The 144,179-nt window shown below is 43.0% G+C and overlaps 1 protein-coding gene and 1 long non-coding RNA gene across 3 annotated transcripts; one reads left to right on the top strand and one right to left on the bottom strand.

Moving 5' to 3' along the window:
* The first annotated feature begins 67,052 nt into the window (after nt 1-67,052).
* On the top strand, nt 67,053-71,243 carry HTR1B (5-hydroxytryptamine receptor 1B). Its single transcript, XM_090031397.1, has 2 exons — nt 67,053-68,241; nt 69,837-71,243. The coding sequence occupies exon 1, from the start codon at nt 67,053-67,055 to the stop codon at nt 68,178-68,180; it is 1,128 nt and encodes a 375-aa protein (XP_089887523.1). The 3' UTR covers nt 68,181-68,241; nt 69,837-71,243.
* Nucleotides 71,244-76,639: 5,396 nt separating this feature from the next.
* LOC149872842 (uncharacterized) lies at nt 76,640-143,849 on the bottom strand. Of its 2 annotated transcripts, XR_016439812.1 has the most exons (6): nt 143,711-143,849; nt 103,609-103,656; nt 103,134-103,259; nt 102,834-102,956; nt 77,605-77,655; nt 76,640-77,522 (listed from the first exon to the last, which is right to left on the bottom strand). It is a non-coding gene; the product is annotated as an uncharacterized LOC149872842 (long non-coding RNA). The 2 variants fall into 2 exon arrangements; XR_016439811.1 differs by having other exon boundaries at nt 76,640-77,655.
* Between the last annotated feature and the right edge of the window lie 330 nt (nt 143,850-144,179).

The following is a 144,179-nucleotide window of genomic DNA, read 5'->3' as shown; positions in this document are numbered from 1 at the left end:
TCCCTTTATCTTATTTTCTGTGATCTTATTACAGTAATCTTTACAAGCAATCTTATTTACTAATATTTACTGAACATGAATCAAATTGGTAGTATCAGGCCCACAAAAATAGCTAAAGAAATATCAACGCATTTTATTAAAGCAAAGAGACATATGGAGCAGCATCCAAGGCCTGAACACCCTGTTGTGCATCTGAAAACTGACAAACAAAGCAAATGAAAATAAATCTAATCCAAGCCAAAAGGGGAAAAAAACCCCAGCTTCCTTATGATAAATATGCTAGCTAACATCACACAAGTAGGTCACAGCAATTGACAAAAGGTATTACTGCGCTAAAGGCAATGAGTGAACTGTCTCTGTTGGTTCTGTGTGTCTGAAATGTATATTTGTACAAACCTGACAGGATTGAATTACTCAAAAAGTAGAACTTTCTCAACAACAGAGTTTGCTGCTGCTGCTACTGTTTTTATTCTGTTCTAAATCAATGACCACTATAAAAAGTGACAGGAATGACACTAGAACAGCTACTAGGCAACAGCTGTGTGCAATTATGCCTAGCCAAAAAAAAGCCTATGCCAACTATGGGTATAATAAAAATGAGCAAATAGTATTACGAGTGCTTAAAAACCAATTTCTTTTATGAAACTCTGGGTCAAATATGCCTACGTATAAAAAGTATAGGTATTTTTGCTCTTCCGTTTACAATCAGATTGAACAACACACATGGCTGGTGTATATGTTTATTTAGCTACCTACTCCATATGAAGCTGGAGTATGGAAACAGCGGTCATTTCTTAGAAGGGAGTAAGCTCATTGAAGATCTTTAAAAGAGCCATAATGATATCAGACATAGATTAGCTTGAATGGAAGTTTTTCAGAAGCCAGATGTGCCCCTAACTCAGGGGTGGGCAAAATATAGGCCAGGGGCCAGAGTCAGCCTGCCAGGCAACTCCAGGTGGCCCATGAGTCCCCTCTGTAAACTGTCTGTAGGCCCTGCCCTGGGCTGCCCCTCTGCAAGCCAGCCTATCCCTGCAGGAGGTGTGGCTCTGGTTGCTAGCCCCGCTCCACCACTGCCCGCAGCCTGCTCTGACCAGCCCCCAGCCCTGAGCTAGGGGACACTAGAGAAAAAAAGCCTCTGCTTGGCAGAGGTTTTTTGCTGGCACCCCTGTAACTACTTCCAGCCTCCCCGCCTGTCTCCAGGTTGGGTCACCCCTAACTTCATAAAGTAAGGAAAACCTGTAACACTTTTGTTAGGAAAAAGCAGGCAGCTAAAGTTGGGTACATGACCGCCTTTGTTATTGCAAATAATCAGAGTCTAGAACTGTATGTTAGGAAGTCAGAGAGAAAACACCATTTCAAGAAGACTCTCTGTGTGGAGAACAAATCTGATCAAGAGGCATCGGACGGTGAGGAGGGAGAAATGTCCGTGTATATGATGCATCAAAATGGCAGCCTTGACAGACCCCAACTGTGCAATTAGAAGTTACAAGCCTAGAGTTTCAAAGAGACAGGTGCAGGGGGAGTTCTGGGAAACTGTATTTCAAAGTCTTGAAAGCAAAATTCATGTCACGTGTGTGTTAAGGCACAGCATGGTGAAAACTGCAGGTACGGTAGCCCCTGTTGACACCACAAAGCCTTTCAAGTTTCAGGGAGATAGGTGGAAGGGTTTTTGGGAAACTGCACCTCAAGCTGCTGACAAGCAAAACTTGTGATGTGTGACTGTGTGTGTTAAGTCACCGCTGTGTTTCTGTCCCTCCCCCAGAGCACTGGGATTGGAAGGAACCTCAGGGAAGGACCACAGTCACTGGCCAGCTACACATGTTAATGTCAGAGCAGTCTATGCCCCCACTTCCCCTCCCACTCCTTAGTTTCTCTTTAGCTGCAAGCAAACCCAGCTTTGCAACTCGAAACATTTTGAAACTTTTGAAACATTTCAAGTGCCAGCATTTTGTTTTGAGGCTGCTTTGAAGCCTTTTGTTTCATTTCAATTTTGCTGTTTTGAGCTTGAAACAAGTCAAAACAACATTGAAATGAAACACCCAGTGAAATTTTGCACAGCCCTATTTTACACTGGTTGTGTCTCAGCAGAGTTGTATTGCTGAGCCCTGCTATATATTTGTTTTATGGGAGCCTGGCCCATTTTGGACCTGGCACTTTGCTTTTGTGGCTCTGTGATCTGACCAATTCAGCACTGGTTGCTGGTCAGTCTCTTTTGCCGCTTGGCTGGCTTTTCTCTGAGTTCTCTTGCAGTTTCCTGCCCAGCCTAGCCAAGATTAGGACTAAAACCTTTGTGGTACAATATGCTGATGAAAACTGCTTTTTATCCCTGAAATCCACTTTCACCACTCAAATCTATGTGGAAGTGAGGATCAGCACTATAGTTTTGCAGGGAGCAACGAAGGGCCCTTTGCACTGCAGAAAGACCTACGATCTCTAGCAGCTGCCTGCGGTGTAGTGGACCTATGGAGTAGCTCATTGGACTCTCTGGTGTGGGTCCCCCTTTTTCAGCCCATTGCTGAAGCGCAGACATAGGGGTGCAGGCCCCCTGAACTACCCTTTGGGGAGTCCTAAGTCCTAGACTTTACATGAGTAAAACCCTGCAGGGAGGGTGCCACCTATAGACTTTGTTTTGTAGTTTGTAGTGTTTTAAAATTATAGTTAGTGATTACTTTTGGGTTTTTTTATGCTTTGTAATAAATCTGGGTTTTGTGTTTGAGAGAAAAGGGTTGTTGATTTTATTGGACACCCTAAAAATCCATAGTGTTTCCCAGGTAAACTGGGTGGGGCTTGAGCGAAGGTAAAATATATTCAGTATCCCTGAAAATGAACTCAGCCCTTGTTACTGCTGACGTGCTCAGCAGAAGAGTTACACTTACAATTAATAACTGTAAGCTTTGTAATCAAATATGAAAACAAATCACTTAAATATTCTGTATGCTTGTCCACAGATCCTCACATCTGATCTCTCTGCAGAACAAACTCTCTTCAAGGTTTAACCAAGTCTCTCCTCTGCCAGTCACCTGTACTATAATTGGGTTAGCAGAATTTCTTTTTGTGAAGCCACAGTGCAGGTCTTGAAGGCCCTAGCAACAAATATTTAGGAGACACTGTAGTATGAGCAGGGATTTAAATAAGCAGCATCTTCAGAAGTAATGGATGGTAGTGATGCCAGTGGAATACATTCTGCAAGTATGTAAAGTGCTTGGCAACTGGCAATGATTCTTTAAACAGGTAAATATACCTTTAAGGAATGGCAAGAAAGGATAAAGTATGCCACAAACTGAAACTGGAAGCTATCCTGTGTGTTTGATTTATAGTATTGCTGAATTCTGGGCAAACTTCATAAGAAAGAGAAAAAAACCTTTAAAAATATTCTGGGAGGCAATTCTAAACATATAACTCTGCTAATTGTTTCAGAGAACAGGTACAAGTATTTCCTTCAGAATTAGCATGGTTGCAGAAGGCATTTTGAGCAGTGGAGCTCCATAAAGGAGTGCAGTGCAAAACAAGTGAAAGATTAGATGTGACTGTTACCTGTCAGCTCCATGTTCTGGGGGAACCCTGACACAGGACACAGACTGTCTGATTCACAAAGAATTGCCATCCCCCTGCCCCCACCTAAACAGAAACTGATTAAGATGCAGTGAGAGACACACCTAAACCCCTCCAGATAAGGGTGACAAAAGTGAAACAACTGCCCTAGGTCTCATTTGCATCTGAGATGGGAACAGATGACCATTCATTTACATGAGAGATGGAGAACAGAAAGCCACTGCAGTGAATTCTGGGATCAGCGAAGCAGGGAAGCACTGCATGATGGGGAAGCTGTGTTTTAAATGCTCATCAACCCTCACACCCAGCTCAGCACTTATCAGACCAGTTCTAATCTGGATTTACAAAGGACTTTTCCTCTCTCCCCCCGCCCCCCTCCCCCACACACCTCTAAGCAAAGGTAAGTTTATTGGGCATCTCGGGCTGTACATTCCCCGGTCCCACCATGGGAGGCCTATGTAAACTTAATTGGCTACAACTCGGTTGCCAGGTTAAGGAATGCTGAGGCAATAGACCGAGTCAGAGGGGGTATGGGCAACATTTGAACAATGGTACAGGGTTCATCACAGCATCCAGCCCGCTGGAGCCCTGACCACAAGTGTTGTCATACTTTTCCCGAGATGACTGGTGGAAGTCCTCTCCGCAACAGGTTATGAACACTCCAATAATTGCCTTAAGTCTGTTAAAAGACTGTAGTAAGGTCTGGAAAAGTCATGCTAAGCTGAGGCTTGTTCACAGCAAGTAAAAATCCAAAAACCCTGATGCTGCAATCTATTGTTTCTGAAGACACCAAGAGATATCCCATCAAGTATATAATGTCAAGCTGGCTCCCAAGTAGGTGTTTCCTGAGTATCAATCAAGTTCCTGAGATGTTCCACCCAGATAACCCCTTGTCAATAGAAAAGACAATTTGATTTACACTATTGAAAATGCTTGAAAGAAGCTGAACTGGGGGTATAAAAACCTGTAAAAGAAGCAGCAGTGTGTGTGCTGACACCACTCACTTTCTTCTGGAGAGGCTGCAGGAGGAAGATCATCTCCCTTCAAGGATTGTGCTGAGAACTTTGACCTGTCAGCTTTGCAGCCCTAGTGCCTTGGACTGGTGAGATCCCAGCTCGCTCTCTCTCTTTTCTCTTCTCTCCCTCTAAGCATAGATTTCTGAACTTGAACTGTGTGCTTGTGTCTGACTGTAGTTATTGTTGCTCTGATGAACTGACTCTTGGCATATGAGGGTGTCAGTCTGTCCATGCTGATCAACCCGGCCAGGTCAGGCGTGCCATGTTAATCTGTGTGTGTTTGTGTGCATGACTAATTTGGGGACTGGAGGAACCCAGCCCCACTGAACTGAGTCCTGCAAGATAGCTCCACTGGGGGTGAGGGCTTGCAGAAGGGAGAGATACAGCTCCATACAGAAACACAAGTAACACAAGCAGCACATTGATAGAATTACCAAGACCCTAGCCCTAATAAATGAGCACACCCCAAAGTAGCGGGCAAATCTGGTAACGTGACTGATAGAAAAAAGTAATTTTGTTTTACAAGATGGTGTTTGGTGCTTCTGCATTATATCCTTAGAAAGAGAAGGAAGTGGAAAAGCAAAGCAAATGTGTTTAGTGAATAAGAAAATATATTTAAATAAAATTACTTTTTTTGCCCAAGGCAAAACATGAAAGGAAAATTTCCTCTTTTCACTACTGATTCAGGAATCATTCCTGATTGTTGCTTAAGTAATGCTAACAGTGATGGAATAAGTCTGTTACAAAGCTTATTGAACTCAATGGAAGATTGAATAGACTTCAGTGGGTTTCAATCAGGTTCTTTTGTCCCATATTTTAAAATAAATCATCCACATTACAGAGGTGTGAAATCTGAACTAGTTCCAGATGAGTTTTACTTCTGATAATACTTTTCTAAAATCAGAATGGAATGTATCCCAGTTTTGGAAAAATAAATAAATAAGCAATAAATAAATAAAACAATAGGGATGTGAGAATCTTCAGTCCTTGATTCGATTCGGTGGAGTTTCAGCCCAATTCAGTAACTAAATCTCTGAATCAAATCAGAAGACCCTTTAATCTCTCCAATCTTTAAACTCTCCAATCAAATTAGAAGACCCTTTAATCTCGCCATTCTTCAGAACCCTCCAAATGGATTCGGAGAGATTCAGAAAGATTCAGCGATTTGGACATAGACACAGCTTTAAATGTTTTTTCTACATACCTCTAGGTAGTAGGCACCTGGTGAATACTGTGATGCTGGGGGAAATGGAATGTCCCACTGGAGCACAGAGGGCTCCCCAGTGCACTCGGCAACACACCTGGCAGTGGACCAGAAGCACTTCTGGTCCACTTCTGGGTCCACCGTGGAGAGCATGGGGGGCCCCCTGCACTCTCCTGGCTCAGCGACTGGTGCCTCCTGCATTTGGGAGGGCACCTGGGCTCCCCCCATGGCCGATCGCCAAGCCAAGTTAGGGTAGCGGTGGTCCCACATGCACTGTCTGGCAGACCCAGAAGTGGACCGGAAGTACTTCCAGTCCACTTCTGGGTTTACTGCCAAGCATGCAGGGCCCCCTCCCCTCCACCTCCCCAGACTCCTGTGAATCACTCTATCTGCCCCAGCATCGCAGCGTTCATGAGCCACATCTGGTACATCAAGGTATGTAGAAAACACATTTAAAGCTGTGTCTATGTTCAAATCACTGATTCTCCAAATCAGCATTGAATCTTCAGATTTGGAATTGGATGAATCAAATTGGGGACAGTGATCAAAATCAACTAATTGAATCACGGTCCCTGTTTCAGGCCAAATCCTATTCCAAATTGAATAGGGCCCATTTCACACACCCCTATAAAACAGCCTCCCCCTGATTCATTCTAACTGGTTGCAGGAAGACACTTACGAGATCTATTTGGGAGAGGTTGAAACTGTAAGCAGTGATACTTTTTAGGTAAAGATGTAGCTTAAGGACTTAATTTTATGTGTGACCTACTGTGAGTCTTATTATTAGTAGTATTAGTATTATTTTATTATTATTATTGTATCAACAAGTCAAGAGCAAGTATCCCTCTAAAATATAATTATCCAATCAGACTGTCCATTCTAAGACAATGAAAGTTAAGAACAGTGTCAGTATTGTAACAGATGTAGTCAGTTCATGCTAATATTTAACAGATTGTAGTCCATGAACTGTGTAACTAGTAGGGAAAGGCAAAACACAATACACACCATGTCAGTATTATAGAAGGTAAAATTACACCCTGGCACCCCTTTAAAGTCAGTCTTCATACCCAAACTATGATTGCTACTTTAGAACACATATTTTAGCATAGATGAAAGTAATAAACCTGAAGCTAGATCCCTTTAAAGGCAAATCATGTTTTGCTAAGTGAGGCTAAGAACCTTCTTCAGTTTAAAAGGTCACTTCCAAAAATCTGGTTTTAATCTAATGTTATACAGATAAATCTGGGTTTTCTCATCAATTTCTTAATTGAGTGGACTCTGGGGAGAATTCAAGGATATATGCTAAAACAATGGAAATAATTTTATCCTATAACTATACCCTATTTATTTTTAAAATTTGAAAACATAGGGTGCATCTTCATATGTAGGGGCATGTGCTTGCAGCAGCAAAAATTGTACTTTTTGCCACAGTGCACTCCCATGCACATGCGCTTTGGGGTGGGGCAAACTGCCCTTTCCCTGCTCCTCCTGGTTCCTGGCTTGCTGGAGCAGCTGGGGAACATCTAAAGAGGTGGAGACACTCTGGTCAGCAGCCAGAGCATCTCCTAGGAGGACCAAACCTCTGTGATGGCCCGTGCATGCCCTTTTTGTGTGTGCTGCTCCGCCTTTTTTGTGCCTTTATGTGGTTTTTTTGTTACCAGAATTTCCTTGTAAAAAAATTTGCAAATTTGCAGTGTGGGACATGTTTCAATGTTTTGGGCATGTTTCAAAGTTCTGGGCATGTGGTTTGTGGCATCATAAAGAGGGTTACAGTGCCACAAACTGCACATGCCTGCATGTCTGGATGCAGCCATGGTGTGTATGTGAGTGCATGGAGCATGTACATGTGTGTATCTCTTTACAGACATATACATAACTATAAGGCTTGAACATTCTATGCAGTGCACCCCTATTTAGGAAGTCCATCAGTTAACAGGTAGCACTTTTCTATTTTATTTAGATACTGGTGACTAAACATGTATGCTGCCCTTCTAAATAGGGTGACTTACATTTTGAGACAAAATAGTTTCATAGTTTCATAGTTTCTAGGGTCGGAAGGGACCTGAGCAGATCATCTAAATAACTTATTTTCCAAAATCAAGACAATATACATGTCATATCTCTATAACATTATTAGGTTGTACCTGTTGACACATTATTTAGTAATACACCTAGCTAGTTTCAGGCAAAGTAATTTTTAAAAATCTGATATTCATATATTTAGAAATCTCCAGATTCGGTAAGATAATCATGTCTAAAGCTTACATTCCTGATCTGGGTGCTGGTAAGTCCCCTTTAGATGCCCCCCAAAATGAAATAAAATTGGTTTCCTCTTTTGTCAAGCTCAACTTGTTTTAATTTTTTTATTTTTGTAAAAAATTACCAAACTTCAATTTATAGCTCACTGTTGTTCCCTCCTCAGTACTTTCTGATACCTGGATAAAATATTATAAGGTTCAAAGCTATTTGTAGGCTTATAAAAAGCTTTATATAGAACTCTCATTCAAAATGTCATGCTGCCTTTTAGGCAGCCAGACAGTATGAAACTCTACATAGTGGTATGGTCACTTGAGCCCTTTTTAGCGAGGCTGGAAAATATACTTTGGAAAGTGACTATCATGGGAGTTTATAATGCAATTCCAAGTGTGGAGTCCTGGGGGAGCCATGTTTCCTGTTTTAGGAATATGAAAGGCATATTTTGTTTCAGTTTATCATAGATTTATTTTCTCCATCAGCTAATTCTGCAAAGGCATCTTGAGTTCAAAAGTCCAAATAGGTTCTTTCCTTCTTGTGCATTAGCACTAATAACAAAGACTCTACAGGCCAAATTCTGCTGTCAGTTACATCTCATGCCTTAATGACAGCTATGCAACTTTACTGTATTCACAGCTATAACTGACTGGTATTTGGTGAACTCTTCTGTTCATGTTAAACAAGAAGGAGCAGAATTAAAGTCCCTGTCTTACCTATATCAGCTTCATCTAATGGGACAGGGTAACTCCAAAATAATAGTATATGTTGCTACAAGACTCCTCTTAATCCTGTCCCTCAGTTTAACTCTTTACTAAAGCACAGGTGAAAGTTGTCTTTCTGGAACTTTTCTGCAAGTATTAATTACACTGAGTTAACTGAGCTGTTGTACAGGGCCATTAGTAAACATATATAGCTAAGAAGGTGCTAATGGGTCCCTATCAACTTAAAAAGAAAAAGTACTATACAGTTCCTTAGTAAAGCAAACATGTAATGCATATGAAAAATTAAGTGTGTAGTACATAACAGAGAAAATACAATACTAAGTATAGTATGTATAATATGATAACAAAATACCATGGACACTATTGAACAATTTTTAAACAGACAATTATTAGACGCCAGGGGGAAATTCCTATTCAGTTTATAAAGTCTAGCAGGAATCCTATTTCACTCTGCTGAAATCCCTAAAAAATGTTAATGCAAAAAAGGGGGGGTTCCTCATCTTCCTCACTGATGACTTAGTCTTAAAGCTAACCTAAAGGCATATTACAAAAGTTGATCAGTTAGTTTTTCAGGGACCTGGGCAGGGTGGAATAGACTTGCTTTTGGGCACCTTAATACTCATAGGTACCCAATAGGTGGAATATAATGTAATCCTAAATAAATTGGTGTTCCTTACACAGATTTCCTTCACTTTGTTGCTACTATATATATTTAATACAAGTTCTGAGCACCTCTATGGGCATGTCTACATGTGCTAATTTAAGGTACTTTAGCCTGATTTAAGGCACATTAAGGGCACGTGTCTTTACATGCATAGCCTTACTGTGCGTTAAAAACAGCAGTTTTAGGCAAAAACAGGTGTCAGACTTACATACAAATAGCTAAAGTGCATTAATGCACATGTAGACACATTAAGGCATATTAACGCTATGTATGGACTGACTTGGGACTAACTTTAATCCCATGTCAGTCTGTGCACATGGCATTAATGCTCTTTAATATGTGCCAGTGTAGACACAAACCTATATCACCTTAATGTGCATTAAACTAATGCACATTAAATTTAGGCAGACCTAAATGCACATGTAGACACACCCTATATATATACACTTACCTCTTAATATTCAGTTGTAAATAGTATTTCCTTCTAGTGTGGTCATACATATAGCATCGAACTCTTCAGAGCTTGAAAAGAATAGAAAGACTGAGATTTGCCAGCACACTTCAGAGCCCTGAGAGCAAACCATCTGGGATCTTCACACTTAGCACTGTTCAAATGTGAGTGAATAGGTGAATATACTCTTCAGTCAGTGAAATAAAAGTATGTGGCTTCTATTCAGAATGGCACAGGGTTTGGAACCCAGCTCTTACAAAAGACACATCTGGACCAGCCGTTACAGGTTTACCTGTAACTTCTACATTTAAACCTTTCTCTCCCTATGCTACAGCTTTCTGAGAGCAGCAAATTTCAGTAAAGTTTTACCCTAGCTTCTTTATGCTTTAAATTATTTATTAAAAGCTGAAATTGATGGTTAGCTTTCCTCTCAAGTGTAATGTGGACCTGGCCAAGCAGGAGAACTATCTAAATATAGACATGCTGGTGAGAAAGTAGGGGTGTGCAAAGTGGGCCCTATCCAATTCAGATTCAGCTCAAATCAGGGACAGTGATTCGATTAATTGAGTTGGATCGCTGTCCCTGATTTGATTCGGCTGAAACTGAATCTGAAGAATGATGCTGATTCAGAGAATCAGCAATTCAGACATAGACGCAGCTTCAAAAGTTTTTCTACATACTTTGAGGTAGCAGGCATGGCTTGTGATCACTGCAATGCTGGCATGCATGGAGCATCTTGCTTCCAGTCCACTTCTGGTCTGCTGGGGAGCAAAGTACTCCTGGTCCATTTCCAGGTCTGCTAGGGAGCACACTGTGGAGTTCCTCCCATGCTTCCCTAGCTCAGTGATCAGCTATGGGGGGACCTCGGGTGCTATGTCCCAGACCCAGGAGGCACTAGTCACTGAGCTGGGCTGTGCGAGGGGGCCCCCCAGCATGGCCCTCAGTGGACCTGGAAGTGGACTGGAAGTCCTACCTAGAGGTATGTAGATAAAACAGTTAAAGCTGTCTCTATGTCCAAATCTCTGAATCTTTCTGAATCTCTATGAATCAATTCAGAGGGTTCTGATTCAATTTGAAGAGGCTGATGGGTCCTCTGATTTGATTCGGATTCAGAGATTTAGCCACCAAATCAGGTCAATTCTCCACCGAGTTGAATCAGGGACCGAAGCTTTGCACAGCCCTATGAGAAAGTATGTTCTTTCAGTATTTCAAATCCCCAAGAGACCTTGATAAAATTATAGTTTTGTATTGCATTGTTGTGTGTACATTCCTGGTATGAAATAAACAATAATAAATAATAGTGGAAGTGGTTCACATCCCTAGAGTGGCATCTTGAGAGTAGACAATACTGTACTGGGACATCAACTAAAGTCATAAACAGTTCCTGTGATGAAGGCATGTTAAATATGATTGTCTCCAAACTACCAGTATGGGCGTCTGGGGCACAGGCAGATGAAGTGGCTTGAAGCAGTATCCTCTGTAAATCAAGTCTTGTTCCATATTAGTTCCAGTAGACTACAATACTTAATCAGGGTTTGATTTTAAAAATATATATCTAAAATATACAACAGACACATGAACATCTCATCAGTGCTAGAAACTAGAAGAGGAAATGAGACGTCAACAAAGGAAATCATGGTAAAAAAGCAGAGAAGGAGGCATTGAGCCTAAACACCACTGCAGTAAAATGTTTACATAAGGGTAAGATTTCAAAGTGGAAAAGAAGAAAGAATGCAATTAGTGATCAGAGAAGAAGGAGGCTTTCATTAAATTAAAGTGGCGACAATGAAATAAAAATCAGAACAGTGTTTATTGTGAAGTTACATGGAATTATATAAAACTGAGAAGAAGTGAATGAGTAAAAACAATGGGGGAAACAAGACAGTAATGAAAATGAGCAAAAAGCTAGTGGGAGGACTTCCTGACATTGGTACAAATTCAACAGAAATACAACTCTCACGTTCCTACTTTCAAGTTCTATTTCATTATATGAAATGGACTTTGAAATAATCATATGAATATGATTATGAATGTCTCAATAAAAATGAAGAATTACTTTTCCTTGTCAAGACCATTAGTTATGTTTATTGATTCCGCCCCCCGCCCCCCCTTAAATCTCTAACTACTTAACTTTATGCTTTAGAAATGCTAGCTACTTCCATACCTTGACCTTCCTGGCTATAAGTTAATCCAAATGATGTGGTACATTCTTTTTCATGCTGTACAATAAACTAATGCAGCAAAGACAAGGTGATATAAAGATTGTTGTCCTGGAGGTAATGCAGAACTTTTGAAGAAAAGTGAATTTGCATTTGCCTTGGGATCTGCCAACTCCACAGTATGGCATGCAGCTCAAAAGCAGTATCGAGCTCATTATATGTACATCAGTGTACATTAGTATTGTACAACTGCTTGCCATTTAACTTTGTTACAGTAGTTGCTGTGTTAAAAACTTGGAAGTTACCTTCAGACGGGTTGGTATACAGTTGATTCCATTTCCACAGAATGGTGTTGGGTGAGATCTTAGACGGGATTGGATTGACTGAAGAATTAGAGAAACTGCTTTTCAATAGCTGGATCAGCCAAGTAAACTAAGTCTATATAAACTAATGTCCCAGGTTGATAGATGGCTATCACAAATTTCCAATATCCAATTAACACAACTTGAAGCTCATCTACACCAATATAAAACTGCTGAACTCCACTGACTTTTTAGAGAAATTATACCTAATTTACTTTGGTCGTAAATCAGAATGAAGTCACTCATGCTTTTTTAAACAAAGATAAATAACATAGCATTGGATTTTTTTTATTGTAATAGAAGTTTTTCACATGAGAACAAAAGATCTGGAATCTCCACCATTAACTGAGGGCATACGACTCTGAAGTACGTTTGGTGGCCATCTGAGGAGCTGCCCAGATTCCTGATGCATTTCCCTATGCACATCTTGGTCTTTGTCTCTTTCCCCTGACATACATTCCCTCCATTCCTTAGTTTCTCATGCACTAGGTTTGGAGTGCCTTAGTGATCAGAGATGTTCTTCCTCATCTATTTCTTCTTTCCCACTGTCAAGATGAAATTTCAATAGCTGCAAAATGTGTGCTTCTCAAGAAAGTCCCCACCTGAGGCCACTGACATACAACATAACAGGCAGAAATAGTTAGATTTAAAGGGTTAACAGAAAGGAAAAACAAAAGAACTACCCCAAAATACCCATAGAGATATTTATTTAGGTATGAAGTGGGTTAGATTTGTTTCAGGGCCACCTGTGTCAGGGTTGCTTAACAAGTCCCAGCATGATAAGTATATGGGAGAGATTTTCAAAGCCTGTCACCATGAGGATTCAAGGAAGAACCATCAGGTGTCCTGAGTAATAGGTGGAATATAATGCAGTAAATATAATTATTGCAGGTAGTGAATCTGACTGATATATAATTCATGAGTTTGCCAAAGTCCAGAGAAGACAATTATTATGGTGGCTTAAGGCCACCCAAGCCCATGTTCTACTGGCCTCCTTGCAGTGGGGCTTATTATAGCTCACTGCAGGGTGAATCAAAGCTGCTTTTCCTAGGAATGTGCCATTTAAACTTAAGGCACACATGCTTGAAAATGCAGCTGAGACTGTACAAGGGATATTTCTGCCAACATCATACTTGGCAAACAGAGAAGCATTGTTGTCACTTCTGAGTTCTGCAAGCAAATTCAGAATCAGGTCCACTAAGCCAATAATAAACTTTCAGCATACATGACATTTATTGTGGAATTGGGCTTTTGAACTTACAAAAATAAGGCACTGTTTTTTCAATGCCTTTGTTACAGTCTTTATTACTTTTCACATATGTCATGTAGTGTTATTGACCAATTACTAGCTTCCTTGCAAAGATTTTTTTTTTTACATTTGTCTCATATTTTATTTGGATGTTCAGCTTTTTGATTCAGTGTTTCTTTTTCTGTTTGCAATTCATTCATTAATATTTGAAAAATTAGCTTTCATGTCATCTTGTATTAGCAAAAATAATTGTGAGTGAAATGTTCAATTTCAATAGCTAAATTCATTTCATTTTCTGATGTGAGAGCTACCACTATTGCTTAGTATATATTTTACAATAGCATCTAAATGGTCTGACCAGGATTAGGATCCAACTGTGCTCCTTGATGCATAGACAAGTAATAAAAGATAGTCCTGCTATATAATTGAGTTAAACTTTTATCTGGACAAATAGGGATGCCAGGGACATATTTGCATTTAGATATGTTCCTGTAAAATCTGATATTTGATTAGATTAACAGAGTAACTTTTACTTGGAAAGACAACAAACATTTTATTTTTTAAATATATATTCTATTTTAAAATAATTAATTTTAAATCCTGGGTCAGTGACAGCCGTGGTTTCTGTCATAATCCTTTAACTACTAATTAATTTCTAATTTCTCCATTGACAAACATTGCTGCCAGTAAGGCCAAAATGAGAATAACATCAGGAGGAATCTAAAATAATACAGTCCCTTTCATCAACTGCCATGAAATGTTTATTATTTGTCTCAACTGACTTGTGCAGATGCACCCATCTGCTATCACTGGGCATATGGATGCACAACAGGACAGATCAATGCAAATATTATTTTAACATTTAGTATTTTTGAAACTCTTAGTAAACAATTGTTTTCCAAAACTAGAAAACCAACTGTGGTAGAAATAAGATCTGACTCTAGGACTCATAGATTTGTATTATAAACATGGGGCTGTTTCTGATTTTAAAAATATGCCTGACAACATCTTATTTTGTTCATCTTTTCCAGCCTATCACTGGCAACCCTTTCAGGCTTTCAAGGCAGCACCTGTCACTCAACAGAATCAAGCAGGGAGTACCTAAAATCTTTCACGGTTTCCTTACCTAACTCCCAAGAATCTTTTCAGCTTTTTACACTAGGGCTAGGGACAGACATTACACATAGTTTCATAGTTTCTAGGGTTGGAAGGGACCTGGGTAGATCATCTAGTCAGACCCCCTGCCATGGCAGGAAAGAGTACTGGGGTCAAAAGACCCCAGCAAGGTGTACATCTAGCTGCCTCTTAAAGACCCCCAGGGTAGGAGCCAGCACCACTTTAAGTAATCAGAAGCTGGTTTAAACCTGTAACAGAACCAATGTTCAGTGCATATAACCCAGTTTGAAAGTGGCTGAAAGTGGTTGGAGATAAACCTGGAGATAAATGGCTTAACTATTTTAGGTCAAACTGGTTTATGCAATGTCTGTCTCAGACCCCTTTCTGATTTAAGTTAAACCAAAGTCCCCCAGCATCCCAGATGTTTTGCAACTCTGAGTGGGGCTCTGCTCTCTGCTCCCTGGCTGAAGCTCCAGCAGAAACTACAGGTACAGTGGTGTCTGCCTGGCTTCTTCCCTGCCCCACCCCCTGCCCACCACTACTCCCTGCTCAAGCAGGGATTCCGCCTCCCCTCTGCTTTACACAGACACTTCTCAGCATTAGCTAGCATACCACCTACTGGCTATAGTCCGTGGTATGGGAGACAGGACAAAGGCAGACAGGACAGTGTTGGCTTAGGGCTTTTTGGAGCTAATCAACAGATATCTGGTAATGTCCCTCCATTCCTTCCCTGGAAAACGTTGTTTAAGAAGAGCTTGAACTAGTGAGAGAAGTTATTTTTGTTTTGTTTGATGGACTGATAAATGCTAGGAACTCCCTGTGCAACTCTGCTCTGTAACCAAATGCTCTGTTATCAACAGTGAGGGGTGGGGGAACCCCTCCCTAATCAGACTATCCTGCCAGGGCCTGGTTACACCCCCCCCCCATGGCATACAATGCGTCTCTGGCACCTGGGGGGCAATGCCTGCATTTGCACACCCTCAGAGAAGATCTGACCAATGTGCAGAACCTCTTCTCCTGTCCCATGGCACTTCCATGGGGAAATAATATCATAGCATGCCAGACACAGGGAGAGGGACAGCAGCAGGAATTTCTGGCTGGTAAAGAAACCTATAACCTACTGGGCCAGTGGGTGGACCAAACACCAAATGCAGGAGGTGCTGTGGCCTCTCTGGCCGGCACCCCCCCCCCCACACACACAGGCTAGTGTCTAGGGGCCATGGCTCACTCTCCCCACACATGAGTACACCACTGCACACCCCACCCAGCTCAGCACTCTGGAAGGGAAGGGAGGGCTCCTCTAGGGCCCTCTGGCTTCTAGCCTGAGGCACTGAAGTCATGTGCCTGCATTTCTTCAGTCTAGAGGGGATGTCTGTGTGTTTATAAACCAGTTCAGTCTAGCCAGGTTAGACTAACCTGCAAAGATTGAATCAATTCAGGCTCAGGGTTTTTGAATGTCTGTCCCTAGCCTATGGGAACAGCACATCCTAGTTGGATTATTTTATTTTTGGTTGTACTGTTTTCAGTACTAGAGCCCCAAAAGTTAAAAAATATGAGTTTATGGTACACTATGCAACTAAAATCCAGGAATATCTTTAGAATTCCTGTGGGTGATCTTCTATGAATGAGTATTGTAGTTAGACATAAATTTAAGAAATGAAGCTCTTCAAGTAAGTGGTTAGAAATCTATTGAATGTTTCAGTGTAGTTTCCAGTCATAATAGTGTCTTTGATGGTAGCATAGGATACATTGGTGTTACTTTTGTAAAAAAGAATCAAACACTTTCAGGTTAAAAATAAAAGAATGAAGGTGAAACCTTAGCAACTAACTCATTTAGAGAAGCACAAGCTTTCCTGATGGCAGGGCAGACCAGGGCAATCCCCCATGAACAGAGCCTGGGGATGGATCTGGGGCTTGAGCAGTTGTGCAGGGTGATGTAGGATGGCTACTTACTCCCAGAAGCCTTGTGTCCTGCTGCTGCAGTCACTGTTAGGGCCCGAGCTGTGGATGGTGATCCTGGGCAGCTGTCAGCCATGGTGTGGAGGACCATGTGACCATACAGTGTGGGCTGGCAAAGCCTGGGGGAAACTGCACAGGGACCATTCCCCACTGTCACTGACAGTTGCCCATGACTGCAACATGCAGTCTGGGCCTAGCAGCATCCGCAGCAGAAGGGCACAAGGCTGCTGGCAGCAGACAGCCATCCTGGCTTGCCCCATATAGGTACCCAAGCCCTGGCAATGGCCCCCTCTCATAGCCCAACCTGCCCCAGCTGATCCCCACCCTACGCAGGGTCAGCCCATTCTGTCCCCCCCACCTCCAGCACTGCTTAGGAGGAGCCAGGCTAGGAACATGCAGGCAGCATCGTGCCACCAATCCAGGACTCCTGCTTCAATTTTAGCCAACCAGCCAGGATTCCAGGATGGCCTATGCAATCTACGACTGTCTAGGCCAAACTGGGATGTATGGTCACTCTATTTGACTCTGCTAAGAGTGCATGTGTAAGGCCATGAACTTGGGTACTCTCAGCCACTTGCTGGTTCTTTCTTGTTCTTTGCTGATTTCAGCACCATCTCCAAGGTCTTGCTTCTGCTTTATCTCCTGATGATAGCTGGTGGGCTGTATCTTGTTCTTCTTACTCAATGGGCTTTAACACTACAACTTTGTTTAGAAAACTGCTTGCCTAAGCATTTTCAAGGTTATTTTCATACATCATTCTGCCTTGTGACCAGGAGCTTTGTTGAGACACAGGAAAAAGCCTTTGTATTCAGCTGCAGATTCAATGCTCCCCAATAATCCAACTGATTGTCACCCTAACAAATACAACAAGAGACATAAAAATACGAAAGGTGTCATAAAAGTGAATCCAGGTAATGAGTCTATGCTGATGCCATACTTAATACAATCCAGTTTGTGGATGATTTCTTGTTCCTCAGTGTAACAGGGAGATGGTGGCCCTGTTATGGAAGAGTGAAGAGAGTAAAGAGAAACTTAGCAGATGCTGTGGGACCAGCCAGCAAGATTATGTCATTTTGCTGGTGCTGGGAGCATTCGAGGCATTGGAGACTGGGCACAGGTGGTAAAGTGTCAATTAATGAGCCCCTATAAGAGGAGCTAGACTTGATTAGAAATTTCCCCACAAGGGAAGAGAAGCCAGAGCCAAGAGACAGTTGCAGCAATGGAGCCTGTTTTCCATGTGGAGGCACGGGAGTGATGAAGGCAGCATGCCTGAAGGAAAACAAAAGCCAGGCAGCCTGTTACACTGGGAATGAACCTCACTGGAAACTCTGCAGGACTAGGTACTCCTGCTTAGTTAGAGACTTTGTTTCTAGACATCAGGAATGAATGTTTCTGGACTGACTACATTACCTGACCAGGCTGGAAGCCAGATCTCTCCAGGTGGAGAGAAGAAGTGAATTAGAAAGCTTTTTATCACCACTTTTTGAGAGAGAGAGAGAGAGAGAGCAGAGGGGCAAGGAAGGAAACACCAAGTACTGGGTAAGAATCTCAGCCTTCCCAGAAGCTTGTTTCAATACATAAGGATGTTACCCCTAGGGAAGTAGTTTGCTGGCTTCCCCAACTGAAGTAGCATTAAGGAAAGAGCAAATGCCACTTTGGGTGTTAGTTAAAAATCAGAGGCCACCCACTTGTAAGTACTAACTTTAAGTCCCATCAAAGTCATGGCAGGAGAGAAAAACATAAAGTGGGTGAAGGCTCTGCCAAAGTGTGCTGTCTTTCTGACTTGATTTAGGACACCCGCTTACATTCAGATTTGAATTCAAGTTGTTTTTTAAAAAAAGTTTATTGTCTAAGAATAGTTCCTTGAAGCTACTCCAGGGACACTGTAGGACCCTAAGTAAGAGTCAGGTTCTCAAGAGTTCTTGGTACCTACCATCTCTTCTGGTGATACTGAGGACAGATTTTCAAACCAATTTGAACACCCAACATGGGTTTGCTTGAAAGTATGGCTCTTTGTTTAAGTGCTAAAGAAGGTCCTTAATGGTCACTGCTTATGATTATATAATGCTTTCTCAAAAAGTTCTCCAAACTGTTACCCCACTGAGTCCTTCCCTTTCTATGATGCATTCTGCACCTTAGATTGCAAATTCTTTAGGGCTATTCATTTTGTGTTTGCATGGCACAATAGGGCCTCAAGTCTAATTAGAGCTCTGAGCACTACTACAACACCAGTAAATTATATCCCTTTGCAAGTTAGCTGAGAGCTAGTAGACAATGATATATCACTTCACGGAAGGTTGGGCAGGGTATTGATCAGAGTCATTGATCCCACTTTTGAGTGACTATCTCACTTAAGAAGACAATTGGAATAAAAAGGTGAGTATATGTGCAAAATGCTGTGCAGATTCAGAAACTAAAGGTGCTAAATTTTTTTTAAACAACATTTCAGCCACAAATTTTAACAGCTATCTTTAAAAATCATATCTCTGTTTTTAAAAGGGAAGATTCTAACGTAAATACTTCTTATCTGAAACTTGGGACAAGCCAATAAAATCTTACTTATGTGAGTAACCTTCAACTTCAATGGCAGTGTTTGTCTGGGACGGGAATATTGAAAGAGATAGGAATTTACAGGATCAGATTTATAAGTGCAGTTGCTGAGACTGGTTAACAGTGGGTATGCCTACACAAAACTGTATGTAGTTCATTGCTACAATGACATAGCATGGGCAGGCACAAACTATGATGTTGATGCTACATCACTGTAGCAATGAGCTCATTGCTACATAGCTGTAGCTCATTGCTACAGTGACATAGCACCTAAAAATAACTGTGTGCTGCTGGGACTGTGCAGTAAAGCAAGTACTAAATGACTGCATGGTACCAAATGTGCAGCCAGGGGTACATCTAGACACACCCAGTGATTTGAATATTTGACTTCTTAAACATGCTGCAGATACTTTTCCATTTCCAAACAAGCCTTTCTAATTTTTGTAAGAAGGTAGCACTATGTAGGAAAGAGCAATTATTTTAGTGAGCCATCATAAATATTTCATTTTGTTAACTTGAATAGTGAACGAGGATTGTCTTCAAAAAAGAAATGATAAAAATATATACTATCTCATAAGCCAGTTTATAATGCCTTCAGACTTGTAACAGTAACATATGGTGTTATCTGAAAATAAACATGTTCAATTAAAATTGGCATTTTCATTTCTTATAATTCTTTTTAGGATTGTGCTATATATACCTACTTGTATGTATAATTGATAATTCTTGTATTTCTATAATTAGCTGAACTGCATAGGACAAAGTTGTGGTAGAAATGGTCAAAAAGCCTGTGAGAATTTGAAATGGTGTGAGGGCAAGAAGATACAAGAAGCAAAAAGAACTCCAGGCAGGGAAAAAAAAAAATCAATTTTTCTTATCATAAATTACAAGGGAAAGACCCAGGAAAAGAGAGCTAGGATGGCTGAGAAAAAAGTATGAAAACACGTACCTTCTATAGAAAAATATTAGAAAGGAGGAAGACAAAGGAATAATACTGGTGATAGTAATAGTAATAACCCCATTCCATTTCCTCTGAAAGCTCACCAGATTTACTACAGTACTATGATATTATCAGGGATGAGCAGACTTAGGTTCTAAGATCAGCCTGTTCCTCGGTGTATTCATTTGGGGCCCGATCCACCTGTCTCTTTCTTAATACTTCCTTTAGTTTTCAGATGTAAGGAATTAGAAGCTCAGATGTAAAACATCTCTCTTAACTATGAAAAATAATGTCTTAGGGCTTTCAGAGCCATATGGGGCTAGTACAGCTCTTGTAGTGAACACTAGTGGTGACACTGATTGAGAGTTCTAGTCTATTGACTGCGTTGACACGGCTACTGCAATGTAAATTAAACATTATAATGTCAAGGAGTCAGTGGCTCACATCCAGATCACTAGAATATCATCAACTATAACTAGGAATCTACTTAATATGTGGTTTTGCAATTTTTGCAGAAACTGCAAAAAAAAGTGATTTTTATGTAAAATGGTATTTGCCATGATTGCCCAGGAAATCAACCAAAAAAATAAAAGGTACCTTAATAAAAATAAAATGCTGGCTCCCCAGTGAGAGCCAGTGGTCCTTGCTGCCACGGGGGCCTGGCCTCCCAGCCCTCCCAGGAGGGAAGAGCGCTGTAATGGTGGAAATTGGAGCTAGATTTAAGGAATAGCCATAAGTTGACCGAAAGTAGATTCAGGCTAGACATCAGGAGGCACTACTTCAGTCAGGATGGCTAGGATCTGGCACCAACTTCCAAGGGAAATGATGCTCTCTCCTACCCTGGGGTTCTTCAGAAAGAGGCTACATAATCACCTAGCTGGGGTCATTTGACTCCAGCATTCTTTCTTGCCCATGGCATGGGGTCAGACTTGATGATCTGCTCAGGTCCCTTCCAACCCTACCAACTATGAAACTATGAAGAATACTTCCCAAAGACAACCTAAATAACAAGAATGTAACAGATCTGATGATGGCAATGAATACAGAAAGAAACCTTCCAATATCTCCAAAGTGACCTTCAAAGAGGAAAAAAAGGATCACCACCAGTTCAGCTCTGGTAAAGAGTCAGATTATGCCAATAGGGATAGTCATAATCCCTGAAGGAGCTTCAATACCCAGGGGACCTTAAGATGGCTCCTATTTAAGGAGGCATTGAAGTATCATGACTTTGATATGATTGTGCAAGTACTGCAAGGTTGCATGAGGTCCTTGCTAAGGTGGAATGCAAGCAAGGATCTGGCACATATTACCGTGAGGGCTCCCCTCTGCCCCTGGTTGCCACTTGCAAAATTCAATCAGATTAGGACAGCCCAGCATTTTCTGACCACCACTCCAGAACCAGATGTTTGGCTCATTCGGATTTCTCTCTAAATTTGGTGAAATTGGTAAATATGAAGATTGATGAGTTGAGTTGACCCACCATACAGGCAACATCCCTGGATGGGAAGAAAATGGTGAGGCACAAAGTCATAACGTTGATTGATACTGGTGCCACCTTTTCACTTTTTTTCAGATGAAATTGTACTATTCCAAAACTGGATACGAAGGACATGGAAAATGCTTGAGGGATTCAGTGGAGCACATTCCCAAATTGGATTCTCCAAAGTAAAGAATTTTGGATTAGAAATAAATCAGGAAGGGTTTCATTTGGTCTTGCCAAATTGTCTGGGATAGGAATAATTGGCAGTGGAATCCTTGGAGAATTTAGGGTAATAATTGACTATCCAAATAATTGTCTGTGGACCATGCATGTACCAGACCAGAAGACCTCACCACCTGAAACAGAAGGAAATAAGATTGCACAGATTCCAGTGAGACATTGATGTACAGCCCTAAAGGCAAAAGAAGATCTATGTTTCCCTGTAGACCTACTGGAAGAGTTTGTGAAAATGTGTTTGGAATTTCTGAATGTATGGGCAAAGCATAAGCTTCAATGCGTCTTAGTGGACATATTGATAACAGGTCCTGATCCTGTGCCACAATGACAATATCTATATCCACATGAAGCTGAAAAAGATATTAAGAAAACTATCATGGCATTGTCAGAAGAGGGAGTAATTATGGAGTGTCGCAGAGCACTCAGGTACCCTGCACCTGAGAGCAGAAAACAGTTCAGGAGAGACCCCTAGTGGCAAGAAGAGGGAGGCCCAGATGCCAGTTACCAGGCCAGCTGGAGTAAGAGGTGCTGGTTGCCAGGACAACCACTGGGGAACCAGCTGACAGGAAGGGGCAGGACCTGGCTCATATAAGCCCAGGTGGGAGGCCAGGAGGCAGTTCCCCTCTGGCGGCCAAGGGAGAAAGAGCTTGGCCAGTGCAGACAGAGGGGAGAAACCTGACTGTGTGAGCAGCCTCTAGTCACTGCTGGGGGTTGGAGTGTTTTCATGGTAGGGATTGAACGTTGTTTGGCCAGACGGTCTAGCTTTTTATGTTATAGCCCAGGGGCTTTGTGTTTTTGTGTTCGCTGTTTTAACCAGAGGACTGGGTGAGGCTATTAGGGGTTGGAGAAGGGTTCATAGGGGCTCCACAGTAGCGTGGGGACCCTGGCACCAGAGAAGGAGCAGCATTTGGGGTACATTGACCCCAACCCCAGAGCAAGGGGGCAGTGAGAAGCCCCAGAGCCGGAGGGGCAGTGAGGAGCCCTGAGAGAGGGCCGTGAGGAGTGAGAAGCCCCAGAGAAAGGGGGGCAGTGAGAATCCCCAAGGAGGTAAAGGAGAGGGCCAAATCAGAGCAGGGCCCAGGTTGAAACCACGTTGGTACCATCTGCAAGGCTTGGGCTGTGGTGTAGGGTAGGAAAACGAGCCGCAGATAGCGCCCCCTGTCACCGGGGTGCATAAAGTGGGCAGCCTCTCACTAATTACATCAACCAATTAATCAATTAAGATCAAGGCATGGCACACGAGTAAGCAGGAGGTTGGCCCATAATGGGAGGGCAGAGTCACCAGTAGAAAGGCTCCAGTAGTGATACTGCTGTCACATGGAGACACAATCAAAGTGTAATGCACCAGTGTGGCCAGTGAGAAAAGCTGATGGAGTCACATGGAGATGCACCATAGATTATCACAGTCTAAATAGAGTAACTCCAACATTGGGTCCCATTGTCATGAGATATTAGCAAGGAAGAATAACGAGAATGAGCATGATTGCCAGTTATATGATGACCTCGATGATTCTATGGTCTGTATGGGACATGAGGGTCTTGATCAGCTGCTTTCCAAGATGAAGATGGAAAGCTGTGATATTATTGTCCTCAGTTACCACCGAAGACATTGTGCGGTCAAGAATTATATGGGACATTACAGTGAAAAAGATCATAAGCAGACTTTATGATAGATTAAGTATTGGAGGAATTCCAATGCTAGAATTACCCAAACCAGAGTTAATGTTACAATTTGACATGGAAATGAGAAATCTGGAATATCTATTTATCAAGCTTGGCGGCAAACTGTAAACGAATCGGTACAATAATATAGACAGCTCATTAAGCACTGTAAATTAGAACATATATGTACATGGTCAGCCACTACAAAGGGTCTGTTGATTGTAACCTGTGGAACTGTAAAATATGTCAATAGAGTGTCAGTGGATATTAGGTTAATATCAGGAGAACGTAGAAGTGTCAAGTCTACTAATACTGCTATTAAATCATGTGTCACCTGGATGGTACCAAAGCAAATAACTAATCATTATTCTTATATAATTTATGTCAAATATACAGTGATTAATGAATATCCAATAGTTTTGGTTGACTCATTGTTTAAGAAATATTTGATCACTGTTATTGACTATGATTTGGAAAAGGTACACTTGATAATGTCAGTCATGATTTTAATAGTAGTTGGGTGACCTATGTTAATGAAGAAATGTTTAGAAATTATACAAAAGTGTTGAGATCAGGTTTGATCTATGGAAAATGGACTGTAGGAGTCAATATAAACCAGACAGGATGGTAGTGGCTGATGCAAACCAATAATTTTGAAGATTTCTTTTGGATTAATGTAGAACCAACCCTGGTGATTTTTGATGTGGGTATATCTTACATTCAACCAAGTATTGAAAGATAATTGATTACAGAATTGATCTACAGCAATCAAAAAAACAAAATTAAAACTAGATGCAGCTAGTATATTGCCTATTCAGCCTGACTGTGAGTCATAATATCCCTACTTTAATTGAAGGATGGGTAAATTGGGTAAAGAAAGTCATTGGACTAGGTAAAACATTCAGAAAGCCCTGAAACATGGGAAGTGGTATAGGTACAGGACTCAGAATTATCAACACTGCCAACACAGAGGTGGTGATGAACAAGCTGTCTAAAGTTGCTCAGAAGTTAAGAGAGCTACATAGACCTATCACTATCTCATTGTCTGAATTGGGAAGACAAGCAGTTAGCGTCGCAAAGGTCCTCCCCACTTGGCCAAAAATTAACCAACTGGAGCAATTACTGGTTATCAGAGCTCTAGAAAAGTCACAAAATGATACTGGTCTTGAATGATCTGCACTCAAAGGGAGTCAGTCCCAATGTGTACCAAGGGGGGCAGGAATGCTAAGAAGCCCTCATGGCTCAGCAAAGGCATCCAGGGATGCCTGAGGGCAAAAAAGGAGTTGTGCAAACAGTGGAAGCAAGGGGCTATCACCAAGGAGCATTACACCTCCATTGTTCAGGACTGCAGGGAGGCTGTTAGGAAGGCCAAGGCAGAGATGGAGCTAGGCTAGCAACCAGAATTAAGGATAATAAAAAGTCCTTTTTCAAATACATAGGAAGTAAGAAGGCACCTGGTAAGGTGGGGCCCTTACAGGATAGGTTTGGCAATCTGGTGATTGCAGCAAAAGAAAAAGATGACCTCTTTAATGAATTCTTTGCCTCTATATTCTTTGGATCCAGGGGAGGCACTACCATGCCTAGGGTCAGAGACAACCTAGTTAGGGAACTTTTGGAGGGGTTGGATGTGTTTAAATCAGTAGGTCCAGATGCTCTTCACCTGAAGGTGCTGAAGGAATTGGCAGGGGTCATAGCAGGGCCCCTGCCCTGGCTCTGTGAGCATTCATGGGGCACTGGCCAGGTATCAGAGGATTGAAAAAGGGCCAATGTGGTCCCCATTTACAAGAAGGTGAGAAAGGAGGACCCTGGCAATTATAGGCCAGTCAGTCTTACCTCAGCCCTTGGGAAGACCTTTGAGAAAATTATCAAGGAGCACATCTGCAAGGGCCCAAGAGGGAAGCTAATGCTCAGGGGCAACCAACATGGGTTCACTGAGGGCAGTTCTTGCCTGAATAACCTGGTTTCTTTCTATCATCAGGTCACAAAGTCCCTGGATGAGGGTGTTGGGGTGAATGTCATCTTCCTGGAATTTAGGAAGGCCTTTGACATGGTTTCCCACCACATTCTCTTAAAAAAACTTGGTGACTGTGGCACTGATACCTACACGGTTAGATGGGTGGCAAATTGTCTAGATGGTTGTACCCAGAGAGTGGTGGTGAATGGGTCATTTTTGTCCTAGAGAGATGTGGGCAGTGGAGTCCCCCAGGGCTCAGTCCTGGGGCCTGCAAAGTTCAACATCTTTATCAGCGATCTGGATGTGGCTGTGGCTGTGGAATGCACACCATCCAAATTCGCTGATGACACCAAGTTGTGGGGTGAGGTGGGCATGGTGAAGGGGAGGGACAGAATGCAGCTAGATCCAGACATATTACAAAGGTGGCCGGATGAAAATAGGATGGAATTCAATGCAGACAACTGTAAGGTACTGCATCTAGGGAGAAGGAACCAGCAACACACCGATAGGCTGGGAAACACCCTTCTTGTCAACACGATGGCAGAAAGGGATCTTGGAGCCCTTGTTGACTCCAGGATGAACATGAGCCACCAATGTGAGGAAGTGGTCAGTAAGGCTAACTGCACCTTGTTCTGCATCTACAGATGCATCACAAGCAGGTCCAGGGAGGTGATCCTTTCCTTTTTGCAGCACTGGTCAGGTTGCAGTTGGAGTACTGTGTCCAGTTCTGGGCACTGCACTTCAAGAGGGCTGCAGCTAGCATTAACAGGGTCTAGAGGAGGGCCACTTGCATGGTCCAGGGGCAGTGGGGCAGGCCCTATAAAGAGAGGCTATGGGAACTGAATCTATTCAGCCTCCACAAGAGAAGGCTGAGAGGGGATCTGGAAGCCATTTACAAACTCACCAGGAGGGACCAGAGAGAATTGGAGGAGGCTCTGTTCCTCTGGGGCAACTAGGAATAACAGCAACAAATTGTTAGTGAGAAGGTTCAGGCTGGACATCAGGAAACATTACTTTACAATTAGGGCTGCCAGGCTCTGGAATGGGCTCCCAAGTGAGGTGGTACTCTCTCCTACTTTGTGGGTCTTCAAAAGGAGGCTAGACAGATATTTGCCTGGGGCAATATGACCCCAGCACCCATTCCTGCCCAGGGAAGGGGGTCGGACCTGATGATCTATTTAGGTCCCATCTGACCCTAAGCACTATGATACTATGATTATCGTGTGCTCAAGCACAGGCTTGGATACAGAATGTACTAAGCAGTATCATATACCAAGGATACTCTGGCATAATTCCCATAGAGATAAACCATTTAATAACAAAGGTGGCTACAAAGACTGAGTTAAGACTGTGTGATTGGTGGTCATTAGAATATTTTGAATATTGCCTGAAGCAAAAGGGACTGATAGCCAACATTCACACTATCACTGAGGCTAAAGTAAAAACTATGCATCTTCTTATATATATTGAGAGAAGATTTAATGGATCAGTATGTCCCAGGGGGACATGAACAGAATCCTCGGGGACCCCTTCCAGGGTGAGAGCCAAGGCTGGGGTAAACCCCCAGAAAAACAAAACTAAAAGCCCCAAGGAAAGGGCTTACTTACAGTCAACATGGAAAGATGTGCTGGGAAGAACTGCCAGCACGGTTCATCAGCCACTTTTATTTGTGGCTGGGAGCAATGCTGGTGGATGACATCACCAAAAACTGCCACCAGGTGGATTTAAAAGCTGGAGGCAGTGAAGGAAGAGGGGAGGCAGCGAAACCCAGGAGAGAGGGTGACACTTCCCCCTGGGCTCCAGGATCATCACTGAGAGAAATCAGCGGAACTCCAGACGGGGGCCCACCAGAAGCATCCCAATTCTCTTAAAAGGGAAAACGTCTGGCTTGACAGGGCAGCTGGGAAAAGGAGGGTGGTGTTGAGGGATCCAGATGACCACAGATGCCAGACCCATGAGTGAGGTGGGCTGTGACCCGAAACCCTGCTGTTTCTTTCTTTTCTCCTTTTTATTCTTTGGTTTCTTGGTCAATATTGGGGCCTCACAGGGCACCCAGAGCCCAAACCAGGGAAGCATCCACCATTGACCCTGAGGGTCAAGAAGAAGAGTGGAGTAGAGGCTGCTTCAGCGAACCCAGTGGCTCAGGGATAGGGCAAAGGCATAAGCAGAGGTAGGGCCAGTCCCACACCCTGTAGATACCTGGGGTGAAGAAAGACACAGAGGGATGGGCAAAAGGGAACAAGAGCAGGAGCGAGCATCAAAGAAACAAGCCAGTGATCCATCACCTGGTCATCCTGAAGGCTGGCATATAGCTAGGTTGTAGGGGAGGTGGAGCCCCAAGAACACCTGCAAGGGGCAGCACCCAGTCAGAGAGATTCCACGAGGGAGAGTCCTCCTATTGAACAGAAGATCAAGTCATGGCAAGTGAGTGTTGGGGCCTCCCTCAGGGTTGAATGCAGCCCAACACCCAAGTCTCAGGGACATGCCCCAAGGCCTGGACTGGGCATGCGCTCCAAAGCTGCTAGAGAGTGCCGACATCAAATTAGATGGGTGCACAGTATTTAAACCTAAGATAAAGATCCAATGGGCAACCATGGTACAGAACTAATGAAACTGGTAAAATTACAGAATTATTAGATGTGACGTCTTGTAACATAGACTGTTCAGGTGACAATATTTAGATCTTGGGTAGCACTGGATTTGCAGCTGAATAAAGGCATGACCTGTGGCCTAGCACAGCTACTGACCACAAGACAGAATGATATCTAAGCTAGCCACTTGCTTATGCTAAGTAACCATCTTAACTGTGTTAACCATTTTTCTGAGAAAAAGCAGCAAGTGAATGTGCGTGAGTCTGTGTGCTGTGAACCAGCTACAGTTTGAAATGAGATAAGATACAGGGGCCCCAAAAAAGTGGAAGATGGTACAACATGAGACAGAAAAACAGACTGAAATGTGGAAAACAACACATAATTGGTAACAGAATCTGAGATGAACATATGCAAAAGGGTGAATGATGATTGGTAAAGAAACCTCCAGAGTCCACCCAATGACCGAAGAGAAGGATTCAAGGTCTTAGACATGTGCTCATAGCAGAAAGATATGTAATGGATAGGCAATACCATGCTAATGAAGCAAACAGTAAACATAGGCGGGGCATGAGATGGGAGGAGAAATGGGTGGAACAAAAGGAGGGACAGGGATGTAATAAATGTTAATGAGTATAAACCAAAGTGTATAAATGTGGGAAAAAATTATTGTTCACTGCTGCTCCCCAGTTGTTTTTTTGGGAGCTAGTCCAAAGTTGTCTCCATTCTGAATAAAGCTGTTGCAAGCAATGTGTGCTGGTGTTTGCTTCCTGCCTGCTCTGGCTAAAGAATAAGAGGACCCAAGAGAAATTGGATAGTCATCTCCCTAGCCGTTGGGCACCTCAAGGAGTTGGGGTCTAACATGGACCAACATGGTTTCATATGTAAAGATGTATATAATACTGTTGTAGATGATTGTAGAAATGGTGTAAATACCTCTATTTATGAATGCCATTTTGACATAATTCCAGCATACAATGCATCTATCACTATATATATATTAGATCAACCATGTCTTTGTATAAGTACATGGTGGAATTCCATCATATTGAATCATTGGTATAGGGTTATCATAACATGGGAAAACAGTACATTTTGTGCTTGTCATGTGTCACACATTCATGGGTGTGATGTGGACATGTCTGTCCCAACAACTTATAATTTTTTCATTGTAGAGCATTTTACTGCTTATGCCAAATTATTGCCAACACATATAGGCATGGACCTAGCACTTTTAAAAAGAATGATTCTGCATGATGGAGTCAAATAATCCAAGCCAATGTTGAAAAGGTAGAATGAATGTATATTGCAGTCATACACAATAATACTGAGATTGTAAAAATTCTGGACAGAGTAGCAAAGACTGCTGACCACCAGTGGTGGGAGACATTTTTAGGATGGTCTCCTACAGCAACAGGAGTGTGGAACTTCCTGCTCCACTCCATCATCTTGGTTATGATTGGACAAGTATGCTTGGGAATCGCGAGTATGAGTATGCTGTAGTGGATGTGTAGAATGAAAAGAAGATTGATGTATATGTACCAAATGGTAAGAGTAGAAAACAAATGAGGAGTAAACTGAATGAAGATTTTTTACAGAGGAAAGATATGTATGATGATTACATGTCAATGTATAGAGAAATTAATGGCCCTGTCTAAGTTGTTAAATGAATAGTTAAAATTATTTAAAGGTTAATGTTGAGCCAATAAGTGTCCATAGTCCCAGAGAAGTCCCTCTCCAAAATGAGGCACGAGGTTGCCATAATGGATGGGCATAGTAGTGATGGAAGAGACATCTTAAACTATGACCCAACCCCTTGTGCTGTGCGTGGTCATACCTTAAGATGGTGATCCATAAAAGTTACCAAGGAGGAGACTGTAATGGTGGAAATTAGGGCTTGGCTCATATAGTTCTGTTATAGTTGAGGAAGTAGGTCATCTGATGACCCATGTGTGAATGTACATGTCCCACTTTGACATGATCCACCTCAACCCCCACCTTTTCTAAGGTGGTGAGTGCAGAAAAGTGCTGTGAGCAGAGTTCTGCAGTGCTGTGGGCAGAAACCCTTTAAGAGACACTGAGAGGGTGGAACTCTGTATGTGTGAGGTGTGTGTTTGAGGCATGGGTGTGAGAATGTAGCTGTTTTGAGGGAAAGAGAGAGGTTGTGTGTGTCTGTGAGAGACTGAGGGACTGAGAGTAAACTGGATTGAAGCATCTGAGGATAGAATGCCTAGAGAGTGGAAAAGGATGAGGGAATTCAGGTGTGATTGGGTCCAGAGCATGAAGTTCAGGACACCTGCAGCCTGAGAGACACCCAGCAGGGGAATAGATTGGCCTGGAACTCTTGTGGCCTCAACATATCTTCAGCTTGGAACAGGCAGGAGTTAGCTCCCTGGGTTTTTCCCCTCAGGTGTGCTGCAGCACTTTAGCAGTGGTTCCCCTGCTTATTTGTAAGTATACCCTCTAACCAAAAGCAGAGTGGTACTTACCTATAGCCTCCAAGGAAGAGATCTGTGAAAGAAGAGCTCTGGACCAGTTGAATAAAACGCTCCTCCCTTATTAATAATATTTCTCCTGAGACCTTTTTCAGATTTTAGAAGTGTTTAGGATTTTTTTTCTGTGGCCATTGTTGTTTATTACTTGTTTGGTGTTGTTTCATTAAGTGTTTAATTATTCCACTTGTTATTAATAATTAGAGTGTTTTAAGTGTTTAGTGTGCACTAAATAAACTGGTTGTTTGTCTGAGGTCAATTCTCTTAGGAAGCCGGGTGTGAGGATCCGGGGAAAGAGACCGGTGATAGAAGCTACCCCGAAGAGAAGGGAATGAAAGAGGACCCGGCAATCCAGGTGGGATCGGCACGGGTTTGGGGAAACCCCCAGAGTCCATCGCAGCAGGGAGCCAAAAGTACAAGCAGTGAGAGGGCCTGCAGAGAACGGGATCCTGCTGGGCAGAACCACTCAGCGAGGGACCGAGTAAAGAAAGAACCAGAGTGGCTGGGAGCAGCCCTGGGCGGCACTTAGAAAAATATAGCAACCAGGCAGATGGGTGCTGTAGATAGGATTAAAAGGGGAGAGGATTTTCTCTGGGTCCGAGAGGCCAAACTTTAGTTTGTAACCAGAGAGGCTTACTGGTAGCGTTTTCTTTTGAGTTCGTTGTTAAGTTGCCCACTTTTGGAGGGGTAGGGAGGAAGCCTCAGAAGGGTTCCTTAACCAGCTGGGTCTAGGGTCAGGATAGACCAACGAATTCACAACCAAGTACCCCTTGGCATCCCAAGACGCGGGTTGGGCCTGGGAATCAACAGCAACTCGGTGTTGCTGGGTATTAGGGCGAGGTGTAGGGGAGGGCGGAGCCTCGCAGAAGACCATCGTCCCAAGAGTCCCAGCTCTGGATAAGCTTAAGTAGTCGACCCCTCCACTGAAATTTACGAGCAAAGTCGTGGCAGATGAGATAGGGGTGGGGACTACTCCTAGGACATATCCGAGATAGACAATTCCAGGGACGAGGTGACAGACAAGCCCACACATCCGAGGCTGAGCAGCACAAGACCGGATGTTTGAAGATCGCCGGGTGCACTCATCTATAATTAATTGAGTACAAAATTCTGAGTTATTTTTGGTGAAAACAGGGTATTGGGCCTTGGTTCAGGAACCAATCCCCCATTTATAACATTGTTTCCTATGGGAAAATCAGTTCTGAGTTACATTTCAACTTAAGGCATCGTTGTCAGGAACCAATTGTGTCGTAAGTCTGAGGACTGCCTGTATTGCATTCTTTTCTTAAGGTCTGATCTTATAGAAGAATCCTTAGTGAAACCTTTAGCTTCCTGTGGAGTCTCACTGCAGTGTAGTTTAAGGCACTAAATGAATAAATGAATGACATAATCTGGGGAAGACCCTATTATGCAAAAGGAAACCAAATAAGCATAAGGCTATGCCCACATAGGAAATATGGGCCTGAACAAGTTACAGTTTAATAGCTGCTCTGGACCAAAAGGGATTAATGCCCATACTTCCTTTAGTTTTCAGTACCTCTTTGGGTCATGCCTCTCATGTCTTTCTCTAGAAAACATTTCAAAATAAGCTGAATCACAGCCACCTTCACCCAAACTTTCCAGCCTATCAAGGTCCTGTACCAATGAATTATATAGCTGGTTAGGCTAGGTTGCATAAGTACTACTTATGTCAAGGTGAGGAAACAGACAAATTTATGCTGATGATATGCATGAATTATGGATTTAGCTTGTATGGGATACCGTGCAAAGGATGCAACTCTTGTCCACTGAATAAGCTAAAATAGGCATACCCCATCTCAACATTTCATCTGAGACCCTTGGAACCTCTGGGACCAAATATATCCTTTGATTAATTCACTCAGCTGGAATGGGTTCAATATGACCAACAATCATATTCTTCTTATTGACTTACAGGATAATATTTTATTTCCATTTGGCCAGCTCAGGGGCCATTAGATTTAATAGCCTAGATAGTCAAATAGAAATATTTCTAGGCCATCGAATGGTAACAGAATGTCAGCCACAGTGTCTAAAGGTCTTACCTGGGCTGAGGATCTTATTGTGCTAGGTGTGTAGAAATAGGTAATAAAGAGAGGGCATTCTTCACAAAATAGATTTATGACAGGATTCAAAAGAACTGAAATAGACATACATGGGGACAAAGACAATTTAACAATAGAAGGGATGGTTCCAAGACCAGGCTTCAATTCTGCAAACACTGAGTTTTCTAATTTTTTTTTCCCATTCTGAATCAAAAAAAAATTGCTTCACTCAGGTCTGTGAAAGAGCCTTTCATTGCAAGATATTCCATTTTTTAATTGTCCCGGTATTTCAAATTTGCCAAAACTGCATTTCTATTTTCCCTGTATTCCCTAAAGATAGTGACACTTGCTACATTGTTTAGGAAAGCCATGCTAGATAACATTTTTCCATTAGCAAGTTGCACAGCTATGGCATTCTGCTTGTTTTTCTTTAGATTTAATTTACACAGTTTAACATTCTCTAAATCACTTCTTCTGAGAAGGTCAGCAATTTCACTTGTAGTTTTTCTAAAATACCCAGATCAGCCTTACCTTTCTGAAAACTTGTACATCTTCCACTGTAATAGGTAGCTTCAATCTGTGCTTTCAGTCAACATTTTCCTTTTCTTTAGGCCTATAGCCCTTGAATATCCTTTGATTACATGGTAAAAAATAATAAACAAAAAGTAAGGGTTGAAACATTTTTTCTTTGGAGTCTTAAAAACCATTACCCTTTCTTCATAATTTTTTTTTGAAATACTATTATTAGAAAGTTCAGAAATTACTGGCAGTACCATGGTGCTCAAATTACTGACATATGATGTCACTCCTTATACTGTCCAAACTTAATAATGTCCAATAAATCAGTAGGAGTCAACCTTTCTGGCAGACCTATGCCCTCCCTGAGTATCACTGTAATCCCCTTCCTCGACCCAATCTGTTGCTTTTCTTTCTGTTTCCTGCCCTATGTTTTGTTGTGTTTCCTGCTCCGTCCCTGATCTGCTGAGGGCCACACCCATAGGCTGCCAATGCCACTTGTGGCATGTGTGGTGTAGGGTATCCAACCCTGCTATACAGCTCACAAAAATATACACAACAATGGAAACAGCAAATTATTAAAAGATCAATGGACACTGAATTCTTTAAAAGAAAACCAGTGGATATAGGTTAATAAATGTATAACCCTGGTTTAATGGAGTAGTTTGACCTCGTGAATAGACTGGTGAATGGGGACACTGGAGACCATTATTCAATTCCATGAAGTTCAGCCATATTGAAAGAAGCCATATTGAGAGAAAAAAAAAAAACAATAGAAAGTTCAGATTCAGCTTTCATCATAGGTTTGTCAGCTTTTTTCTCAGGGTTGCTAGCTGCTCACTAATGACCAAAAACCTGACCCTCCACAGGCAGTATTTTGCAGTATCAACCATCATAATGTGAGAACTTTAAAAGTGCAGCAGCTCTGTTGTAACTGTGGGTTTCTACTCATGGCTAAGAAGGAATTAAGAAGGAGGTTCCTCTTTTATACATTCTAATACATTCGCTACAGTCAATTAAATATCTAGTCACCTCTCTCAGATCACTTTCAAGGAAAGGTGCTGGCACTGAGTGGTAAAGAAATGAAAAAAAATCCTTTTCTTTGCTGGACTGATCAAATCTGACAGTGGACTTGTGGTGGATGCCAGAAAGATTTTGAATGTTTTAGCAGAAAAGCAGGCTATTTCTATATGAGAATCTGCCTATACTGAATTTATGCAACCTTGTGCTTGATTTGTAACCACTCCTTTCCAGTGAAGCAAGTCTTCATCAATCCTAAATCTTTTGCATAGATTCTGAGATTTAAACTACTGACACCATCTTAGATAAGGGGATTTTAATTCAAATGGTCTTAAAAATAAACAGCAATTTAAGCAGACTGTTTAATGGCATTATAAAGGAAAGGGTAAAGTGCCCTGACATATGGTTAGAGGCCATAACAAAAATGGAACAGTCCACGCACAAGCTAAAATAAATACAGGAAACAGTTCAGAGAAAGAACATCCCATCTACACTGGAAGACTTCCTTTCACAATGAGTATAAATATGCATCCAAATATTTCCTTTTTTACATGCCACAGGGGTTTCTTTTTAGACTTCTCACTACCCAAGACAATGCCAGGTTACTGACTTTTGATGAAATTGCTTAGATGATTTTATTCTACAGAAAGTGTATGGCAAGAGTGACCAAGTTGTGGCTTCTAAAGAAACAGGAGATATTAAATGAAAATATTTCTTTTCCTCTCCAATTATTTTCCATTTTAGATTTTTCAGTTCTTGTTTACTTTTTAGCCTAAGAAATCATTCAACTAAAAAAATAAGCTGTGCACAGGTCATTGACACTGTGGAATGAATATTATCAAAAGTCTTGTGTCTGGGTATGTCATGATTTTGGTGTATGGCTAGAAGGGTTAAGAAGGTTGGCCACTCCTGGCCTCTAGTATTGATAGTTTACTTGAACTTCTGCAAAGGAATAAAAACACTATTGACATATAGGAAAGAGGAAATCATTCTACGACTGACATGACTATACAGATAGGATCATGGCTAAAAAAGAAAGTTTGTCTAGTATCCTGGAAAGAATCAAGTCTAAATCTCAGTAAAGAACAGTACTTGCTGAGCCAGAGGTACTAGATTTGCTAAGTCCCCATATAAGAGAGTGGTTCATAAACCTGTATTCAGAGAAGATAAGAGTCATATAGGAAATGCATCCTCTTGAATTAGTTCCAGCACTGAAAAAAACATCTTTGTGTTGTGAAGGGATTTCTTATCAGGGCAGGTATGCCTAACCTGTCACTAGTATCACACAACCTTTGTGCAAATTCTTTAAAGCAAAAACATGAATTTGTTAATCCAACAGAATAAACAGTTCCAGCAAGTGTCTTCTGCAATGTCAGCTAACCAGGTGCTGCAAATATGCCAATTAGTGGATTTAGACAAGCACTACAAAATGATGTTGGCAGCACATATAGTCTATCTCAGGACAGTGAATGACGCTCTGAAAATCTATATCCCTAGATAGGGAAGGAGAGCCCGAATGCAGAATGGTCAAACAGAAAGCATTAAATGTTTTGAGAGATATGAAAAGCAGACAAGGTAGGTGCTAATATTCTGTCTAGACACTTTTAAAAGTGGGTGATGCAAGCATGTTTTTGGAAAGGGCTGAGGAAATGGAAGGTTTTGAAAACCAACAAATTTAAATCAGCGTTCAACTCATTCTTTCACCAAATCTGAACAGCATGCTATTGAAAATATGCAGTATCAGATACCTTTCTGTTCCATGACCAGTAGGCTACTTCATTATATTAAAAGTGCTTAAACTTTCTTTCTGGATACAAGTAGGCCAACAAAATTCAGTGGAGAGTTATTTTATGAAAAAAATACTCACTTATTTAGAGGTACAGCAAATAACCTTAAGCAAAATTATGTTAACAAATGTATGAACCAATGTGTTTATGTGGTGACCAAGAGCTGTGAACAACAACCTCATAATTTTAGCCAACTGAGAATTTTAACATGATGTCAAGATTATCCAACATAAAAAAATCATTACAAAATCAGTACAAGTCTCTTACATCCTATACTGTACAACATTCAAGACAAATACAACATTCAGGAGAAACAGGAATCCCAGAATGAAGATCTGGAACTCAGCAGGTGTGTCTACATGTAGACTAATTAGCTCCACAGTAAATGTTTCAGTGTCTATATGTGCACCCCTATTAGGGTGCAGGGAACTCAAACTCCACAGGCAAGGTAATACTACCTGGCTACGGAGTTTTTTCCATGCACAGCAATGTATGTAGGTACTGACCCAGGTGGCTGAGGCATGAAGGCACTTCAATGTAGGGGCTGCCTGCTAGCTAGGCCTGCACTGAAGTATCACCATACCCCAACCAGATCCTTCGCAGAACATTGAGCAGTCAGAGCAGCTCTGGGCTGGCAGGCTGACCCCTGGGGCTTCCTGCCAGCTCGGGCTGCTCTGACCAGTCTCCACATGCTGCACATGAATAAACTCTGGAGCTCATTTCTCTGGAATTGATTGTTCCTGGGTGCTTATTCAAACAGAGTGCTCAGAAGCAAAAAACTCTGGAGTAATAAGCTCTGGAGTCTTTTTCATGTGAACGTGTAGACGTGCCCAGTGAATCACCATTCCGATGCAGTATTCCCAGTAGACACTAATATTCCACTTCTGCCCCACTGAACTAGAAACAGAACAAAATGAATTGTAGGAAATTTGGCCTAATTTTAAAACTTATAGGGACCCAGCTACGACCTGTTCTTTAATTCCCTCCACTAAAACATTAAGAACAGGCATGAGTAGGAAATCTGTACATTATAAAGCACTATTATTATTATTTTTATTAGTATGGCAGTGTGTTCAAACAAGGAGTAGCATCATATAGCAGACAAAAGGGGGCACATAAAGAACAGGTGTTATACTGCTATGCTTGCTTAATGTTCCAATGGGTTAGTTGACTGTAGAGTTTCAGACAGCAATTTTTCAGGATATAATGCTATTTGTTAAAAACACTAAAGAGGAGGAGATGTCAAACAGGAATATCTTCAGCTTCCAGTGTAAACTTCAGAGAGGGACAATATCTCAATCCACAGAAGGAAAACAGTAGAAGCTGGTGTTCCTTTGGAGAACTAGTATCACTATACAGACAGATGAACTGGGGCTAAATGATATACAACTTAGGATCATTTTCTTTGAGCAAATAAGGAGCAGATAATATCTAAAAGAGAGATCAAAGGGACTGAATGGCAATACTGGGACAACAATTTCAAATTCTGGGGCAATGAAACTCTCACTCCAGCTTGAATTAATTGAAATAACATACCTCCATTGAAAATTCTACCTATAAAATAGGATGAACTGATTTTAATTTTTTAAAAATATCAACAGAAAGCATGCTTCTTTTCTTGCCTACACAGTTCTGGGAAATTTGAAGATATACTTTACAAAACTAGAAGTTATAGCCTAAAAGGGATTTTTTTGGGGGGGGGGGTGGAAATTAGCAAAATTTTCATTAGTCTTTTTCATGAGTGGCTTAGATCAGTTGAAATTCTGAAGAACTGTAGTATTTTAAGTGTTCTCAGATGCTCATGGAACCTGTGATAAATCCAGATGCCTGAAGGCAGATTGGTTGTCTGGGGTTTTTTTTCTGATAATGTTTAAAAAGTAAAAGCCAAAGAGGCCTTTTGTGCCAGACAGACCCCTGAGTAAAGGATAGTATGGCATAGTTACAATTCAGAGATTGTCAGTATATGCAGTGGGGAGCAGCTAGAATGAGTCTCCCCTGTCTGCCACATCCTCTGAGTGAGCCTATCATTATTGTAACATCTGCAGACAGCAAACTGTATCCACATATTCTAGCACATGTTCCCCAAAAGAGATGGGAGGGAAGGGGGCCTCTGCCCCCCTCCATCCAGGTCAGAACATGGTACAGAAGACTCACTGGGCACATCCAGATGAGCCCACATATGTCTCTTGAAGAATCTCAAACCCCTTTGATATGCTGCAAGAGGCATGTGCAGGAACAAAAAAACATTCCCCACACTGCATATTTGCAGCAGGAGAGCAAAATTAGACCTCTGGATATCCAGGGAATACCCCGTGGAAAAAAAACCGGATAATCGGAGGCTCAGTCCTCCACAGAGATGCTCTGGCAGCCTGCCAGAGTGTCTCTGTGTTTGGCCCTTTCCCTGGTCCTGAAACATGCTGCTTGGGGAATGAATGAAGGGCAGCAGGAATGAACAAGGGATGAGGGGAATGAATGGGGAGCAGAGGAGTGAATGGGGAGCTGGGGAAAGCAACAAGGGTCGGGGGAATGAGCCTCCGGCTTTTTCTCTTATTCTCTCCAGCCTCCTGCTTGTTCCCCACTCATATCCAGCCTCTGGAGGCTGGAAAAGAGCAGGGGAATGAGCAGGGGGCTGGAGGCCAGTGGGAGGACTGGGAGGGGGAGCTGTAACCCCTTGGGGAGCCTGGGACCCTGGAGGCAAGGTAGTCCCTGTGCTGTGAGGGGGACTCTGCCCTGTGGGGGGGGGCAAGGGACCATTGGCAATACACATGGGGTGCACATGCACCCCCTGAACATAGAGGTGCACCCCCTCAGAAAAGGGGTTGCCAACACTATCGATGGTGCCTGTGAGCAATTGCCACTTGCCACTACACCACCCCCTGCCATCGGCGGCATCTGTGGGCAGTCAATGATTGCTGCTGGCCACTGCTGTCACTGATGGCAGTGTTCACAGGTGGTAGCTGCTCGCAACCCCCCACCCCACCCCGCTGACAGCTCAAGCGATGTTTGCAGGAGGTCCCTGCTAACCACTGCTGCCGTGCTCCCACCACTGCCAGTGCCACCATGCCATGCCACCTGCCAGGGGCACATAGCATTAATGCAGGGGATCTACCCCTCCTAAGCAGCCCCCACACCCTCATTCCCCCCCACAACTACCCACACAGTGCCTCACATCCCCCCACATCCCTTCACACCCAACCACATCCCCCCACCCCCCTTCCCACCCCCTCCTGAAAACCCCACATCCCCCATCACACACCCACCATGTGATAAGGAAACGCAAAGCAAACATTAAAATATATAGATATTTAGTATTTATTTAAATATTATGCTAGAGACACTGGTAGGCTTCCAAATTCTTTAACATTGCAAATATAGCAATAAAACTTTGCCCATCTAATCAATCCCCTTTCTCTCTCTCTTTTGTTCTAATTGTGGAAGAATATGGATATTTTAAAAAGTGAATTTGGGATGCTGCTTCAGCAGTCTAGTTGACACAAGGGGCTAGTGTCCCCAGATACCAGTTGGCTGGGCTTCAGAAGCTTCTTTCTATTTGTAACATTCAAAATAGTGTGGGTCCTAAAGCCCACCAAGCTAATGAGTAGCCACTGTTGTATGGGGGCTAGTGGATGAATGTTACAACAAAACGCTTGAGACAGCTAATGGGGAAAAAAAACAGGATAGGAGTGTCATGTGGGTCAAAGGGTCAAAACATTAAAATAAGTTTGCCTGAGGGAGACACCAAGCAGAGCCTCCCAGGCCACACACACCATTCCTCAAAGGCATCCAAGGAGCTGGTGGATGCCACCCACTGGTACTCTATCTGGAAACATGAATGAACAAGGAAAAGGAAAGTGGCTCCACAGTCTCTGGGCACCCTACTGGCCAGAGCCTCCTTCCTGGTCAAGTACAGGGCCCACTTGTCCAAGGCCAGGTGGAGGTGGAGGAGCTGCACCCAGAAGCTCCTGAGGGCAAGATAACCCTGAGCTGCTGGCCAGGGCAGGTTTTTATACTGCTGGGGCCAGGCCAGGGCAGCTTTCTATACTGCTGGAGACAGCACAGGTGCTGGCCCCAGGCTCTATCTCTCCCTGGCTGCAGATCAGGAGGATCCAGGCAGGGTTATTTTGCCCCAAGTGGCACAATTTGCTCCACAACAAAGTGCATGTCCGAACACATGTGCTGAGGCAAAAAGTCCTGGCTCAAATTTGCACTGCTTCTATTTGAGCTGCTGCAAGTGAATGTGCTTGTATGTGTGGACATGCCCACTGAGGGTTTAAGGTTAACACTGTGGACAGGTTGTATGTATCCCTAGGGCTTCATGACCTTACTGGTCCCTGGGAGGGGTGATCAAGGCTTGAGAGATAAGAGGCCCTTGCAGACGCATTGAAGGACCTGTAAGAATCTGGCACATATCATGTAACAGATGCCTTTGAATGTTAGTTTGCTCAAATAGTGTATTGGGCCACACATAATGATTTCCTCTGAAATATCAGCATCTACTATGCTGTCATTCACAGATACTGCAGTTCCTCTACACTTAGTATAACTGCAGTATATCAAGTAAAAGCACTGTGAATAAATGTCGATTTCTTTTGTAGTGGCAATAACAGTCACTCAACACTATTCTCCATCACATGCACCTTGGGATTAAAGTCTTGGGAAAATCTATTTATCTAGTAGGTTGTTTTTAAGAAAAAAATCTATAAACAGATGTCAGATATCCTGCACTCCAACACTATAATAAAAGAGCTCTTTAAATATAAACTAGGTGATGGCAGGCTATCTCCGGAAATATGCCACTCTGCTGCAGGCCCTGGATGCTCTAATAGTGTACATACGAATCAGTCACATGGACTCCCCCTGCTATCATTGTCACTATTGTCCTTTCTGGCAATTCCTCTCTAACACTACTTTTTCTCTGTCTTCTTGAGCACCTAGTTTTATAACCACAGATCATAACGTTCTATTTAACAGGGCTGTCTATGAACAGTGCAAAGAAGATTGATAACATTTGTATCATAATCATTTAAACTATTGTAAGATGGTGATTTAATATTTTAAAGTAATTGCCTACAAATCTGTAGACAGCAAAGACTCATTTCAAGGTAAAAATTGTTTCAAAGCTGCCACCAACTGTTATTCCTGCAAATTGCAATTCAAAGACATTAAATTTATATCAATGTAATTTAAACTGAATATTATCACATCTCTCCATTTAGTGCTCTGCTTACAAGGACTAACTTGACATTGCCTTTCCCAAGCTCAACAGACATGATGGTTCTACTATGATGGCTCCCAACTGTTAGGCTCCAAAGATAATAAAACATGCTGTCAGGTAGATCTTTTAAGTTGATCTACTGAACAACTGCATTCATATTTGACTAAGTTAAAATGTCACACACTGATTCCCAAAACTTTAGACAAATGGTCTTAAAAAGTACCAAAGACCCTAACACTAAAAGGTGATCTTGCTTTCTTCTTTTTGGCTCTTTGTAATAAGGTGCGAGTTCCCAAACTTCTAAGTATGTACATAAAACATGCCTCAGTGCTTTGTTTTCACCTAATCCAAACCTCCATCTCACTTTGTTCCTACTCTGCTGAATATTATTGTTTCCACAGGGAAGGAATACAATATCTCTTCATGAATGTTCTTAGTACTACTGTACATCCATTTCTCTTGGTAATCTATAGGAACTAGCTTTGTTATAACACTGTTTACTTTCCAACTGGGTTCTTCTGCCTGTGAAAAACGAGTCTTAAAGTCTTTCAGGCCTCAGTCTCCCATATGGCAATGCAGATTTCTAACTTTTCACCACTGTGCTGACAATGATTACACTTCTGCTGCTTCCAGTTTTACAAACCTAAAAATCCATTGGAACTGACATTGACTAATATTAAGAGAATCAGAGTGCCTATCCATGATCTAATGTAGTACTTATTTTTCCCCTTTATTCTCTGTCTGGGCTTGGATCAGTACATGGAACCATCAACTTCCTTTGTACCAGTACTTTTCCTTTCCATTGCCTCTCTCTTTTCCATTTCTATATATCCCCATGCCAACATACTTTTGATAGAATTTCATTTCTTTTTTGTAGAAAAATATTCCCCTTTTTTTCGTGTGGTTTTTGTATTTTTTTCCATTTTTTTTCCTGCTGTTTTGCTGCTTAGTGAGTTCTGGTACATCCCTTCACTTACTAGAAAAATACATTCTCCCTGGGGGATGCCCACTTGTGCAAAGGCTGTGAGCAAAGCAGTGCAGTAAAGGAGAGAAGCTTGGATCAATGGACTCAGTGCAGGTTCATGCAAGCTGCTCCCTTGTTAGCTCCTTTAAGGGCCTGATCAGAGTAGGGAAGAAGTACTGGGCTGTTTTCTTGCCCTTTTATTTCCAGTTTCTTTTTGGTGCCTGTGTCTTGCAGTGACACTATCCCTCCTCCTTCATGTGGTGTCCCCCTGTGAACAGAACTCCAGTCCCCCAAGACCTGTCCCCAGCTTGGGAAACACTCATATCATCTGCTAACAGAGGATATTTACCTTCAGTAAAAAGACTTAGCACTGTTGTTTCTTGGAGCCATGAAGAAAGCAAATAATCACAACAAGCATTTATTATTCTGTATTACATTTTAGAATCCTGATACATACAGTCTTCCAGGAGACTGCATTTTTAGCAGCTACTGGTGAGCTAACCTCTGTAAATAATAAATCTAAAACAATTCAGTTTTGCATGCTGTGGTCATAGGGAAAACATAAATAGTTGAATAAAAAATATGACCCCAAAGTTTCCTAGCCTTAATAGCTCATTACTTTATAGTTTATAGCTGAACTAAGCATTTAAAGAATCTCTGTTATGGAAGCTGTTGAAATGTTGGTTTATATTAGACTGTGAGCACAAGTCTTTAGATTATACAGGATTTTATTTGCATATTTTAAAATTCCTTGCATCTATTGGTGTCATTTAGCTTTTCAGAAAACACAAGAGAGACATTTGACATCATTTGAGTTGTTTGAAATGAAATGTGCTCTTTGTGGACTGGCTTTTTCAAAAATTGCTGATTGAAATTATTTGTGGGGGAACACTGTTTACAGAATGGCAAACTAACTCTAATAGCCTCAGTCAAAATTGATTCAGATAACTGAGCTGGTCCCTTACAACCCCCACCTCCTCAGTTTTAAGTTTGAATTGTACAAAAGTTTTTCTTTACAACCAACAGTTCTGCCAGCTGAAGACATAGTAATGATTGGTTCTGGTGTTGCTGAAAGATTAGTTTCTCAGTGCATTGATGGAAAGTGGCAAAACAGGGTGCATACACGTGTAAAACACCCACAATTGCCTTCAGGGTGCCAAGGTTAAGAACTGTGTGGGTGTGTAATAAGGAAGAATCACTTATAGGGGGCTTCAGCAGAAGAAGGGTAAAGGAAGGGAAAGTGTAAGACATACAGCAAAAAGGTGAGAAGAGGAGAGGTATGACTTGGAGGAAACCAAGGGCCCAGTTGACTGGAGGACAGTTTTCTGGAGAATGAAGCAGGAGAAAGAAGCAAAGGAGGATGGAAGATTTTCATAAATGCTCAACCACAAGGAAGGAAAGAGCTCTGTTCCATTTCCTGTAATGGCCCACAGTACGAAACAATCCCAAGAAAACCAATAATTGCTCAGAAAAAAAGAGTCTAAGATTCGTGCCATTTTTAATTTTCTCTTTTAAATATCACAAGGTAGAATTGATACTTTGATTTGTATGGCATCATATGGTTATGGCTGTGGTTAGGGGAATGAGAACTCCCGTGATGTCCCATATTGAAAAAATCTCCCATCCTTTTAATTTTTTTTTAATTTCCTGAAAATTCTAATAATGTAAAACTTGAGTTTCTTCACAACTGTCTCCCTACCATGTAATCTGTCTTGTCACTTCCCATGATAAGACACTTTACATATTGTTGAGAAATATTTTTTATAACTTAAAGTTATTTCCAGTGTTTTAAATGTTATCAGGTTGTTGACGGTATTTGTTTTTCAGCTAAACCTTGATTACTACAAAATGGGCGCAGCTACACAAGACACTTAATGTGCAGCAGACTAATTCTACTGCACATTAGCATGCCATGGCAAAAAACATGCTAATGTGCAATAGAATTAATCTATTTTGCATTAAGCATCACAAAAAGACTGTGCAGGTTTGTTACTGTGCATTAGCGCCAGCTACTGAGCATTTACGTATTACATCATATTAGAGGTACTAAGTTTAATGAGCAGTAGCAAAGGCACATTAATGCATCTGTAGATGCACCTTTTGACATATGTTTCATTTCAAAGCTGTTGTAACATGTTTTGAGCTTGAAACAGTAAAATTGAAACAAAAAAAGGATTTGGAGCAAAATGAGGGCACTTGAAATATCTTGAAAGTTTTGAAAAATTTTGAGTTTCGAAGCTCAACTTGCTGCAGCTAAACAGAAATTATGGAGAAGGAGAGGAAAGAGGGGGTAAGGGCTGATATTGACATCTAGCTCCCTGTTTAATTCCCCAGCTCTCTGATTGCTTCCCCCAGCTCTTTGATCATTTCCCCAGCTATTCCCAGGAGGCACAAGCCCCCAGTCTGCACACACAGTTTCAGCAGGCCGCTGCTGAAACTGCAGCAGCATCCTGCTGAAACCCAGCATACACATTCAGGGGCCTGCACCCCTGGGAAGAGATGAGAGAGCTGGGGGAAGGGATCAGAGATCTGGGGAATTGAACCCGGAGCTGGAGAATCCAACCAGGAGCTGGAGGAATGTTCAGGTTCCTGAACATGCCCCCAGTTCCTGGTTGGATTCCCCAGCTCCCTGATCTTTCCCCCAGCTCTCTGATCACTTCCCCCAGTTCTTCCCATGGGGCCACCGGCACCAGCTGCAATGGAAGGGCTGTGGGTTAGGGGGCTGTGCCAGGGTCTTCCCTGTGGAGCTCAGCCCAGTATCAGGACAGCCAGTGCTGGAACTGCTTGTAACACAGCCCTGACTCTGAGCACAGCCCTGGCCAGTGGCTCTCCCCTGCCTCCTGCTGCCTCCTGGCACCAGGCTCAGCTCCATGGGGCTCGTGAAGCCACTGGGGGTACAGCCCAGTGGCAGGAGATGGGGCAGTGAGAGGTGGCAGGAGAGCCAGTGGCAGAGCCACTTCGAGCTCAGCCCTGGCTCCGAGCGCAGCCCTGGTGAGCACAGCCTGGTGGCAGGACGCTCCGCAGACCCACGGAGCTGAGCCTGGTGATAAGAGGTGGTGGGAAGTGGCAGACAACCGACGGCAGAGCCACTCAGAGCACATCCCTAGTCAGTGGCTTTGCCCCACCTCCCACCACCAGTGCAATCCAGTGGTGGGAGGTGGGGAGAGTTAGGGTCCCCCAGATCTGCACACAGGATGACAGCAGGCTGCTGCTGCCAGTGATACAAGTCTGCTTTCAATTGTTTGAGGTGCAGTCACAAAACCCCCTGCACCTATCTTCTTGAAACTTAGCAGGCTTCATGCCCTCAGAAGGGGCTACGATCCCTGCAATTTTCATCTGAATCAGGCATGAAATGACAAAGTTACAGGCATTTTCATGATTCCCATTATAGCCTATGGGCAAAACATCGAAATGTGTCAAAACAGTGGAAGTTTTGATGAAACAAAATGGAATAGTGCTTTGAAATTAAACAAAAATGATGAAAAAAACCCTGTCCCTTTGAAATAATGAAATGGAAGTCACAACAAAATGGTGCTGTTTTGCACAGCCCTAGTACTTTCACTGCCATGAGGGCCCACGCATCCACACATGAACACCTTTCAGAAAGAGCATCTCATGTGTAATAAAGAAATAGCTGGACAGGAAAGGAAGGAGTATTTCCCTAATTTTTAATGTATTTTTATTGGCTAAATTTCTGTTTATTAAAGGCTTATATCTCTGGTAAATATTAATGACATAGGTGCTGATACATAAAACAGTAACTAAATATATAATATGGCAGAATAAATGTGAAAAAGTCATGCTTTCAGCATTCTTCATGTGACTTGCATAAACATGAGAAAACATACCAACATCCTTTAACTTGTATGCTTTCAGCCCATATCGGGAGGAGACTTATAAGTACCAGATCTTTAGAAGGAAAAGAAAGAGAAACCTACCTACATCAAGTAGATGAGCTCCTTATACCAGCTTATACTGGCAAACAGACAATGTTTGAAGAGCAAAACACAAATGATCTTGGTCCCTTTTGTGGAGCTTCTTCAGGCTTTTTTTCCCCCCAGTCCAGAACCAGGAAAATCTAACTTTGAATCAGTCAATGACCCCATACTGATCTTACTGTATGCTGGTATAAATCCAGGTGAAATTAATTTGCTTGCAATGGGTAACTCTAAATATACAGCAGTATAACTGAGTTCAGAATTGTTTGTTTACAAATATAGGTAGGGGAAATGATAAAGTTATATATCAGACTGTATAAAGTTATATAACAGGGGCTGTGATTCAAGGCACCAGTAGTGCCAGCAGGAAACCTCACCCCGGTGGGTCTGGGTGACCCACGCTTCCCTGTTGTTCTGGAGAAGAGGTCTGGGGGGATCTGGAGTGGCACACCAGCCCTAGGATCTGCGGAACGCGTGTACCTGGGAGCCAGAACCGATTGGCCTGGGAGGAAGCCCAGGCTGTTTAAAGGGAAATGTTGAGAGAAGCATGGCATTTAGCATTTCCTGGAGAAAATGTGTTGCAGCAGGGTCAGGAAGAGGATCTGCAGTACTGGAAACCCAGTCAGCTAAACTCTTGTGGGATGCTGTGATCCAGTGACAATGTACAAAGGATAACTCCAGTGCATCTAGCAAGATAAGTGACACTGGATGGTGAGGTGGTGGTGGATGGTGCCACAAGCCAGAGGGCAAGGGACCCACAGGGGGAGTTCCCCAGGAGAGGGAGAGAACATACCCACAGAGCCAGGGGTATCCTCAGGGGACACAGGGATAGCCCAGACAAAGGAGGGATTTGTCAGGGCTGATCAGGAAGATATCAGTCAGGTTCAAACCAGGTGCAGTGAGCCTAGCTGGACCTTCAAAGCAGGGAGTGAAGCCAGGGGTCCAAAGGTTTTCTTTCTAGTATTTGAGAGTCTGTACCACAGGCATAGTGGAGGAGAGCCTGTCCTTTTTTGTTTTTGTTTTATTTAGTACTCCCAGGCTAGGGAGAGACAGCTGGGATAGGAGGATCCCCTTTGCATTTGAGTTATAACTAATTGAATCCTAACCCATGCACCTAAAGCTTATAAAGCAGTTTAGTCTAATAGTCCTGGAGTCAGGGGGGAGAGACCAGCCCATGTGAGACTGGGAAGCCCAGGGATAACCACTAAATATAGAGCCTTCTGAAGGAGGACCCAGAGGCAGCAATGAAGGGAGTGCAAGAGAAGCAGGAAGTAAGGTAATTGCAGGATAGGCCTGAACACCTAAACCTGGAGAAGGATACTTATCTGGAGGAAATGGACACCTACAAGTTGTGGAGCAAGAAACTGAACTGAGTCAGGGAGGAACTGATGTTCAGTGACTCCCACTCACCATCAACAGAGAATAACAACTTATCACCTGAGAGGAGGTGGAGCCCTGCGGAAGACCGGCCCTCTGTCAGACAGGCCAACACTTGAGATATCATCCAATCCCAAAGACTATCATAACATCAAGATGTGGAAGGCAAGAGGGGAAAAAGACAAGGCAGAGGTCCCAGTGACCATAACTTGACAAAGGGAGGTGAGGGAACCCGCACACCCACAGAAACCGTAGCTCTTGGCTACATTTATCCATACTACCATTGAATATGTACACATCACACCATTTCATTAATGCAATGGTTCACCTAAAGAGCACAATATTTACTTTTAGGACAACTAGATAATATTACTGTAGAACTTCATATGTGCCTGATTCTTTAGGCCAGGGGTTTTCAACCTTTTAGCATCATTGAACACCTCCCCCCCAGCGGCCGGACAGAAAGCAGTGTACCCCCAGACGCAGAGTGGGGAGGCAGGGGGGCAAGTGGCTGGATGCCAAGCGGTGGCAGCCGCTGCATGTGAGCTTCCTCCACCTCCCACGTCTGGCTGGGTGGGTGGTGCCTACGCAGCAGTGTGGAATGCTGCATGGTGGCACTCTATCCCCACCTCCCCGTGTGCCCCCTAGGGCCATCTCAAGCACCCTCAGGGGTACATGTACCCCCAGCTGACAACCCTGCTCTAGGGTCCTTAACACCACTCAGCTAAAAAAGACATTTTTTAAAGACCTACTGAACACTGCAAAAATTTAATTACAGAGACAACCGGAACTGAAATAGTAACATTGTGTTTTGCTGATAGACTGCCATATGAAAGTAGAACACAGAATTCTAATATTATAAAAGCCTAAGTCTGTCTGTCTGTCTGTCCATAACACTTTATTTGCACTCTGATTGGCTGATGGAAACAGCCAATCAGAGTGCTCCAAGCATGGGGGAGTGCTGCCATAATTCCGAAGCCGCAGAGAGGTCCAGACAGAGGGTGGGGGAGCCAAGGCTAGCAGCCCTGGCCTCAGCTCCCTCATCCCACTCCCTGCAAGAGGCATAGCAGCAGCAGCATGGGGCGTTAGGTGGAGGCACTCCATCCCAGCCCCTTCCCCCCACCCTTCATTCTTGATGGGCAATTGGCTAGTACATACATACATAGTTCCAAATCTTCCATCATACTTACACATGAATTATTACATATGTAATGGCACTAATTTAAACTGTTGCCTGCACAAACACAATTGTAAACAAGTTTTGATTCCAGTATTTCTGTCACCCTCAAAAAAAAATACCCTGTAAAAATCTTACTTTTCTGGCTAAGAAGTTATTATATGCAGTGTCATTGAGTAAGGAAATTGCACTGTGGTCCTACCCATATGGATCCTTCCATTGCCACCAAGGACTACAAAGCTGTATATTTTGTACACATGAGCATCTTACAGACATCTAGTGTGTAAAAGACAGCTAGACAGGAGAATAAGAAGTATTTCCCTAACTTGTAATATCTTTTTATTGGCTAAATTCTTGCTTATTGAGGCTCAGCTCTCTGGTTTTCTCACAGCAAATGAAAACACCCCCCATTCTCTGTTTCACCATAGTGGTTGTTTCCAAACCACTTTTACTGAAATAATCAGGGGTCCTTTAAACCCAGTATACAATCATAAACTTAATAAATCTCCATTTAGCTTTTGTTCAGCACTTTATCAAGAGTTAATAAGTATCCTTATAACATTTCAGAAAACTGCCTCTGCAACCAAACCTTCTATTAAATCCTTAGAATGGTAAATGCTGTCCTGTCTCATACATGCTCCATTAGCATGAAACAGAAGCAGGAAATGAGATGCCACAAAGTACATCTGCTTGGTAAATGCAAAGATGTAGACATCTGATGGGAAAAAAAAATGAATAGGACTTACAAAAGAAAAGTTAAGTTTATCCCTGACATTTATAAATAATAACACTTGTTTTTTATATAGAGCAAGGCAAAACATTGTCTTTGATCTATAAGAAAGTATATCATTATTTTTATATTATAATTATATTCTAATTCTTCTTTTATTGTTTGTTACCAATGTGGTACTGTATTTTTAATTATTCTTCTCTGGTCTCCTCCGCATCACCATCAATCACCCCTAAATTTTCACCACTTAAATACAACCAGTCTCATCATTCTTCCAGGCAAGGCATATTGAATAAACATTCTCATGTTTATCAGCACACAGCCTATATCACTTTGTCACTTTCTAACAATGAGTCTTTACTAATATGAGAAGATAGTACCTGAATCAAATTTGGATTTCCCAAATGGCAGCACTGACTATCCAAAACTGACAACTGTAAATGAAGGTGACCACCATGACTAAATAGGAGAGTGGTTAAGGTGTCTTACTACTTCTCTAGAGGCACAAACTTCAACTTCATGCTGCACTTAGGATACAGAAGCGTTTTTCTAACTTTGGCTTAAAACTACACAAGAAATGCTCATCCACAACTACAGCTACTCACTTGCCATAGGAAAAGCAAATGGATGAGTGTAACCAGGGCTGGTTGAATCATTGGCCTGCCCACTTGTCTCTGAGCTAACCACTTGCCTATCTCACCTGCCATGCCTTTGATGATACCTTTGAAAGATCATAACAAGGCAGGAGTCTGCCCATTTACTTGCCCTGATAACAAAGGCTTATATACATGGGTTTATAGACCACCCCCTACACCATGTCCCATGTCTTGAAGATGGCATCCATTTTGCTCCAGTGCCTCACATTGGGATCAGGGCAGACAAGGTTCTGTGTGTGAATCTGATATCTTTTATTAAACCAACTTAAATAGTTGGAAAACAATTATTAAGCAAGCTTTCAGGTTCAAAAACCCTTCACCAGGCTAAGGAAGTTTCAGCAGTTGGTGTGTGTTCTTCCTGGATGGAAGACCAACACAGCTACAACCTACATCCTGTCATATTGGGATCCGCACTCCTGTGCCCTCACACTAGGACCCTCATGTCAGGACTCATTCCCATGCCCTCACACTAGGGTTTGCCTCATGTTGGAATTCTTGATCCCTATGCCCTAACACTGGGCCTCATAATTCCCCACTCAGGGCTCCCAGCCTCTACCTTTTCCTTGGGCTTCCTGCCTGGATTGGGACCCTCTTGGTCTCCTCATGCCCCCACACTGGGGGCTTATCCCCTGCCTGACACTGGGCCTCAATCCCCTTAATCCCATTGCCCAAGGAGCCTCACATCTAGCTCCCTCATAGGCTTAGGGCCCCACCCCCCTGGAGCCTTGCATCTGACTCCTCAATGTAACTCAGGACTCACAGTGAGCCTGGAAACTGCCTCAGGCCCCTTCCTGACCTGGGCTTTGCCTCAGGACTCACTGTGATTCTGGGTTCTTGCTTTGACTTCAGGGTGTGCTCCCCTAGACTTTCCCCTCCATGGGGTCACCTGCAAGGCAGCAGGGTGTGCTCGCCGGGCTTTCACTATCCTTGTGGAAGTGGCTCTGGTTTTCTTGCCAGGTGTTACTCCACTCTCAGGCCCTCTAGTAAGGTCGAGGCAGGTCTACTTTCCTGTGTCAATGATCCTGCTCTCTTCTGCCATGTCTTGATGTTCCACAATGGGTGGAGTCGTCTGACGGGTTCCTCGGTGCCTGGGCCAGACCCAGCGGTTGTTCACAGGGCTCCACCACCCCTGCACCCAGGCCTCACACCACCTTTTGTTGGGCCGCCCCGTCGATGTCTTGAGGCTTTCCCAGCAGATACTGTCCTCCTCACTTGCGTACTGCCGCCTCGTGGGGTCAGGTCGTGTCCTCTCCGATCAAGCCTCACTCATAACTCTGCTCCCTAAGCGGCTACCTCCCTGACCAGTTCAACAGCCCCCCTACCCCTTGCACCCCAGGTGCTTTCCTCAGCCTTTTTCCCAATGAGGTTCCAATCGCCTGCAGCCCAAAATGCAGCGCTGCTCCACCAACCACCACGTAGTTTACTAAGCCTAGCCCCTCCCTAAGTCAGGCAATGGAATTTCCCCCTATCTGTCGGCCTCTGAGCCTGAGCCCCTTCATGTTGGTCCTCCAAGGCTTTGACGGTGACCCCGCCTTGATCACCACCCTTCGTCCAGGCCCTCCCAAGCTCTTGCCTCTCGGCGTCTCATCCTCCACTCCCCGCCGGTCCGACCCTTCACCTGTGTCTCGCGGGGTCCCCGTGCCTGCCTGCACTCCCCCTCCTCTGGGGCAGCACTCACTTCTCCAGAGCCCGACACCGGACCCCTTTGGGGTGCCTTCCTTCCCAATGTTCCTTGTTCTGGCTCTCCGTCCCCCTTGGGATGCTCGTCCGGGACTTGCTTCTCCAGTGACATCTGCAGCCGCTCCATCCCAGGACCGTCCGTCCCTTCTGCCGCAGCCACCGCCATTTTTATCTTCCCTGGCCGGCGTCTGGTGCTGATGTCATTGGCCGGCCACAGCTGCACATAGAGGTGGCTCACGAGCCACGTGGGTTCCACCCGCTGTTCTCTGGGAGAGTCGTTTCAGGCTTCAGGTAAGTATCCTGCATCACCCCGCTTCCTGGGACACAGGGGCTGAGGCTTTCTGACACCCCATATTGACTCTTCACTGAGGAGACACAGGTATGGTATTTCCTGGAGACTGTTCCACCACCAGCAGTCTCACCCCACCATCCAGCCCCAGCAGGGTTTAGTTTTAAGTTATGCCCCAGGACCAGGACCTTTCCCATAGATTCTTTCCTGTACCTCCAAGGTGTTCTGAGCAGCAGCTCTGGCTGGATGGTGTTCTTCTCCGAGATGCTAGCAACAAACTGCTGGCTACACTGCTCAGAGCCCTGTTTTTATAGGAAACAGCTGGGCCCTTTTCCCAATCAGGTAGTTGTGCCTGACTGGGAGTGCAGCCACCTGCAGAGCCATCTGCCCACACCCCTGTGAGTAATAGGGCATACCCTGTGCTCTGCTACACTGAGGACAATACCAATACTACAAGGACAGAATGTAGCTTGTTAAAATTCCCTTGAAAGATCCAAGGAAAGAACCATGCCCCCCCCACTACAGAGGGAGGCCGAATCAATGCTCCCCCCCACAAGCCCTTACAATCTGACCATGGAGTAAAATTCCTTCCTGATCCAAAATTTGATAATTGGTCTGACCCTGTGCAGAGGAGCAAGACCCTCTATCCAGGGCTCTCCAGAATTTTTAGACCTCAGCAAGAGCTGAAAGTTTTCCAGCAGACCCAACTGCAAATGGGCTTGTTGGGTTGGGTGACTTGACTATAAGCATTTTGCATCATTTCAGCAAAGTGTTACTGGTATGCCAATGGAAACAGTAAAAGCTTCATGTGATTTGACCCTTCCCTTGCAATCTAATTCCAAGTTTACAAAAAGACATTCATTACTATCTATCTGTACTTATGTGGTTGACTGGAGTGTGTGTGTGTGTGTGTGTGTGTGTGTGTATGCAGGCTAAAGAGCAAGGAAATGGGGATATGGTCACTTGTAACACAAAGAAAAATGAAGAATGTTAAAAATCTTTCAAATTATTAAAGCCAAGGTGTAATGGGATAAAATTAAGATGTAATACATTAAGTTTTTATCACAAAAATCTTGCCATAGGTGATATCTATTAGTCTGAAAAACAATTTTCTGGAGGAGCACAAAGATACAGGAGGTTTATCTTGCTCGATAGAGGGACTAAGAGACAAGCCAAGGGTTGGAGTCAACTATAACAGGCTGAGGCATGGATAACTATAGCTGACGTGGCCAGTGGCTCACTTTCCAAGTTCACAGATGACACCAAGTTATGGGGGAGCATGGTCATGCTTGAAGATAGGCTACAGTTACAAGTGGACCTAGACAAGCTAGCAAGTTGGGCAGATTAGAACCTGATGAAATTCTATGTTGAGAAATGTAAAGTGCTCCACCTCGGGATGAACAACCCTCAACACACCTGCAGGCTTGGTGGTACCAAACTGATTAGCACCATGAATGAAAGGGACCTGGAGGTGATACTAGATCACAGTATGAACATGAGCTGGCAGTGCAATGCTACTAGGCAGTAGGGCAAATAATACTCTGGCACGCAGCAATCGATGCATCTCCAGCAAAACCACAGAGATAATTCTTCTGCTGTACTCGGCATTGGTGAGATGGCAGCCAGAGTACTGCATCCAGTTTTGGGCATCACATTTTAACAAGGATGTGGACATGCTTGAAAGAGTCCAGACAAGACCTACCCATATGACCACAATCTTAAAAGGCAAGCCATATGAGGAAAGGCTGAGGGACCTGAGACTCTTCAGCTTGAGGAAAAGAAGGTTGAGAGGGGACCTGGTAGCAGCTTACCACTACACTAGGGGAATACATCAAGGGCTCCATGAGCAACTGTTCATCAGGGCACAAAGGGAAAACCAGGAGTAATGGCTACAAACTCCTGGAAGATAAATTAAGGCTCAACATTAGGAAAAACTTCTTCACAGTCAGGGTGTCCAGACTGGAATAACCTCCCTCCAGAGGTAGTACAATCACCTACCATGGAAATCTTCAAGAGGAGACTAGACAGTCACTTTGCTGGGGGTACCTGACCCACAGTTATCTTTCCTACTTGGTGCAGTGGGCTGGACTCAATAATCTTCCAAGGTCCCTTCTGGCTTTACAATAGATGCATGTCTATGAACTATGACAGGCCAAGCCAGGAAGCAAACCAAAAATTAGAAATCCACAGCCAGAGGTAGGAAAACAGTTGAGCACCAAAAACAACAGGAACAGGGAGACCAGCACAGCACTAGAAGCAGGGATGAATATATGTATTGGCTTGAGTCCCACTGCTAAGTGCCACAAATATTTGGAAGCAGCTCCCAGAAGTCTGTCTCCTGAGGCAAACAATAGATATCCAGCTGCAAACTCCAGCTGATCCAGCTGTTGTCTTAGTGACCTCCTGGGGCAGATCTTTGGCCTGAATAAGCTATCAGCCAGCCCGGAGACCCCCTTACAGGAAGTGCCAGAAGCTCCACTACTGTAAACATTTAAAAACATCTAATGTAACTGGCACATGAGAATAGACAATAGGGAACACACTTTCATTCCTGGGGTCATTCAAGCAGTAAACTAATAGAATTTTTTTCATAGTTAACTTGTATGAAAGTATAGAAATTAAGAAATAACCTCGTAGTTTTGCATAGTGTAAAAATGGAAAGGGCGAAGAGAAGATTCAAGGTTTAGAAAGATCACTTTACAATGAGAGTGTTAAAAGCTCAGTCTCCTTCACTTATCAGAGGGTGGATTAAGTGCAAGTTGATCATAGTCCACAAAAGACTACATACATAAAAGCCATTTGGTGCTACAGTCTGCTTTCATTAAGCAGACAGAGACATACAGGTTCCAATGTGTCGAATCTAAAGTCACTAAAGTTCAGTTTGGTAATAAGGTGGATTTTTTAATGGCAAAGGCATTTTACCACCAGAAAAACCTAACAAGGGAGATGGCAGATTCTGTATTATTTGGAGTCTCATATCTGGCTTGGATATCTTCTTAAATTAGGTGTGTCGTGTCAGTCACAAGTTACTGGGTTCAGTGCCAGACCTACCTGGTAAAATTTTATGGCCTGCAATCATGAAGAAGGTGAAAGAAGAGAATACTAATGCTCCCTTGGGGCCTTACAGGTCTAGTAATCTTCTACAAATTACACTAACTTTAAGAACCATGTATTTTCCCAAGATTTGCATCATTCCTTTAGATAGAAAGTAACCGTCTATAGATTTGCTCAAACTGTTGCCCTAGTATGTCATTTTGTTACATTTAACCTATTTCTGCTTTTCCCAAAACCACCCTCTTTGCCTATATAGTGGTTCAATTAAAAATGCTTTTATTGCTCATCTACATTTTAACATTGCCCAAATCAATTGTTGTTAATATTTTAGAACCAACTGAGATGCTTGTTTCAGGAATCATATTAATTTTGCTTTTCCTTTCTTCCAAGAACATATTGCAAAACAAACATTGCCTTGTCTATATTATCTTTTATACAAAAATGATAGGGTAGGAATGTGCACCTTCTACTGCTCTGGCTTTTCTTCTGCCTCCACCCCCCTACATGGATATTAATTTTGTTGGGGTCTACAGAACAGTGAGACCATGGAAGTAGCTAAGCCCTTTCTTCAGTCTGTGACTCATCAAAAAGAGTGTGCCTTTATTCAGCACATGGATCTCAGCAGGACTGGACATAGCTCTATTTTTTAAGTCTAACAGGCAAAACTCCAAGAAAGCCAGCAGCATGAAACTCAGGCTTTGACCCACTATTTCTTTCGAATTTTTTATATTAATTCCTAACACTTTCATCCCATTTATTGACCATTTCAATTTGTTTTCAGTGTGAAAAACTGACTCTTTAGATACTACCATTACTGCAAATGTTTCCCTGTGGGTCTATATTTACAATAGATACCCACCCATATTTTCAGTTTTTATCATTATAGAAATGCCATCTGGCATAATAGTACATGTCAAATTCAACTGAAATTGAATTGTGCCACTTAAATGATAGTGGAGTTAAGTTGCAACACATTTAGCAGGTCTGGAGAAGCTCTTTAATGATCAGGTTTCTGAATTCCAGAAGATCCAAACTTATTTTTCGGGGGGTGGGGGAGGAGGGTTAAAATGCTGGTGAATCCCCATCAGAACTTGGTAAAATATAATGGAAACCTAACCTGTCTAATCTGCTCTAATCTACTATTGCCTGTTATACAGAGACCTATACTATTAGACTGTTACATAAATATTCTCAGGTTCCTATATCACTCTCCTTGAAGTCTACTGAGCCTTCCCTATTTCTAAATTGAGGTAATGGGTTTGGTACCCTGAGCTGACAAGTTCAGCACACAAACTTAGACCTTACCCACACTGTAGCAGCAGAGGCATTCTATGGCTTGGACTTCCCTCAGGTCTGGCCTGGCTACCCACTCTTGCTGACACACTCCTAAACCAGAACTATGCTGTCAAAGTCGCTCCAAGGTCCACACCCTTCCCCCCAGCAGCTCTCTCCTAGAGACTGGCATGTCAAGAGCAGACATAGAGGGTGCTCCAGAACAGCCTCATAGACATACTTCTGGCTTTGGAACATGTCAGAGGGACTGGCGGGCAGGCATATTTTTAGGGCTTCCACAACTGCAGAGTGCTGTCACTGGGGTGTGGACACACATTTAGAACTTGAGCGCAGAAAAAAAAGAACTGAAATCATCTAGTCTCTTCCATGTTTTTCATGTTTCACATAGTTTATTTTCATATTTTTGCCAGTATTATTAGTCATCCAAGTAACTGGTTTCCTTATTTTATTGATGTCAAGCCTGTGATGAAATGCTAGGGCAAAATTCAACAGAACTGTAGATATATAATGAAAAATCAAAAGAGCAGTAAATCAGCAATTCCACCAAGTAACTGGTGGTAGAGCTTGGTCCTGACCTAGGAATAAAGCACAAATAATTGAAAAAAATATATATTATTGGTGGCTCAGGAGGCTTCATAATGGAAGGGAGCATCCTAGATTCAAAGGCTCTAATAATTTTCATATGACACAAATTCAAGTTGAAAACATACATTTGACAAGGGATAGAATAGTGAATGTGCATTACCACCTGCTTTCAGAGAGATTTATCCTTAAAGCCATTTCAGCAGGATAATCATAAAGCAGCAAACACAAAACTGACCTCAAATAAACTTCTAGCCAAAGGATGACATCTCAGAAAACTCTGGGAGGTCAGTCAAAACACTGAAAGGTAGGCAGTACCACCAAAGTTATGTCTTCAAAGGGATGGCGAGTTATTCAATCTGAGAGAAGAACTGCAAACCCCCTGGCAACATGGAATTGAAAACTGCTTTTGTATGAAGTGACAAAGAACACCTGTTTCAGAAAACTAGAATTATGGCAATCTTGAAAGATTTATACTGAAAGTAAAAAAGTTGCTATATTAGAGGAACATCTAGCCACTAAACCTTCAGAGATCATGTACATTTGAATTCAATGGAAATAGAAGAATAAGATACCAAGTTATGTTACATATATAATTTAAAAACTAATTTCTCAAGATGAAACCCCTGAGTCTTTATAGTCAAACCTTACTCAGGAAATTTTTCATTGAACAGACCATGTAGGTTTGGGGCTGTTAAGATAGAGGTGGAGCAGTGAGATGAAGGGGAGGGGTTTACTGTTCACTATTGCCCCTACACAAAAGCACAATCTAGTCTTGCAGCTTGAAGAACACCTATTTACCAGAGGAAGAAAATATCTTATTTTTTGCTCTTTAAGTCTTCAGAATTCAAGAATCCCAATTTATGATAGACACCAATAAATTAGCACATGCCACCTTTAGGTAGTCTGCCCTTACATTCTGTCTTCATTTTGAATCAGTTGCATAAAGAAAAGCCAAGAACAATTTATAGTACTTTATCCAAATGTTTCCTTAATGAAATAAAAAGATGGTTTTGAGCCTATGTATAGTTTATGAGTTTTGGCTTATTTTATACATTTCCTGTATAACTTAACATCTTGATTTACTTGGAGTCAAATATACGCAGTCAGGGCTGTGTCATATATCTTGAAGACAAGAGACAATAGGGGACTATTACATTGTCCTTGTTATTGCTAGTTGGTATTTTTCTTACAATAGGTGCTAGGAGTCCTAGTCATGGATCGTAAGTCTGTTGTGCTAAATGCTTTACAAGCACAACAAAAAGACATTCCTTGCCACAGAAAGCTTACAGTCTAAAACAAAAGCCAGCAGGAGATATAGACAGACAGTGCAGCACAAGTGAACAATGAGATAATATTAGTCAGCATGATGGGTAGTACTCATAGTACATCAGTAGTCTCTTATCAATTTTTTATAGGCCTCACAGCAAAGGAGTTTTAAGGAACAATTTGAACGAGGAAAATGATGTAGCTTTGCAGCTGTTTATAGGGACCTATCAAGCATGAAGGAGCAGCAGCATCTGAGAAAGATTCTTGTTTGAAATTCTAATTAGGGGTAATGCAGGATGCACATGAGGGGTCAACTGCAGATGGGAATTAAGCTTTAAAACTGAAAGTGAGATCATATTTGGGGTCAAGATGGGTTGTAAAGAGCTTTGAAAATGGAGAGAAATATCTTATGTTTGTTGGGACAGAGTAGTAGGATGCACTCCAGGGGAACAAAAATAGTAGTAGCAAGGTCAAAGCATCAAGTTTGATAAATGATCTTTAAAGCAACATTTGGGGTGGGTATGAATGGAACAGACTTTATTTGTCACACCCAGAGAAAAGGGTGTTGCATTCATGCAGGCATACACTGATGAGAGCCTAGACTGGAGTTTTAGGAGTGAATCTTTGATGGATCCTGTTTAAATTGGATCATTTTTGGACAACGAGATGGTTACAGCTGTTTTAACTTAGTAATTTTTCCACCTCTAAGAAGGTTACAGAAGTTTGAAGAGTGAACAAGTGAGAAAACAGAAGAATCATGTTTAAAAACCACAGACTCTGGGGAAGGAGGAGGGATTCACACAGTCATAAAGCCTGGGCAGGGTGGAGGAACAGATAAAGCCATTTTAGAAGAGGCATCCTGTTTAACTGTGGAACTAGCTGATGAAGGAGTAAACCAATTGCACAGAAGAGGAAAGACTCTGATTCAGAGGAATCATCAGTTCTTTTAAGAACTCTGTCTTAAACCCAAAGAATGCTGAATAGCAATGAGGAAAGCGAAGCAGGGAAATGCAGATGGGCATTTACTGTATTTTTCTGACTCCGTAGATATCTGTAGATTTCTTGCACTAGCCAAAATAAAGTGTGATTAATTTTTGGAGTCCATGCAAAATCACTGTCAATTTACTTCAACTATCAGATATCCCTAGGAAAAAGTTAGGTTGCTGTGAGTCAGCACTGGTCTGGCATCTAAAGCAGCCAAGTTGTGAACTCCTGTTTCTGAAAAGGGATTGTTCTCAAGTGTAGCTTGTTCCCAAGTGGTCCAGAGAGGTCAAGGAAATAACCAGTACTGCAGCCTCTTCTGATCAAGAGAAGTGTAACAACACGTACAGTCAATTTGGTGGAACCCAAATACAACAGTCTGGTGAATGTCTAGCTAGGAGAACATAAAAATCATACTACCATAATGGATCAGACTATCAGTCCATCTACGCCCATCTATCATGGTGGCCACACTACTTGATTCTTTACATGAAGATGCAAAAAAGCTTATAAAATATTGTTGTAGTACATTCACAAACAATGTTCTAGAATGTGTTTGTCTCATCCTGCTTCATTTTAGAATTTTAACAAGGGTAAAAGTACAACTAGGAACAAGTGATTTTAAGTATATAAATTACAGTTTATTCTTCAGTTACTCAACTTGTGTTCACCACAGAAAAAATTTAAAACTACAGAACAACCAAAAACTCCAATCTCAACAAGCCCATGGTACATAATTATGGAATAAACTAAATATAAACAAAATGTTTTCCTAGGTAGTTAGCTTGCTAGTTAATGGTCCCCTTCTGCCCAGAAACTAAAGGGTATTTACCTCTTTTAATGTGTTTCCACCCTATTTAATTCAATGTTTTATTTACCTATATGAACATTTAATATAATTCTGAATACTAATAATTGCTTGGAGTCAATGATGTTTATATGCAATATAGAAGATTATTCTTTTGGGTACAATGCACTCTAAGACAGAAGCAAAAGGTTTCTCCCTCAACCAGGGAAGAAAAATCAAACTCAGTAAAATTTTCAACTGAATTAAAAATTGGAAAAGAAAAGAACAAAGGAGTCTAATTTTGGCCTGCATTACAATGGGAGTGTCATGCAGATGTGGGCAGAATTGGATGCATTATCTTTGAACTCCTAAAGCCAGTGCATTTTGAAGGATACACCCACAAGACATTTCTCAAGGTATTCTGAAGTTAGAAATACAACAGAGCTTTATTTTGATATGGTTTAGAGGAAAACTAACTCTTTTGAGCCTCTCATCTTCCTTGAAAGAAATAAAAATAGAAAAACTTACATTTCATTCATAAGGAATACATATATATGCTATATGTTTATGTATGCATTTATAAGAACTGAAGATATAATTATTGTTGGATGAATAAAATGTGGGAAAATGATAGGCTAACTCCTTGGCAGCTATCAATTAGAACAGCTGCACTGATGGCAATGTGGTTATGCTGATTTATATAGCATAGACTGAGGATCTCACCCAATGTCCTTATTCCACTCAGAAATCACAGAGCATGGAAAAATTGAGTTTCAATACTCAGGAAGCAGCATTGTCTTGCATTTAGGAGTACCTTAAATTCACTGCAGCTACATTTTATTTATCCTTATCTGAGGATTTCCAGTAATGCTTCATGGAGTTTTTGTTTCCCACCCCAAACAATGAGCTAGAGAGAGACTGTGGCTAAATTGCATGCTTTGATAACTGTACATTTCTTTGACAGAGTGGGTCTCATGCTTGGGCACCATCCAGACTTGCATTTTTTATGTGAGAGTTAGTCCAAGGCCAGATTGTGTTGGGTCTGAACCTGCAGCTGTCACAAAAAGAGTGTCCATCTCATTTGTTCTTTCTTTTGAACAAATCCTTAGGAAAGGTGTTGGCTCCTTCCCAGTAAGACAATATCGAATAGAAGATGGTTGCAATCAGGCTGAAGTTAAGTCTTCCCTAATGAGATATTTGAAGCATGCAAGATTTTTCTTATCCATGCTCAGTGGCTTACAGAAGAGCCTGCTTTGACACTCCAGCTGACCAGTATAAAGCCAAAAAAGAGGCACATTTGGCAGCTGAGTCTTATACACCAGGAGGACTTGTCAAATAGCAAGCACTGAAATCCCCAAAAGATTCAGATTAAAAGATAACGTGTTTGGTTATATTAGCTTCCTGAATTAGCATGGCATGTCCTCTGGTTCCAAGAAAAAAAGCAGCTATGCCAAAGAACATTTACAAACTGTGACAGTGGGTTTCACATGTGTTACCTTTTTTCCTAGATAAATGTTAATTAGGGATTTAGAATGATTAGATCCTCAGCTGGAGTAAATCAGGATGGCTCCACATAAATCATTAGACATTACTTCCCAGTTGTTTTACTACTTTGATTACAGTACCGGACAAATTCTCTGTAATTTTGTTTCCTATTGGGAACAAAAGTTTTTTGAAAAAAAATCTTATGGAGAATTTATTGAGGTTTTTTTTAATAGATTGTATTGTTTGGTTTTGTTTTTAATTTGTCCTCTGAGAACTCTGAAATTGGAGCTTTTTTTAAAATCAGTTCTACATCCTGAGACTAAGCTGCTGTAGATTTCTCCACACAAGTGAGGTAGGTTTCACACAGCAATTAAAAGTGAACCAAAGCATTAGATCCTCTGATGTCCACTTCAAAACCGACAATGAAAGGTTTTATCTTTTGTCAGATATGATCAAAGAACAGCAATTGTCTTTCAAATTGTCCCTCCAATTAGTCCAAATGTGGCATCCTCATTACTTCTCTTTACTTCCTCTCATGAAATTTCAGCCTCAGGTTGTGAAAGAGAGTGAGAAACTAGCCTATGAGCTGAATCAGTATTTAGCTTTTCTTTTGAAGAGATAAGCCTACATTAAAGGGGTAGGCCAACCAGTCTAAATAATCAGCAGATAGTACTGCCCTGATACATGAGTATTATAAACAACTCCTGAGGTACATTTCACAAGGATCTACATGAAGTCTATATTAAGTCTCTCACTTAATCGAAAATACCAGCTGTCTCAAGGGCATAATAGGTGACTGCCAGATGGACAGGGACTATCCCTCCCTAAGGATCACTGCCCAATGGAAAAAGGATGGGGTTTTCATTGGATTCAGTGGACATGTCTCGCTTTTGTACAAATCTAAAAATGTTCACAACAAATGTCTATCTTACTATCTGTGATAATGAGGTACACATTTTTACCCTGTTTTTTTCCTGAGCTGTAGCCTGGAGCAGGAAGACATTGACCAGCACAGAAAAAAAATGAGATTGGTCAGGACTCTGGTAGACTTGGCTGTAGCACTTCTAAGAACTCCATCATACCTGAAGTGTATTATCCAAGATCCAACACTGTCTAGGATGAAGAGAAAGCAATCACCATTAGCAAAACTACCTTGAAATGAAGTTGTGCAGGCAGTGTTTTCCCCCAATGAATAGTCTGATGAAATGTGTGTGTGTGTGTGTGTGTGTGTGTGTGTGTGCATGCACACATGCACTTGTTTCCTTCCCTAGATCCTTAGAGTCAAAATCAAAACCAGCCCCAGCTGTTCTGTATAATTAAATTTCAGTAACTCAAGCTGAGTGTTTTTATTTTGACTAGTGACTTAAAAGTGTTGGCATTTAATGGCCTCAGCTATATTTCAAAGTTAACATTGGGAAACTTCACACATATATTAGTGTTTGTCTGCTAGCGAACTCAACAAAAAACCACTGCGCTGATTTACATAGTGAAGGTTATCTTTGCAAGCAGAATGACTCAGAATTTCATTATTTAAAATCTAAGGGTGCAATTCAGCCCAGCACAGGAATTCACACAGGACTTTATGCATTTCTTGCTGCCCGTGCATAAGTGAAATTCATACTTCATACCAGAGTCTTGTGCACTGATCTGAATTTAAGCCGATGAAAATGCAACAAAATCTGTATCCTAAGGAAACTAATTCATACAAGCAGCCCATTAATCCATGCACTTCAGAAGAATTCTAACTGAGCAGAAAAGGCCACTTTCCCAGTTCTGATACCAGGATTTGGCTTTAGTATTCTTAGTATTCTTAGGATAGTCTAGTATTCTTAGGATTTATTTAAAACTTTTGCCATTCTCTTTAACTTCTGTATAAAGATCTGTCCTGAGTTTATGCTGAATCAATTATTATTTGTTGATGATTTGTGATGTGATAACTGCATATTTCTTGATCTTCCCTGCAATACCTAAATCTAGCTATTTTAATAGGACAAAATGTAAACACAAGAAGTATCAGTTTTATTACCCCAGGATAAAGAAATCACTTTTTATGCATTCCTTTGCATAGAAGCAAAAGACTACAGGAAAATGAATTTCTGTCTGGAAGTATCTTTTAAGGCCCGGTCAGAGGAAAAAGGTGGGTAGAAAGAGACTTCTGCCTGCTGCTCTGAAATGCAAGTTTCAGTGTGATGGAATAACTGTGGGATATGATCATTCATATGATAATGTATGTGATTCACAATAATTTGCAGATTGGAACTCCAAGATAAGATGAGTTCAACCAGTAATTTATTGAAGATCTAACTAGCCTCCTTTTTCCTGCTTCCATCGATTTGTAGCTCTGTGGGAGCCCATTGTGCAACAGATTTAGACTGTGCACTGCCTGGGTGAGAAGGGAAGGAAAGAAACCTTTGAACATCCATGGCATCTTTCACTATAATCCACATCCTGGGAATCTAAATAGACTGCATGCACAACCTAAATAGAGTGGGTGCCATTTTAAAAAATATCTTCTTTCACCTTTCTACCAGAAGCAGCTTGAGGGAAGCTTTGAAGCCTGGGTTAGAAGATTCCTTCTTCCTTGGCTGCTCTGTCAAGATCACGCTCACTGAGTCTGCTATAGTGAGCACAGTTAGAATGTTGTCCTTTTTAAAAATATATTCAAGGTATTACTTGTTTAAGTATCAATCTCTGTTAGAAGGATAGGGGCTGTTTCTGGCAGCCCAGTTAATCTTGGCAGCATCTCTAGATCAGTGCTTGTCAATCAGGGGATGGTTGTACCCTGAGGTGTCTTGAGTTCATCTTGAGGGGGCCTCAGAGGGCCATGTAATAGTCACACAGTTAGGCATGCAAATGTGATTCACAAAATAACCCCTGAGCTTTCTAAGAGGAATCAATAGTGTTAAAAACACCCTGACCTTTGTGTGATCTTTCTGAGCTTTTTGCAACAGAAAAGTTGCTCTTTTTGCTTAGTCAAAAACCAAATGGAAACTAAGAGCTGGCATTTTCTAAAGGGTGCTTTGAGTCTAATGAGGGGTACCTTGGGTCTACAAAGGTTGAAAGCAATTGCACTAGTGAAATTATTTTAGATACACCAGGGATGAATTTGGCCCTGGGCACATGTACTCTTGATCATAAGAATCAGAACTATAAAGAAAAAAACAAGAAAAGAAAAGACTTTTCCTGCCTAAACAAACAAGGGAAGGATAAATAATTATTATTGACATAGAATACCCTGAATTAATGGAGAAGGGCAACAGCAAGAACAATACTCAGAGGAAGGAGAACTTTTTATAAGTAGGATAAACAACAGCATCAATAGGGAGGCCAAAACTCATCATCCATTCATTTGATATTTGTCTTTATTACACAACATGATTGAAAGGATAGCCTGCAGGGGCTAGGGTTAGAACATTACCATTAAAGGAAATATAATTGTAAGAGAAGAGCCTTTCCACAAGAGGAAGAGAGGCTGTTGGAAAACAGAAAGAGGGTTTTTTTTGGGGGGGGGGTGTTAAATTAAAATATATTTGATAACACAAGTTTGGGCCTCCTCAGGAGAACTTGAGGGTGGAAAGTTAGGGGAAAGCCATTTGTGTGTGTTTATCTAAATTCAATAGAAAATGTCTAACAGGAGGGGGAAAATTGTATTGCAGGAGCTCACATTATACAACCCCTTCCCACTAAGAGAAGTCTGGGAGATTCAGTAAAACCTATAGCCTCCAGTCAGTGAATAGGAAGCTACTGCACGGACACAGAGATAGAAGCATTCTGACCCCCAGGACGAGAAACATCAATCTTTACTGAGGTATTAAGGCCTGCTTTCTCCCCTCATCGATACCCATGTAACAGCAGTAGACCTTATCCTCCTGTACAGCATGTGAATATGGACAGGGAGCAGGGTAAATCGCAGTAAAGTGCTATTACATACACAGTTGCATATACAGCAACAAGAAAATGCATTCACCAAAGCAATGCAACCCTGCTAAACCAGCAGCCTGTCCTTCGGTTTGCCCTAGAGAAATCTTGGGTCGGGTGTCGGTTTGGTGCTGATCAAGTGGTAGAGATTCAGTGATGATTTGGGGGAGCTGCTTGGGGAAAGCGCCAATGCCAGAGGAGACAAATCTTTTTAGGAAAACTCTGTGGTTGCTCTGGCCCTGGGGAAGTCCTAAAGAGATGAGTACAGTGAGAGTCAGGCTGGCTTGACTGCTCAACAGGCTGGCTCTCCTGTCTCTCTCTCCCAGTAGCGGTGGTCTCGGGGGAGCGTGGGGTCGGGGGAGTGCTGCTATCCTGACTTGGGGCTGGGGAGAAGGGGACGCTGCCGTGGCGCTGAGGCTGCGCAGCACGGCTGCGCGTGGGAGGGGAGGCTCTCCCGTTTCAGCGCCTCTCTTTGCTGGACAGCTCCCCCGAGCTTGCCGCCCCTTCGCATCTCCCCGGAGTCCGCGGGGCGGGGGCGGCCGCAGCCTTTCCCCGCCGGGCTCCCGTCCTCTCGCCCCCTTCCCCAAGCCGAGCTTCCTAAGGCTAACCCGTCCCTCTCGAGGCAAGCATTGCCATCCCTCTTCCAGCTCAACCTCTGGCCGAGGTCTCTGCTGAGCTCCCCCGGGCGGCTCTGAGGGCAGTCGGCACGTGCAGTGCGCCTGGGGGGCGGGAGAGGAGGAAGGGCAGCCGGGGCCGGCGAGGGGCGGGAGTCTGAGGCAGATCAGCCCAGTCCGGCTCGGGCCCGGGAGGCTTGGATCCTAGCAGGGAAAAGCCGAGGAGATTTTCGGTGGGATCAAAGCAACAGGCGGCGGGGGGGTTCTTCCCGCCAAACAGAAGCTGTCCTCAGCCGCCCAGGCGCGTGCCCAGCCCCTGGGGGGGGGGGGGAGGGGTGACCCCCGAGACGGCTTTGATCCGCGGGTACCCGCTGCCGGGGACTTTGGGGCCACGGAAGAAGCGGGAGCCGCGGGGCTGGGAGGGGCGCAGGAGCGGGCCAGATGTGGGGCAGAGGCGGGCGGGAGCGCCCGCTCCCTCCTCCCTCTCCCCCTCCCCCTGCCCCTCGCCCGGGGGTCGTCCCCACGTCCCGCTCGCCTCTGCCCCCTTCTGGGGGGGGGGGGGGCGTGTGTGTATGTATGCATGTGTGTGTGCATGTATGTAGGTGTGCGTAGGTGTATGTGTGTGGGGGGAGCGGGGGGCATCCCAGCGAGCGCAGCCGGCCCAAGGCGGAGGCGGCCCCGGCCCCGGGCAGGTCGCGCCCCGCCCCGCCCCGCTCAACTGCGGGACTAGCTCCCCGGCCCGGCCCGGCCCGGCCCCGGGGGCGGCGCTAGGACCCGGCAGACGGCGGGAAGCGGCGCGGGGCCGGCGCCCCGCGAGTGGCAGTGGCGGGCAGAGCCGCGCCGCGCCGCGCCGGGTCTGTATAAGGGGCCGAGGCGAGAGCTCCCGGCCCGGCCCCGCTCCGCTCCGCTCGGGGCTCCCCTCGGGGCTCCCGGCTGCGCTGGACGGGGCGGGGCCGGGCGCGGGGCGGCGCCGGCGCAGGCACCGCCCCGGCCCGGCGGGATGGCGGAGGGCTGAGCCCCGCGCCAGCCCGAGCGGCCGGCAGCGGCATGGAGGCGGCGGGGCCGTGCCCGCTGCCCGCCAACGAGTCGTCGGCGGGCGGGCGGTGCGGCGCGGCGGGCGCCTACCAGGAGGGCACGCCGCTGGGCGGCAAGGTGGTGCTGGCCGCCGCGCTGGCGCTGCTCACGCTGGCCACCATGCTGTCCAACGCCTTCGTCATCGCCACCGTGTCCCGCACCAGGAAGCTGCACACGCCGGCCAACTATCTCATCGCCTCGCTGGCCGTCACCGACCTGCTGGTGGCCATCCTGGTCATGCCCGTGAGCACCGTGTACACCGTGACGGGCAAGTGGACGCTGGGCCAGGTGGTGTGCGACGTGTGGCTGTCCTCGGACATCACCTGTTGCACGGCCTCCATCCTGCACCTCTGCGTCATCGCGCTGGACCGCTACTGGGCCATCACGGACGCCGTGGGCTACTCCAGCAAAAGGACTCCCCGGCGGGCGGCCGGCATGATCGCGCTCGTCTGGGTCTTCTCCATCTCCATCTCCATGCCGCCGCTCTTCTGGCGCCAGGCCAAGGCGGACGAGGTGTCGGACTGCGTGGTGAACACGGACCACATCCTCTACACCGTCTACTCCACGGTGGGCGCCTTCTACCTGCCCACGCTGCTGCTCATCGCCCTCTACGGCCGCATCTACGTGGAGGCCCGCTCCCGGATCCTGAAGCAGACGCCCAAGAAAGCGGGCAAGCGCTTCACCCGGGCGCACCTCATCACGGACTCGCCCGGCTCCTCCTCGTCCGTCACCTCCATCAACTCCAAGGCCCCCGAGCCGGGCAGCGACGCGGGCTCGCCCGTGTACATGAACCAGGTGAAGGTGAAGGTCTCCGACGCGCTGCTGGAGAAGAAGAAGCTCACGGCCGCCAGGGAGCGGAAAGCCACCAAGACTCTGGGGATTATCCTGGGCGCCTTCATCGTCTGCTGGCTGCCCTTCTTCATCATCTCCCTGGTGCTGCCCATTTGCAAGGACGCGTGCTGGTTCCACATGGCCATCTTTGACTTTTTCACGTGGCTCGGATATCTCAACTCCCTCATCAACCCCATCATCTACACCATGTCCAACGAAGACTTCAAGCAAGCGTTTCAGAAACTGATCCGCTTCCGATGCAGCGGCTGAACGCGGGTCGGCCTGGACGCTGCGGAGCGGCTTGAATGCGCAGTCGGGTCCGATTCCGCAGGTAGGGGGCTGGTCTTCTCCTCCCGGGAGCAGGGGCCCGCCGGGCGGCCCCCCCCAGCCGGCAGTGCCCTCCCGAGACCCCGCTGCTGCCTCCTGCACCCGCCCTAGGGCAGGCGCTGGGCAGCTGCCGGAGCTCTCCAGCCAGCTCTGAAGTTGTCGGAGTCGCTACTTCGTGCGTCTGCCGCCTCTGCCGGAAGCGAGTCTCGTGTCTCGCCGCTCTTGTCCCGCCCGATCACTCTTTTAAGTGAGCCAGGCAGGGCTTTAAACTGCTCCCAGGTGCCGGCTGATCCTGCCCAGCCCCGGCCCTGGGCGCGGGGAAGGGCGGAGGGGAGCGGGGTGCTGCGATCCGGTTGCCCAGTTTTCCCTGCAGACTCGCTTTTGTTTCAGCCCCTGTCCGATTGCATCAAACGGAGCCCAGAAACCTGAGGCGCTCCGGGGCCAAAGGCTGCAAACCGCCTTCATTTCTTTACCACGACCTTCGTGACATTTTTACACAGTTAAAGGGGGCCCTTGATAAGTGACTGGCAACAATCCAGTGCTCTTCCCACAGATTAATGAAGTCAGGCTAATTAGTGTTGAGCAACCCTCATCCTTTCAAGCTGGTTTTTGCTCCCTAACCTCCGTGTGTTTGGGGGAAGGAAGGAGAGAAAGAGAGAGAAGGAGGGAGGGAGAGAGAGAGAGAGAGAGAGAGAAAGCATATGTAAATTCCCAACAGCAGCTGACACCGTTAAAAATCACAGTGGCTCTTATTTAAAGCAACCCTCCTGCAGGACTTTTCAAAGGCAAAGCGTTTCCTCTTGCCCGGATTGGCAGCACCACATGCCCACTCAAAGCCTCTGTTGATGCAGCATTATGTACCTTCCTTTCCCAGGACAAGGGAATAAGAATGTCCATGTGGCTCATCACTTTCTTCTTTGTAACGCTGCTTACGCAGCATTGACTGAAATGCAAGCATGGCCTGTCTTTTCTATTTTTTGCCAAGGCAAAGTCAAGTTCAGCACTTCCAGTGTAGCTCAAAGAACTTCAGAGGTCTTTGGGCAACACTTGGATAGCCAGGTGCCATTCATAGAATATAATGGCCAATGAATAAGTATGACAGTGAGATTATTGCTATCTAGCATAAATCTCATCTACTTCCATCTTTTAGAACAGCAAAGAGGAGTTACTTCTGGAGATGGAGGGATAAGGAAACTTTTTTTTTTTTTATTGTGCAGATGAAGCCTGATCCAAAGTCTATAGAAATCCAGGGCAAATAATGTACTTCTGTTGACTTTGGATCAGGCTGCAGTTTAAATGTGACTTCAAACATCCTGCATCTTACTACTCCCCAGATTCCTTTTCAGTCCAGAGGGTGAGACTGGAGGAGCGAGCTCAGATGAAACAAACCATTTTAACAAAAAGACTAATGAGGGATTCATCATGCCAGCACACTCAGACAACTGCTTACCTCCCATGCTGAAAAGCTGTATCTAACTGTACATATAACTTGGCATGTGCTGTGATGTCTGTCCTTCAGTGCACTTTTCTGCAGAATATCTATTGTCTTTATTGTGACACTTTTAATAATTCTCCAAATCTCTTCCTTTTTGTCTGCAGAATCAAGTTGCTATTGTAAAGACCCACGGCTTGAAACTCCCCAACCCCAGTTGTCAGACTCATGAGGCTGCAAAAACGTCAATACATTCTGCCACCAAACTGTTCAGCCCTGCATTTCAGTGTAATGACTGTCGCAGAGATGCTGTTCCAATATAGTCACACACATCAGTTGCAAACAAACAAACAAAACAGAGGGCAACTTGGAGTACGGAGGCTTATAACCCATCTGGGCTGGAAAAAAAGTTGGAGAGCAAACTACTTATTTTGCAGGCTTACTTTTTGATTATTCTTTTGCAAGTTGTAGGGGTGTGCACAAAAGCACAGTTACTGTGTGTGTAATATTAGCATATTTGTATTTATGTGTGCACTTGTAATTTCTTCTTTTCAGCAGAAAGAGTTGTTAATTTCACTTGCAGGGCCTGGAGGAAAACTGGGACATTTTTTAAAATAGGAACATTGCAGTACGCTGTGTAAATGAACTCCTTCAGCTGAATATGAGAGAGAGGTAGGAGTGTGCAGATTATATCTGGATTGTAAAACAAGGCAAATGCAAGTAATCTTGTAATAAGAGTTCTGTACACATTCATCTGCATTGCACACACATGGCTGACTGTCTTCATCATTACCTTCATACATTAATACTTCTTGCTTCTACTCAGTCCAGGAATGGAAAACAAAGAAGTCCTGTGACCTTTGCCTTTAACCAGCTGGGAATAGGAGCAGTCATTTTGATGTCGTAACTCAAGTTTTCCATTTTTGTGTCTGCACACCCTTACTCCATGGAACACCAAGGACTACATAATCTTATGAAATACCTCTATTATCTAGTGTTCTGCTCTGTAGAGAAACAAAGCAGTTTGCTCTTTCAGAAGAGCTACATCACCTGCAAAACAAATATCTACACATCAAAATAAGTACCTGGGAGTGAAATTGCTCTCTTCCCATTATCTTTTTATTTCATTTCTCCCTTTTATTCCGATAAGACCTTAAAGCACTACTAAACTCCAGCAAGTCAAAATTAGAGTTTCAGAACATGGTCCACCTGCTGTGATAGAACTGCATTGAGTGTTCCTCCTATGTGTAACTGAAAATGAAGTATAAACAATAAAAAGCTTTACTGTCTTCTCAAAAGTATTTGGTAGCAATTGTGTTACTAATGGGAATATTTATTGATTCACAATATTGTCCCTTTTAAGTAAAGCTTATCTGACAAGTCACTGAAGAAAGTGATTGAGGGCTGAAATGGCTGCTTGCAATCAACAGTCATATTTTTAAACAAAGCTTGAGTTTTGAGCTTGAGAATAACATCTAAGACTTTATGTACCATCTCAAATTAAATTTAAACAAATAAAATACATTCTTAATAAAATATATCTTATTACCTTAAGAATAAAGGACTACTTTATCACTCAAATGGCATTGTAATTCTTGCTAAGTTTTAAAAATGTATTTCAGATGAATCCCATCAAACAGAGCAAGAAAAATATTATGGGACTTATTCTGCTTAAATGCAGCCAGATAACCACATGCTATTCTCCAGCAAGTCATTTAAACATTATGGATTTACCTATTTAATTGAACAGCAAATAAAAAAAATTAGAACACTGAGCCCTCATTCCTTGTGCATTCAGAAGTCCTATTAATTGCAGAGGGAGGTGTCTTGCCTGTGTGAAAGGAATACAAAACTGAGCCTCCAAGCTGAAAATGTAGCCAAGGCTCAGTACGCTTATAAAAAACCTGACAAAATCTGGAAGTTTTCCCTCAAACCTGTGTGACTCTGCAAGAAGATAGGTATTACTCCATGTTTTTGGAAAGCATCCTTTTAAACTATTACCCATGCAAACTTCTTTTTTTTCAAAATGTAAAACAGTTTTTCTGAATTACTGGCTTAATTCATATTTGCACATACAATTCCTTTAAAATGCCCCTTTTGCATCTGTTTTGAAATATTTTGGGATAGGTGCTAGCAAAGAATGTAGCATTTAATAATGCTCATGATATAGTGTTTATTGTACTGTTCATTTACAAAGCTTCTTACAACAAAGAGGACAGTGAAATTCTTTTTATTCCAGACACTCATTGAAATTGATAGGAGTTTTGGCTGCCCAAAGAGTGGAATATCATACCATAAACTAATTCTTACAACATCCCTGTGGAGAAGTTACGTTTTATATCAATTTTACAGAGAAGAAAAGAATATAAAATAAAGCCACAGAAGTCAAATAACAGAGCCAGGATTAGAACATCATCATTCTTGGTCCTCAGACTGGTAGAGTATGTATCTGTCTCCGGCCACCACAGTACTGACATCAAATGTTTTTTGGCCCAGAGTCATCATGTGGCAGTTTTGTTGAGTGCTGGCTGGAATAATTTGTCAAGGAATTATCTTTCCAAGTTTATGCTGAAGTCTGACTTTTTAGCACAAACAAATATGCTTCGGTTAATGATATTCACTGTTGAGAAGATAATCACTGTGGAGACTGCACTGAATGATTTGAGCCCAGAACAAGGAAAACAAGCAAAACCCTGCCGTTTAAATGTATTCCCAGCCACAGGATTCAATACTGGCTGAACTCTGTGTATTTCTAATAAGTAGATGAATAAACCACTCATACAGGAAAAATGGCCAAGTAAAAGTACAGGAGGAAGTGGCCCGGCACACAATGCACAGAATTCACCATGGTGTTAATTGTAAGCACTTTTTCCTTCTATTTCCAAAGGTATACAGCAATGCAAGGCACAGTGGGAATGAAATTAGGACAAGTTACTGCCAAATTGAACAAGTAACCATACAAAAATATTTGCAAAGACTGACTCTTAAGCCTCTCATTTGAAGATAAAGGAATTTCCTCTTTTGACTGTATATTAAGAATCCATGAAACCTGCCAGTCTTGGGAAAATCAATGTACCCCATGCTAACTTCTCTGCAGCATTCCCCTTTCTTGGGAGGACATATTCCACTGCTATAGCTGGACCATGACTGACATGACTCCTAATTGAACTGGACTGTTAAGGCACATGAGGGCCCCACAGAGCAGCATTAAGGCTTTGACATCCTTTATACAGAGGACACCTCCAGGATTAGAGAATCACAGAGAACCGTTAGAGAATCCTCCACTCTATAATCATTAGGATTTGTTCCCTGGAAAGGATATGGCATCAAAACCTCCTCACTTCTCAAGATCTTGCAGGAGGCTGCAAAATTATCCATTTCTGTCTTCCTACTCCACTTTTTCCTGTAACAGGGAGTCTTATCTCTGCATCCCCTTTAAATAAGCCTCCGCTCCTTCAAGCCCCTGTAAGCAAATGCCTAAAATTCTGAAGGTAGTTAATTCACAGTATTGTTACCTTCCTTATGAAAGCAGCATGTCTTGCCCTGAAACAAAATCACGATCTTTTCAAAAGCCTTGCATATGATAATACAGTACAGTTAAGACAAAAGAAAAACTGGGCACTGAACCTTGAAATAATGGGGAGCCTGTAAATGTGGTGTTTCCCATGTCTGCAGATCAGGTATACTTGTGAAAATGAGGTTCTGATGCTGCTGACTGATGGGCATGTCAGGAAAGAGAGACATCTGTGAGTGTTCAAGAATAGTTGTAATTGGGGTATTGGCTCTTTAAAGCCCCACTCTGTGCTATTTTCCTTTATGCCTAAGTATAACAAGCATTTCTCTCTCTCTTTCTCTCCCCCTACCCTCCCTTTCATAACAGGATATTTAAAGAGAGGAAGTTACCCGTGTTAGTCTGAAGTTAGGGAGAATGCAGGATAGTGGACTAACTCATTCAGAGAGGCATATTTAAGTTAAGGGGAAAAAATACCCTTTCCTCCTTCAATGCACATATGCAGCAGTAGGATAAAGTAAATCCCTAATAAGTTTTTGTGAAAACTGTGAATATGTCATGGACCAATGGGGCATTTTCAGCCACAGCAATTTTCTGTCTGTCCTGGTTTTTATACCCCTTTCATTACCACAGTATATGACTATTATGTGCTGACCTCAAGAGCCTGTAAGACTTTGGAGGGTGGAAATGGAAGTTAGTACTCTTTTTTGGAGTAGAATCCTGAGCTCCCCCATAACTTTCCAGGAGACGTGCTGTTCTCTGTTAGTAGACCCAGGCCACCTGTCCTATAGTCACTGCTTCCCATGCACCTCTGTTGAGGAACAGCAGGACTCCTCAGTAAATAAACATATTTGCATAAATAAACACATTTAAATACCAATCATAAGAAAATCCAGAACAGCAGCTTAACACATTTCTTCTAAAGGAAAGTGAATAATTAAGGGCATTAGCCATCACATGAAAACAAGTGATAAAATTCACATTGCTAAATACAGACAGAGCTGTTGTGCAGTATGAGATGGGAATTTTGCATTAGTCCAAGTATAGAAATTTTAATCAATTCTAAAAATGTGAAAGGCTTTGGAGAATGGCAATAAAGAAAACACAAGGTTAATATAAAAAAAAAGGGAGGCCCCAGGAAGTCATGGAGTGGAAAATTTGGCCTGGTTGTTAGGTAGAGCTTAAGAAATAGAAATGAATGGGCAAGAAACCATTTTCCTGGCATTCAGGTTTGCAGAACTTCACACTAGGCAGGCAAACAAATATTTCAGAGAACGGAATCATATTCAGAGAGATTTAGGAAAATGAGGGGTATGTTTCCAAATTCAGTAAGATATTTAAGTACATTCCCAATTCGAAAACCATAAGTGATCTCTCATAAAAGTTTGTGGCTAGATTTATTTTCATTATAAAGAAGATGGTGATAGATTCTTTTCTGTGTCCACAAAGGACAATTAATATACATTTTAAATTGCAACAACAAAAATTTATGCTGGATATTCAGGGGGGAAAAACCCCAACTTTCTGACTATGAGGGTGGTTAAGCACTGGGACTGTTTACCTAGAAAGTTGTAGAATCTTTATCACTGGAAGCTTTTAAGAGTAGTTTGAATAAACAGATAGCTTATACAGGCATGATCCTGCCTTAAGCATAGGGTTGGACTAGATAGTTTCCTGAGGTTTCTGCCAGCCCTACTTTTCTATGATTCTATGTTCCTTGATATTTCAGGGCCCTAAAGGACAAATAGTTTAAAAGTTTAATTTTAGACAAATGTAAGATTAAGAAATTTGTTTTAAAGGGAGTCAGAAACAAGAGAGATGTCTGTTGTTTTTACAAACAGATATATTGCATGCAATATAAAAATGGATTTGGACCCAAAAGGTTTCTTCTAACTCTCTGTCCTGCATGTGATGTAGCAGAGAAGAATAGAGAACAAAAGAGGAGCAACACCACTTGATTCAGGAGAAGTAGGTAGACATATTAGACATGGGCCTTTTGTGATAAACGACTAAGAAGAAAATAAAAACCTTATTAAATATTAGTACTGAATAGACAGCTGGGAGCAGACAGCTTATGAGGAAGACACATGAACATGAGCACTGCTACTCTTCAAATGCAGTCTTTAAAAGCTGGTTCATATTATTTAAATAAAAACAGAGGTTCCAGAAATATAAGAAAAGTGGTATCCATGACAAAGTCCATATATAATATAATTAAACATAACAGCAAATATCATGAATAATATTTAAACCAGACATAGAAAGATGACATAAAAAAGCAAAAACAAACACCCCCCCTTAAACCCTAAGCTTTTTAATCAAGCAAATATTAAGCTTGAAAGATGTAATATAACAGTAGACTCAGTGGGCTAGGTGAAGAGGAGATCCACAGGATATCAAATTTACAATATAGAGATCAAAATCTTTACTGAGTCACTTTCAAGAGCTAGAGAAAGGCTACTATTCTTCTCAGAGATCAAACTCCCTACACTCCTCATTATGAAGGAACTACATTTTTTTTATTTGTCTTTATACAAATATAGCTCTGAAAGATACAAAGCACACACAGTTCATGGCTGTAGGGCTTTCTGTTAGTAATAAATTGCATCTTCTAATCTGAATTGTCTTAGATCAGGACAGGTATGGTTCTTGTGATCATTATATAAAATAATCCCTTTTTTTCTTCATAATCTCTTCCCTATCAAGAGTTGAGGTAAAAATGGTAATGACAGTAAAAGAAAAGCTTGATCTGGCAAATTTAATCATTAATGAGTTTTAATTTCTTTCCTAAATACACTTAGGATAAGATAAATGGATTAAAAGTAACTCCAGAATTCAAAGGGGACATTTCCTTTCCTCCAGATATCTCTTAAGGCCCTAATATTCTATTATTGATTTCTTAAAAAATATTTTTTGAACATTTTGGTCTTCCTGGCTATAATTAAATTATCTTGCATTAATACACCAATAACAATGATTCCCTATTAAGTAAAGTTCCCTGTTCATTCTTTTTTTCCTCTAAACATTCAAAATTATTTTCATTCATTTTTATCTGTATGTTTCAGTAAATCAGACGTAAACCAGATACACTGAATCTTAGATTTTCACATGCAGATGAAGGACACTGAAGAGTTCCTAGGATACACTGGCCATTTAAGGTCAATTAATTACAGAAAGGACATGGGAGAGAAATAAACATTTCAAAGATAGGAAAGGAAAATGATAAGGGACTACCTGATAACTTATACTGCAGTGGAGTAGAGTTCTCTCAAGAAGAGATGAAAAGACAGCCATTTTCTCAGATGCTGAAGAATGAGTGAGGGTAGAGACATTTAACCCTTATGAACTAAGGTGAAAAGTCAGGAATTAGGTATTCAAATCTGAATAGAGGAGATAAAAATAATTGAAGTGAAATTTTTTTCTTTATTAGTGGTGGACCTATGACACTATTTTCAGAATACCACTAAACAATAAAGTGGTAAATCTTTATCCCCCATGATTTGGTAGTGTTGTCATGATATAGCTGTGATGGTCCAGGAAATATGGGAAAGATCAAGATTTCTGTGGGTGATATTTTTTATTGCATCAACTGCATGCTTGGGACAAGCATTTCAATGCAATTCATTTTTCTTCAGGTCCATGCATCTTTGCCCTAAGCTCTAAGAATGCAGCTTCCACATCTGTCCAAGACAATGTCCTCTCCTCACACCGCTAGCTTGCATTGCCCAGCAAATCCCATTACATTGCCCAGTAGCTGGATGGAGCTTGAATTCTTGAATTCTGTTCACAGTGGAACACTATTAACAGGAGAAAGAATTCAAACTATCTGCTTCCAAGCCCTTTTTATCTAGGATCACCATTCCTAGCCCTCTGTCTCTGAAATGCACTTCCAGATTCAGGCCTCATGTTTGACACCCTTTTTTGGAGCTATGAGATCCCCGTTTAACCAGCTACACCTCAGGACTAGATCCATGGCCCTTTCAATCCCATGAATTGCTTGCACACTCTTCCAGACTCTGATGGGAGTTCCAAATCTCCTAGCTACAAGCATCCTTCATGGACCATGAGGTAGGTAGTAAAACAGGGGAACAGAAAGGAATTTCTTAAAACATGTACTTGGATCTTATAGAGCACAAGAAATTAACCCATTTACAGAAAATAACTAGTTGCTGAGCTCTGTTCCCTTCAGTCTGACTGCATGGCCCTATGAGTCCTGATTGTGTTTGGAGTCCTTTAGACTGAGCATCTCTTCTGAGCTTCTTGCCACCCATCTGTTTCTGGCCTTGATTGTTGTACTGTGGTTTCTCATACACAGCTCCTCCATTAGGCACCAAGTTCCTGCCTTAAAACAAATAGTCAAAACACATACAGTTTACATTCAAAGCAGAGGTTGAAACACAGAAAATGAGATGACACTGGCATACCTCACAGAACTTCACACCTTCCTATGTTCCTCAGTCTCAAGTGAGCCATTCCTGTAGCACGGGTTGCAAAAAAGAAAGAGAGCACTGATTTACTTTTGGTGGTAGAGTTTTGGTAATGGTAATTTACTTTTGAGGAAAAGCAAATGTTGTGCAGCTCTATATATCAATGTTTCTTGTCAGTGAAAAAAGTTTTGAAAGTATTTCACAGGATTTCCCTTGCCACAGAGGGGGAACAGGAGACCACAGAGGGAAGATTAGCAGCTCTTTTTCACGAAGTTTGGCAGCTATGGAAATGGGTAATTGCCAGGGACTACTGTGGACATTATTTTGGTTGTCACAGATGGGGAATAATCAGGGTGATTTAAAAAAAAATCTGAAGACAGATAAACACTTTTAAAAGAGTCTTACTACTTTAAAGCTGGTCTCTTATTGTTTGGAGGCCTGATTCACAATTGCTTAACTCTTAGGCCAGGTACAGACATTATACTTTTATCAGTATAAGTGATCAGAAACTGGTTTATATCCATAACAGAAGTTTGGTACACAAAACTAGTCTATACCCATAACACAGCAGAAGTTTGGCATGCATAGACCGGTTTAAAAATGGCAGAACCCAGTCTAAAATTTGTGCCCCCTCCACCCCCCACCTACGGGCAAATGTATTCTGTTTACTACTGATCTAAACCTAGCCTTTTACAAAAAAACACATAACTTAGATCGATTCCAGGCTTTTTGAATGTCTGTACCTAGCCTTCAAGTTTAGTGATAATGCTTTTTTGAGCCTCTTTCAGATTTAATAGCAAGTGCATATCTGCTGTCTATTTTAAGGCCAGAGTATGGAATAAACTTGCGATTTACTAGAAGGGGTTTTGCTGTTAGTGGAAATGAGCCCCAGAGACAATTTGGTCTGGAAGAGCAGATTAAGCCATTGGCACTCAGTGATCTGGACAAACTAAGCTTAAAATATTCAGAAATGTTCGCTAGCAAAGTGCGACAGTCATCTCAATAGGCTTCCAAAGATGCCAAATTCTTGCAGATCTTTGTGACTTGTCTGGGTGTTCAACATTTTTCAAAATTAGACTCTGGATGCCTCAAGTGGGCATCCAAACACTTAAACATCAATTAAAATTTATGAAGAATTTTGAAAATTAAGGGCTCATTTTCAAAGGCTTTGGTTTCCTATCTGGTACTAATAAAATGTTACTAATAATAAGAAACTTAAAATGGAACTTTACAGAAGGAAAAACTTATGACAGCAGTTCCAGACTGAATACTTGAAACTGTAATCATTTTGTAATAACTTCCATGAGATTAGGATTCCAGAGCATCACTGAGAAAGAAGGATCACACTTGCTTCTCTGTTTTTCCTGGTCTATATAACTTTGGACAGAATTAGTTTTCATTTATGAAGAAAGATTTTTCATCTGTGTTCTCTCTAATTAAATCATAGCCCTCGTCACTATTTCTTAAACTGTCACCACAACAACACAGCTACCACAGAAAACAGTTGGATGGTGACACCCCGTAGGATACTTTATCTTCCTAGCTTTAAAATGTAACTATTAATTTCAATTAAAGAGGAATAAGGGCTTGGAGAAGTGTATGGGTAACCTGGTACAAGGACACATGGAGCAGTATCTTATGTTGCCTTTTATAATATTTATAGTATTGCCTGAGTAAAGACTGTAGCATTAGGATTTACATATTTAAGGTATTTTTAAAAAGATTAAATCTTCATATATAGAAATGCTTTCTTTTAAAAAATTCTATATATTCTATTTAAGTTGTTTATAAAAACATAGTTTTAAAACCCAAACTTAATATTAAATTGTAGACATGTTTATCTTCTGGAAGCCTACACCTTTCTGTAGCCCCAGTAATTAGCAGTGCTTTTAAAAATAAATTAGGACCCCATAAGAAAGATTAGGGAACTACAAAGAAAATATTTCAATACTATAAAGGGTTATGCTAAACTATAATTTTAAATCATTGCCTGAATGTGGCAGTAGCCCTTTATTAAATGCTTATATTTATGAATGCAGTAACTTCTAAGTCCCAGGAAAAATTTTCAGGGCTAAGACACCCATTTAGCTGAAGACTTGACTTTGTCTTATGCAGTAGATTTGTAAAGAGGCACAGATTCTCAGTATAGTTGAACAAGTGCATGCTGGCAAATATTGATTTTCTCTAATATCTGAGATGCCTGCAATTTTCCTTTTATGTAATGAATAAAAGGTTGTAGAGGGTGGTGCCTTTGATTGAGGGAGTGTGTCTCCATTAGTTGTCAGTTTAGGAGTGCTTTTAGATTTTTGACTGCTCTTGGACCATAATATTACAGGACTAACTCGGTCAGCTTTTTACCAACTGAATCTGGCCAGGAGGTTGCAACCTTTCTTTTGAGGCTCAGGCTTTGCCACTGTTATCCATGACTTCATTATCCTTGCAGGCTTAGACTCTTGCAATGTGCTCTGTGTTGCAAACTATTCAGGAACTTAACACAGCAGCTTACTTGCTGAGCAGGGTTTCTCTCGAGGATGCTATCATTCCAGAATCTGCACTGGCTGCCTTTTTGCATCTGGCAATCTAAAATTAGCTGTGTCCCAATAAAAACTTACAGGCCTGAGAGCAACCTACCTGAGGGATCAGCCCTTTTGCTCAGCACTGCTGCCACAGCCCTCATTATAACTGAGAAGGTTATAACTAAGAGCACTGACTGGGTGCTCACAGAGAAGGCTTCAGGACTCACACTTGATCCTCTGCTTGATCAGAAAGAGACTAAATTTGGATATCTTCATTCATGCTTTAAAAAGGCATTTGATTGGAGAAGATTGAGTTCATGCTTCCCTCTGCTGATAAAGTAGAAAGGAACCCTAGCTGTCTTTTCTGTCAGCATCTGGTTGGCAGGTTCTTGTCTGAACAACCATTTTAATGATCCTGGGATTATATTTTAAAATCTCTTGTGTGTTAGGATGCCTGGAAACTCAGATAGGCATCTTTTATATTATTTAAATTGAAGTACAAAACAGAAAAAAAGCTGTTGCCTGGCTCGTTTCAGCAATTTAACAGATCATTTCTCACCCCTCATTACCAATAAAGAATAGTTCAGTTTGAGCTTTGAAATTCCATCATATATTGTAATTCATTCAAAAGGGGATTTTTTTGCATGTACTTATTTATCTACAGAACAATGAATGCCTGGGGAAGAAAGCTATTGTACTGGCCTCTCTCCTTTTTGCACTAACAGAAGAAAATCTGATCCTTATATCCTCTTCCTTCCTAGAGCCTTGATGGTTTCTACCAACAGTTGAAGCTCTCAGCCCTTACCAACCCCTACCAATCCGTGATATCCACTGCTCAACCCTCACCTCCTTCTCACTCCAAACATATAATCCCCCTCACCTCATCAGCCATTGGACCTCACTTTCTCCAGCAGTTACTACTAGAAACAGCTGTGTGTTCCCACACTAGTCATATATCCTACAGCATGGTCACCACAGCTCCAGTTCTCTCTCCATTGTGGACTTTCCCTCTCAAATCCTCAAACCAGCCATTCTCCCAGAGACTACTGTTTTACCTTCCCATTTTCATTCATTTCATTCCCCCTTTCCAATACTTGCTGTTTTAAATTATGTGTCTTTTCTAGGCCATCTCTTCACGTACCACTTGGCCCATGGCATACCAAATAGAGAACTGGCTAGGATTCCAAAGGCCTGGGCAATATCCCTGGCCCTGCTAGGATGGCTTAGGGCAATCAGATTGTCTCGACTTCCATTTCCCCATCTGTAAATACGAGATAATGATACTGACCTCCCTTGAAAGGCACTACGTAAGAGGTAGGTATTATTATTATATAACTTAAAATTTAAGGGTGCAGTCATGCAAATCCTCTGTACTGAATTGTAAGTAAATGGAAAGTCAGTACACGTAGCACTTGCAGAATCCATCCCTTAGCATTTTAGAAATAAAAATAATGTCAAGTCACATCCTCCCACCATGTCAAGATTGCAGAAAGTACAATACAAGCTGACAAACATCATTTTAAATCCGTTTGCATTTCCTGCCTGACAGGCCAAGGGACACAAGATACAAAACTTAACTTGAAGAAAGAGAGTTCTCTCTCCCTTTCTTTCTCCACCCACTCTCCTTCTCATTATCATTTTCTTGAACCGTGAAAGTGGATTCTCTGCAGTAATGTACCTTTTTACATGTTTCAGAATCTGGCATAAACACCTTTCATGAATACATAATAGCTTCCATTTAGTCCTATCACAGCAGAAAGAAGAGTTTACAGGGAACATAAAATGGACATGAAAGGTACTCTGCTAAGAGTAAAGCACTGCTTGATTTTAATTTAAGGGAGAATAGTTCTATGCATAGGACACTGAACAGGATTTCAGCAGAGCTCAGTTTTATTTCTGGCTCTTGTTGCACTTTTACACATGACCTTGAGCATATCTCTTCCACTTTCTATGCCTCTACTTCTCCTTCCTTGATCTTATCCATTTTGACTGTAAGATATGATGAAAGACTGTCTTTTACTAGGTGTTTTTACAGGGACTCTTAATTAGAACCAGATCTCAGCTGGAGCTTCTGGCCAATATTGTACTAATCATCATAATCCAAACAAAATACAGACATTGAAAGTAAAAAAATCATATTTTTAAGCATTTAGTAAGGGAAAAGAATACATTCTTGTGTAAAATGAGCCATTCATGATTTTATTTGAGAATGACTATTTGAAAGTCAACATATTGCATCCAGATTACCGATGTTTAATGGAAATGTCACTAAATAGCAAGATGGAACATTTTATTCACGGAAAGAACACTCCATACTGGAAATTAATATTACTATCATTCCTTTTTAGTAGCTCTATTATGTTAGGTGCTATATGAACACGGAGAAGTTGCATTTTCAATTTTTAGAGCTATACAGATAAATCAACAGATGAATGGAGGAGAAATGGGTGAAAATGTTCAAATAGGGTTAGTAATATGTACATAGGCATATGAGTAAAATTAATCACATTCAGTCTTGGGCCTACATTTTCCAATGAAATGGCTAGCACTAGCCTGTAAATTTTACCTTATTTTCAATCCATTATGTCTATTTAAACCTTGTGTTTATATGACTTCTAAACACAAACCCATTTAATCCTGGCTTTTTCTCTCTTTTATTGTTCTATTTAACTTTAAATGTTAATGCTTAGCCTGTTTTAATTATACATACTATTAGCCTTTTCAGTTGTTTTAAATAGCCTTTTTTCATGTCTACTCTTAGAGGGCATAGACCTCGGTACTCAGATGATGAAGGTTGAACCTGCATGTAATACAGGAGGGTCATGTTTCTGTATACTCAAGTGGTTGCCTCAGTTCCTTCCAATGCAAAAGAAGGTGGTGGTCCTAGTATTTCTTCTGTGCTCAGTACTGTACATATATACTGTAATTTTAGAACAAATATTCCATCAAAGTGTAATCCTACTGAAGGCAGCAACAAAACTGCCACTGGTTTCCATGATGCAGAAACAGGCTTTTATTTTCATACGAATATGGGTGAACTCCAGGGTATTGTGGAGATTACTTCATGACAAGTAACAGGAATTTAATTTTAGACAGCTAAATCAAACACATTTATAGTCTGAATGCCTGGCATGTTTATCATAATGGTGTGTTAAGAAAAATAAAGAAAGCCTTTGACCAGTTCATAGGGGATTTATTAAATTATTCAAATAAACCATATCCTTTTAACAGTCTAATTCTGTTTTGTCTCCTTATTGTAATTTATCTATTTGTTTAAATTCCAAGAGAAGAATTTGTATTGAATGATCATTTTCTAGTGCTTTGTTGCCTCCATATTTCACACAAAATACCCTACAGTATTAACATTATTACTAATTTTCATTACAAGCACAAAAAAATCACATTCCCATTTACATTTCAAACATGTATTGTTTTCTTTTGATGCCAAACTGAAATGAATATCTGAAATATTTCTTACCTGGTATTATTAAGTCACGACTTTCTCTGACCCACAAGTAACTCATTTACAAACATGGAATCAATATAATAAGCACTCCGAACCCCTCATCTTGTGTAGTTACCATTTTTTTTTTCCAAATAAAAAGGGGAACAGATAGAGGGAAATGCATGGATGTAATCACCAAATCCCTAAGGCTATGCCATGATGTCTAGAAGTATGCATAGTCTGGTCTCTGTAGATTCTTTTGCTGCCATGAATTCCTCTGCAGCTAGCTACTCAAAAAGCTTTGCAAAGCTTGACTTTGCCCTCTGTGGGCTAGCCTGGCCCAACACATTATGATTGCTGCATGGTGGGCATGTAACTCTAGGACATGAAGCTCTAATCTGCATCTAACCTTAGTCTGATTGTGCACCTAAGTAAAACTGAAGTGTGCTACAAAAGAGCACACCAATTCACCAGACTGGTGACTGAGAGTCTCCTTGGCATACCCTCTGGTAGTAAGCTTCCAAACATCCTGAAGAAAGTTATTAAGGTATGCCTTACGTGCTACATTTGATACCTATTCAATATCTGAGATAGATACAAATCATTTATGCAGCTGGTTGCACTAGATGACCCTAAACTGCATCTACACGAGATGCTGACTGTGCAGTTGTTACTGCTCAGTAATTTGTTACTACTGGACAGTAGTTTGTTACCACTGCACAGTAGCATTGTGTCATGGTTTGTGCCTCGCGATGCTACTGCACAATAGTAACGAGCTACTGTGTGATAGTAATGAGTTACTGTGCAGTAAGCATCTTATGTAAATGTGGCCCTAGATGCCCAATCTAACCCCAAGATGGTATACATAGTCTTACTATGCAACAAGGAATACCTTTGCTTATGGATAAGGAAAAAGCATTGAAGAAACCCATGTGGATGAGGAAGTAAAGTGGAATAGTTTGACACCAGCAAAGAAAGAACCAGGAGACCTCACTCATCCACCTACACATGTTACTGTCCTTGCCTGTGTAAGTATAATAAGGTCTACAAAATGTTCATTTAGAAGTTAGCCATCACAGGATGGTTAAACTATCTAGAATTGGAAGCCAACAATCTACTGACGTGAAGGAAGTTACTTATAAGTGCAATTAAAAAAAAAATCACTAAGTGTACCCTACCTCATGGGACACAAAATAGCAAAAGAGGAGGCTTGATGCCTACCTAGCTCAGATCATTTGAGCCCAGTTTTTTTCTCCTGCCCTGGCAGGGGGTTGGACTTGAAGATCTATAAGGTCCCTTCCGACCCTACTTCTATGATTCTATGATTCTATGTCTCTGCCCGTAAGTTAAAGAAAATGTTAGTTTGCAGTCGGGTTCACAGACATCTTCATGTATAACAGACAGCATTCTTTGCTACACGCCAGAGTTCTAAAACTTGAGTAGCTTATTTTGGATGTAATGAAGAATGGGAAGCCAGTGGAGGGCTGCAATGAAAGAGGAACATGATCCAAGTAGTGTATTGAAAAGAATCTTTGCAAAAGCATCCTAAAGGAATAGGAATTGTGTCGAAGTATGTAAGACATGAAATATGGAGAGCATGGAAAAAATTTAGCTGTGCAGATTGGCAGAAATGGTGACGTCTTACAGAAATTATGCAGAAGAGACATAGCAAGATTTAGAGAGAAGGCCAAGTCAAAATTGAAGCCCAGGTGATTAACAGGGAGGAGGCAGTGGAGACCACAGTGACTGAGAAAGCAGGAGTGAAGGAGCTTTGTGGAAAAACCTAGAGGGTGTATTTTGGCTACGTTGGGTTTAATCTGATGGCTGAAGAACCTGTAAAAGATGCTAGAGAGATAAGCCAACATCTTTATTTGGAAAGAAGGAAACAATTCCAGGAAATCTATGAGCCACTGCACAGAAACAAGAGACGGTATGTTAATCTCTAGCTAAACTCAATGGAAAAAGTATATAGGGGAAAAAACCTCACAAATTGTAGAATATGGATAAATAGGATCCTCTTAAGATCAAGGAGATAGTAGAAAGAAGAGCTATGTTTCCTGTTCCTGTGGGTCTGTCACCTTGGGGTGAACTACTAAAAGACTGGATAATGGAAGCCAAGAAGGAGTAACTCAACAAGAAGAGGATGTTTGATCATGACAAGGGCCACTAAGAGGCCCATGGGGATAAGGGTTGAGTGATGACCTTGGCTGGGAAAAGGTCATTAGAAACTCTGGTGAGACTTGCACTCCAGTGGAACCAGAGACAGAAGCTGGACTGGAGGTATTCTCCCATGGAACTGGAAGAGAAGAAATGCAGAAAGAAACTACAGGCAATGTATTTAATGAGCCTAATGTTGGAAGAGAGACAAGAGATGGGGTAGCTCTGGAGAGACAAAGATGTCACCTTTATGTGATGTTATTAGGATCCAGTAGACTAAACCATAAAGACAAGATTACTTTCATTATTATTTTTGCCCTTTGTCTATCTCATTTGTTGACAGTAATCTCTTCAGGAAGAAATCAATGTCTTATTATGTGTTCATATGTACACCTAATCCAGTGGAGCCCAAGTGTCAACTCAGCTGGGGACCCTAGAGACAGCACCATAATACTAACTAACATACACTAGTATGTAGCACATACGCTGTTTCATCCTTCAAGAAACCACCCAGTTTATCTTAGTATCCGTAAGTGATAGCTCCTGTAAGTACCATCCTAGCATACCTTTTTTGCCAAATCAGGAGAGAGACATTTTCTCTTCTGTTTCTTTTGAATGGAAAGCTCTCAGCCCCCTCCTGAGATTCCATGGGAAGTATAAACAGACTGTACGGTCCCCACCTTTTTACATCATCGTGTTATCTTTTATGATGATCATTAGTTAACTGTTCAAGTCCTCCAGGGTTTTGTTAACATGGTCAGGTCACACTTTATCTCTACGTGAAAATTGTGAAATAAAACTTGTACAAGGTCTAACTGCAACAGAAACATTCCCAGGATTAAAAAGTGATCTCAGTGGTGTTTTAAATGTAACTAGTCTTTTACTTTGGATGTTCTTGGGCAATTTAGTCAGAACCCTAGCCTGCATGTCATACAGGGCTGCACTGCTCCAAAAGAAGTTCTGGGAGCAATTCTATCCAAAGATCAGAGGGCTGGACCCAATGATATGTGATGCCCCTTCCAGCTCCTAATAACAACTATGACAGTATTCCTCTCACAGTGCTCTGCCCACAGAGGGAGCATGATGGTTACTACACCGACTGTCAGGGATACATCATCCTCTTCATTGAGCAGCTGATATTTCCTTGGCTTTAGTTGCAAAGGGGCAGTACATGGTCAGCACAACTGTGGCAGTTGAAAGTGTAAGGAGAAATACAAAGAGCATCCTATTACTGTCTACCCTGAACAGACTGCCTGGGGAGAACTGCAGTCTGGACTGCAACCCCTAGCTGCTGTACAGAGGTGAGGTAGGCTCCTTGTATTTTCTCTACATCTGAGTTTCTGGGCACAATCTGGTTTGCAGTCCAAATATTATGTTATTATATAACAGGGAATGAAGTTAATTAGAAGCTGACATGGAAGGAAAGCAAAAATGTTAAATCACTTTCTTTACCCTAAACTGAGAAAACTGCACAAATCAAACTAACACTAAACTAACACTAAATAGCAGAAAGTATATTTTGCTTTGATAATTGGATAATTATTAACAATATCTATATTGTTAATGTTATAGAGAAATGATATAGAGAATGTGCATGTTTACAGTTATGAAATATAGATATATAGAGGTATAAATAGCCTGTTGTACACATGACCCACATTGAAACAAATGGGAGTTATGTGCATTGGTACACCTGACAGCTAATCAGGCCCACAAATGTAAAGTTATTGGAGTCTTGAAACCTTGGTTCTGCTAGGAGCTAGGTCTTACAGAGGCTAAATGACTGCCTTCAAGGAACTCACTTCAGCAGGTGATCCAATCTTTTTTAAACTAAAAAATGACAGCAGTCTATTACTGACCTCAATATATATATATTTCTGGATTCAGACAACAGATTTGTACATGAGATTTTTTAGGTATATTGTCCAACACCTTCCTTCCTATTTATATAGCTTCATATTAATAGTTTCTATCCAAGCACTCCAAATGTTGGTGAGGTACTAACTTCCTTCTGAGAGCTATTTGAACAAAATCCTCAAGATTAATCTGAATTACCTAAAAGTGTGACTGCAAAGTGGGATAGTTAAAGCTTATTAAAATTCTGTATAGACACTTTCATAAAGAATTAAACTATCCCTAATTTACGTAACTCTTCTTTACACCTGAACCATTTAGGGCTACTAAATCAGATTAAGACCAATTTAATTCTGAATGATAGAGTCTACATAGGGTTTAATCTACTTTTAAAGGTAATGTAGATTCATTTTTTGAAAGACCCTGTATAGACTAGGCTTGATGACTGTCTATACAGGCCCATGTTTATTTAACAAAATCAAAGAGTTCTTATCAATAGTGAAAAATATAGTTATCAGATGTATAAAATGCAGGAATTAGGCAGCAAAACTGAGGTGTGCTGTTGCTGAATAAGGGTACATGTTTTATCAGAGCTCAAAAGCAGATGTTTCATGCACTCATTTGGTCAGCTTTTCCAGTTGTTTTGGGAAAGGTTTGAAAAAGTACTGGCTAAATGGAAAACACCATGGCTTTATCTGATGGTATCTTGTTTCCATGATTCTGTGTGAATTTACCATGGAGAAATCCATTCCTAGCTTCAGAACTACAATTTTTTTGCTGGTATCTGAGTATTCCTATAGCTCAGAAGTATATAGTTATATTTTTTATAAAATAGGGAATTTTCAAATAGCTTTTCATGCTCCCTCCTCACTATACTCTCTCCTTTCTTAACCCTTCTCTCTTTGCTGCTTCTGAAATATTTTTGGTAATTTCCTCTCCCTCAAAAAAGCTTCCTTTTGCTTGATGATTGACATAAATAAAGAGGCCTCCTCAGAGGAAGCCATATGCAATGTACAATATTTTAATTGTTCTCACAAAAGCCAAGAACTCTGCTACATATCCTTGAGTGCCATCTACTGGCACCCTATCCTTTAGCAGTATACAGATGAAGCATGCTCCTGTTACTATTTCTACTTTATCACCCCAAATACAACATTTAAAATTAAATGAGGAGAAATACTAACTACACTGAATGCAGTGCATAACTGACCCCAGTTCCTCTTCAGATGGAATCTAATATAAGTCAAGATTGGATGTCTTTCTGAAGAATAGATTAAATAAGATACAGACCAGAATAGGGAAAGAAAGACATATTTCTCCCAGTATTTCATTAGAATTAGAACACCCCTCATAGGATTTCATCCATTAAATCCCATGTCTAGTCTATAACTTCTGGTTATAAACTGACTAAGAAGACATAAATAGAGCATAAGCTTTTGGAAACTGGAGCTCACTTCATTAAATGCTGTGAACTGACAAGCATAGGATGGTATATAAAGTGGAGTGAGTGATTTGAATATGCAAGGTGTAAAGGGAGGAGGGAGAGGAAGGGAGAAGGAGGGGCAGCATTGTGAGTGGCAAACAAGCACAGAATGCATAAAAGGGATAAGAAAAATGAATTCAGATAATGGGATAGGAATGCATAGTCCCTGTTTCAACCATGCTTCACAGATTTCAGAGATTTCACAGACATTTTGGCTGGAAGGGATCCTGGAGGATCATCGAGTCCAGCCCCCTGGACAGTGAAGAAGTTCTTTCTTATGTCCAGCCTGAATCGGTCACGGCGGAGTTTGTGACCATTTGATCTTGTCATTCCTTGGGGTGCTCTGGTGAACAGATGTTCCCCCAGATCCCAATGAGCACCCCTGATAAATTTATAGGTGGCCACCAGATCACCCCTGAGCCTGCGCTTTTCCAGGCTGAGGAGCCCCATGGCTCTCATCCTCTCATCATAAGGCCTGTTTTCCTGACCTCTGATCATGCGTGTGGGTCTCCTCTGCACCTGTCAAACTTCTCCACATCCTTTTTGAATTGTGGAGCCCCAAACTGGACACAGTACTCCAGCTGCAGCCTCACTGAGGCTGAGTACAATGGAAGAATGACGCCTTGGGGATTTGCTTGAGAAGCATCTATGGATGCAAGCCAACGTTTTGCTTGCTTTACTAGCCACAGCATCACACTGAAGGCTCATGTTCATCTTGTGGTCAGTCATGACCCCCAAATCCATTTCATCTGTAGTGCTAACCAGTGTAGAACCACCAAGCCTATAAGCAAGCTGCAGGTTTTTCCTTTCAAGGTGGAGAACCTTTTATTTTTCGGTGTTAAACACCATCAGGTTCTCATCCACCCATTTCATGAGCCTGTCAAGATCTGCCTGAATCACCCTCCTGTCCTCAGGTGTGGATGTTTTACCACAGAGTTTGGTGCCATTGGCAGACTTGGCCAGTCTGCTTCTGACACCAATGTCCACATAATTGATGAAGATATTAAACAGTATAGGCCCTAGGACAGAGCCTTGAGGGACCCCACTGGTCACAGCACACCAAGACGATTGGGTCCCATCAACTACCACCCTCTGGGTCCTATCACGGAGCCAATTCCCCAGCCAGCAGATCATGGTGAGGTTGCAGCCACAGTTAGCCAATTTAGCCAAGAGTTAATCATGGGATAACAGATCAAAGGCTTTTTTAAAGTCAAGATATACAACATCCATCTCTTCCCCCTTGTCCAGGTGATAAGTCACCTGGTCATAAAAGGAAGTGAGTTGGTCAAGCAGGACCTACTCGCAACAGACCTGTGCTGGGTATCCCTCAGGATATTGCCTTCAGCTAGTCTGTTAAGGATGGCCTCCTTTGATAATCTTTTCCAAGACTTTCCTCAGGATAGAGGTCAGGCTGATGGGCCTGTAGTTAGCCAGATCTACTTTCCTCCCTTTCCTGAAGATAGGCACGACATTGTACCTCTTCCAATCATCAGGCACTTCACCAGAGTGCCAAGAGCTCTCAAAGATCCATGCCAGGGGCTGAGCTATGATGCTCATCAGCTCCCTGAGTACCCTTTGGTGTATCCCATCAGGGCCGGCTGACTTGAAGGTATCCAGCCTGTCAAGGTGTTCCTTCATGAGGTCAGCTTCGATGGAAGGCAAGGAACCTCCCTCACCTGGACCTCCCTGACCCATAGTGGGCAGCAGAGTCCCATGGGACTGGTGAAAAACTGATGCAAAGTACCCATTTAGCAAGTTTGCTTTTTCCTGGGCATCAGCTGTCAGTTGCCCATCTGGTTTAGTAGGGGTCCAATGTTGCCCTTGCTTTTCCTCCAACTCCCCACATATCTAAAAAAGGACTTTTTATTGTCCTTGATATTTGTAGCTAGCTGGAGTTCCATCACAGCCTTGGCTTTCCTGATTAGCTCTCTGCAGGTCTGGACCAGAGCAAAGTATTCCTCCTTGGTGGCGGTTCCAGTCCTCTAAACTTTGTAGGTCTTCCTTTTAAGATGCAGGAGGTCTGCCAGTTCCCTGGAGAGCCAAGGGGGCCACTGTGCCCTTTTGCTTCTTTTCCCCTTGATGGTGTGACCGCTGGACTAGGGCCCTCCCTGTAGGTGGTTCGCCTTCGGTAGAGGGAACGCCACTGATCACCCCGGATCGCTACGGGTTCGGAGTAGGTCCCTTAATGTCCAGTCCCCACCTTAGTTCTCGCCCGCCATGACTTGCTGTTAGGTTCAGTTAAGGACAGTTCGTGGGTGCTCTGCAGCCCGGGATCCCTTGGCAGTCACTTTGTGGGGCTCCGCCACCCCTGCACCCCGGTCTCACGCCACCTCTAGTGCTCCCGCCTCTTTTGTGGGACTGACCTCCTGTGGATGGGCTGGCAACTCCCCTTGGCCTGACCTGCCCTTATAGGATTGCTCGTGTGCCGGCCTGCCTTGTCCTCTACTTCCCCATATCCTGTTTAACCCGACACTGGGTCCCAGCACAGGTAGGGCTCCACTAAAGTATCTTTGACTATCTCCCCGAATGTGCCCCCTCGGCTATTCCTGCTGGGGTACCTCTTTAACTGGAAAAAAAACCCTGCAAACAACTTAAAGCTTGGCCCCACAGCCCCTTACTGGCTGGGGCCTCCTATTTGGATCTCCCTGGGTCCCCTTGGGCAATATCTGTCAATCAATCTCTCCAGTACCCCTATAGGTTTCTGACCACAGCTGGCTGGTGGTGACCTCTGCCCGAATGCACCCTCTCAGGGCTCTTCTGGGCCCTGGCTCCCTCTGGCAGGGTCGTGTCCCCGCACCACCACCCTGGCACTCGACCTGTGAGTCTCGCAGGCTTGGGGCCAAAATCCGGAAATCCCATGTCGCTGGCTTCTCTGTCCTTGTGGTCCATCTCTGGCCTTCTTGCCTGCTCCTGCTTACTCGATGCCCTGCAGCTGGCCATTGCAGCTATTCTCTCCTCTGGCTGAGTGGGTTGTGGCTCCTCTCTGGGGCTCTCTGACCCTCTCACTGGGGAAGCTGCTGTCTGCTCTGCTCTGGAGCTCTCTGCCCCTCCTATTGGGGAATCTGCCACCTGTCCCGCTCTGGGGCTTTCTGCCCCTCTGGCTGAGGGGTTTGCAGCTTGTCCCACTCTAAGGCTTTCTACCCCTCTTGCTGCGGGACCTGATCCTGGTTCCTCTGCCTCCACCCGCCTTTTTCCCATGGCCGCATTTATCCCCGCCAGCCACTTGCTCGCGATGACATCATCTTCTGGCCGCGTCGGTATAAACAAGTGGCAGACGTGCTGTGCGGGTTTCTCCGCCATCGCCGGTAAGTCCCGTCCTAGCTCCCCTGGACAGATGGGATGGACTTTGCTTGTGCATCCAGGATTGCTCCCTTGAGGAGCAACCATTCATCCTGAACTCCCCTCTCCATTGGGTTGTGGCCTTTTAGAGCCTCTTTGACAAGCCTCCTTAGCTTGTCAAAGTCAGCTTTCCTGAAGTCGAGGACTTTGGTATTACTGACTGACCTGCCAGCTTTACAGCAGATGGTGAAGGTGAGTAGCTTAACACAGTTCAGTCTGTGGATGATTTCTTGTTCTTCAGTTTCCTGTTCAAACTAGTTTTTAAAATTTTGCTGCCTGAGAACAGCTACTCAGAGGTCAGTGATGGAACATCATTTAAGCTTATGCTCTCTATATCTTATGTAGTCGATAAGGTGCATATCTAGCCTGACTTAAGATTAACATGGCTATCTACCACACTCTACCTACCTCTTTCTGAAGAGTAATGCCATAGTTGAACCAATAGTTAATAGACAAGACATGGGATTTAATGACGGGTCTTCTGATTCTGATACAATCCTGGGATAAATATATCTTTCTTCCCCTACACTGGTTCAATAGCTGCTACACAGCTTTTCATACCCCTGGAGAAATAACAAATATGTAAGTAAGTGTTATATTAGGGGTAATAATGTCAATACATTTTGTTTCATTATGGGGGAGAAATCCCTCAGTGGAAGAGGCATGAAAGTACTATAGAAGCCTTCCTGTAAAGCCATATGGCAACACAAACATAGAACACACTTCTTGGATAAGGAACTGTATGCTAGAATGCAGGAATACACAAACAGTACTTCCAGTGTGAGAGTGTAGAAAAGAGAGCTAACATGTTTTTGGGACACAATTCAGGGAGGTGGCATTGCTTTTGTACTGTTTAGTGAGACCATTGTTGGAATACATTATCTGTTTCTTCTGTCTACAGTTCAAAAAGGAGGTGATTCGATTATTCTACATGAAAAAAATTGTAGGGGGCTCTCTAATTTATGATGTAAGTCATAAGATCAGAGAGTTAGAAACTGAAATTAGCTACATTCAGAATGGAAAATAAGGGACAATGTTTAATAGCTGAGGTAATTAAGTAGTAGAATAACTATAGACATGGTAGATTCTTTAACACTTAGTCTTTAAATCAAGACTGGATAACTTTCTCAAGGATATATTAAGCTGACCCAGAAGTCTTAGGCTTGATATGGGATTTGCTGGGTGACAACTTTATGGCAGATGTTATGATGGATGTCAGATTGTATGACCCATGATGGTCCTTTCTGAGTTTAAAACCTGTGAATTTATGACTAGTTGAGGAAGCACTGAGTACAGTGGAATGCATTTTTGATGCTTTGGTGGATCACATGACTAGAAAACCACTCTGCAACCCTATTGCTACTGGCCTGACTTTGTTGAAAATTTGCAGGGCTGGTTTGACTCCAACATACATGGGGAGAAAGAGGCCTATGACACCCTAGCCTTTGGCTGTATACAGACATTACTGCCAGAAGTTTGGGGGGATTATTAGGTTGTGTTAAAAATGGCCCCTGATCTAACTTAGTAATTGGATAAGTGCCAATTATTAAGACAGAACTAAGCTAAGTCAGGGTAGAGGGAGGGGCTACCGGGGGGCCTGGGAGGAATGAGCAAGTAGTAGGGTTCACAGGGAGAGCTTGAGGGGGTTGGTGGGCTAGTGGGGTCTGCAATGGGACTTGAGGGGATCAGGGGGGTAGTGGGGGGTTGCAGGGCTATCACAGTCTGCAAAAGGATTGGGGTCTCCGCAGGTGGCTTGGGGGAATTGTGGGGTTTGGCCAGATCAGCAATGCTCTTTGATCTTGCCAGCCCCCAGAATACTGCCAGGCCCCTCCCTCCAATGCTGCTGAAGCACCCCCGAACCTGCAAACTGTTCCTGGGGCCAATTTTAATGTTGTTCACTTGTCCAGGGAGCCTGATTGAAGTAAGTCAGAGTGAGGGTGGGGGAAGTTGGGTGGGGCTGGTGGCTTTGTGGGAAAGTTGGTGGGATGGGAGGGTCTCTTCCTCCTGACCAGGGGCTATTTTTATACCCCTGCTAACTCCTCCACTCCCAGCTGAACAACCTTGCCAGGGAACCAATACCTCCAATCCTGCCACTCCTCCTTACACCTTCCACTCTGACTTACTTTGATTGGCAAATGCCTTTAAAACTGGCACTGGGTGTGGCTTGTGGGGTTAGGGGTTTTGGCAGGTTCCAGGAGTGTTTGGGGGGTGTGGGGGGCTGGTTTGAGGGGCAGGTTGTCCATCTGGGTGTGAGGAGATGGGCTGGGGGGGGTGGAAATAACTTGGTACTAAGGGAGGTAGGAAAAGCACTACCCCAGGGCTAGTAGCCACCTGGGCTTTCCTAGCCCCAAGGCTGATCTTAGAACATGTACAGAAGTTTAGTTAGCTCTGTCTACTCATGCCCAATTTAATTTAGCGTAACTCAAAGGTACCATTACATTTAATGGGGTCAGCCATTTTTTGACCAATCTAACTTTCCTGGGACTTCTGTACTGTTTGAACTTATATGGACCTAACTACGGATCTAAGGGTAACAGCCACACGTGGGTGAACTAAGTTAGATCGGGTGGCTATTTTTAATGCAATCTAACCTCTCTCCATGCCATTTATGTATATTTGGATGTATCTCATTGTAATTAACACCTATAATAAGGAAGCTGATAGATTTTAATGATTTTGATAGTAAAGTAACCTTATTTAGGGAGGCAAATGGACATTTCCTGGGTAGCAGTCTGAATAAAACATTCAGTAATAATAGGAGGATTATGTAAACCATATTCCCCTCAGCCAATAACACGGCAGCAAGCTGCTATGCTCTGATTAGGTGAGGCAATTCCAAGTCAGTATAGAAGCAACTATTTTGCTGTAATAGCTTTCGATGTAAACTGTGTACTTTCTGTCATGTATTTTATGCTTGTTTTACTGAGGTGTTTAAGTGTTAGCAGGTACTCAATTCAGTGAATGTGTTACTGAAACTATTTCACTGAATAAATTCTATTGTTAATAGAGTTTCTGAATTTTTGCATTGGGAATTTAGTGACATTTTATGGCTTTTATATCATCATCAATTTTCAGCTTCTGTCTTTTAAGTCTTGTTAAAGGAAGGTCAGATTGGATGATATTCTTCACTAGAATATTAGGATACTGACTTGTTTACTTGAAGATTGTTTTAATACCACCTTATTGAGTTTTATACAGGGGAAAATAACTATTCAAGCATGATTTGTTGGATAATGAGCTCTTATTATGTCTGGAACTTTCCACAATGGAAGCTTTCTGGCTTATCTCTTTATCATCCTGCTTGCCTTTATCCAACAAAGAGCACAAATATAGAAAGTACAGAAACTGGGACCTTCAGTAATTGACCTCAACCTTCATGAGGCCATAATGACATTCCTAAAGGGGCACTTACCAAGGTATTTGGATTCTCCGTCTAATGGCATTGTTTCTAAACGAAACACAGGAATGTTCATGTGAAAACATGGCAAACTCATTTTTAAAGACGATTTACCCACGGAATGTAACAAGAAAAAAAGGAGACAAAAATTTTGGATGATATACTAGAACTGCTTTCATAATAAAGATAATAATGGCTAATGTATCTTGTTTAGAGGGCAGATCTGTTGATTAGTGTGATCTTTTTCAGTGTGCTACTATTTCTTTACTTTCTGGCCACTCTATTTACCTCACACTTTAGTACGTCAATTGAACTGTGATTTTTTTTATACTTGCTGTGGATTTGGATGAACTTGTTTCAGAGATGGAACATTTTATTTTAACAAAGTGTTAGTGTTTTATTATTCAAGGTCCTTGAAGACTTGGATAAATAATGATTCTTTTGCTTCTGTTCATCCTTTTTAACATTTGGTTATCACGGATATGTCAGGTAACGTTCCCTAAAAGAGGAGATGGAAATATTCTTTGCGATTGATTCATGTTGAGTGTCATTTCACATCAGAGAGCATTGGTTTAGAATGATTTTCAGTTGGAAAAATATTCTTTACTCCTGTCTTTCACAAAACCTTTCATAGTAACAAATCCTAGAGCTCACAGAGCATTATAGCAAAGATAAATCATCTAGGACAAACATTGTCTGATTTATCCAGTTTTACTTAACAAAATTCCAAGAGAGACATTTTTCCGTAATAAAATGCCACCTGCTTCCGCTTTGTTTTCACTGTTGCCTTCTCTAAGTGAACATTGAGAAAAAACGTTTGTTCTTAAAGATGTTTCCTTGGAGGCCCATTATTCCCTTCATCCCCTTAGAAAGGCAAGCAATGAATTTGTTAGTGAATTATCAAATGATACAAAATGCAGCACATCTGAGAGCCAATACACTTTAATTTGGCTTGTCTTGAATTGCTTAAAGGATTGCATTTAGAAACCAAGCCCAACTGAAAGCTTACTCGGGACTCATTCAAAAGCAACCGAATGCCATGTTCTGAAAGGATTCCTCTAGGTTTACGGTGAGAATAAAATATTGTTGTTTTGTGTCATGGTAGTGTATATTGTACCACACATACTAGCTTGGGATGTCCTTTTAGCTCCCACCTGAAGAACATACTCTTGCTGGAATTCACTTGTGTATCCATTCACACAAGAATGGTAACACTATGTAGCACTTCTGCAATACAGGCAGCCTGCCAGTAACATGCACAACTTTACTAGGGATTACAGCTTTCTATAGCAATTTAATGCATTTTAATATGGTTTGGTTCCTATAAATGTACTATAATAAAGTGCTGTTAGTCTACACTAGGGAATTTCTTAAAAGCTGCTGTTTAAACTCTTTTGAATTTTCCAGACTATCTTACAATGAGAGGGCTGCTTTCATTTTCAGAATGTGCTTAGCAATAACTTTCCAGGGAGGCATAGCTGTGGAGAAGGCAAAGAACTTTCTCATATGGTTTATGTTGCTTAAGCTATGATATAGTTTATATTGAGATGGTAATTAGAGGCAGTCAAACTTATAGGGTCTAGAATTTGGGTATATTTTGGATAATCATGAAAAATGTGATTTTATTCCAACTTGTTCATTCATTTCTACTCAACTGTCACCTTTTATTTTGTACTTTTATATATTAAATTAATATGCTACAAGCATTTTTCAACCTCAACATACTTGTAAAAAATAGGAATGAAAATTATTTTGGAGTTAGTTGAAAAGCAAGACCAGGATATTTTTGCACTTTCTCTTTAACAGTCAGATGGTAGACAATTTATTTGTGTAAGCATACCAGTAGCTTAAATGGAACTATCTATAGCAGGGTTGGGCAAATGCAGACTGGGGGCCAGATGTGGCCTGTCAAGCCATTCTATCTGTCCGCAGGGCCACCCCAAAATTAAGAAAATTAATATTTAACTGCCCCTGCCTGCCTGTCATGCAGCCCTCGATGGCTTGCCAAAACTCAGTAAGTGGTGCTCCGCCCTAAATAATTGCCTGCCCCTGATCTATAGGAACCAGTCTTCATCCATCTGCAAAGGTTATACAGTCTACTTCTAAGTAATCAGTGCTTTGTCAAATTGGAAAAGTGGCTGAGAAGTGATTAAATCATGATGCATTAAATAATAGTGTATGAGGCATGAGTATCCATTTTACATGTTCCTGGAAAATGAAGTCTTAGGTGTTGCCTTCAAGAAACATGGGTATGAGTCTGGTAAGACACAGATTGAAATGAAGCCTAACCCAGAAGTTAGGATGTGTGCTAGAAAGTCTTACAATCCTAAGTGGGAAAGCAATAGAAATGAAGTAAAGGGAATCAGCATCAAAAAGGCCATAGTTCAGGGAAGCATGCAAGAAAATGGTTAAATTCTTCTCTATTAAAAGCAGCACTTAATTATACCAACCTTAGTAAGACAAGCATGTTCTTCAGTATTTTCATGAATACTAATGCTTTTTTAAAATATTGCGTTACCATTAGCTGAAAGAAACTAAATTGGGAGAGATTTAAAAAAAAAAGTAATTAAAGTGACTGTATGGAAATCCAACAGAAGAAACCTAGAAAAATATCAGTGTCATTGTCCTTGTTGGAAAAGGCTTACGTCTGCCACCCATCTGATCAGGGCAAGGCAAGTCATATGAGGAAAGCCTGAAGGACCTGGTCTTCTTTAGCCTAAAGAAGAGAAGGTTGAGAAGGGACTCGATCATGAGTGACTGGTGCCTCCTGAATCTGGGGGGGCACCCACAGAAGCTGCCAATGGTGGCGGCCCTGTCAGGGAGGACAACAGCCCTGCCAACAGTGTCAGTGTCAGGCATCAGGGGGAGGCACTGGCCCCATCGGGGGGGGGACACATGCACCCCCATGTTCCTCCTACCAGTTGCCTATGGACTTGATAGCAGCTTACCGCTATCTCAGAGGAGTGCATCAGGAGTTTGGTGAGCAACTGTTCACTAGGGCACCCTTGGGGAAGAACAGAACCAATGGATACAAACTCCTGGAAGGCTGCTTCAAGCTTAATACCAGGAAAAGCTCCTTCACAATCAGGGTGTCCAGACTGTGGAATAAACTCCCTCTAGAGGTTGTGCAGCCTAGTGGTTGGAGCATTCATCTGGGATATAGGAGACCCATCTTCAAATCTCTCCCCTGCCTGATTTAATGTAAGGACATATCCAAATACCTTACCATGAGGCCACTGGTTATTCTGGGGTGGGTCTCACAACTTTTGCTAATGTTGTTCAACTTTGTTTAAATAACCTAGAGTCAGTGAGCCAGAAAGTGAGCGAGACTCTATAACCCTATTGTTAGGCCACTCACCTGGTCTGTGGGGAAAAGAGGTTCAAATCCCTGCTCCAATGAATATTTAACATCCTACCATCACAACTGATGCTAATTTGAGCCCAGGTTGCCTGTCTCAGCAGAAAGTCTGACAGCAGAGTGGACTTGCACACAGAAACATTTTCTCACCTCTAGAGGTGGTCTGATCAGCTCAAGAGTAAAACACTTTGATGGGACTGAAAAGCTTATAGTGCTACTGTCCATGCTATGCCTGCTTCAGAGATACATCAGAATCCAGCTGCTGTCAACAGGAGATTTTTCTAAGTAGTAAATCTAAAGTACTACTCTTTGAAATATGCCTTTATCATAGCTGAGTCTTTAAAATAATGCTGATTTCCATTTCCAGTAGTCTTGACAAGTTTTCATATTTTTCTTTTCATCTTAACTGATTGTGTTAATAACTTTTAAAAATAAATGACATGAGTGCCTGATATTTCAGCAGTGAGTTAAAGACATGGAACAACAGAATTCTGTGTCTTTGTGTATATGTGTATATGCCTAGTGATCAGAAACAGACCATTTTGAACATAGCCGGCTGAGAAAAGTGTGGGGGGAGGAGTGGGGATTTGCAAAGATATCTGTGAGTAAACAGATCAAATTCAATATTCTTGTATTAGACAGATTGCAATGTTTATTTTTTCACAAATATTGTATGACTGTGTCCATAAAAAAAGATTTGTGAACCCTACAAGTTCAAGAAATGGATTCCCAATTGCTCTATTCAATAGGCCTGTAAGAAGCAGTTAGTATTCACTTTGGATTCAAATTTAGCCTATTCAGGGGACAGTGATTTGATTTGGGGATTCAAATCACTGTCTTGAATCACTTCAGCCAAATCTGATTCAGAGATTCAGCTGTTGCCAAATCTCCGAATCTCCAAATCACACGGTCTCATCCCATGCCCACTCTTTCAGCCCAGGAATGGCTGCCCCACCCAGCCCCAGCTCCTGGCACTTTAAAAAAAAGCCCCTTCTCGCTGGGTGCTGCCAGGCAGGGGCCAACCCCTGCTGACCCCCATTGCCCAATGCTGCATGGGGGAAACTCTGAATGAGCCCCCTGATGCCCCCACACTGTCCCAGCCCTCTCCATGGCTGCCCCACCCACCTCAGCTCTGGCACTTTAAAAAAACCCTCCACTTGAGCTCATCAGTTCCTGCTATATGGGGAGTGAGCCCCACTGTCCCCTGCTGCATGGGAGTCTATGCTACAAGCCCCTCAAGGCTCCAAGGCCACTGCAGGAGCCAGTGAATCCAGGGGGGATTTTAGGGGGGTTCTTAAGGGGCTGGAGCTGGGGTGGGCAGGACAGCTGTGGGGGGGCTGGGAGAGTGGGGGAAGGCTTGTGGCACTGTCCCCATGCAATGTGTGGCAGTGGGGGGCAGTGGGGATTGCCCCCCCCGCCAGGCAGCACCCAATGAATGGGGGCTTTTTTTTAAAGCATCTGGAGCTGGGGCAGGCAGGGCAGCCATGGGGGGGAGCTGGGAGAGTGGGTGGTGGTTGGGGGCTCTGGGGAAACAGGTAGGGGGTGGGGCCTGGCAGGGGTCCCTCCATGGTCCCCTCCCCTTTCCTCCAGCCTCCCCCTCCCCTGCCCCCTACTTACTGGCATGGAGTCTGGCTCTATCTCCCTGCTGCAGCTGGTGGGGACTGCATGAATCATCAAAGTTCTCCAAATCTTTTCCAAAGATTCTGAGATCTTCAAATGGATTCAAACCTTTTTATTGGTCCCCTGATTTGATTCGGATTTGGAGATTTCACCACTGAATTAGGCTGAATCTCCTCTGAATCGAATCAGCACCCAAAGCTTTGCACAGCTCTATTATTCAATGCATATTTTCAATGTACCTGAAATTGTTTTCCTATTTAAACTTGTAGGCATTCAATCAGGAAACTACCATGTGACTATGCAGCAAAAATAACTCATACTGAACTAAGTGAATAATTTGTGAGCAACTGATGTCCAAAAACAGTGGTACCTAACCCAATATTGGGATCAGGGAAGAAGAAAGGGAATGAATGAAGCACTCGCTCACCTACTCAGCCAATAGATTGTCAGAAGACCCAGATACTTGCTTCATTCTCTGCAGTGCCTTCTTTTGGGACACAGGCTTTCAGAGCCCTCCATAGCACTTTCTGTAAGTAGGGATGCTTCACAGCAGCAGCCACTGCAAGGAGACTATGAACTCCATTGACTGAGGCCCTGAGCTGCCAGACCCAGGGTACTTCAGAGTCCCTCAAGTGAAGATACCAGGTTATAGGGGGAGTAGGGACAGCAGGGTATAAAACCATTCCTGCAGTCATTGCTGCAGAAATGCCACTAGACATTTCTTTTTTTACTGACAGTAAAAACATGTATCAGTAAAAAAAGTTTGTGTGTCAGTAAAAAGTTTGTAGACTGCCAGTAAAAAAATAATTTCTTGGGTTGGCAACGCTGATCCCTAGCTACTTACTATCAATTCACATAGTTGATTAGTATGTTGGAGGAACTGTTTCAATAATTTTTTTAAAATAATCTATTGTCATGGATAACGTAAAGGGTACAAACTCTACCCTCTCAACTTCTGGTGAACTCAGGGTAAACCACCAATTACCATAGATCAGGCATTGACAATATTTTGGAGTGGTGGGCTGCTGTTTCTAACCTGGCTGGTGCCACGACTGTGGCTTCCCTCACCACTGCAATGCTACTGGCACTTTCGCTCCCCTCCATGCTACTTCCTTCTGCAGTGCCAATGTCCCACAGAATTGTCACAGATTTCCCCTATCACCAAATCCCTGCAGATGTCCAGGATTTGTTGACCTGATCTGATCACTTCGTGGGCCAGATCTGGCCTGGAAGTCAAATAGATAATATAAAGTGAATAAATTTATATAACCTGGGTAATTTCTCTTTCATCCAGGACATAGAGCAATTTAACTCCTCACATACGCATTATATTATTCAGGCAGATACAAGAAAGCAGTGTAATGACTTGCCAAAACCAACACTATTATTCTGCTATGTACAGGACAGTTTTTTGATTGGAATTCTTTTTTCCATCATTAGCCAGAATAGAGGTCCTGGTAGGCAGCTTATGTTCTGTAACAGTGCAATACCATCTGGGAAAGCTTTAAGAACAGGTTGGTAGCCTTTTATGTTTTTAAGATCAAACTCTGCAATGATGAAGGCTCTCTCAAGCCTTAGGCTTGGGGGTCTGCTTTTATTCATGTCACTTGGAAACAGGGAAAATTTGTTTTTAAAACCAGCTTCTAGTGTGTTTATCCTAGTTTTGGTAATAAATTCTGTGTAAGGAATCAGCTAGTCAAATAGTTTTCAGTGACGCATTTGGAGCAGATGAATGGATTTGTTTTTCACCGTAGTAGACTGGGGCCCAAACACAGACTGAACGAATTTGGTGTGCATATTCCCAGGGTATAAACAGTCTACATGATTTGGCACAGCTTTGCAGCAACAGGATCATCAATCTGTGCTCAGCACTGGGATATCAGTCATAGTCAGTGAGGTGTTCTGGCAAAACTGCGTCGGATAAATAACGGCACTGTTGGTATTCACTGAACAAGACACTGAGTCTTTTGCTTTCATGAGAAACCAAGGCATGGTTTAATTACATGTTTTGCTTAAAACAAAGACCCCAAACTAAATATTGTGAATTGTGATCTTACCTCATTCTCAGCAGTATCTTTAAGGGTACTGCTATGTTGAGAAGCTTTTCAGTTTTTCTTCTAAGAATTCACTTGCTGTGATTTTTAATAGGTGTAACTATGGTTAATCTCACCTGAGAGGAGCTGCATAAAGAACAGAATAATTATACAGAAACTATTATTAAATTAACCTTTTTTCCTCTTTCCTCTCCATGAAGCCATTCATTCTGACCATTTGAATGAGATTTGGATCTATTATATTAAAACTCATTTTAAAGATTTATATTAGAATTATTTCATTTTTTCAGCAAACCTACTCACCATCTGCATTTGGCAAAACTCATTGTCATCAATGTGTTGCTTAGCAATAAATACTTGTGTTATGACTCCAGTCACAAAGAGTGTTCATTACTTTGTCATTCAGCCATTTTGCAAAGCCTTTATGGCCTGAAAAAAAAGTTCTTTGTTTACTCTGGCTTCACTTGGAAGGGAAGGGAAAGAGATGACAGATAAATGCCTGGAGTGACAGGAAAGAAGTAAGAAATCATAAAAAGACTCAGACTTAAATGGCAAAGAATTTGTAATAGATTGACAAGCACAATAAATGGGAAGAAAACTACATAAAGGAAATCAATGCAATACTGTATCACAAAATATTAAAGCATTGGTTGTCATACTTATGGAACTCACTAAACATTACAAGTCCTAAATACTGTTAAAGTGCATATTTTGTAATAGCATTGATTGCTGTATTGTATGCATAGACTTTTAAAACAAGATAACATGAGCAACTTACCAGCAAACGCATCTGATATGAGCACGTACTTGTCCGTATATTCTTTGCCTGCACATAATCAAAAGGTGGTCTAATGAGAACACTGTACTTAAATTTCCATACATACAGTGTGTTCTATAATTGCCTTGTTACTCCTAACTTTCAGAATAATTCACCTGTGGGAATAACGTGTCATTCTTAGTCTCAACCCAGAATTGAACTGTGTCAGAAAGCTGAAGGAAAATTTCAGAACCATTGTTGAGTTATGGGAGAGACTTTAAAAAAGGCTTTTAAAGCTGCAGAATTGTTACAATTTTGCTTACCTACTAATCAGAATAAGAGCTACTTCTATTTAGATACCTAAATATGGATTTAGGAAGCTAATGTTAGGCACCTATATATTGAAATACTAGATTACCAATTCCTGGAAAACAAAAATTATGTTGAAATAAATTAAGAAAACACTCAACTCCAGAGGATATGCTATCCAAATGGTGAACAAACTAACAAGAAGATACTAGAATGAGTCAGTTGAAATTAGATGGTTGCAAATCTCAGCTTTTATTTTCATCTGTCACCACTTAACACAATGAATAAAGTGATCATATTATAAAAGAAGATGCAACAATGAAACAAAATTAGGCATGCATGTCTTGCTAAATTTGATTAAAATATATCACAGGTAAAGAGTACATGTCTGCTAAATGCCAGTTCCAAAGCCTAGAAATTATTTGGCAGCCTTCAGGGAATAGTGACATTAGCTTACGCAGTGACATGCTAACATGCTCTGATCCATTGAGACATGTATGATGTACTTAGTGATGTAGGTTCAGTGTAACACAACACATTTCTGGTTCAGCATAATACAAGACATTTACACCAAGATTTTCAGATATAACTAGTGAAATTGGGTGCCTCAACTTTTGCCTTCCCAACTTGCAAAAGCTTTATTTGGGCTGAATTTCAAAAGGTTCTGTGCACCCATCTTGTGAAGACTAGCCTCCTTTTTAGCACTGAGCTGGGCACCTGAAGTCACTGGGTACTTGAAAGCTAGTATCCTAATAACAATTTCATATATCTGAGACTTAAAACAAAGATTTGTGCTTTAATTGACTTACATGGCTTAGTAAGTAAAATAGCAGATATTACAACATTACTTATCTGGATCAGCAAGCTGAAAAACTAAATTGAGAAAAATGGAATTCCAATGACATGTAAGAGTGTGTGAAATGTTGGAGGCTTATGAGAAACCAAGGAATCGGGCATGAATAAAGTATTAGGAGTGTTTGCAACTCACTCCAGGATGGTAGGTAGGAAAACAAATCTTTCACCTGAAGATAGATGTGCCTCAAATAGGTAGTACCCACAATCAGAGCCTAGATCCCATTTTACTGCTAAAATAAGTGGCTTTGCATGCTGAAGTGATTTGAAAATCTGTAACTTTTTTATATGTATAATTAGGTGCTGAGCTCTTTCAAAAATCTATAGAATTCTGAGTGCTCTCAGCTTGAAAATTTGACCCTTAGTGGACAAAATATGCTATGGATGCAAAACCAAAGCACAAAGATAATTGTCCTGAAACATGCTACATATGAGGCAAAGTATTTTGTTCCTATTTCAAGGATAAAACATTTTTCCAGAAGGTAAGCAATTGACAATCCTAATTCAGAGACACATATTCGCATTCACATACACAGGTTTAGACTGGACATTTTGCAGCTGAGGATTCAAGATCAGCAAATACAGAATTCATTGATGAAGAAAACGAGAAATCCACCATTGGCAAGGCTTTGTACTCTTTAAAGTCTAAGACCAGCATTGTAAGATAGCTCAAGCAAACACTGAATTTCTAGTATATTATTTCAAAGTAACAGAATCTTGAAGTTTTAAAGAATGGTAGTGTAAGCTCTGGGTACCTGACAAATTCAAGATCAGCTTGTAGGACCAGTTACCCCAGTATGAACATGGTAACCATTCAATAATGCTTTTATTGGTATTTCCTTTTCTCCTTTATGATCCTTTTCTCTACCCAGAAATTCTCCATATCTTGGTTTTTTCACTTTGCCTACTGATATTTATATATTCATTATTTTTCTCCCTTCCTTTCCCTTCCCCTCCCCTCTGCCAGCCTTGCTGCTGTGGTTCTGAGTGGCTCTGAGCCTCGCTTCCTGAGGGTGGCCTTGCCTATATGGGGAGGGAGATCCCAACTGGCCTGGGACCCATGAGTTTGTTTGCCTAGGGCCCACCAAAAGGTTAATCCAGTAAAGCATGCATGTCAATAAATCCCATAGCACTACAGATTATGTTTAACTCTAGCTAAAAACATTAACTCAGGTCTGGAAATAACTTCCAGTGAAGCCCTGGATGCTCTGTCAAGATACTCCAGAAGACTAAATTTTGTTTTATGAATCTGAAAGCGGAGATATATATTTAATTGTTATAACTACAGGGCTAATGAAACAACATATTTTGATTATTTTAGCCTATGTTGTTGTGTTTTTATACATAATATATAGTATAGAGAATTAATACACATTTCAATAAAGTTATATTTATTTTTGCTCAATATTAAACTGAATAATAATAGCCCTGGGCCCCTAGCTTATTAGTAAAGTTTTTAACGGGGAAAATGTGTTGTATTATATGTTATGAAGCACCATGCCATGTTCATCCCACTTTTCAAAACCCTACAGCCACCCATTTATAGGCATGTTAAAGACTTGGCCCCAGATTTTAAAAGACAGAATTTGAGATCCTTCTCATTCTACAAATGTTTGAATCCATATTTTTCCCAGCCCAGGAAAGTGTGGAAAAGTTTGCCTATGCTAAAGACACCTCCATTGCCTGTAAAACCTAGACTCCTAAGCAGGCAAGAATCCACAGAGCATAAGGCCAGAACAAAAAGCAAGCGGAAGCCTGACTGTGCACTAGGGCTCTGCGAAGCTTCAGTCCCTGATTTGATTCGGCAGAGATTTGTCCCGATTCAGTGGCTGAATCTCTAACGCTAAATTGAATCAGGAGACCCTTTAATCTCTTTGAATTGAATTGGAACCCTCCAAATTGATTCAGAGAGATTCTAAAAGATTCAATGATTCGGACACAGACACAGCTTTAAATATTTCTCCTGCATACCTTTAGGTACCAGGTGGCGTGTGAATGCTGAGATGCTGGGGTGGATGGAACATCCCACAGGAGCATGGAGGGCTCCCCAGTGCATTTGGCAGCAGACCCAGAAGTCAACCAGAAGCAGACTTCTGGGTTTGCTGGGAAGTGTGCTGTCCCCTCCCCCCCACCCCATGCCACCCTGGCTTAGTGACTGGTACCTACTGGGTCTGGGAGGCACCCAGTGAAGTGGGTAGTAGGAGTGTGAGAATAGGGAAGTATTCGATTCAGATTTGGTCAATTTGGAGGACAGTGATTCAATTCAGAGATTTGAATCACTGTGCTGAATTGATTTGGCTGAATCAGCTTAGGAAGATTCGGTGCTGATTCCGAGGGATTCGGAAATTTGGCCATAGACTATAATGGGGAATCACTGAAATACCTATAATATTATCGTGTTTTGGCTGATTTGGATACAAATTGCAGGACTGGTAGCCCCTTCTGAGGGCATGAAGGCAGCCAAGTTTCAAGGAGTTAGGTGCAAGGGTTTCTGGGAAACTGTACCTCAAAGTCTTGAAAGCAAAACTTATGTCACCTGTAAGTATGAAGGCACAAGGGGGTGAAAAGTGGATTGTAAATTCAAACAAACACCAAACTTTGCTAACCTCATCACCGGAAGCCAACCTCCTACCACTCAAAACACAAAACCTGCCAACATATCTCCAGTACTCCCACAAACTGCACTAGAATCTATTAAATACAAGAATACCCTACCTGTTGGGGGACATTTCTCACAAAAAAAACACTTATCTCCAGTCTCTCAGGCCTGATCCTGAAAGGTAATTTGCAAACAACTTTTCACAGCTGGGCCTATGAGCTTCACTTCATCAGCCTCCTAGGTACAGAACCTCACGGGCTCAATATAGACATTGGATTTATGACACACTACAACCTGCTGGACATCTGATTCCACAGGTACCTCTCCACTTTCACTTGTACATCCCCCTTTTCCCCTACCCCAGCCTGTCTCTCTCACCCCCTGACATCTCCATATCCATTTTCAATGACTGGCTTTATTTCTTTCATTGCATGCCAGCCTCTGGCTTCTTTACTATTCCTTCCATCCAGGAACAGCACACACATGCCAACTGCAGGTGCTTCCTCAGCCTGACAAAGCAGTTTTCAACCTGAATGCTGGCATCCCAGGCAGCTAAGCTGAGGTCATCTGGAGCCACACAGCTCCACTGCAACCAGCAAGCCTCAGGGCTGTCAAAGACATGGCAGGTCTGGGCTTTCCCCAGCTGGGGCTCTGTGTGTGTGTGTGGCTGGAGGTTATAGCATCTTTTACCAGGGAGATCACTGGTCCTGGCATTTCCTGGGGCAGTCCCACCAGGCCTCCTGAACCTGCCAGAGTGCAGTTTTAGTGGTCATGCCCAGGACCTGGGGCCTCCTCCTTCCCCATAGACCCAGCCCATACCTCCAAGTTCATCCTGGCATGGGAGCTCAGTAAGGACATGTTCTTCCCCTGCTGGCTGGTGATGCAGTGAGTGCCCCCTCCAGCTCTGAGAGCAGGGCATTAACTGGTTTAAAAAAATAAAATGGAAATAGGTGAGGATGGAGTGAGGAGGTTGGCACTCACTCCATCTGCAGGTAGATCTTGGGGAACCACAGCAGCAGGAGAATCACCTTGGAAAAGTAGATCCCCCTCTTCCACATCCCCTTGCCTCTGCCTTTCTGCCTCCCTGACTCTGTTGACCAGCACCTCCATCCAGTGATTGAGGTTTTTGGTGCTGCCAGTGCACATGCTCCCCTTCATGCTTGGGTTGCACATGAATGCCAGCATGTGGACTATACTGGACTGCAATGGGTCCAGCCACTTCTTGATGCCCTTCTTCAGCCACTTCACAAGTGCCTGCACATCTGGTGATACAGCCTGCCCCAGCCAGGAACATGGATCCCCTGGAAGTTCTTCATTTGGTTCTGAAGTTTCCTCACTACAGAAAACACCTGGCTAAGGAGGGCATTGCCAGTGCTGAGGTTCTTGGTGGCCTCAAGGAAGGGCTTGAGGACCACCAAGATCTGGGAGCTGGTATCCCACTCAGCTGTGTTAAGGGGGCCACTAATCCCAATCTCTCTGAGCAAGGCCATCTCATGGATGGCCTTCTGTTGTTCCACCAGCCTTTCCAGCATTGGGTATGTGATCCCTGGGCTGTAGTTCCACTGAGTGTCCACTTCCTCCATGGTTTTGTGCTGTAGGATGCTCAGCTCTGCCTGTTTCTTCCACAGCACCTTGCCCCCCATGATGATGCAGTGCAAGTAGCCTGCCACCTTCCTGCATTTTAAAATCATCTGGGTGGTAGTGATGGCACTATCACTGGCATCCCTGTCCCCCTCCAAGGCATCCCTAACTATGAGGTGCAGCTTGCGTGCCACACAGAAGATGCGAACAAAGTTGGCATCATGGATGGCCTTGACCATATTGGCCCCACTGTGAGTGACCATGAACCCACAGGTGAGATTGCCCTGCCCAATCAGCCTCCCCTGCACTGTGCAGTTTATGGCCAACATGATCTCCTTTGCTGTGTGGGACTTGACTTGAAGAAGAGTCCACTAACAGCCTGACCAATCACACCAGTGCCCTGTGAGGGCTGTTTCAGATGTTGGAGGTGAAGTCAAGGCTACCTGAATCCCTGCCTTGCACAGCTTCTCTCTCAAGTACTCCCTGCATGCCTCATACAGGAAGGGCACCACCATCCTCCTAAAGGTGGTGCCTGTGGGTACTTGGTAGGATGGGGACACAAGTGCCATGAACTGCCTGAACCCTGGCTGCTTAACTAAGGAGAAGGGCTGGCCATCCAGAGCAATCATTTCCCCAGTGCTCTGGGTGACCTTGCTCGCCCTTGCAACATGCTCCCCGCTTGTTTGTGGCTTTCCCCCACTGCTCCAGAGTGGTCTGCCTCTGCTTTGGGGGGACAGGGGCTCTGGAGTGCCTGGGGGATTTCCCTTTGGGAACATTCCCACTGGTGCCAGGCTGAGGAGGAAGAATGGCAAGGGGGTGCTGCCTCCTGAGATACAGCAGCAACATTTCACCTCCTTGCCCTGGCTGATCTGCCTTTGGCAGTGCTGGCAGATAACATACTTGGGATCATCTGCCACCTCAAAATCATCCCACACTACACTACTCCCCTGCTTCTGGGTTGAGGGTGGGGATCCTGCCTTATGCCCCTCCTCAGCAGGCAGAGGCACAACAACAGGGGGACCTGACTCAGCTGAGGCACTTGCCTCCACAACATCCTCTGAGGTGCCTTCCTGAGAAGGAGACCTGGATCTAGGGGAAAAAACTCAGATTCCCCCTCAGTGCCCAGAATTTCTTTAGCTATGGTGCTCAGATCCCCTGGTTCCAGATCCAACTCCTCCTCTGGCAGTGGGAAGCTCAGGCTGGGAGATGAAATTGGGGTGGAGGAGACTGTAATTCTGCTGCTGGTGTCTATTTATGTTGTAGGGGAGGTGGTGCATATGCAGAGACATGTACTGCTCCCAAGTCCTTGCTTCCACTGGCAGCAGACTTATGGCTGCCAGGAATGAGGGTGCATCTATGTTTGGGGGGTGGGAGACTTGCAACTCTAGCTCTCCTCCTACCCCATCTAGCCTCTGTCCCTCCCTTGCCAGAAGACCTGGCACCTTCCTTTCCAGCACACTTCATATTAATGTTTCTTGTGCTGGAAAATGTTTCTCTGTGTGTAACTAACTAATAATGTATCTCTTCTTCTTCTCTGATGTTCAACTGTATCTGATTTATTCTTCTGTGTTGTGTTTACTGTTGTGTGTGTAACTAAATAATCTCATCTTCTTCTCTGATGTAGGACTGTCTGACTTCTTCTGTGTTGTGTTTAATAATCTGAATCTGTATCTGACTACTTCTTCTGTGCTGTGTTTAGTCTCTATGTGTGTATAACAATAATAAAAACTATATATAATCTCCTCTTCTTCTCTATCTGACTTCTTCAGTATTGTGTTTAATAATATCTGACTTCTTTTTCTATGACGTACGTATGTGTATGTAATGTATGTGTTTCCCTGCATAGTGCTGTATCACACTGCCAGGGAAAACACAGCTTTCTTTTTAAAAAGTTTTGGGGAAAAAACCCCAACAAGAACACATATAAATTGAAAGAAATAGATTCGATATGGATAAGTAGATGGATTCTAGTTAGTAAGCTATATCCAAAAATTTCCAAGAACAGAAACTAGCAGGAGACTGACTAGGTAGGAAGCCAAGCCAATCCAGTATCTTTCAGATGCTGTTGCTCAGGCAAAAATAGCTCACAAAAGGCACAGAAAGCCTGCAGACAGAGGCTTATATGCTGTTTCTATGTTCCTCCCCCCAGAACACTGTGATTGGAAGGTGACTCAGGGAAAGATCACAGGCACTGGCCAGCCAGAGATGTCAGTCTTCCTCACCCTGCTCTCCCTCCCTCTTCTCAGTTTCCGTTCCCCTGAAAGACTGCCTTCTGAATCTCTGAATCTTTTTCAATCAATTTGGAGTCTTCAAATTGATTCAGAGTTTTTTTCTTTTCTTGATTTGATTTGGATTCAGTGATGCAGCCTCAGAAATGGGCCAAATCTTCTTGAAACTGAATTGTGGACTGAAGCTTTGCACAGTGGGCAGTCCCATGCAAGGGAGTGACCCATAGGTTCTGGCTTCTGGCATTTCCTCATAGTGTTGCTTACATAGTTTTCAGGGGTTAATTACTGGAAAATAATATATCAAGAGCATTGGGAGTTGTGGCCACAGCCCAGGGATCACATCCTTGTAGGAGACTGCCATAAGGATGTCTTAGTCACTAAGCTATTAGGCAAAATGTGGGTGACTGTGTCCTCTTTCTCCTTTTTGCCAAACCATTAAGCTCAGTTTGTGAACTTCACTTTATCAGACACACTTAATTCAGGGCTGCAGGGCTAATTCAACTGTGTCCCAACTTCAGGAGAGGAGCAGGGTTTCAGCCACCCGCTTCCCCTTGTTTGCACCTAGAATCATAGAAAATTAGGATTGAAAGGGGCCTTGGTAGTTCAACCCCCTGCTCAAAGAAGGACCATCGCCAAACAGATCAACTCAGCCAAGGCTTTGTCTAGCTGGGTCTTAAAAACCTCCAAGGATGAAGAGTTCACAACTTTTCCGGGTAACCTGTTCCAATGCTTTATTACCCTTCAGGCATGTCTACATGACACATTTTACTGTGCATTAGGCTAACCTAATGAAAAATAAAGCATCACCAGCTACATGTGCATAACAATTACTGCACAGTAGATTAATTTAATCTACTTAAATCTAGTAGTATCCATTGGCTAGTACCTATGGGTACAAATACTAGAAAACGGCATTTTAAACTAATGCACTAATACACCCAGGGGGAGGAGTAGCTGTCCCACATCCAGTGGCATCTCCCTTCTAGCCACACAAAAATCATGGCCAGCCCTGGGTGCTGGGGGTGGGGTGGAGCTGTCTCAGCTCTGAGGGCAGCTCCCTCCAAGCTGCACAGAGATTGGTGCCAGCCCAATCTCTGTGGCTGGGAGGGAGCTGCCCCCAGAGCTGGGACAGCTCCTCCCCTCTCCTCACCTCCCAGAGTCCAAGCCTGACCCCTGTGTTCCATGCCAGCTTGGTGCTGCCCCATAGTCCCCGGCCAGCCTCCTCCCACACATGCCAACTCAGTTGTGTTGGTTTGTATATTTGGTAGGTAAGCCAAAGTTACAACCCTTCTCTGAAACTTACATACAGAAATTGGATGCTAAGTAGCTTGCATATGGAAACAGGGATAGAGGGTTCTTGTCTTGTCTCTCTCCCCTCACTTTTTTATCCCTTTACACATTCTCAGCAAGGCTCATAATTAAGCCTTCAAATTTTGGCTGATACGAACAATATCTTGGGGTAAATGAGGTTACAGCATATGCATTAGTGTTGATATATCACGTTATGGGAACTTTTCCACATCAGTTTCACAACTGGCAGATTAACAAATATCTGCATCACTCAGTAGGTTGAGTCAGTTAATGTACAAGCATATACGGCTTTCTGTAACACTCCAGAAAAGGTAAAATAAAATAGGCTAAGTGGCAAATAGATAGGAATATACATGGGGATTAAATATATATGCCTTTCTTATGTCTATTCTGCTAGAGAAGTTATTATATATTAAAATTCATAATCCTTCTAGTGGCTCAAATGAGTGGTCACACTTTTCAATAAATAGCAACAGCTGAACATAGAAAATATACCTAATAGGGATATATGACTGGAAGGGACCTCCTGGGTCATAAAGTTCCCTGAAATCACTGGTACACTGTCATATAATCAGCTTTACTTATTTAATATTTAGTCATAATCAGCTTTACTTATTTTCCTCATGGTAATATTGTCTTTTAGGTTTAAATAGTTTTTTTCTCCCCCTTGCATTTTCCTCCTGGTGCACTTACAGACAGCAAATACAACCTCTTAGCCTTCATTTTTCTAGTTAAACAAACCAAACTCTTCTAGCCTCCATTCATATGATGGACACTCTATCCCTTTAGCCTAGTACCTTTTCTCTACCTGTTCCAGTGTCAATTTATCTTTCTTGTAAATGAGGAGTAGGACAGTAAATGCCAAATAATGTTCCACCCTTGCTATGTACCATGATAACAGCATTTCCCTAACACTACTGAAACCTTCCTGAGGCATTTAGGCTCACATTTGTTTTTGGGGTTTTTTTCACAGCTGCATTGCAGTGACAGCTCAGGTTCATTTTGTGATCTACTAGGTCCTTCTTCACACCTGTAATTTTCAGATTTTGTTACTAGTCCCCCAGTTCATGACTAAGCATTTGGCACTGTTGAATTCTGTCTCATTTCTATTATTTCAGCCTTCAAGTTCATTCAGTTTTCAGCAGAATTCAGAAATAGGGGAAAGGGAGAGATAAGGAGCAGTCACAGTGTTCACCTTCTGTGCTCTGGACCTGCATGAAAGCAGGGGCTCCAGGGAGACTCTGCGCTGGGAGTTCATGTGTGACACAGCTGTTCCTGGTACCTATGTCCAGATCTGTCTCTGGTACCTATGTCCAGTCAGATACTTTTCTTTTCAGCACTGTCAATTGCTGTCTCCTCTCAAGCCTGCTCTTTACCCATAATACAATTCCCATCTTCTCTAACAGAAGATCTAAGATTTTGAAAATGGAGGGAAGCAGTCAGGATAGGGCTCTTGTTATGCAGGACAGGCAGGACATAGTCAATGTCACTGGCTGCCTGCTTGACTCAGGAAGAGGAGCTGGGCAGCTTAGCTGCAAAAGGATTCAGCTCTTATGTGGCATGGCAGGCACTTCTGGCTGCCCAGCCAGCTCAGGAAGAGGGTCTTGGCAGCCCAGCTTTGGCATCTTCCAGAGGACATCAGGAGTGGTGAAGGAATAGAAGGAGGGTGCAACCATACTACCATACCCCACCCTGGATCCACCCATGAGCCAAACTGATAGTCTCCCATGTGGTCCCATATTATATGCCTTATTTATGTATGCCCATATCCCCATATTTATGTATTTCCTTCACAAAGAACTGATCTCATCAAAGAAAACATTCAGGTAGCTGGCATGATCCAACTTTATTCCTTTATTTCATGGATTTCATAGCTTTCATAGACATTAGGGCTGGAAGGACCTCGTAAGATGGGATAGGCAATTGTTTCAGGTGGAGGGCCGCTTACTGAGTTTTGGCAAGCTATTGAGGGCTACTTGACAGGCAGCGAGGGGCAGATAAATATTGTCTAAATCTTTAGGGGTCCTGTGGGCTGGATAGAATGTCCTGGCGGGCTGCTTCTGGCCAGGGGGCTGCATTTTGACCACCCCTGTCATAAGATCACTGGGTCCAGCCCCATGCCCAAGGGGCAGGAAGTCAACTAGGGTCAAAGGATCCCAGCAAGTTGGATGCTTGTCTTGCTGGGATCCTATGACCCCAGCTGACTTCCTGCCCTTTGGGTGGGGGACTGGACTCAATGATCTTCTGAGATCCCTTCCAGCCCTAATGTCTATGAAATCTATGAAAGATAAGCATCCAAATATTTCTTACAAGTGTCCAGAGTAGATGCTTGCACCACCTCTGGGGGGAGTCTCTTCCAGACCATGGAGGCTTGGACAGTAGAGAAGTTTTTCTGCAGGGGTTTGTGACCATTGAACCTTGTCATCCCTTGGGGTGCTCTGGTGAACAGGCATTCCCCCAGATCCTGATGCACACTCCTTTTGTACTTATAGGCTGCCACCAAGTCATCCCTGAGCCTGAGCTTTTCCAGACTGAAGAGATCTATAGCACACAGCCTTTCTTCATAATCCCTGTTCTCTTGCCCTCTGATCATGTCCATGACTCTCCTCTGGAATCTTGGAAGCTTCTCCACATCCTTCCTAAATTATAGAGCCCAGAATTGGCCAAGTACAGTGGGAGGATGACATCCTGGGTCTTGCTCAAGATGCAAGCCACAGTTTTGTTCACTTTGCCAGCTGCAGTATTGCATTAGTGGCTCATGTTCATCTTGTGTTCAGTCATAACCCCCAAGTCTCTTTCAGTCATGGTGCTACTGAGTGTAGCACTGCCAAGCCTATAAGTGTGATGCAGGTTTTTATTCCTGAGGTGTAGCACCTTGCATTTCTCTGTATTGAATGCCATCAGGTTTTCATCCGCCCATCTTGCAAGCCTCTCAAGGTCAGCCTGGATTACCAGCATATCCTCAAGTGTGGACATTCCTCCCAAAAGTTTGGTGTTGTCAGTGAACTTAGCCAGTCTGTTTCTGATGCCAGTGTTCAGATCATTTATGAAGACATTAAAGGTCTGAGAATGGAGCCATGGGGGACACCACTAGTCAATGAGTGCCATGTTGATTCAGTTCCATTAACCCTCTGGGTCTGACCTTGGAGTCAGTTCCCCAGCCATTGGACTGTTGAGTAGTCAAGGCTGTGGTTGCCCAATTTTTCCATGAAGACATCATGGGACACCAGCTCAAAGGCTTTTTTAAAGTCCAAATAAATTATATTAACCTCTTGCCATTTGTCCATGTGATATGTCACTTGGTCATAGAAGAAAAAGTGTTTGGTCAGGCAAGACCTATCCACAACAAACCTATGCTGGCTATGCCTCAGAATGTTGCCTTCTGTTAGCCTGTCAAGAATGGTTTGTTTGATAATTTTTTCCAAAGTCTTCCCAGGTATTGAGGTCAAACTGATTGGCCTGTAGTTTCCCAGGTCTTCTTTCTTCCTTTTCTTGAAGATGGGCACCACATTGGCCTGCTTCCAATCTTTAGGTACTTAACCCAAGTGCCATGAATTCTTGAATATCCTTGCCAGTGGCTGCACTATGAAGTTTGCCAGTTCCTTTACCACTCTTAGGTACAATCTATCCAGACCAGCTGATTTGTGGGGGCACAGCTTCTCAGCATGTTCCCTCGCAAGATCCATGTCAATGGTGGGCATATATTCACTCTCACCCTGGTCATCCCGCATCATGTTAGGCAGGGTGGTCCCTTTGGGCTAGTGAAAAACTGAACAAAGTAATCATTAAAGCAGATTGGCCTTTTCCTGCGTGTTGGTAGTCAGCTTCCCCAGCTGGTTTACCAGGGGTCCAATGTTGCCATTGGGTTTTTTTTGACTCCCTACATATCTGAAGGACTTTTTATTGTCCTTGATATGTGTAGCCAGTTGGAGTTCAGTTGCAGCCTTAGCTTTCCTGCTTCATTGCCTGCAGGTGTGGAACCAGTGCAAAATGCTCCTCCTTAGTGGTGTTTTCTGTCTTCTATCCTTTATAAGCTTCTCTTTTTCAGTGTAGGAGGTCCATGCATTCCCTGTTTACCTCTGTTCATATTACCCTTCAATATCTGTTCTACAGACTCGCATATGACTAAGGTCAGACTTACACACCAGCAGGTGATTCGATCATTTTTTCTCCTCTCATAAGTACAGGGCTATACACTAGTTTTCCAAATCCTGTGGTAGTATTCTCTATGAAGAAATCCCCCTCTGTTTGTCCCTGTCTTGGGTCATTCCAGATGTGCCCCTCTTTCTTTCAGTTTTGGTTCAGGCTGGTCAACCAGGTGGCCTAGCCAGATAAATTCCTGGAGCAGGGAGCACTCTTTCTTCCTTCAGTGGCATTTTGGAAAAGCTGGAAGTAACCTGCCTCCAGGCACTGCCTGGGTGAATCACTGTAAGAAATTAGAAACTAGCTCATAGATTAGAACTGAGTAAAAGTAGTTGTGTCCTGAAAGGGTCATCAAACCCAATATCTGTGAAAACTAAACTTATTTTGTTTTTTTCAAAGTGTATTTATGATTCCTTTGTTCTATTCCCCCCTCCTCCCCCAAATCAATAACGGCATCTGGTTATAGCATGGCTGGCTGTTTCACTATCTGAGGGGCTGAGAAGAGCCCTGTTTGTTCCCAGCCTGGTCAGCAGAGCTTGGCTGTTTATATTACCTCAGTCATACCTGAGATTACCCCGGGAGGCTGATGGAGGCACCCAGAAATATTGCCAAGGCGCAAAGCAACAACAAGGTTTGCAGGGTCTGTGTAACCCAGGCTGTATAGAGCCCTAACAGATGCTAGTGCCCAGGTGGTGGCAGTGTTACCCCAGACTTGTGGGTGTTCTCCTGGAAGGGGCTAGCCAGTAGGCTCCTCAGGAGAGAATCACAAAGTGTGGTTTTGGGCCTGGCACAGTGAGATGGGTGGCTCTGCACAGCAGCACCGCCTACTGCGCCACCACACTCCTGACTTGGTATATTTGTTTAAAATATTTGCTACCAGACCTATAATTTCACAAACTATTTCTTTTAGATTTTTGGGACACCAATAATTTTCTTCCATGCCTAATTATAATGCATTACATTCTTGAAATGTTGCTCTCAACTTGATTGTGGAAATTTCCAATTCATAGATTCATAGACATCAGGGCTGGAAGGGACCTCGAGAGATCATCGAGTCCAGCCCCCTGCCCAAAGGGCAGGAAGTCAGCTGGGGTCATAGGATCCCAGCAAGATAAGCATCCAATTTACTCTTGAAGGTGTTCAATGTAGGTGCTTGAACCACCTCCACTGGCAGGCTGTTCCAGACCTTGGGGGCTCGGACAGTAAAGAAATTCTTCCTTATGTCCAGCCTGAAACGGTCTTGCAGGAGTTTGTGACCGTTTGACCTCGTCATCCCTTGGGGCGCTCTAGTGAACAAACGTTCCCCCAGATCCTGGTGGTCACCCCTGATAAACTTATAGGTGGCCATCAGATCACCCCTGAGCCTACGCTTTTCCAGGCTAAAGAGTCCCATGTCTCTCAGCCTATCATCGTAAGATCTGTTTTCCTGACTTCTGATCATGCACGTGGCTCTCCTCTGGACTCTCTCAAGCTTCTCCACATCCTTTTTGAATTGTGGGGCCCAAAACTGGATGCAGTACTCCAGCTGCGGCCTCACCAAGGCCGAGTACAAGGGGAGAATGACGTCCCGGGATTTGCTTGAGAGGCATCTATGGATGCAAGCCAGTGTTCTGGTCGCTTTATTAGCCACAGCATCACATTGCAGGCTCATGTTCATCTTGTGGTCAATGATGACCCCCAATCTGTAGTGCTATCCAACATAGCACTGCCGAGCCTATAAGGATGCTGCAGGTTTTTCCTCCCAAGGTGGAGAACCTTGCATTTTTTGATGTTAAACACTATCAGGTTCTTGTCCGCCCATTTGCTGACCTTGTCCAGGTCAGCCTGGATTACCCGCCTATCTTCTGGTGTGGATGTGTTGCCCCAAAGTTTGGTGTCATTGGCAAACTTGGTCAGTCCACTCCTGACTCCAATGTCCACATCATTAATGAAGATGTTGAACAGGATGGGTCCCAGGACAGAGCCTTGAGGGACCCCTCTGGTCACAGGGCACCATGATGAGTGACTGCCATCAGTTACAACCCTCTGGGTCCGACCACGAAGCCAATTTCCCAGCCAGCGGATCGTGGTGGAGCCAAGGCCACAACTGGGCAGTTTGGCCAAGAGGTGATCATGGGATACCAGATCAAAAGCTTATTTGAAGTCAAGATATATGACATCAATCTCATCTCCCTGGTCCAGGTGATAGGTCACCTGGTCATAGAAGGAAATGAGATTGGTCAAACAAGACCTACCCACAACAAACCCATGCTGGCTATCCCTTAGGATGTTAGCCTGGGCCAGTCCATCAAGGATGGCCTCCTTAAAAAATTTTTCTAGGATCTTCCCCAGGATAGAAGTCAGGCTAATGGGCTTGTAGTTAGCCAGATCCACTCTCCTCCCTTTCTTGAAGATCAGCACTACATTGGCCTTCTTCCAGTCTTTGGGCACTACACCAGAGCGCCAGGAGTTTTCAAAGATCCGTGCCAGGGGCTGGGCTATGACGCTCGCCAGCTCCTTGAGTACCTTGAGGTGCAGATTGTCAGGGCCGGCTGACTTGAAGGTATCCAGCTTCTCAAGGTGTTCCTTCATGAGGTCAGCATTTATGGAGGGTAGGGGATCCCCATCACCTGGATCTCCCTGTCCCATAGCAGGCATGGGCGTCCCATGGGACTGATGAAATACTGACGCAAAGTACCTATTTAATAGGTTGGCTTTTTCCTGGGCGTCAGTTGTCAGTTGCCCCATCTGGTTTAGCAGGGGTCCAACGTTGCCCTTGCTTTTCCTCCGGCTCCCCACATATCTGAAAATGGACTTTTTGTTGTCCTTGATGCTTGAAGCTAGTTGGAGTTCAGTTGCAGCCTTGGCTTTCCTGGTTTGCTCCCTGCAGGACCGGACCAGTGCAGAATAATCCTCCTTGGAGGTGAATCCTGTCCTCCATCATTTGTAGGATTTCCTTTTTAGCCACAGGAGGTCTGCTAGGTCCCTGGAGAGCCAGGAGGGTCGCTGTGCCTTCTTGCTGCCTTTCCTCCGTGGTGGAATAGATTTAGCTTGTGCATTGAGGATCGCTTCCTTGAGAAGCAACCACTCTTCTTGAACTGCTGTGAGGCCGCAGCTGGAGTACTGCGTCCAGTTTTGGGCTCCACAATTCAAAAAGGATGTGGAGAAGCTTGAGAGAGTCCAGAGGAGAGCCACGCACATGATCAGAAGTCAGGAAAACAGATCTTACGATGACAGGCTGAGAGCCATGGGACTCTTTAGCCTGGAAAAGCGTAGGCTCAGGGGTGATCTGATGCCACCTATAAGTTTATCAGGGATGACCACCAGGATCTGGGGGATCGACTGTTCACCAGGGCACCCCAAGGGATGACGAGGTCAAACGGTCACAAACTCCTGCAAGACCGTTTCAGGCTGGACATAAGAAAGAATTTCTTTACTGTCTGAGCCCCCAAGGTCTGGAACAGCCTGCCAGCAGAGGTGGTTCAAGCACCTACATTGAACACCTTCAAGAGTAAATTGGATGCTTATCTTGCTGGGATCCTATGACCCCAGCTGACTTCCTGCCCTTTGGACAGGGGGCTGGACTCTATGATCTCCTGAGGTCCCTTCCAGCCCTAATGTCTATGAAATCTATGAAACTCCCATCTCCCTGGGGTCATGGTTCCTAAGGGCCTGACTGACAAGCCTCTTGAGCTTTTCGAAGTTGGCTTTTCTGAAGTCAAGGACTTCTGTGTTGCTGACTGACTTGCCAGCTTTACGGCGGATGGTGAAGGTGATCAGCTTATGGTCGCTGTCACCCAGCTTCCCATCGATCACTAGGTTGCCAATTAGGTCATCCCCCGTAGCCAGTACCAGGTCAAGCAGTGCTTTGCCTGTCGTTGGCCCATAGACTTCTTGAGTCAGGTAGAGGTCATCCACGCACGAGAGAAAGCTTTGCAACTGCTCGGATTTAGCTGAGATGTCCAGGTAATTGAAGTCACCCATGACAACCAAGGTCCTGGAGCAAACGGCCTCAGTCAGTTCCTGGGCGAACTCCTGGTCAAGCTCAGGACTTTGAGTGGGAGGTCTGTAGTAGACTCCCACCATTGTGTCCCCTGTGCCGTATTCCCCACAAATTTTTACCCAGAGGGTCTCTAGCTGTCCATGCTGGTCGCCAACATCAGCTTGCAGGGACATGTAGCTTTCCTTCACATAGAGAGCTACACCCCGCCCCTTTTGTCAACACGATCCCTCCTGTACAGGGTATAGCCCTCTATACCCGTGGTCCAGTCATGGGTGGAGTCCCACCAGGTCTCCATTATCCCAATGATGTCATAATTCTTTGCACTGAGCAGGAGGACGAGCTCATCCTGCTTGTTACCCAGGCTCCTGGCATTAGTGTACAGGCAGGCAAGTGTGCCCTTAGAGGCTCTTGCCTTGTCCACAGATTGTGCCTGGGCTGGGGCAGGGGTGGGCTCCCTTAAATGCCTTGGTCTGCTGGCTTTGCAAGTGTTGCTCAGCGGGCCAGCAGTGGCAGTAATCCCCTCATCCCCCAGCGGGCTTAGTTTAAAGCCCAGTGGAGCAGGTCAGCCAGCTTGGCTGAGAAGAGCCTCCTCCCCAGGGGAGAGAGGTGGAGGCCATCTCTTTCCAGTGGCTCGCTGCCTCTCTCACCAAAGAGCAGGGTGTGGTCATGGAAGCCAAAGCCTTCCCGATGACACCAGCTCCGCAGTCTTTGGTTCACTGCGTGGATCCTCCTCTCCCTCCTCAGCCCATAGCCCGAGACTAGGAGGCTCGATGAAAACACCACCTGAGCTCCCAGACCCCTAAGCCCCACTCCTAAATCCCTGTAGCACCTCATGACCTGGCTGGGGGTGCTCCGAGCCATGTCATTGGTGCCCACATGAATAAGGAGCATGGGGTAGTGGTCTGTGGGCCGAAGGAGCTGTGGGATCCTCTCCGCAATGTCTTGGGCCCCTGGGAAGCAGCAGACTTCCCAGGCTAAGGGGTCGGGGCAGCAGATTACCCCCTCAGTCCCCCGCAGGATGGAGTCTCCCAGAACAAACACCTTTCGTTTTGTCTTGGGGAGAGCGGGGGCAGTAGCTGTGGTTGAGCCTGGGTTGCCTGCGGGAGCTGGCAACTGAGCAGGCTCTGCTGGGGCTGCAATAGGTGCAAACCTGTTGCTAAGCTCTGGTGAGGGAGGGGCCTTGGTGCGGCGGGCCTTAGGGCCCTTGACCACCTTGGTCCATGCCCCTGACTGGGCAGAGCAGGAGGTCCCAGAGTCCTCCTTAGTCCTGGAGGGAGACAGTGCTCTACCCTGTGGCTTCCGGGGGAGAAGGGCCTGGCAGTAGGAGACTATCTCCTGCTTGCAGTCCCTGATGGCACGCAGTCTCTGGACTGTGGCCTGGAGGTCCTCCAGCTGGCGTGCCAGAGACCCTAGTAGGGAGCAGACCCCGTAAGGGGAGGTGGCCATGCTCCCGGGCCCCAGAGCTTGAAAAAGGGACAGGCAGCCCCTGCAGCCAAGAGCCAGGGGCTCCGTCTGTGTGGAGCCCGGGACCATGGGCTCCGTCTGGGTGGCTGTCTCTGAGGTGCCTGATGGGGGGGCCGCAGAACCCAAGGGGACCTGAGGGGTGTGGCGCGTGCCCATCCATGTCATGCCTCTGGTAGGCTGGCTACGGCTGGGACTGACTAGTCTGGGGGGTTCGTAGGCAGGGTCTCGTGCCCTCCCACGCCCTCTCCTGCGCGAACTCCACGCTAACTCGAGCAACTGTTTACGCAGCCTGTTCGCGCGGCTCCAGTTGCGTGGCTCCCTGGGGGCTGGGCCAAGTAGGGGCCTGGGCAGGGGCTTGACCCGGCCCGGCTCCAGGCAGCAGGCAGTCCCTGCCTACTTTTATTCCCATTATCCATTTTGCCTTTGCCCCAACTGTCAACATTATTGTAAACTTATGATAAACTGAGCCAGGCAAAGTATTAATTTCATTTTTGGTCATCTTTAGATTATCTGTAATCTCTATCCTATCATCACCACATAGTGACACTACTACTTTTTCCTTGTTCTCTTTTTATTCACTAGCCTAAAGAACCTTTGGTTGGTTGTTTTAACAACTTGATCAAATCTAACTCTGCCTGAATTTTTGAAATTCTTATTTACTGTCTCTAATTCTTGACCTGTAAAACACAGATTTCTTTTCTCCATTACGTGTAGGCTTTCTTCTTATTCCCACTGTCCTTCCTGAGGTGGTTATTCATTCAGTTCAGTCCCCCTTCCTACAAGAAGTTTTTCTCTGACTTGCATTGAGCTTTTCTGATAATTTTAGCAGCTGAGACTGCACAAAATTCCAGGCTTCTTCCATTTAAAGTCCCTGAACACCTACGTTTAGCTCACATTGCAAACTAGTTCTTCAGCTTTTCAGTTTGCCTTTTGAAATTCAATACGTTAGTTATATAGCTACTTCTGCGTATTCATCCACTGGATTTAAACCAAATCAATTTATTGCAACTTCATCCAAGATTACTTTCTAAGATTATCTCTTGTCTGTCTCCATCACTTACTAAAACGAGATCACAAAATAGCATTGTCTTTGTTTTGTTCAGTGACTCTTTGATGCAAAAATATCATTTTACATATTGTCTAATACAGGCTGGTAGTTGGGATTAATGTTCCCAATTCTAATTTTTAGTTTTCATTCTGGTGCATCTCTTTCACATTTTAAAAAGTCAGTAATTAATTGCTTTCCAATGCTGCTTGTATTATACAGTTGTTTTGCCAGATAACTGGAATTCAGAGTAGAATTTAAATGCAAACCTGAGAGTTTCAATTCCATTTCCTCAGCCAAGAAGAACTAGAGCAAAACATTATTTTCTACCCAACATTTCCAAATCTCTTTTTCATTTCTGGGTGTATGCTGGGATAGCAGGTGGTCATGCATAATCAGTGAAGGAATACCTGGCAACCACTTATGTCAAATAAAGAAAAGCTAAGAACCAGAAGATAATTTTTTGTTTAGTTTTTCCTATGGCAGTCCATAGACTCATGCAGACCAAAAAAGAAAGTCTTTTCATGTAGTAATATCATGCATAAAAGCTGTTTGTTTTGTAAAAGTATTTAAAAATGAATTAATATGCATTCTTGAGTATCCCGATGACCTACTGTTCTGATGTATTTAGCATCCACTGCTTAAGTTTCTATTGTCTTATTTAAATTACATGGATTATTAAGGCCTTTGGTGGCCAACTGACAATGGTGCTACATTGTGCCAGGCACTGTATAAACTGAATAAGAGGTTCTTCCTACTCCAAAGAGATTATCATGGCCTTGTTTTTGCAGAAGGACATAATCTTCAAAGGGGTAATAGAAAACATCATATATCATTTGTAATGTTAGTGCTGCACTATAAACTTCAAATGTAAAACTGAACATTGAAGTCTTACTAGTCATAATACTATTCAATATTCCATCAAAGTTCAGACACCATATATTCAATCCAGTGTATGGAAAGTATGGTCTAATTAGTTCCTTCTAATAAGGATGTAAGATATGCCAACATTGTTCAGTGCTTGCATTTATCATCTAAAATAATAGGCAACCCCAGATAGTGAGTTGCTAAGGGAAAGTACTTAGAATTAAGAATGTTGTGGATAGAAATTTCAGCTGTATCTGATGCATTGTGAAATGCTAAGTCACTTGACCTCTTCAGATCTTGTGAATCCAGCTGGAAAACTGGTTAAAAGCAGGCAAGAACATCCAAATCAAAGGCAAATTTATTTAATCACATTATTTTAAAGTATGACATTGTGAAAACAGTCTCTGTTCTTTTCGCCAGTCCCTTAGTCATCACTACTTAAGCTGTGAAAACAAATTATCGCAGTTACTACTAGAAATGCATTAACAAGTAGCTATCTAGTAATTAGCATTAACAAACTGAATACTATACATTTCAAATACAAATTCATGAAAGCAGAACTAATGGCTTATTCCACACATTACAACCTCCTGCAGGTCAAAGTTATAGAAAGGGAAAAGAAACAAACAAACACAAGTCAGAGCAAACAGTTTAAATAATTTTTGGAACTGAAGAAAATTGGGGTTCTAAATGAAATGTGTCCTAAATGCTAGACTGTGGGCATGTCTATCCAACATGCTACAACACTGTAGCTACAACGACATAGCACCAGCAGGCACTAACTGTTATGTGGCTGCTACTGTCCAGTAGGGTTGAAAATGACCCATGCACTGCTGGGACTACACAGTACCAGTGGGTACTGCACAGTTATTTAGTACTTGCTTTAGCGAGACTATGAAGTACTTGCTTAAGCAAGTACTTTAGTAAGTACTAGAAAGTACTGTGCTACTTAGAAACAGATCCTCTTTATCAATTATACCATAAGCCAAAACCTCACAGTGGGTGCATCTATATGTGCTCCTGACCACGCAGTACCAACAGTAGTACCAAGTGCACAGTCAGGGGCACATGTAGATGTGCCCACTGTGAGGTTTTGGCTTATAGTATAATTGATAAAGAGGATCTGTTTCTAAGTAGTACAATGACAATGATGGAAATGCAAATGGAACACTTAAGGGAAAAGGGAAGGTAAAACTGACAGACGGGAGAGAACACATTTGTCAGCTTCAGCAACACCTGCCACAGCCAATGAGGATCATATGGTTAATATGACAGAATCTTCTACAATTGCATCTTAGTTCAAGTCGTTCATTACCAATACAGCTGTTGGGGGTAGATTTTTAATGAAAAGCATGTTGACTGTGTCAGTTTTGACAGGTCTTTACCAGAAGATTTTCTTTTTTAGCTTTTGATCTATAGTGGCTTCCCTCTGTAAATTATACATGGTATTTCTTCACAGGGTTGGTGGCATTCTCAACATGTCCTCCAAAACACCTCTTTTGTACTCTATGCCTTTTCTTGCCTGACTTTCTTTTTCTAAGCCACCCCTTATTTTTACAAAAAAATCCTTACCCTCTTTCAGGGGCATAGCTGGTCAACACTGCACCCATGGCAGTGCTCCCTTTGCCTGTACCCTCTGGCTTCAGAGGTGCCATAAGTGGGCAGCAGCCAAAGTTTGTTGTTGCAACAGAGATATATCACCCCATTATTTTGCCATAGATGTCCATGTTGAGTGGGCAAAAATTCCTGGGGTGACATCTCCCCTACTGACAGAAAAATCCATTGTCACCCAGAAAAACACTCCAGCACCACTCCTGGTTGCTGACTAGGCTATAACCAGAAAGTTCAGGAGGAGGCAAAGCAGAGGGTCACAGGGTGAGGTACTGCCAGCTCCACTCTAGTGCATATAATGCCTTATAGAGCTTGGGGCTCATGCCCTGCTCACTCACCCATCCTTATGCTATTACCATCTTTGCCAAATGTGTTTCTTTAATTCAAACTCTTAAAATGCATTTCTTTCAACTGGCATGCAAAAGGAGCACTTCAGCCAAGATTTTTAAACAAATTTCACTCCACTAAGATTTGACCATCCTTTGACCCCTGACTGGGGTCCAAGGCCAAGGACAGAGGTTAAACTCCCTTTCCTCCACTCAAACATACTGCTGGCTGCAATTGTGGACTACAAATCCTAGAGGCACCTGGAAGCAGAAAGAGGAAGTGATGAGCAAGCATGCAGAATCCTGCTGCTGTAATTCTGGACTGTAAATCCCAAAGACCTCAGGGGTAGCAGAAGAGGATGTGAACACCGAGACAGAGAGCCATTCTCTAGTGCCTCCTGGCTTCTGGCCTGAGCCAGCATGTGGCTGCATTTCCTGAATTAAAGGTAAATATCTGTTCACTTCTATTTCAATTTAATTGGTGCATCTTATACTAACCTGCAAAAAGTGAATCAATTCAGCCTTGAGCTTTTTGACTGTCTTTACCTAGCCATGATCTAGTGAAGGATCTAGATCTAGAAAAGATGGACTCAAGAGTCCTATATTATATTCCTGAGTTGGACATGTAGCTTGTTTTGTTTTAATTTCTCAGTAAGTTAAAATGGAAAGGAACACCTAGATTTTCTAAAGAAAAAGACTATGGGGTACAATACAAGAAATCCTCACTATTTGTGAAACCACTATTTGCAGATTTGAATATTTGTGGTGTGCCACAGCAATGGGTTGGGCCAGGGTGAGCACCGCTGTGGATCTCTCTGGCACTGCACCAAGCTCCTGCCTTTGCATAAGCAGGCATGGAGTGCTGGGCAGAGTTGGGGAGGGCAGAGCCAGGGAGAGCAGAGCGGAGAGCAGAGCCAGGTGGGCAGAGAGTGAGCACCAGAGATGGGGAGGGAGGTGGTGGCTGCGGCATCTTCTCCCCCAGAGGCAGCTATGGTCAGTCCTCAAGTGCTGCAGGGGAGCCTCACGCTTCCAGCTTCTTGCGGAGGGGGAGCAGGAAATGGCTGTGAGGTCTGACAAGGAGTCCTGTCTGTATTCGCGCCTTTCAACATACACAGGGATCTCCAGAATGGATCCCCCATGAATAGTGAGGGTTTCCTGTACTATAAAACACAGCAGTAAGATTAGAGAAAGAAGTAATGTCCTGGATAGAACACTAATAAAGAAAAAAGGAGGGCTTTTTTTCCTCCTAATTCTCTGTTTTATAAAACATTTTGAAAGTTCTATAGTGCACAATCCTAAGGAAAGGAAGGAAGGAAGGAAGGAAGAACCGTAGAAAAAAATGGATTGCAGACAAATAGACTTTAATAAACTTAAAGAATTGGTAGGTAGGATCCCCTAGGTGACAAGTCTAAGGAAAAATGGAGTCTATGAAAGTTGATTAAACTTTGAAGAGGCAATATTAAGGTCACAAGAGCATGGCATCCAAATGTGAAGGATGGATAGAAAGTGCAGCAAGAGACTGCTGTGGGTCAACCATAAAATCTACAATTACTTTGTGAGATTCCTTTTTAAGCTGCAAAAGTGGAAACCTGGTACATAGTAGGGAGAAATAAAAGAGCCTTGTACAGGCATGTACAGACAAAAGCAGAAAGGCCAAGAAACAAATGGAGATACATTTAGCAAGTACATAAAAGGCAACAAAAACATTCTAGAAACATATTAAAAGTGAGAGGAAGAATAAGTAAAGTTTTGTTCCCTTACTGAATGGGAAAGAGCAAGTATTAAGTGCCAGTATAGATACAGCTAAAGTGTTTAATGCTTTTTTTACTTCAGTTATCCCATAAAATGATCAACTGTCAGATGGCAAGCACAATTAACAGTAAGGATAATCAGCCTAGAGTAGGGAAAGTACATGCCAGATATCAGTCAGACAAGCTGATTATTTTCAAATAAGCAGGGACAGATTAAATTTATCCTAGAATACTCAAGGAATTGGCTGAGGAAATTACTGAGCTGTTGTAGCAGAATGCCACCTCTGTCTCTCCCCAAAAACTCTGTGCTGTGACAATTTGGTTAATATGAGCCCTGCAGAGGGCAGACATCCCATCTCTTTAGGTAACCTGAGCTGGATACATTCCTGAGGGAGGGGAAAGCCTGCCCCCTCTGCCTACGTGACTGGCATCACATACCTGGGTGAGGGGCTTACGCTCCCTATCGTTCTAAGCAATGCCAATCTGACTGCGAGGGGACTAGAGACCCCGCCAATCTGCCCAGCAACCAGTGATGTATTTCAAATTAGTTGGCTGGCAGACAACAGGTGCTGGTCTCCATTGGACTACGTAAATGAGGTCATAAGTTCTATATAAGGTAAGGATGGCCCAGGAGGAGGGGCAGCAGCCATGATGAGAGACCATCTGAAACTCTCTCTCTCTCAAAATTCATGATCAATGAACTGCCTGCCTCCAGAGGGAATCTCCACCTGCCTCTGGATGATACTCATGGGTAAACTACCTGAGATCTAACTAGATATGTAGCTTTCAGTAACTCAGATATGTTTTCAAAGGCTACCCAGCCACCCTGTTTGCTCTATGAGATTTCTCTGATACTGCTTTACCCTGTACCCTATTCCAAACCTACTCCTTGTAACAAATAAAGTTCTCCTTTGGACCTAGCATGGGAGACTTATTGGGAGAGGGGCTAGATTATGCCTTGGGGTCTCCTTGGTTCGGCTAAGGGAGACCACTATTTGTGCTTCAGACTGAGGGAAGCACCCCAAGTTCTTGAAGTGGGTGAAGAACCCTCAAGGACTACTAGGCCTGTGTATCTCAGGGGGCACAGGGCCAGAATCAGGCCAGACCCTGATGACGTGGTCACGTGATGGGTGGTGACGGAATTACCCCCAGGTTAGCAGGTGTGTTTCAGGAAGGGGGTTAGCTAGATGTGAGGCAACCCCAGGGAGGCACTTGAAACCCAGAAGATGGTTAGGTGCAGTGTGGTGGGTGGCTCTGTGCAGGAGTACCCCCTACTGTCCCCACACAGCCTTTATCTGCTTTCTTTAAGAATGCATGGTGGTCAAGTGAGGTTGATGATTACTGGGACAAGGCAAATGTAGTGCCCTTTTAAAAAGGGGACCTTCTGGTCTAACTTAGATATCCAGAAAGATACAAGAGCATATAATCAAAGAATCTATTTCTGAGCAGATAAAAAGCAACATGGGAATAAGGAACAGCCAAAATGGTTTTGCCAAGAGCTAGTTATACTTAATCAACCTTCCATAACAAAGTGATGAGCTTTGTGGTGGGGGTGAAGCAGTGGATGAGATATCACTCAACTTGAGCAAGACCTTTGACAGTTTCCCTTGAAAATATCATAAGAAAGCTAAGTGGCATAAGGAAGCTAAGCAGAAGCTAAGTAGTCTACATGAAACTACCATAAGGTGCATTACTGGTTAGATAATCATGCTCAAGGAGTAGTCATAAATGTTAAATTGAGACAAAGTATTGACAAAGAATGGAAAAGTACTGAAAAGAATGTTTTACTGTGTTGGGTTAGGATGAAGGGAAAATGTGATGTGGGTAAAAGCCAAGCGAGAATAACATGGTGGCCCTTGAATAAGCTTATTAGGAGACAGCATGAGAAAACTCACTTAGCTCAGGCAGACACCAAGACGAGTTGCTGTCAGACTGCCAAGAGCCTGGTGCAGGGGGCGGGTTGACCTGTATGTGATTTATCAGTATATAAAGCAGCCTGTGTTTTACTCTCATTGAGCATCAGCCGCCTCTTGCTGATCTTCCGTAGCCATGTAAAATAAAGCGCTTCTGTTAGCCGAACAGTAATCCTGTCATGATTTCCACATCATCCTGGGGGATCATCCAGGATGTGTCCTTACACAGACCGCCCCGAGTAGGATCCTTGTCTGGGCTCTTCGACTCCATCGCTCCGAGAAGGCTCTCCTCGACTCAGTTCTTCGACTCTGAGGCTTCGACGCTCTGGACCTGGATCTACCATCTGCCTGTTTGGCTCTGGAAAAATCCCTGGACAGGGTAAGTACCTGCCTGTATCAGTGTTAGTAGGTCCTAGGCATGACAATGGGTAGTGGGACTTCTAAGGTCCCACAGCGAAATCCCGCCTGGTTTATGTTTCTAAAATATGGGCCCTAGTCAATGCAGTACTTAGTTAAATGGAACCGGTATACCGATGGTGACCTCAAATTGCGCTGGCCCTTAGATGGGTTGTGGGATTGTCATATCCTCAAACACCTCCAATAAAATTTAAAAAGTAAGCACCCTCTTCAAATGGAAGCCTGATACCTATAGGAAGACAAGTCTGAAAAGCGCCATAAGCACACCCTTGTGGCTTCTTATAAGGATAATAAAGAAAAATTTAAAAAGCAAAAGCCAATAGATCATCCTGCCGACTACTATTCTCACCTGGTCCAAGTCTTTAAGGCACATTCTGGCAATCAGGACCCAGAAACCTGCTTCCCTGCCATGGTTTTTCAGACCTTTGTTTTAGTGCTGTTACCTAGGCTCTCCAAGTCCCTGCAAGTACTGTGATAGGGTGGAAAGCCAAACCCCTCACCAAAATTTTGACTGCTGCCACTCATTTCTATACTAAAGCCCAACAGCAAAAATCAAAGGCTCAGGACAAGCTGATGGCTTTGCAAATAAGAGATCTCCAAGGTGGCACCAAACCATGGCACCCTGCAGAACCATTTTGCTTGACCCGACCACCCTCTGACATTGCCAATGATGTCTGCCGCTACTGTAAGCAAAGAGGCCATTGGAAAAATAGTGCCCAAACAAACCCCGGGGGCCCCTGCTCTCAGTTAGTGCCCCTCCATTTCAGCCAGGTGCCTCTCTAGTCCCCCAAGGGTGAAAATCAGTATTAGGACAGCCAAGAAGACCCAGAGACTCTAGCTCCTTTACTTTCTGCCTTTTCTGATGCCACAATACTTGTTACTGTTGGAGGACAAACTGTTCCCTTTCTTGTCGACACTGGTGCTTCTTTATCTATGCTTAGCTCTAATTTTATTTCTAAGGTTCCAGTTTCTGATAAAGTAATCACAGCTGTAGGTATTGGGGATCAACCCATTAACCACCCTGTTACACAGCCGCTCTCATTTACATTGAGCCCCCTTACTAAGCAACATGCCTTTTTGCTGAGTCCTTGCACCTCTGTAAATCTGTTGGGGCGAAACCTCCTTTGCAAATTGCAGGCAACAGTTCACCGTTCTCCAGATGGGGTTTTTCTCATATTACCCCAGGCTTAAATTCCTGCTTTGATGATGACACTAATGAAACAAAACCCGAGTCCAATTCTTCCTTGTTGCAACAGGAACTATTGGCTCACCTTCCTGAGTCCTTTTAGTCACACTCCACAACCAATGTGGGACTCCTCAAGGGTGCCATCCCAGTTTCTATTAAGGTTAAATCAGGAGCGTCTCCCCCATTGATCCCGCAATACCCGCTATTAGTTGCTGCTTCCCGAGGCATTGTTCCTGTAATACAAGGTCTCCTAGAACAGGGTGTCCTTGTACCTGCCCGCTCCTGTTGTAATACCCTGATCCTTCCAGCCCCCCAAAAAAATGTACACCTGAGGGGTTGACTGTTTATTGTTTTGTTCAAGATTTGTGTGTTATTAAAATTTTGTAATTCCCTTAACAGCTGTGGTACCCAACCCCGCCACTGTACTTTCTCAAATACCTGCTTCTGCTCTTTATGTGGTGGATCTCTGTAATGCTTTTTTTTTCTATACCAGTTCACCCTGACTCTCAATATCTATTTGCTTTTGCTTATCAAGGCCAGCAATACACCTTCACCCATCTGCCTCACCCACTATGTACACCCAGCTTCTCAAGTCTGACCTTAATACAGTCCAGCTGCATCATGATTCTGTGCTAGTTCAATATTAAATGATTTGCTTCTCTGTTCTAATACTCTCCCTCACTGCCAAACTGATTCTGTCACTCTTTTAGAGCAACTTGCAGCACGGGGCCACAAAGCCTCCCGCTGTAAGCTCCAATTCTGTCAGACTTCTGTTACCAATTTGAGGTACACTATCTCTCACAGTACCCGTCACTTGTCTCCTAATCATCTTTCTGCTGTTCTGTCTCTCCCTCGCCCTCAGACTAAATGCCAGCTCTGTGGGTTTCTAGGTGCTGCCAACTACTGCCAACAGTGGATTCCTAATTATTCTTGACTTTCCAAACCTCTCACCCTTCTCACGTGTGATTCTTCCCCTGACCTGCTCCCCTGGGAAGACATCCATGAATCTGCCTTCTGTCAGCTCAAGCAAACACTCTCTTCTTCCCCCACTCTCGGTCTGCCTGACTACTCTAAGCCTTTCACTCTCTTCTGCCATAAACATCAAGGCACTGCCTCTGGTGTCTTGACTCAGTCTTTTGGACCCTCCCCGCACTGTCCTGTTGCTTACTATAGTGCCTCCCTTGACCCAGTTGCTTCTGGGTTTCCTCCTTGTCTCTGTGCTGTTGCTGCTGCCGCTCTATTGATTTCTAAAACCAATAACCTTGTACTCGGGCACCCCCCTTACTGTTGCTATCCCACACGCTGTCCTTGCCATTCTCCAATGTGGCAAAACTCAGCACTTGTCCTCTGGCCATCTAACCCACTACAAAGTGGTTCTCCTAGCTGCGGACCACGTGACCCTTGTCCGCTGTAATCCCCTCAATCCTGCTTCTCTTTTTCCTTCACCCACAGATGGTCAACCCCATGACTGCAGTCAGCTTGTAAATTTTGTTTCCCTTCCCCATCCTGACTTTTCCAAGACTCCTCTGACTAACCCTGACCTCATTTTCTACGTTAATGGCTCCTGTTTTTGAAATAATCATGGAATTCTCCAAGCTGGTTATGCTGTCTGCTTCGATTATGCTATTGTTAAATCTGCTCCTCTTTCTGTTACTAGCGCTCAAGCTGCTGAACTCATTACTCTCACTCGTGCCTGTCACCTTGCCACTGAACACTCCATTATATATACAGATTCTCACTATGCCTTTGGTGTCTGCCATTCCTTTGGACAGATCTAAAAACAGCGAGGGTTTCTTACTTCTGCTGGAACTCTCATCTCTCACCATCGCCTTATTACTGCTCTTCTGGATGCTATCTTCCATCCCTCCACCCTTTCTGTCCTATGGTGCAAAGTGCATATTACTGCTAATGATTCTGTGTCTTTAGGAAACAATAGGGCGGACACCACGGCCAAAACTGCCACCCCGTCAAAACTCGCAGTTCTGGTCCTTCAGGCTGCTCTCTACCTCTCTTCCCCTGTCTCCCCTGACTTTCCCTTTCTCCAGGATGCCATGCCAGACTCCAAAAAGTACGCCTGGTTCTCCATGGGCTGCTCTATCCACTCTGACTCCTTGTGGCTGCACCCATCTGGTCGCCTTGTAGGCCCAGGGCCATGTTATCCCTATTGGCTCAAATGGCCCACTCAGTGGCCCATTTGGCCAAAGGGGGAGATGGTAGCCAAAGCTGGCCACCATTGGTATGCCCCCAGTTTTTCTGCCATAGCTGCCCATTCTTGTCACCAGTGTCTGCAGTGTCAGCGACACAATCCTGGCCGGCCAGCCACATGCATTCCACAGAACTTTAGGTCTCTATCCTTTTTGCCACCGCCAGAAGGATTTCATCAAGTTGCCCAGGTTGGGACCCTAGAAGTATGTGTTGGTCATTGTCTGCCTTTTCAGCGGCTGGCCTGAGGCATACCTTTGCCAACGGGATGATGCCCTCACAGTGGCCAAAAAGCTTCTTTTTGGCCTGCTGCCCCACTTTGGTCTACCCCTTTCCCTGAACTCATTTTGTTGGCCAGGTGGTCCAACATGTTTGCAAGTCCTTTCCATCCAATACCAGCTCCACACCCCAAATCACCCTCAGAGTGGAGATAAAGTAGAACAAAAAAACTTTAATATTAAACTTCGCTTGGCAAAGACTTGTAAACAAACTGGTCTAAAGTGGCCAGAGGCCTTCCCATTGGTACTTTTCCAAATTCAAAATTCTGTTCAGAAATCCTCGGGTCTGACCCTTTTTGAAATTGTTATGGGTCAACCCATGAGGGGACTCGCCGCACTTCCACCCCAACATCTGACTCATCTACATGATTCTCTGTTAACCTACTGCCAAGGACTCACCAAGGCCCTCAAGGTTATCTCGTTGCAGGTTAAATCCACAGCACAGCTTCAGTCTCTAAATGGTGTCTCTAAATGGTAAAACACTCGTTTTATGTGTTAAATTGCTTTTAGTACTTTAGTATAAATCAAATTAACCCTTGGAAAGTCACAGATAATTATGTAGATTTAGAAACTCCCCAAGGGGTAACGCTGTTCTGTATTTTTGTGGTCAGTACTTTGTTGGTAGTAGTGTGCTAAAGGCCAAAATTTTAGTCAAGGGTAGCCCCGCAAAGTTCCCAGGGATAGCAGCATTTGGAATACCACTCAAAAAGGCCCCAAAATGTTGCCATTTCTTTTATTCTGCTTCTTGCCCAGGATTTTCTTTGAGGCATGGGAGAAAAACAGTGTTATGTTCCTGGGGCAGAGCATTGCTAATGTAGGCAACCTTATGAATTGCTGGATGTACATACATGGGCCTATACACCCAGCCAGAGGAATCCCAGTGCTTGGGGTACCAATTCTCCTTGAAAATTGGGGAAACAGTACCAATACCAGCTTTGTCAGACTTTCTTCCCACTCTAGTAAAACACAGCAGTCAATCCCTGAATGGTTGAAAAAGACTCGGGATAGCTGAAAACTCTTTTAGACTTAAAGCAACCCTCTGTTATAGGTCCAATGGGAGTGGTAGAATGGGCAAAGCTGGTTACTCAATAAAGCACTACCCCAAATGTCAAGTAATCTTCAATTATCACTCCCATAATATGTCTAGAATCCTGCTAGAAAACACATCCCTTCAGTGCACCAAAAGGTCTCTCACTATTCATAAAACCCTGGAGGACACTCATAGTCTAGTATTAAATGAGTCTAAATTTTACGTGTTGTTAGGTTCTACTTCTTGTAACCAATCAATATCTCAATGCAGGTGGGTAGGAAGCACACGTGCCCCTTTCTATACCTTACAAGTCAATCAAAAATGCCAAATTGAAAGCACAACCTGTAAAAACCTCAGCATTGTAGCTGCTCCACTCTTGTTCTGGCTATGCAAAAATAATGCCTGCAAAATTTTGCCCTGGCATTAAGTCAGCACCTGTATCCTAGGAAGACTTGTCCCAAAATTTAACTTATTCTGGAACCTCTCTCTGCATAAGGTGTCTAATCTCCCGCCTGGCTTGCCTAAATCTAGGCAAACTTAAAAATCCACTGGTTCGCCGACCCGCAAAATTCCATCAATTTACTAGGGCATTTCTCCCTTAGTTAAGAGTAGCTAAATTAAAAAGAGCTATTGTAAACATTTCAGGAGTTATAAAAATGTTTTTAATGTCAGCGCCAATGCTTTAAAAGCTCTTAATAATTAAATTACCCATTTAGGGAAGATGGCTACCAAAAACCGTATGGCTTTAAATGATCTCTTAGCTGCCCACAGTAAAGTCTGTGCTGTTATTAATCACTTGGTGTACCTGAATCAATCAGCACTAACAAGTAAAAAAAAAACTTCCGCACCATAAAAAGGCAGTTACAAGTAATCCATGCAGTTGCAAAAGAAAAACCCTTTGATTGGTAAAAGTGGCTACCAAATATAAAAAAATGGTTTAAATCCCTCCTAAAATGGTGTATTCTAAGTTTAATATGCATTTTTGCCATTTTCATTATTATTCAAATAATTGCTCAAAGTGTTTCTAGGCTCTCTAAGACCAAGTTACAAATGATGGTGCTCAAGGAAGTGGCCCATAAGTCCAAACGAAAAAAAAATGTCAAAGGCCTTATAAATATAAAAGTGTAAGCACAAGCGCTTACAAAGGGGGAATGATGAAGAATGGAAAAGTACTGAAAAGAATGTTTTACTGTGCCAGGTCAGGATGAAGGGAAAATGTGATATGTGTAAAAGCCGAGCGAGAGTAACGCCACGGCCTTCAAATAAGCTTATCAGTAAAGTGTCTCATGTAGATGAGCCCTCCCTCCCCACCCCCTGCCACTCATCAGGAGACAGTATTAGAAAACTCGCTTAGCTCAGCCAGACACCAAGATGAGTTGCTGTCAGACTGCCAATTGACATGTATGTAATTTATCAGTATATAAAGCAGCCTGTGTTTTATTCTCATTAAGCATCAGCCACCTCTTGCTGATCTCCCATGGCTATGTAAAATAAAGCACTTCAGTTAGCCAAACAGTAATCCTGTTGTAATTTCTACATCAGTATTACATGGGGTTCCTCAAAGGTCTATCCTGGGGCCAATATTGTTCAATATCTTCATGAATGACTTGGAGGATGAAATGAAGTGTTCACTTAGTAAATGTGTAGATGGAACCAAACTGTGTGGGGTCAGTAGACACTTCAAAAGGGTAGGATTAGGATTAAAAGGGTAGGATTAGAATTCAAAATGATTTAAATGGGCAAAGTGGCTTGAAATATGTATATTTAGTTTCACCTGACTTATGAAGTAACAATGAAAAGGACCAAATACAAAATGGAAAGGGCACTTTTAAATGTGCTGGGGGGAGGGGAGGGCACATCTACATAAGACACTTAACTGCACAGTAATGTAGTTTACTGCACAGTAAGCGTGTGTGTCTACACTTGCTCTTACTTACTGGAATTCTACCATTTTGGCTTGTACAGTGAACTGATAAAAGTTTGCACATATCTGCCAGCCTAATAAGAAGCCATGGAACATGCACATTTGGGTTAATCCACTATAGTGAAGTTCCTATTCTCTGTATTATACTAACTCTAAATATTCAATTTAGAATTGTTCTAGATATGTTTCTGCATGTTTTGAAGTGTGACTGAAGACCAAATTCTTTCTCTGAGTGCTACAACACATCATGGCATACAGTAGAAATGTTGTGGTATGAAACACCGAGAAAATAATTGACTTGATGAATAACTTGTTGAATTTACTGAAAATAGTGACCTAAATATATGTTACCATATTAGGGACATAGAAACTAAGTTAAAATGTTATGTTGAGTTGGTCTGCAATGAGACTGCTTCATCATAATTAATTTACAGATGTAAGTGGTTTTCTAAGAAAATCATCTAGTTCTTAGAGGTTGCTTCTGCTGCACTGGAATTGTCTTCACAATATAAAGATTCTATTATACGTTCTTTCATATAGATCTGATCCTTCAAGTGTTACTTTTGTGACTTGTCAGAAATGCTTGGCAAGTTAGTGGGTAGCTGGGAACCCCTTATACAGATTTCTTAAAACATTAATTGTTCTCTACTTCCTTCCATTTATATCTGAAAACTCATCTCCTGGCCCCCAGGGTTCAGAAAGGCACCTGCCTCATTCAGATTATGAAAACTCTAGTGACATTTTAAGATCCCTGCACACTTTGGCATAGAAAATATTTTAAATGACAACCTAGCCAAAAGCTTATTCAACCTACAAAAGGAGCAATGTAACTGTAGAAAGACCAGAGGTGGAAGTACAGAATTATGTACAAGGAAAGTAGAAGCTGGCTGACAAGAAAGCCAGGGTGGAGTAAAGAAAATGCCAAAGAATAACAGACAAACACTGACAGATATTCAGTAAAAGGCATGATGGGATCTGATTTGTGATCCCAACAACCATGCCTTCTACCATGTCACATCATAAGACTGTTGGTTGGAGTCAGGGACTGGGCTGGGTCTGGTTTCAGACCTCAGTTTATCACTGGCCGCAGCTGACAATCAGCTGATTGTCAAAACCCCAGCTGGGCTGCACACATGGTTTTTACAGGTTCTGGAGCATGGGGACCCTAAGGTCAGGCTGCTGCAGTCCAATCCTGGGCTTCTTATACATTGGAATGAGTAAAACATTTGTGCAGCTTAGGTGGGCTGCATTCATGGTTCCACAGGTACCGGAGCACATGGACCCTGGGATCAGTCTGGCAGGGGCCTCAGACTCATGCTTGTTTCAGTGACTTCTGTAGCAAGACAAGCAAGCAAGCAAGGCAAGCGCCTGCTGGGCACATCTCCACATGCATATTAATGTGAGGCAATAAACTCTGATACACATTTACATGTTCCATGTTTACATGTGCGTCTGGGATTGCGGCATGTTGAGTCAGGGGCCTGCCAGCCTGGGGCTGCTCCAAACTGGCTTAGCATGCTACTGAGGGGTTGGCTGGGGCACAAGGGAGCCCTGGGAATGAAGCACTCTCATGCCCCAGATAGCCAGATCAACAACTACACTTGTATTTCTGTGCACAAAAAAACTTGGGAACAAGATAGTACTAACCTACTGTGGGGTTTATTAATTTACATTCTCATATTAGGCAATGTAATCTGCTTTATAGATGAGCCTATAATTATATGTTTTGTATCTTAGTTTTTTTAACCAGTCTTCATTTTTTTCCAGTTCTTAAAAGAGTAAAACACCAGTTCTGATACAGTTAAGGTTGAGAATCCCTTTCTGTTTAAAGAATAAACCATCATTTAAAGAATAAATTGTTTGACCCCAGCTTTCTTTCTTTCCTGCCCATGGCAGAGGGTTGGACTTGATGATCTGCTCAGGTCCCTTCCGACCCTACCAACTATGAAACTTTGAATAACTTTTCTGAGTACACTGATTCAGATATTTGCTCAGATTGCCTTAAAATTCAATATGCTTTATGGAGGTGTTAGGCAGGGTTAGCATTACAAATACAGAATCATCTGAGCAAACAGTTTCTGAGGTAGTATTACCAAATAAATAGGTTGCAGATTCTTGGAGCTTCTGGCAATATATCTGGGGGCAAGCCAGGGCTCTGATTATGCCTAAAATGGTTTTGATAATTAAATATTTATCCAAACTAGTGCATGGCAATTGAAAATGCTATTCCAAAAAATTTTGGCTTAAAATAGGCAAGAGTGTTAATGCTCACAAGCCCAAACAGGTAACATCCCACACACACAGACTATGTAATCAAAAACTTCCCAGTCAGCTAAGTTTCATGTGGGCTGACTACAAGAGACATGCAGTAGCTATTGAACATAATCTACTGCCAGCAAGTATCAAGGTGAATAGGAGCCATGGGAGGTACCTGGAGGAAACAAAATCATAACATGACTCTACCATCTATTTTTGTAGAAGTTCCCCATCTTCTCTCCTATTTTACAGAAAGATAATCTGAGTACTAGAGACAATTCAAACTACTTAAAAAATAAAATATACAAGTGAATGCCAGCTAGAAAGGAAAGGGATGGAGGAGAAAAGCAGGATGATGGTTTGGAGCAGTGGTGAAGGAAGACAGATTATGGGAAGGAAAATAAGTGGGATGGGAGGAAGGAGAATCAGGTCAGAGGCAAGGAGTATGGATTAGTGGAGGTGAGTGGTGATAGAGCAGGTAGGGTTGGGTAGGGTGATGAGGGAGTGATGGTTGTGCATGTGTGGAGATTAGAGGATTCTGTAGTTCATATTTTACTCTTCCGTGGGTGCATCTACATGAGGCACTTTACTTGAGATTACAGCAAATTACTGCACAGTAAGCATCACTATCTACCTGTGCTGATGCTTACTGCACAGTAATCTACTCTAATCATGAGTAATTTTTCTACCTGTAAATACAAGTAGCAAATTTACTCTTCATTACTTATTGCCTGGTACAGCATGTGTAGACAGCCAACCAGGAGCAAGTGTGCTTTTGGTTAGCTGAGCAGCAGGGTGTGGGAGATTGCTTCTTACCCCTGGGAGCTGCCTGCTATAGGGGCACCGTAGCCCAAGCAGAGCCCATGCCCTGGCATCAGGGAGTTCCCAGCCCTTGCTCCCTGATTGTGATCACAGAGCTGGGCAGGGAACAGGCTCCCAAGCCCCCATCCCATGATGGGGAATGCTTGCCGCTAGCTGTCTCACCAGTGGATCAGGGCAGGGGGCTGGGACCTGCTCCTCCCCTGCAGCTTTTTTCAAGTCCCTTGCCCCCTCCCTCCCCACCCCCATCAAGGAGCTGGGGCCAGGAGCTCCCTGCTGCTGGGGCAGAAGCACATTGTCCCCATCTGGACTCCAGTGGCAGAGCTTGCCCCAGCAGCAGGCAGCTCCCCCGGGGACAGGGAGCAATCTCCCAGCCCCTGCCAAGAGACAGCTGTCTCCTGGCCCCCTGCCAGTCCCTGGGCAATGAGAGGGAGCCTAGAGCTCCCCAAGACTGCTGCAGGGGGCTGGTGCAGGGCCAGAACAGGTGGGAGCAGACTACTGCCAGGAGAAGCAGATCTGCCCCTGCATCCCTGCACATGTGGATGCCTGCCTGGTGCTGGTTTACTCTAAAGTAAGTTACTCTAAACTAAAGTAAACCCACCCTGAAGCAAATACATGTGTAGACACACCCTGTGTGTTTGTGTGCTGGGTTGCTGTTTCTTGAATGTGTTTGATCCTCTCTCCTTGTTTTCTCTTCATGCCAGCTGGGATCTGGAGGACTCTGTCCTTGCAGAGGTGTGAATCTCTCTCAGACCTCCCAAGCAGGGGTGAGAATCTGGGGGGGAAAAGCTGGGGCCTAAGTTCCTTCCCTCTCCCATCTGCAGTAACAGGTAGGTCCTCACTCACTAGTGCGGTTTTAAGCCCCTATCTCCCTGGCTGCATTTGAGATATAATCTACTACAGGCTCTGAAGGTTAACCAGATAACCTCTGAATAGCAATTAGTGTAAAATTATATACACATCTTTCCTGCCTTTGGTTTGGATCTGGCTTGAGGCAGGAAGACCCCTAACTGGAGGCTTAGATTTTGCATACATCTCAGATACATAGCCAAGAAAATGTGCAATAAATTATTTAAATGTGCTTCTGAAATATGCATATAGCAGCAGAGGATGCCATCCAGGAAAGACTAGTATTTGTGTGTGTGTCCATTAGTGGCCTCCTAAAATGCTAATTGTTTAAAGGAATAAATATAGAAGATGTGTAGGGGAGATGAGCTAACAATAGAGGGAAGCAGGTCTCTGAATTGTGGGAAATTTTGAGGCAGAAGTAGAATGGAGGAGGAAAGAGGTACATCAGCAGGTACCTCTGGTTTTCTCTGATAAACAAAATCCCAAATTTTCAGATATAAAAAAATAACCCCAAATCCACATTTTCACATGAATAAAATGAGATACCATACAATGACATTTCATTTTAATCATGGAAAAATTTAGATTTGGGGTAACTTTTTTTAATCCCAAAATTGGGGATTTTTTAAAATCAGAGAAAGCCAGGATCCCTGATAAGTAAACAGTGCCCTTGACCTTTACCATGACATATTAATATATCAACAAGAAAATGACATGGTCACTATACCCTAAAAAAACACTTATCTTTCATTTAAAACAAATCTCTCCATCTCTCACCAGCACTTGGGATATTCAGTGACAAAAAGAAACAACCTTATCACTTAACACACTTAGAGTTGCCCATTGAAAACATGTGTCCTTCCAGAAAGCTGAGCTCAACAAAACCTAAACCTCCAAATGCTACGGATAAAAATGGTAGTATCAGAATGATATTGTGGCTGTGATGATCCAGAAATAATGCTAGATACATTTTAAGGGTGATATCTTTTATTGGCCATCCTAAGAAATTCTTTCCTGTCACAAAAAAGAGTATAAGCTGTTGACCCACATGATTTTAACTCCACCTGCTTTGTGTGATGCTCTGATATGCCCTTAATGGACACAGCATCATGGTCCATGCCTTTGGACTGTACTAAATAAGATGTCTGCACCTACCCTATAGCTGAACATTTAGTTCACTCCAGAAAAAGAACATCATATCTGCTGAAGTGTACATGCACTTTTAGAATCCCTTCGTCTTTCTATACACAATGCTTTCTAAAACCACATTTTCACTTTCTCAGTATTAAACTTCTGGGTCATTTTTATCAGGAAGAGGGGTTCAGCAATTTCCAATCAGAACCCCTCCAGGACTGTAGGTCCTGGTGATTTGCTACTGTTTAGTTTATCAATTTCTTCTACATCATTACCTATTAAAAGCTCAATTTGGGTCACCTCCACTGACTTGCCCCAAGACAGGAGTGGTTTGTTTATGTGCGTTGGTAACATTTTCAACTGTGACTTAGGAGCCTCCGTTCCATGAGTGCAAAAGTGAACTTTACAGGGGTGTAGGTTGTAGCCATGTTGGTCTAAGGACATAGGCTGACAAGGTTCTTTAGGTGAATCTGATATCTTTTATTAGACTAATGTAAATAGTTGAACATTTTTTTCTTAGCATGGTTTCAGGTTTAAAAATCCTTCGTCGGCCTGAGGAAGCATCTGCAGTTGGTGTGTGCTCTTCCATCCAGGAAGATCACAAACCAGTTACAGATGCTTCCTCAGCCTGATGAAGGGTTTTTAAATCTGAAAGCTTGCTAAAAAATTTGTTCCAGCTATTTAAGTTGTATAATAAAAGATATCAAATTCACCCAAAGAACCTTGTCTGCCTTTGTCCTTAGACTAATGTGGAAAATTTTACCAAGGCACATAAACAAACCTGCACCTTGCACAAATCTATACAATTGTATAGCTATTCTTGACCTAGCCCAAAAGTAATACACAGGATTTGGTGCAAAGCATAAGTGTTACTGAGCCACTCAGCAATAGTAACCACAATGTAACTGGGTTTGACATCCATGGAGGTGAGACAAGAAAATCTACCATAGTAGCCTTTAACTTTAAAAAGGGAGGCTGCACCAGAATGAGGAAGCTAGTTAGATGGAAGTTAAAACAGGACCCTAAAGAGGTGAGGAGCTTGCAGGCAATAAGAGCACCATACTAGAGACACAAAGCAAAGGCATACTGCAAATCAAAACAAAAAAAAATTGGAAAGTGGACCAAAAGAAAGCCAGCGTGGTTTAACTGCTTGCTAAGAAAAAAATGTCCAACTGTTTCAGTTGGTCTAATAAAAGATATCAGAGGCACCCACAGAACCTTGCCTGCAAAGTGAACTTTGGCACTTTTGTAAATTGCAGCCCTTTCCCTAAATGCATAAGATGTAGAAAAGGAATAGTCTTCAAAGCTGCTATAGTCCTGTAGTTTTCTCTAGCTGTTGTAAACTAAGGGATTAAACCTTAAAATGATCAACAGGTTAAACTTTGCCCAAGCACATGATCAGAGCTTGAAATAAAACCTTTCTCCCAGAGGATAGAAAGATGTTTGGAAACAATGTGGTTGCATCCTTCAGATGTTGGGCATGAAAAGACACTTTGAAAATAGAGCAGCGATTTCATTCCCTAGCAAGAAGGAAAAGGAGGGATGTTTGAAATTAAAGTGTCGTTCCACCCTCCCCCCCAGCACACACATAACAGGCAGGAAATTCTTGAACAGAAAAGTGTTTTGCTGATACCCAGTGTATGAAAAAGCATTCACTTTCATCCATTAATACATTAACGAATACATGCAATGCTTTACAGAGAAAGCAAAAACATGCATATGCAAAAATATAAACATTGTCGTAAGATCCTTTCTGCAATTCTCCTTCTTTTCTTCTAACACAGGGCAGATGGATGACAAATATTATTCACATAGTGCTATTTCCTTTGGTGCATTAATTCATCTTAGTATAATTATGCTTACATGTTTAAATGTGGCTACTTCTTACACACACACACACACACACACACACACGTACGTATAATCAAATTGAAAATAGTATTAGAGGACATACTATCTCAAAATATTTGCAGTCCAAAATGAAAACCAGTAAAATACAGAACAATGCAGGAAGAGAAGAACCAAGCAGAGCATGGCTTTTCTTACCTGGACAGTTTGCTGTGGAATGAATAGAGTACCACTCTCAGCAATGTGTTATGAGCCTAGTTATTGGTTGTAAGGCATTTTGCTCAACATACCAAAGCTATATATATATATCTTCTGGCAAATTCACACCCTGTCATCTGTTAGTCACTATATTCTTTTAACTCAGATTGTCTGCAGCAGGGATTTTCTGAACTTCCCTCTGTGAAGACGAGAAGAACACAAATGCATTCCTCCTCCCAGCTGAATTAACTTTTCAAAAATATTTGTCCCAGTTTATACAGTAAAGAAATTTTATCCAAATCATGCACTGAAGAAACAAAACCATAAAGCTTTATTCTACAAATTGCATTTTTTATAAAGCCGTGAAATCCCCCTGAGAGCCATGGGGTCACAAGACTGTAAATCACCTCAGAATATGAGTTATAAACAATCAGCATATCATTTATCATTCGTACTACCACAGCTCTTA

The sequence above is a fragment of the Crocodylus siamensis genome, chromosome 1 (assembly GCF_052110815.1).
Source record: "Crocodylus siamensis isolate JL-2025a chromosome 1, ASM5211081v1, whole genome shotgun sequence".
NCBI classification, from domain to species: Eukaryota; Metazoa; Chordata; order Crocodylia; family Crocodylidae; genus Crocodylus; species Crocodylus siamensis.
This window is presented reverse-complemented; position numbering and strand designations above follow the sequence as displayed.

Coding starts and splice junctions, on each gene's coding strand:
- HTR1B (XM_090031397.1), top strand. CDS start 67,053: ATGGAGGCGGCGGGGCCGTGCCCGCTGCCCGCCAACGAGTCGTCGGCG.